Source organism: Taudactylus pleione, unplaced genomic scaffold, assembly GCF_031769625.1.
Source record: "Taudactylus pleione unplaced genomic scaffold, aTauple2 ptg000611l, whole genome shotgun sequence".
In the NCBI taxonomy this organism is placed as follows: domain Eukaryota; kingdom Metazoa; phylum Chordata; class Amphibia; order Anura; family Myobatrachidae; genus Taudactylus; species Taudactylus pleione.
This window is the reverse complement of record NW_028285013.1, coordinates 2,317,638-2,436,692: the sequence shown is the minus strand read 5'-3', so window position 1 is coordinate 2,436,692 and position 119,055 is coordinate 2,317,638. Positions and strand designations below refer to the sequence as shown.

The 119,055-nt window shown below is 45.3% G+C and overlaps 3 protein-coding genes across 3 annotated transcripts; all 3 read right to left on the bottom strand.

Moving 5' to 3' along the window:
* Positions 1–16,585: 16,585 nt before the first annotated feature.
* LOC148480519 (fatty acid-binding protein, liver-like) lies at positions 16,586–24,368 on the bottom strand. Its single transcript, XM_088454251.1, has 4 exons — positions 24,288–24,368; positions 20,998–21,170; positions 17,219–17,308; positions 16,586–16,642 (listed from the first exon to the last, which is right to left on the bottom strand). The coding sequence occupies exons 1-4, from the start codon at positions 24,352–24,354 to the stop codon at positions 16,592–16,594; spliced, it is 381 nt and encodes a 126-aa protein (XP_088310377.1). The 5' UTR covers positions 24,355–24,368; the 3' UTR covers positions 16,586–16,591.
* A 25,038-nt stretch (positions 24,369–49,406) lies between these two features.
* On the bottom strand, positions 49,407–62,757 carry LOC148480518 (fatty acid-binding protein, liver-like). Its single transcript, XM_088454254.1, has 4 exons — positions 62,691–62,757; positions 57,830–58,002; positions 52,829–52,918; positions 49,407–49,457 (listed from the first exon to the last, which is right to left on the bottom strand). Exons 1-4 carry the CDS (start codon positions 62,755–62,757, stop codon positions 49,407–49,409), a joined length of 381 nt encoding a protein of 126 aa, XP_088310380.1.
* A 19,715-nt stretch (positions 62,758–82,472) lies between these two features.
* On the bottom strand, positions 82,473–106,571 carry LOC148480517 (fatty acid-binding protein 1, liver-like). Its single transcript, XM_088454250.1, has 5 exons — positions 106,458–106,571; positions 86,405–86,490; positions 84,731–84,903; positions 83,987–84,076; positions 82,473–82,580 (listed from the first exon to the last, which is right to left on the bottom strand). The coding sequence occupies exons 1-5, from the start codon at positions 106,556–106,558 to the stop codon at positions 82,530–82,532; spliced, it is 501 nt and encodes a 166-aa protein (XP_088310376.1). The 5' UTR covers positions 106,559–106,571; the 3' UTR covers positions 82,473–82,529.
* Positions 106,572–119,055: the final 12,484 nt, after the last annotated feature.

Genomic DNA, 119,055 nt, shown 5'->3' with positions numbered 1-119,055 from the left:
TTGTTACAGTATCGCTAATGACAGCTCCGGCCTTGAGCTATCCTTAGTGCTGTGGCGCCAGCCAATCAGTTGATAATTCATTTTATGAACATCATCTTCTCCACATTTTGTGGAAGCAACCTCCTACGCCTTTTGCTGACAAGGTTCCCGGCTGCACTAAACACTCTTTCGGAGTACACACTGGAGGGGGGGCAACTCAGGTAAAATAGAGCCAGTTTGTACAGGGACCTCCAAATTGCTTCTTTTTCCTGCCAGTACAGGTACGGACTGTCTGACATGCCTACTTGGATGCTGTCACCGATGTAATCCTTTAACAGACAGATGCACGCTTGTCGCTGCTGCTTTAAGGATGCAGGTGCGGCTACAGCCCACACATTTCACAAAGACAGAAAAAAAAAGAAGAATATTTTTATTGTTTGTGGAGCACACTTTGAGGGTTACACCACCCTTTAACAGACAGACGCACGCTTGTCGCTGCTGCTTTGAGGATGCAGGTGGAATCTAGACGGGATTTGGAACCGGGGACACACTACCTCCATCAATTGTCTAAATCCCACTGCACTAATGGCGGATACCGGACCCACGTCTAACACCAACATAGCAGTCAAGGCCTCAGTTATACGTTTTGCTTCAGGATGACTGCTGTCGTACTCGTACTTCATCCTCATCGCTAGGGACTGTTGGAGGGTCAATTGTTTAGTAAAAGTGGTGGTGTTCCTACTTCCTCTCTGGGATGATGAACAACTCCCAGCAGCAGCAACAGCACTAGGAGGAAGTGGTTCTTGATCTTTCCCTATTTTATTTTTATCGGAGAAAGTTTGGTCCTCCATTTACGTTATATTGATATATACGTGCGGCTAAAGCGCACACAAACACAGAAAATATTTTTTTATTTTTGCTGGAGAGAAGTGCACTTTGTGGGTTACACCACCCTTTAAGAAATGAGCCAGCCGGCTCTTTACTTATGGGACACAGGCGCACGCTTGGCACTGCTCCTTTGTTGATGCACGTGCAGCCACAGTGCACACAATTCACAAACACAGAAAATATATATTTTTTTGGTTTGGACTGGAGTGTACTTTGGGGGTTACAGCACCCTTCAACGGTTAAGCCAGCCGGCCCTTTACTTATGACACAGGTGCACGCTTGGCACTACTTTGTTGATGCACGTGCGGCTACTGCGCACACAATTCACAAACACAGAAAAAATATTTTTTATTTGGTTTGGAGTGTACTTTGGGGGTTACAGCACCCTTTAATGGTCAAGCCAGCCGGCCCTTTACTTATGACACAGGCGCACGCTTGACACTACTTTGTTGATGCACGTGCGGCTACTGCGCACACAATTCACAAACACAGAAAAAATATTTTGTTTTTTGGTTTGGACTGGAGTGTACTTTGGGGGTTACAGCACCCTTTAACGGTCAAGCCAGCCGGCCCTTTACTTATGACACAGGCGCACGCTTGACACTACTTTGTTGATGCACGTGCGGCTACTGCGCACACAATTCACAAACACAGAAAAAATATTTTGTTATTTGGTTTGGAGTGTACTTTGGGGGTTACAGCACCCTTTAACGGTCAAGCCAGCCGGCCCTTTACTTATGACACAGGCGCACGCTTGGCACTACTTTGTTGATGCACGTGCGGCTACTGCGCACACAATTCACAAACACAGAAAAAATATTTTTTTTTTTGGTTTGGACTGGAGTGTACTTTGGGGGTTACAGCACCCTTTAACGGTCAAGCCAGCCGGCCCTTTACTTATGACACAGGCGCACGCTTGGCACTACTTTGTTGATGCACGTGCGGCTACTGCGCACACAATTCACAAACACAGAATTTTTTTTTTTTTTTTAGCACTTGGGGGGAGCACCCCTGATGGACAGAGCACCCCCTGGACAACACTACAGCACCCCTTTAGGACTGGGACACTGCACAGGACTTTGGAGTGGACACAGCCCCTATGGAGAACTGACTGCACAACAAAGTCCAGCCAGCCCCTATTGACTTTGAAGTAGTGGACAACAGCAGCACAGCGCAGCACAGCACAGCACAGCACAACACTACTCTGCACTACACTACACTACACAGCCCAGCCAGCCCCACCCTCCCTCTTCACTGTCCACAGCCGAGTGAGAAAATGGCGCCGACGCGGGTACCTTATATAGGATCCAAAACCCGCGAGACCCGGAAGGCATCCCCGCGAGACCCGGAAGGCATTTGCCTCGATTTCAGATCCGAGTCAGGCGGGAAAAGTCGAGCCTGACTCGGATCTGACTCGGATCGGGGGGGCTCGGGGGGGTTCGGATTTCAGAAATCCGAACCCGCTCACCCCTACTCTAAACTCGCAATTTGGAAGAAAAAACTCACTTTGCTTCACCATCGAAAAACTCACTTTCAGCTAAACTCACTTCTTAGTAAATTTGCGAGTTTGATAAAGAAAAACTCACCCGAGTTTTGGTGAAGCAAAGTGAGTTTAAAAACTAAAAAACTCGACCAAACTCACTTCTTAGTAAATGTACCCCTTATAATGGAGCATACACACTAGACGATAAAAGTGAACAATATGAATGATTACGATATCTTTCAACGATATATCGTTCATATCGTCCAGTGTGTTTGCAGTGCACCAAACAATCAACGATGCGTGCTCTCGCTGGTCATTAACGATGTTTTGCTGTCGTGCAAACACGCAGGCCAATCTGACGATAATGTCTGGAAGTGCCTGTTCAGGGATGTGGCAGGATGACATCACTGAACGATATCGTTAACAATATATCATTCAGTGTGTACACCCAATATCTTACACCAATATCTTTCATCAATATCGCTCATACAGCACATCGTCTAGTGTGTATGAAGCTTTACATTGGTATATGAATTAAACGGTCATATCAACTTCAACCTATGTATTACAACAGCACCCTAGGTACCCCTCACATCAAGTGCCCACCCTTTTTTTTCGGCCACGGGTAAGAAGCTGCGGGCTGCTGCTCCTCCATGTTAGCGGCCAGCGCTCAGTGGCGCAGGGGGTAAATAAACCTGAACGAGCATCATCTGTGCCAGTTTTTTTACATTTTAAATATCACTCTTCAAGAATTAGGGGCCTAGTTACTAAGCAGTGTTAGGAGACAGAGTGAAAAGTGATAAGAAAGTGATAAGTACCAGCCAATCAGCTCCCAACTGTCATCTCACAGGCTGTGTTTGAAAAATGACAGTTGGGAGCTGATTGGCTGGCACCTTATCACTTTCTTATCACTTTTCACTCTGTCTCCTAACACTGCTTAGTAAATAGACCCCTTACAGTACTAACTAGGAAATCCCATAGAATTAGAATAGATAGTAAGAATTGCATTCATTATTACAGAATAACAGAGTTTGTATTGCACAGTTTCAGTATTAATGACTAGGGACATTTCCAGGGACAAATTTCAAACACCTCGAAAATAAGGACAGATGGTTACGAGACTTTCCTGTAAGGTGTGGGAGACTCACGATTTTTTGGGTAGTCCCGCTCACACCCGAAAGAGTGGGTAGACCAACTTCTTAGTGAAGTGGGCACGATGGGGAGATAATACCAGGAATGGAGGGAGGGGCAGGGCATAAATTAAGCTATTTGCGGAATTGTCGCAATGGGGTGGGGTCGAAAGACATAAATAGCCCGACTCTGCCCCCAAAGTGGCCAACTGCATGGAGAGGAGAATGTGTGTAAATGGCTAATGCTATACCCAGAGCTGCCATAAGGGGTGTGTTATAATAGATCAACAGTGTCTCTAGATAGACACTCAATAGGTCGACACCAGATGATTGACAGGCAATAGGTCGACAGGGTCAAAGTGTTGACAGGTACAAAAAGGTCGACTGACACAATGTCTACAGTGCAAAAGCTTGACAGGGACAAAAGGTCGACAGGGATAAATGGTCGACACATTGTCGACACAAAAATGGGCAACGTGTTTTATTGTAATTTAAGCCTAATCCTCACCGTAACCCCTCCCCTAGTGCCTAAACCTAACCCTGCCCCTAGTGCCTAAACCTAACCCTAGCCTAGCTCTAATCATCCCCTCTGGCAGCCTAACCCTTATCCTAACCGTAACCTTAAAATTGTTAAAAAAACACGTTGACCATAGTGGCGTAACTAGGGCGGGGTGAGCAGAGCACCCTGGGCGCGTCCATCAGCAATGTAGCTTCCTCCTTTCTGCATCTGATCACATCTCCTCCCCTTCAGTCATATTCACATTTCAAAACATAGACAAAGTTGGGACTCAAACCTGTCACTTCATGCTTTGCAGTCAGACAGCTTACTAATGAAGCCATCAGTTACTACAAGGGAAGCCTGTGAATTCTAACTATATGAAGCTACGTCACATTCTTATTAATTTAAAATACAGTCATACCTAGGATTTGAACTTAGCACCTTATGTTTCACTGTCAGACACTTTACCAATGGAGCCATCTCCTACTACAGCAAAAGCATGTGCATTCTAACTTAATGGAGCTACCTCACATTCCCCTTAATTTAAAGCACAGTTATACCTTGGATTCAAACCTACCACACCACACTTTGTAGTCAGACACTTTACCAATGGAGCCATTTACTCCTGCGTTAAAAATATGTCAATGCTGACTATATGAGGGTGCAAATTTACAGTTTTCAGGGGGGGGGGCGAGAGATGATGCAGGGGGGGAGATGATAATGTGGCTGAGAGACGCAGGAGCCATGGAGTGGCACAGGCGGCACAAGTCTGGTTGATTCCACTGTTATATGATGATGACCTTTGGTAATATTCCTACACAAACCGGCATCTTCCAGACCATGATATCCACATGAATAGTGAGTACTGACTGAAGAGCCATCTGCCCAGGGAGGATACATTTCTTCAGAGGTTCCACATATAGGTAAGGTGCATATGGAATGGAAATTAATGTTCCCAAAGTGACGAGAAATGGTGGTGTGTTATGTTTAAAAAATGGGGCCCCATTTTCAGTGGCCACGCCCAAATTTTTGGTATGCACACAGACAGTAGTGTTGGTGAAGGGGAGACATTTTTCATCTTGCTCTGGGTGCCAAGGACTCTAGTTACACCTCTGGTTGACCATTTGTCCCTGTCAAGCTTTTACACGGTTGACCATTTGTCAGTCAACCTTTTGACCCTGGCGACCTATTGTCTGTCTACCATCTTGTGTTGACCTATTGAGTGTCTATATAGACACTGTCGATCTTTAATCCAGATACCTGCCATAACGGCGGGTACAGCTGGTACTAGTGTACAGAGCCTGGGCTCAGAGGGGTGCCCGCAGAGCACCAGTAATTCCACCTGCAAACTGTTTCTGCTTCACAAGCACATGTCTGCCTGTAACTAAGAAGCAGGTTGGTGATAGGATCATCTGGCAAAACCAGATTCAGATGGTTTATGTGTGTGTCTGATGCAATGTGGGGCTAATTCAGAGGTGGACACTGTTTTGATATTTTCGCAGTTTTCCGACTGTTGGAGGATTGCGCATTTGTCAGAGATGTACTGCGCACGTGCCTCCATGCAGCTTTATTTATTTTTTATTTTGCATGCAGGGTAAATACTGGCTGCTGTTGCATGTAGCCCACAAATGCCGGGCAGCTTTATTCTTACACTGCAAATTAGATTTAGGTTAGGACACATCCCTCCCAAATCGAAATGTCTCTGCGCATTTTACAACTGCCGCGTCTGCAGTGCAGCATTGTCTGGGTGCAAATATAATTGCTCTGTTTTGCTTGCTCCCAACGCAGAATCAACCCCTACCCCTGTAATGCAACTCTCAGGGGTACATGTATCAGAGGGCAGTTTCCTCAGCAGGTTTAAGAGACCTTTGGCTGCCAGCCTTCAAAGTAGTGGGCTCATTTATATCTGGAGCTTGTACCGAACAGTCCAGTTGTTTTTTTTTAATGCACTAATAAATAAAATTAATAAGACAAAAGTTTTTTTCAAATCAGGGTTCAATAATAGAGTCACAGATTAAAAAGCTACTCCCAGTTAACCCATCGAATCTCATGAAAATGGGTCTGGTCATTGAGCTACAAGATGCGGCCAGTCTTTGAAGGGTTAAGAGTGTCTGTCATACTACAGTGCACCTATGGAATGTATAGGTTTCACTGAGGTGTGTAAATGGTGAAAGTCCCTTTTGTCTGCACAGTGGCTCATTGTTACTGTATGTGCCTATTTTACATCATGCAGATTTGTGGTGATTCACATAATATTTAAGAGGGGTCATTGACCGGATGGAAAGTTTATGTTTTGTGTGAATTCTTGTCCAAGGGAGGGACAGCGGTGAACTTGTGAAACGCGTCTCTGTAAGTGACTCTGTGCACGTTCCTCTGAGCAGGAGCCGCCAGGTGTATCAGCTTTTTACCACTTTTCTACAGCATGTATATCTAATACTGCTGCATTATCCCTGACAAATGCTGTAGCCACAGAAGTTATATGACCTATATTGTGATAAATAGAAACGAGGTGTGTAAAACCAGGTGGTGCTAAACCTTAAATAATTAAAATAAAAACAATTTACTTCTCTCGTAGTTCTTGATTTCAATAGTGTTTCCTAGATATGGGTCAGGATGTACTAACATTGCATCCGCGATGGTACATCCCACCTCTCTTCGGGTACATATGTGGTAGCCCCAAAGTGGGGCATCACTTTACAGTACTGGTACAAGGAGAGAGCTAGGGCTCAGAAGAGGCACATGCCTCTATATAACAGCTATGGGATGAAAATATACTGTGGAACTATATTGGATGACTCCTGTGATTTTCAATGTTAGACAAGAGGGGCAGAGTGATACAGCTCTGTGTGATTTGCCCTGTCAGAAAAAGAAGGGTTGTGGTTTTTCTTTTCCTGCACTGGGGCTTGAAACCATGATGTATCTAAGGGACACTGATGGAGTCTAGGACTGCCTCAGCTGATGACAGGATTCCCTGGAGAGTGACTTTATGAGGGGCTGCATCAAAGAGCCATTCAGAGTGTCCCAGCCTGAAACAGAGTTCAGTTCCCAGTGGCAGACAATGGATCAGGTCTGTACCAGCACAACACCACTGACACCAAGAGATTCTATACACTATGTCTGCATGATGCCAGCTTCAGGACCAGATAAGTGCTGACTAGTTTTTGTGGAGCTGCAGCATAGGAGACACAGAGACAGTCTGTATTACAGAGTCAGCAGCATTACCACCAGTCACTAGTACAAGGACAGTCTTATCATTAGGACAGAGTCATAAAGGGAGAGCCACTGGTGAAGTGCGCTACAGATGTTTCTCTACAAAACGCCATACGTCCCAGCTGCTACTTTTCCAAAGTTAAAATTAGACAAGTATCAAGCCGGCTTGTGACAATAACTATAAGTAAATACTGCGTGCCCCCACGTTTTAACTGGCCAGTGGACATTCTTCTTGTACAGTGTTATGATTATTTTTGTGAGTATATTGCCTATAGTTGAGACATTAACTATTAGTACACAGAATAATTTATAATTGTTAACTAATGTAGTAATTGGATGTATCTGTACACTAGTAGTGTTAAAGTTATATATTTGAGGTGTTTCATAATTGTGTTATAGTGTGCAATGTATTACTGTTAGCTAAGTTCCTAAGAAGCTCCAATATTGATGTGCTCCAGTGTAATAAATCTGAGTTAATATTTTTAAACCTGAGTAATTCTTGAGTCTAGGGATTAGGATGCCTTCACCTCTCTGCCAGGGATGGTAAGAGATGACTACAGAAAGAAGCTATCCTATCAGAACCACCGGACACCTTTGGTGAGTGACATATGTAGCGGGGAGTTCACACATACGCGGTTGATTTCCTGACAAGCAGTGCCGGTTATCACGTGTGAGGTGTGAGGGTTCCTTTGTGCTGTGATGATAGCCTGCAGTCCTTAACATGTTTCGAGCGTTTGTGCTCTTCCTCAGAAGGCCCTGGATCGTCCTGGAAAATCCTGAAAATCGGGTGGCGCTGCCGTTCACCCCGGAAGAGAGGGCAAGTCTCTGAGAGCCACCCGTCAGTGCCTCTCCAGGCAACAACCGAGAACCTGTCGCCAGCACCATAGAGTGGGTAGAGCATCCACGTTACTCACAAGTTTATCGCCAGCAGGCGGGCACTCTAGACTCTCCACTCGATGATCGGGACGAGTGCATCTGCGTGATGAGCTGAATACCAAGGTGTGTCTGTCCGAGGCAACATGGCAGCCTCCATAATGTACAGCAGGGCTGAGTAGCCAGACGCCCTGCGCTGAGCTGGATTATGCTGCACAGGTAACTGTGGTGTTAGGGCGAGCAGGAGTTGTACAGGGAGTGATGGGGTGTGCCAGGCTCCTTGCCAATGTTCGGGGAGATGGGAAGCAGCTGGGGCAGATGTCTGTAATGAACCGTGTAAGAGGGGTAAGTGGTGACCATATAACCACCCCATGTAATAGGTTGCTCTTGGTTAGCTTGTTAGTGTCTGAGTGGCAGCCCTGTGTCTCTGCATAGCTTGGCACAGAAAGGGTTAGTCGCCCAGCTGTCGGCACAGGCACTGGGGGCTGTACGCCTGTCGCACTCACTCTTCTGCATTGCACACCCTGTATTCTCCTCTATGTACCTGCACAAGGGCTAATCATTGTGTGTAGTCTGTTTCCAAGTAGTGTGGGTTCATACAGAGTATGAAGTGGTTGCACAGTTTGGGTCTGCATGTTGTGTGTGCTTATACATAGGTTAATGTCCTTTGCGGGTGTCTATCTGTCACATGCAGTCATATACAAATAGGACACATCAATGCATTCTATATGCTGTGCAGAGCAGACTGCAGCAGCAGGGTGACAAGTTTGGGAGGAGACCCCCCTGTGTTTTATACTGTACTAGAAGAGGATGGAAGGAAGTGTGACCACAACATTGCACGACTTCTCTTATTCACTCAAACTGAGTTGTCGATCAACTCAATCACTGAACTCTCCTATAGATTAAGTAATGATAAGAATGGATTAGAAATCTATAGCACGCTGCTCCCCAATAAGTAGCTCTGTTACTACTTAAGCAATTAAAATTGGAGAGCTCGGGAGAGGGAGGACCCATTTTTTGGGGAGTCCCCACCTCCCCTGAGATCCCCGGGTTGGACTGACCAGCTTGGGGTGCAAATGCTTTGGCAATGGAGACTCGGTAATAGGCACTCCTGGCTATGGCATTACACCCCGGTCGGTTTGGGTCCGGTGCTGGTTTTAAATATAGGGGGACCCCTTCGCATTTTTTCCTCCCTATATTTAAAACCAGGGCTGGCCCTGCAGCCAGGTGCTGGTTCTGAAATTGCGGTGGAACCTTTGCATTTTGTTCCCCGTAATGTTTGGAACCAGGACTGGCTGACCAGTCCGGGACTGGTTATGCTTTTGGGGGGGGAGGACCCCACGACAATTTTTTCCTAAAAATTAACCCTTAAAACACACTTTTCATTATTAAACATACACAAATCACACTGATTGTGTATGTTAGATGGAATCTCGCAGATCAGGAGGTGGTGCATTTGAAACTTCTATTGGCTCCCCGATTTGGCAGTAAAAACGGCCGAATACAGCAAAATGAATAATGGTATATTCCGGATTTAGGCTGAAGTGAATGAAAAGTATTCCCTATTTGAGCCGATGGTGAATTCCTTTCTAGTGAAAAAAATGAGCAAATTTGCGGCATTAACTCATCCGATTTCACCCCCAAAAGATGAAAAAAAATCACCTGAGTTTAATGATAGTAAATTCCCGATAAGCAAAAAAGTGATATTTTCACCCGAGATGGCAATCTCGGACCAACACAAATCTTAGTAAATTTACCCCTTAGCCTGTTAAAAACACACAACACAAAACCATGACATTAATGAATACATATAGTGGATAATGCAGAGAATCTACGCCCTCACCATCCTGAAATAACCCCACTTCACTTAACAGAAGAAGGGGCACAAAGAATCACAAGGAAATGTGTATCAAGATACTTGCGTGAAAGAAGCTAATTAGCTATTTATCTCTGTCCCATTCAGAATGACAGCGGATTATCCTTGAAGGAATTGTTCATTTATCACGCCCATCTGAAGTAACATGACATTCTCTTACTAATAAATAAATAAAAGTCAGTGTTCTGCATGAAATAGAGAATGACCTTACACTCTCCTTGTGACTGCTCACATTTAATAGTCAGCTCTGATGTGGATACAAAACAGCCGCTCAGCTGTAAGGAAGCTCCCAATGTCTGTGTTCCACTCTCCGCTCCAACACCAGCCGTCACTACTGCAATCAGGCACCCGCCGTTGGTTACCAGGAGAATGGCCAGTATGTTAAAGCAGTCATTAGTCAAGGGCACGTCCTCTAGTAATGTTGTATATTTATGGACGTACTCACAATCTTAATGCAGGGTTCTCCTGGCTGGCTCCGGTGCAGGTATGTAGTGTTAATTAATCTCACAGCGCTCCAAAGATAATGGGAAATTAGGGTCCATTAGAACATAAAGAAACTTACAGAGGTCTCTTATTCACAGATGCCCTCCACTTTTCTGGCACAGTAAGTGCTGAGACTGGCATACGCTACCATACTCGACAGGCCAGCCACGTGTTGCTATGCATCGACTGTTGAAACATGGAGAGGGCTACTGCACTGCTTCATGAAGGCTCCATAACTGAAGCATTCTCCTTTACCACGATGGCCACTGTCTGGTCTCCATTGTGTTAGAGCACCACAGTGGAACATGGACGTGTTCCACTTAGCTCCAGAAACCAGTGAATATACAGTACCTGTGTATGTTGCATAGATCCTGCATATACCTGTACTGCTACCATCATACATGACCAGCCGGTTTTCTGTATGTTTCACTAAAGCTTCACTCTACTCAATTCAGATCCATAAAGTGTGTAACTGTGAGCGCGGCTGTACAAACACCTCTACTACTGTACATTTCAATATACAAAGCGCATGGTTAAGTATAAGGCTGCCTGCTGTGTCTGGATTCCGCCGATGTCTACTATTATAATCTGCATTCCACCACAAATAGTACACCGACGCCAAAAAGAGACGACACAAGCCAGCAAAAGTAAATCAGCATAGTGATCTCAGAGAAGAAAACAGGCTGCATCGGTGTGTTTTTTTTCAGTACACAGCATGTACGCAGTAGCAGCATTCATGATGGGTTTTATTAAGCTGAAAGGCTCAGAGAATTACACCACATCAAAGTTTGCAATGGAAATACAACTGTGAGATTGTGGAGAGTTACAGTTAACCCAGGTAACAGTCCAAACCCAGATGATGTAGAAAAGCCATGGCAACAATATGCTGAAGTGTTGAACAGCACATTTATTCTATTATACATGGGGAAATGTCAGCTAAAGATATGTGGTCAGCACTGCAGGCAGCATATGAGGATGGGGGTCTGATGAGAATAATTAATCTGAGGCAGATATTGTGAATGTACAAGTATGAGTAACTATTGTATATTGATAAAATGATGTCCATATACCAGCAGTTAACAATCATGTAGGTGTGGTACAAGAGCCAAAACGAGAATGAGGCTGGCTGTAACTAGTGACACATCAGCTGGCGAATAAGCCATGTGGTGTAGAAATTCCATTCTGGTGTTGCAGAAATGGATGCAGACTTGGTTCCACCTGTTGTTGATTCCTCAGCATTGATGGGTATATCTACTTCTCAGACTGGCATTGCTGATACTGCCTTAGGCTGGCAGTGCAACATTCACAGGGGACAATACCCATGTGGAAGATTGAACTACCAGGTAGTGGGATGGTATGTGAGATTGTCACTTGTCCCATTTGCAATGATCAGATCAGAGAGCCACCTGGGGACTAGTGGCCCCTGCCACATTTACAGAGGATGCTCCCGAATGTGCTATTGAGTCACTACACAGGATCAGGCCCCGGCACCCTTTCTACGTTACAGCATGCTCCAGGTCTGTGTAGCAGAGGCAGCCATTGTCTTACAACACCTCAGAGGAGTGTGACTTTCTGATACACCTCAAAGATGCTGACCACCACCATACCTGCAGGACATTACACTGTCCTCCCCTGCAGTTATCAACACCATCAGCAAGAGGAACATGGGTCCAGAGAGGGATAAGAAGTGACAGTAGTGTGGAAATGTCACTTGCATTTGTTGGTTGTTATATCTGTGTTGTCCAAATATGAGCAGGATTTAGACATGCAGCACCAGAATTTAGGTTTGACACCATGGGGGACATTTCCTTTTAGAGACAAAAGGTAGTCACCAAAAAGCTTTCTGCAAGCATCTGAGTTGCTTCTGTTTGTGTCTCCTGTTCCTGAATCTTTAGATTCTACACCCATCTGAGATTCACCTTTTAATGACATAAGACACAACCACCACTTAAATCCTTTGTCCTACTCTTCTCCTTTTCCCTCCTGAGTCTGCAAGGACTGTCAGGAGTACATACCGGGGCTGATGATACTAATATGCTGCTAGAACTAAGGGGGAGATGTATCATCGGCGAAAATGCTGTAAAACCCCCGAAAATGCAGTTTTCGGGGGTTTTACTGCATTCCCTGTATGTATTAAGCAGCAGAATGCGCTGCATTCTGCTGCTTCGCGTTGCTAGGTAACGCCACCTTCAGGTGGCGTTACCCAATAGAAGCCTATGGGCTTCTTAGCGCGACGCTCAGCACTGGGAGGGATCCGAATGGATCCCTCCCAAGAGCCCCTGCGGCCCGCGTCCTTCTGCGCATGCGCAGAAGGACTTCTGGGTGTTAAACCCGGAAGTCCCTCTGCCCGGAGAGAGAGCTGTTCTTTGCGGTATTCTTGGTACATAGTCAAGGGGGATGTACCGCATCGGCAATGTCGCCGATGATACATCTCCCCCTAAGACTGCAAATGAAGTAAAGAAAAAAACCCTCACAGAGGTGCAGGATTTTCGTCAGAGCTCCAAAGCAGCCTCAGAATGGTAAATACAGAGTGTTACTAAAATCTGTATTGCTACAATAAGCCATGATACAGCTTTTCAGCAAGTGCGTTGTCTATATAAATAGATCCCACAATCTATGACTACCCCATAACATTTTTCTAAATTGGCTTCCAGAATCCGGCTTCCTTCACTTCTGTTACGCTATGTGGGGCGGGATGCATGACATTCAGTGCATCCTGCCACTCATCACATGCATGCTGGCATTAATTATGCTGGTATGCATGTAGAAAAACGCAAAGGACAGCTCTCCCGATAAGAGCTGTCCTTTGCTAGAGAGGGACTTTCGGGTTTATGACCCAGAAGTCCCTTTGGGGTCCTTTTGCACAAATTGGATCCCTCTCAGGGGGGCGTCCTGTAAAGAAGCCCATAGACTTCTATTGGGCAACGCCATCTAAAGATGGCATTGCCCATCAGATCCAGGCGGGGCTTGGTGCATATGAGAAATGCGGTCAAACCTCCCGAAAATGCTGTTTTGGGGGATTTGAGAGCATTTCTGACATTGGTGCATCCCGTCCCTGGTGTGTAGACAAATCTTTTCTCAATCAAAACAAGAGCATATAAAATGATCACATTTACAGGACAGAAAGCATCATCCTTATTATCATATTCTCTGTTTGATCCTCGACATGTAAGTCTAATTTTATTGTATGTACAGTAGGTAGCTGAGATAACACCTAAACTGCCAGTCTGTAGAGCTGCTGCACCTTCAGTAGAGCTTCCACTGTTACTGCCAAAGTGTTGTTCTCTACTGCTTCCAATCACCCATTCCATATATGTTATCAGCTTTGATGATGGGGCAAATGTAACAGCCTGCCAGTTGCAGGCGCTAGTGAGTTTTCTGCTATTAGGCTCTAGCCTAGATAAAAGGGGCAATCGTTTGAAAGACAAAACCAGATTGGTTTTGCATTTAAAATTATTAGCGCTTTAATTCTTGCAACTAAATCACTGCAGGCTATTACCCCTATGTCTCACCTTCTGCGCTTACTGAAGCCCCCCCTGCTGACCAGTCCATGCTACTATTAATGATAGGAAACAGTCAATATATAGCATGGCGCCTCTTTAGATGCCACCATCGGTCGCACAATTGAAACTTGCAGCAGCCCCATGCTAGGTGCAGATTTTTCCTCTGAGTATGGCATCCAATGTGAGCAAGTAAGTGCGTACTCTGTGTAACGCATGCGCCATAGGAGTTTTTAGGCATGTGTGTGTGTGTCCAAGCGCAGGGGGAGGGGGGGATTTGCATCTTTTGGCCAACCCCCCCATATGCAATGCTGCAAATACATGGGGCGCGACTTTTGATGACACAATTTGCATCATCAAAGTGTCCACCCACCAGTGGCAAACACAGGATTTCTAGAGGGGGTTTCTAAATGGTCGATTTTAGAGTGAGTGTGGCCAGTCCAGAAAGAGGGCATAATTAGTACTTATCCAGCTTTAATATGTGTCATACAAAGTGTATTATGTGTCATAATCCCAGTTTGTAAAGGACCAGCGATCAGAGTAACCAATTAGATGTGGCAGTAGGTCCATCCTGTCTGAGCTGAATGTTTTTATTTGAGATGTGGGCACCATTCCAAGAACATGCACCACTAATAAAATTCTATCATATTACTATTTTTATTGTGGTAATGGTGTGGGCTGGGGAGGAGGGTTTCCAGGCAGACGGAAACCCCCTCTGCGTTTGCCTATGACCCACTGTACTGTGGGATAATCTTGGCAAGATGCTTACAGTCAGGGCCGGATTAAGGCTTGTGGGGGCCCCTTACAATAAATCAGCTCCTTACCTTGTCCCCCTCCAATATGGCCGCAGTGCCTCCCTTGGTGGCCCCCTCAAAGACCCCTTCTGTCTCTCCAACCCAGTGTTTCTCCCACCCCAGTGTCTCCCCAGCGACCCAACACCCAGCCCCCACACTTGCCTTATGTGTTTTCCGGCCGCAGCACAGCTCCTCGGCTGCCTGATCTCTTTCAACGGCTGCAACGCTGCATGATGTCACACACGCTGTACCGATTAAACAAAATAAACTTTATTGCACCGGCCACTCTCCGTTCAAGTAGAATTACTGAGCGGTTCCCTGGACTGTGTGTGGGGGCCCGGGGCGACCCCCTTTAATCCAGCCCTGTTTATAGTAATAGGCCTTAAATAGCTACGTTTGGCAGGAGATTATGCCAGGGTTGCTTCGTTGTATTAGAGAAGGCTTTTACTGATTGGGCAATTGCTGTGCTTGCTCTGGGATCCTAATACTAATATGGGGCCTGATTCATTACCGATCGCAACTGCTATTACGCACGCAGACGGATGATTGTTGCGTTCTGTGCATGCATCGCAGTGCGCGTGCACGAAGGTCTCACTGTGATCAAAGTGTCTATGCAGGCCCATCGCAGAGTGATTGACAGGTAGTGACCATTTGGGGGTGGTGACGGGGGGAGGGGGGGTTCGGCGAAACGCATGCGTGCCAGGGCGTTTCAACCACTTTACAGGGGCGTGCATAAATTAGCCACTGTGATGCCATATGCAGCTTGGACTTTCACTGCGTGCGATAAGGTTAACAATTTCTGAGTAAGGTCAGACCTTGTGCAAGTGTGCGTGACGTCGGTGGTACTCGATGTTACCGATGGTTTTGCAGACTTGCTAAGTATTACGGATGTGAGTAAGGGGAATTGGGCGTCCTTATGTTGGGCTGCGACGGCATTGCGATTGTATATTTTTGCTGTGCGACTGCGAGCATAATCGCAGCTGCGATCGCAGTAGCGATCTGTAATGAATCAGGCCCATCATTTGGTCTTTAACTTATAGCTATCTCCTTTCCCTAATGTTCTGTGCTTGTATTTTGGTAACAGTGGTGGAATGGGGAATTGTTACATTAGTCTGTGGGAGTACATAGCTAGCCCTCTAGTTAGCCAACAGAGGGCCTGATTCAGACCCACTCGCGAGCGGCTGTCCGCTCGCAAGTGGGTCGATGTTATGCACTGAGCATGCGCACGACGGAGGGAGCTCCGTCGTGCGCATGCGCCAGACGCGACGAGCGAAGGAAAGTCTTTCGCTCGTTGTGTCCGATCAAAGGGGGCGTGCTGTCAATGTTGATTGACAGCACGCCCCCTTTGGTGGGCGTGCCGGGGGCGTGCCTCCCGTCAGAAGCCGGCCCACTGACATCACTAGTGATGTCAGTGGGAGTGATTTTGGCTCTGATAGAGCCAAAATCACTCCGGAGCTTGCGGTTGAAAACCTCAACCGCAGGCTCCGGCTCGCAAATTCGATGGTCGCGATGGTCTCGACCATCGCGACCATCACAATGCACGCTCGTATAGCCTGTGGGTGGTGACCCACAGCTATACGAGCGTCCAGGAGGACGCTCCATGAAAATGGAGGCCGGCCCTCATTCAGAGCGTGCGCTCTGCTCAGAGCGTACGGCTCTGAATGAGGGCCAGACACCACCAATAAACCCTGCTGTATAATGCATAAGAACAACATTGCAAAATTAATCTGGAAGATGCTTTTCGGAAGATGTTTTCCTTAGGTCTGTGATGTAATTTAAAAAAAAAAAAAAAAAAAAAAAGAAAAAAAAAAGAGATTTGTTTTTCTTTACAAGTTTTTATTTAAAACGATAATAGTTATAAAATATTTTTCTTCTCTTAAACTCTCTTGCTGATTTTCTTGTAGCTGATGTCTTTTACAGTCAAAACCTGAAAGATAAGAGACCCGGTGACCACTCTCACAATCTGAGCATCCGATTTCATGCAATTAGAAACAAAATACGCTACAGTGACGTTCCAAAAGCTCACAACCATTCCTATTCAGTGAGCTATTAAATCATGGTATTTACTGACTAGAGGTAATGTGTAGCATTAATTTCAGAGCGATGGTACAGTAAGTTACTATTCCTGCTTTATTACTGTATTGCCGTGACAGCCTAGTATTGCTTATCTGCTCTGCAAGATCTTTTTGATAAATTGTGGCGATAAAGCATTTCCTTATCGCTATGATAAGCACCAATAAATGACATTACTTATTGCCACTAACATGGCTTCAAAAAAGTATTTTGTGGCCTGCTACAACGTTGTTGGTGGCCGATGGAGCCCTGCAATTCACCATTGGTAGGTGCGCTTGGTACCCACTCATTGACAACCTGCAACAGCCACGTGGGGGACATAACTCACGGTAGTCACACTCTAGTGAAGTCAGATTTCAGCTTTAAATCATACAGTCATTTCTCTCTTGTTAACGTTGCTTAGTGATTGAAATTTTTGCATAAATCTTACGTCGATGAGAAGATCTCCAGAAACTTCTGAGACGGAGTTGACTCCTTGAATGTCCACGACCAGTTTACCGTCCACCAGATTTACTGTTGTCTGGAAGAAGTGACAGAGATGTAATCCAGTGTATACAGTTTCATATAGTGCCAGACCAACCAACGTCACCCATTAGCCATAGAACATTTTTTTTTCTACTGAATACCAATTAAAGGTTTAGCAGCATCACAATCCTGCATAATGGACCAATCATAAGGTTGCTGATATAGATAGGCTGGTCAGTTGTGTAACCAGGGTTCAAGTGACCCCCGGATATGGTATTGTGGGGTCTATTTACTAAGCAGTGTTAGGAGACAGAGTGAAAAGTGACAAGAAAGTGATAAGGTGCCAGCCAATCAGCTCCTAACTGTCATCTCACAGGCTGCGTTTGAAAAATGACAGTTGGGAGCTGATTGGCTGGCACCTTATCACTTTTCATTCTGTCTCCTAACACTGCTTAGTAAATAGACCTCCAGTGTCAATCTCCCCACACAATCACCAGCACAGGTTGGCTGTATGGAGAAAGATAACACGCCATGTTTCAGGCACCAAATACCAGCTGGAATAGACCTTGCAAGAGGTCTACTATGGCAATACTAATAGAGGCCTTTGCTGTCCTCAGACTAATGGGGGCCTATCCCCAAGGTCTCTCCCTCAAGCAGCCTCATACACGTTGTAGACTGATGTTACCTTTACAGCCAATGGAATAAATGCACAATTCTGTGTAAAGGCTGGTATAAACGGCTGGACTTCTTGTGGGAATTTATAAAGCTCCTGATTTGATAGTATTGAAAATGATAAGCAGCAAGTAAAAGACATCTATATTGTCCAATCTGGAACACTTTGTAATGAGATGGCTGCAAATCTACCCAGAAGATGAATAAAGCAATCAAGCTTATTGGACTTCCATGGAACAGTCATGGACTCCCTACAGCCCAAAGGGAAAAGTGGGTGGTTCCAAACCGAGGTGGACCCTGCCTACCATTTGTTTTCACATCTGCATTTATTTTGTCTACCTTGTATGTCAATGTTTTATATATATCTTGTTTTCCTTAGTGTCTAACTATTGGTTCTCAAAGCTGTCATGTAGGCTCACAAGATATCCTTGTTTAGTGGATCTCCCAAAAGGAGGACAAGTGAAGATATCAGATTGATTGGACAATAAGGGGTATATTTACTAAAGTGCGGGTTTATAGAAGTGGAGATGTTGCCCATAGCATCCAATCAGATTCAACAATTTATCTAACACCTTTTAGCTAGAATCTGATGTTGCTATGGGCTCTTGTTTGAAGACAGGTTTGAGAAATTTTTGAGAAATTATCTTTTGACCTCTTGAGTGCTAAAGACAAGTGGGACTCATCCTCAACATATACATAAAAAGTGCTATTGCGGGCCACAAACGGTGCAATTGCACCGTGCGAGGCAACAGGGGATCCGACGTCCGACATACCGGGCGATCCCCACACACGGTGCGATCGGGTGGCCGACCGCCCGATATGCCGGCTCCACCCTCCTCCCGCATAGCTCTGCTTGGGATCGCACATCGCATCTCCTGATCAACTGAACTTGCAGTAAGATCAGGGGGTGCGATGTATGACCCCACGGGAGCGCGCTCGGTCCGACAACAGGCCCATACACGGTGTGATATAGCAGCCAAACCTCACCAATCAGTTGGATTGGCTGCTTTATCTCTCCGTGTATGGCCCACACATAAGGATAGTTCCCACACATCATGAAGCAATTTGTGTTTCTGCAAACCACTGTACATGACGATTGTGCAACATTTTGAAACAGCTGCAAAAAAAACATTATTATAAAATGTATCCCATTGAGGAAAATTATATAAATCACCACAGGGCACAAAAAATTTTCTTCAAGTCTGTACATCCGAACAAGTTTTTTCCTTTCATCCCAACAGATTAAAATCAGAACTGTATTGAAAACTCCACTTCACTATTTTGTAAGGTCATTCACCGCCATGGAAATTAATAGCAATCCAGAAGTCTAGATGACTTGTAGGAGTTGATTAAGTTAACTTGCCCCCCACATGTAAGGGGGGGGGGGGAGAGTTGCCGTTGCAACGGTGTAGAAACGCCAGCCACCACCCGATTTCGCAGGTGTAATGTCAATGGTGCGCCTAAAGACAGAATTGCACTGCTGCAAGCGAAGCAGGAGCCAGCTACCGCAACTGTTGCTAAAAATAGACCTGCCGAGGAGAGTGAACATTAAGTCACTCCCTCAGTGGTAACAGCTGAGACCCCTTTCCCGGCGTGACTCCCGGCCGGCAGCGGTAGCAGTGACCTTTTTTTTTTGTAAAATGTTTATCAACAAATGGACACAATGACAACAACACAATCTCCCCCTTAGTGCTGTTATTGGTGGCTATGGCAGCACCAAGTGACCCAGGTACACCATCATTTTGTAGCCTGCACTTAGCACTGGCAGGGAAATTACTGAGAAGCGGTATGTACGGGTATTTTGTCTGGTTTTACCATTTTTACTGCTTTTCTCCCTTTAGTACATAGGCCCCTTAGTCTACTAGAAGCATTAACAGAGAGCAGCAAAACTGCATCCAAAGTACTTCACATATATAGAGAGGAGACCATATATTTACCCAGGAGTATTGTACATGAATCTCATACCCTCCAACATGACCCCTTCCACCAGGTACAAAATTCTCCACTCCTGGACTTCACTCTTAATTGATTGTTGCTGTCACCTGTGATGAAACAGCCTTCACATCAATGAATCAGTTCAACACAGGTGACTGCAATCATATATGCAGCGGAAAGTCCAGGAGCAGAGCATTTTGTACCTAGTGGAAGGGGTCATGTTGGAGGGTCTGCAATCTCTGTAAGGTGTCAGCAGAGGCTGGGCAGGTGAGCTGCTGTGTGGATTTAATAAAATAAATAAGTTTTAGCATCAGTGGACCATAACTCATACCTCCCAACTTTTAAGTCTGATCATGCGGGACAATACGTGCGCCCACAAAGAGGGGAGCTTTATGTAAAAAGGAGCGGGGCCTCGTGGCTATATACGTCACTATAGGGGTGTGTCCATCACTCTCCAAGGTGCAGAGCTGCTCCCAGGCTTCTCCCTACACTACTGAATGTCCTACCTCTGCTTGCCTGCTGCTCCCTCCCAACTCCCCCCCCCACCCACCGCAGGATACTGCCACCGCAGGATACTGCGGCCCGCGGGTGGGACAGAAAAACAGGACTGCCCCGCTGAATGCGGCACAGTTGGAAGGTATGATAACGTAATGGGCCTGACTGAGTCGGACGCGCCTCCACATATGGACAGTTCATCGGGAATATCTGCAAACTGCTCATGCGCCACAAAAAAAAAAAAAAAAGCAATCGCAGACTTCGTACGTGCTGTACCATGCCACAGACGGAGATTTAAGGTGGGGAGGGATTGATCTATCCATTGATGGCTCTTTCTGTGTGAAATGGACATTTCTGGTGGCAACTGGGTACCACATGGAGGCATGGCACAGCTCCTTCTCATGGGAGTATCGTAGGCATCTAACCAGACTTCCGTGTTGGATTGCCGCAGGCGGCCGCGGCCTGAGCTGGGGTGCCTGTTTCTGATAGATCTTAATGATGACAGCTGCGGAATGAAAAAAAGTGGGTGACGCAGCCTTCCGCATGATCATGGCATTAGCATACAGTACTAAACAGGCTGCCGCAGACGACTCGGGGTCAGGCCTTAGGTGTCTGGCTGAATAGTGAAGGTGATGGCCTTACCCTTATTGGCTCATTCGACAGCGATGCCATTTCCGACTCCTCTCCAACAGTGAACTCATTACGTTGGACCTGAGGCCCCGTAGTCGTCGTGACCACAAAGTGGTTACCGTCCTGCACAATCACTTTCACAGTCTTCACATCTTTTCCCTTCTGGATTAAATCATCAGGGACACCTGGAAACAGAAAAGTGTGACAGCACTGTCAGGTGCCAGTATGATCATTTATACATCATAGATAGATATGCTATACAAATAGCTAGGTTGTTAGGGGGTCTCCGTGGGCATTCATGAAATGATGTCCTGCTGGGGAGGTGTAACCACACGCCCAGGATGACCATGGCTATAGCAAAGCGCAGCTTCTACAGAAGAATCCCGGGGTTCACAACGAGGTATGGCAATGCCCACACACATGCCCTCTAGCACTCCCTTTATATAGAGATGCAATTCTGTCTTTTTCCCTATAATAAATGTTCAAATTGGTATTTTATCTCTATCACTTCATGAGTATATGTAATAAATAACAGTAAATAGATATTCATTAACCATGGCCTTAGGGCCAGTTACCCACTAGTACTAGGAAAACGCCAGTCAGGTCAGACGCCACCAATGCTTATACATGTAGTGTGGGGATTGGTGGAGCATGCATTGTGTCCAAAAGGCGCCACTCTTCTGCCGCAGCTCCCACACCGGACACGCCAGCAGGCATGGGTATAGGGTCATTGGAAACAATAGGTACCATCTGCTTACCCTTTTGCATGACTTTAGTGGCATTAAACATCATAGCCGATAGCTTACTTTTTGACGACACTGTGTAGCTGGTCTTATGAGATTAAGCGGCATATTTTAACATTTTGGATGATTTCGTCCTGTTATATGACTCAACGCCACTGTTATACTCCCATGCATGCAAGGGTCTCCTCCTGTTCCTATATACTGTGGCTTAGACCAAAGAGAGATTGTGAGAGCGTCTGGCCTATAGGGAAGCATGATAATGTCTTGCTGTGCTCAGCCTATGTCTGCGTGACCCTTCCCTCTCACATTCCGCCTCTCTAGTGGTCAGCAGTGTTTATATGTAAGGATCTTCAAATGTGTTGTGCACACACAGGGCCTGCTTCAGAGATGTACGTTCATCCGAGGATGAACGTGGATATTTATTTCCTCCGGGTCTGTACATATATACGTCCAACCCACACTACACATATGTCATACTTGCCTACCCTCCCGATTTGGTCAGGAGCCTCCCGAAAATCGGGTGCCGCTCCTGACTTCCCAGGAAGGCAGGCAAGCCTCCCGGCTGCCGGCGACCCCTCCTATCCCCTCGCAATTACATGTAAAACCCCTGCAGCGGGGGGGGCGGTGACGCAATTCATGCGGAATCACGTCATTTTGGCCCCGCCCCCTGCTTCACACTGCCTGTAATATCTGCAGTGTGTAGTGGGGGCGGGTGCCAAAATGACGCGATCGCCCGCAAACACTTGTCGTCTGGCCGCCCCCGCCCCCGTTTGCTGGCCACTCCCCCCCAGTCATGCCGATCTGGTTGCTCCCTCCCGGAAGGGGCAGCCAGTTAGTCGGTAAGTATGACATATGTCCTGATGGTTACCGCTCTATAACAAAATTAATAACGCAGACAGGTACAATTTGGATGGGTATTTCTGGGCGGTAACAGGGGGTGGCTAGACAGGCCTTGGTGTGTCGTAATTGGCAACTGTATCCAGGGTCGGCAACAGAAATTTTGGGGACCAGTACATTCACATTTTTTGGGCCCCCGATCCCCTTTCAGTAGGTACATGCCGGTCAGCCATTGACTCATCCCCAACTGTCTCTCCAACCTCATGATCACCTCTTTCACTGAACCTTATGCTGGGCTGCCCCCAGGCACCCCCTATATAGGGAATAGATGTTGTACGCATGTGCACGGAATCTATTCTCCTACTGTTTACGCACTGCTCTGAGATCAGGGGTGTGTGTTCCCCCTCCACAGCCAGCCATCGGATGGGCATCGGATAGCTGCAACCCGATGGCTGGCAACCATTGAATTTCCAGTATTTGATGGAAAAAGTACTTCCACTCCACTCAGCCTCATACCCTCCCTCCTTGTGTCCTCTAGCCTCATCCCCACCCTATGTCTCTCTATCATTGTTCCCCACCATGTCTCTCGGCCTCATTATCCCTGATTCTCAGGGATTCCCCACCCTGTCTCTCTCAGCCTCACTCCAGCTCCTGTGTCTCAGAGTCTATTCCTAGCCCCATGGTTTTCAGCCTCACCCAAACCCCTGTGTTTCTCAACCTCAAATCCAGCTGCTGTGTCTCTCAGCCTCACCCCAACCCCTGTGTCTCTCAGCCTCACCCCAACCCCTGTGTCTCTCAGCCTCACCCCAACCCCTGTGTCTCTCAGCTTCAACTCAGACCCTGTGTATCTCAGCCTCATCCCAGCTGCTGTGTCTCTCGGCCTCACTCCAGCTCTTGTGTCTCTCAGCCTCACCCCAACCCCTGTGTCTCTCAGCTTCAACTCAGTCCCTGTGTATCTCAGCCTCATCCCAGCTGCTGTGTCTCTCGGCCTCACTCCAGCCCCTGTGTCTTAGCCTCACCCTATTCCTTGTGTCTCAGCCTCACCCTAGCCCCTGTGTCTCAGCCTCAAACCCAGCCCTTGTGTCTCTCAGCCTCATACCCAGCTCCTATGTCTCTCAGCCTCACCCCAGCTCCTGTACCTCTCAGCCTCACCCTAGTTTCTGTACCTCTCAGCCTCACCCCAACCCCTGTGTCTCTCAGCCTCACCCCAGCCCCTGTGTCTCTCAGCCTCCCCCTGCCACTTCATCTCCAGCACCCCCAACCACCGCCCGAACTGCGTCAGTCCAGCCCCTTTGGAATCTCGAGGCGCACTACAAGTGGCCCCTTTGTATCCCCCTGTCGCTGGGCCTGACTGCATCTATAGAGGCAATTGCACTGTCACAGACGGCCATGTTCAGATGGAGTGCCTCCATGGGGTTGAGGCAATCTTCAATGGTGCATTTTAATATGCACGGCATTAGCAAAATGAAGCAGTCACGGCTGCAACATGTGCCCACCTATGAATCAGGCCCCAAATGCACAACTGCAACCAAATCTGCATAGGGACATAACCATACGCTTTTTTCCCAGCATGCACAGCACTGATCTGCATATTCTACACCAGACAAACATCTCAGCATCAGCCTGCGTGCGTCCAAATGTCAGATCATTAACCTTTTATTCCTAATCTCGGTCATTGCAGGTAATAGATAATCTGTGTATAACAATATGGCCCCAACTCACCAATGGCTTTCATAAAAGCCTCATAGTTCTCCTGGGACTCCTGCTTATAGGTTCCAGTAAAAGACATGATGCAGAGGTATCCCCAGCTAGACAGAGACTGAGAATCCCAGGTGTGAGCTGTTTTATATAGTGCATCTGCCTGATCATATGTGACACAATGTCATCGCCTTTACAGCTTGGTTAAATATTGACACTAATGCACAAATGAAGTTTATAGGCTGCATTCTTCTCATGCACCCTGGGACAGCCCACAATATGTCCACCTCTTACTGTCTATCAGAGACTGATCCAAATTAAGGAGAACAATGATCAAGTAACTAATGTTCTGAAAGCCGGTGAAAGTGGCAGCTCCAAAAAGTGATCTGGTACAAAGAGCGATGGCTGCAGCAATAAAAACAAATCAGAGACCTTCTACAAATTTAGTCTGACATTTATTGTAAGAAGCTCATAGACTCGCAGACACTCCCCTAGGATTCCAGTCAGTTACCTTTACTCTGTATCAATGCAATAAAGTCCTCAATAAAGACCAAAGGCATTTCTGTGTGTTAAAGTCGCCCAGCTGCAAACCAGGCAATTCCATTCAGTCCAAATCTACCAAGGTTATTAACTTAGAATCCACCATAAGACATGTATTTATTCCTTGTTGTCAAAGCAAAGATGAATATATACATATACATATATATATATATATATACTGTATATATATATATATATATATAATTATATATATATATATATATATATATATATTCCATAGACAAAAAACCTTACGGTTTCACATGTCCCATTGAGGCCTCTTAGACATGATCTGAAGGTATGCAATCGGGAAGCCGGCGGACCTAATCCCGACAGCCGGCTTCCCGACTGCTTTATCCTGGCGAGGGTTAAATGACAGGCGTCTAATTCTAGATGCCTGTCATTTTACCAATGCCGGGAGGCCGGCGCCCGGCATCCCGATTGAAGTGATGCTGGGCGCCGCTGCGGACAGCCGCAGGGGGCGGAGGGTTAGGTTTAGGGCTCCCAGGGGGGACTTAGGGTTAGGCACCCCCTGGGAGGTTAGGGTTAGGCTAGGGGGAGGGAGGGCTAGGGTTAGGCACCCCCCCGGGGGACTTAGGCCTAGGCGGTGGGGAAGGGGGGTTAGATTAAGGCACTTAGAGGGAGGATTAGGGTTAGGCACTGGGGGAAGGTTAAGGTTAGGCACCCCGAAGGAGGGTTATGGTTAGGGGGGTTAGGTTAGTTCATACTTACCTGCGGACAATCAGGATTTTCAGCCGTGTCGGCCTGCCACTGTCGGGATTTGAACCTTGTGTCCGGTGGTAATTCGTATGTATTCCGATCTGAAATTTCACAAAACCTACAGAATTTCTGCCACTCAGAAATTAATGGACGCCTTAATGGACGTGTTCCTTGCGCAATACAGATACAGATATTTGCGTTTATTTATTTAAACACAGATGCAGGTATCACGGATCTTTAAGATCCAAGCCTGCAGCTGTGTGCTGCTACCTCCCCCGGGTCCTGCCACCCGCACTGACGCTGATGTCCGCACCGCCACCTCCGCCGCTAATGCCCGCTACAGTCCACGAGTCCCAGCCCGCCCCACCACCCCCCGGGTCCCAGGTCGCGGTTAACAACCGCTTTCTTCCTCCCGGCCCTGGCCCCCGCTACCACCCACAAAAGGCAGCCATCTTGGTGCACCTAAGTGAAGCCACGGTGAGTACACCTGCTGGAGGCTCCTACTCAGGCTGCGCAAGGAATGGAATCTTCCTATCTCTATAATGGCGGATTCGTGAGGTAATAGTTTAAAAACTGTGTTTTCTCAATTACCTGAACCCCAAAAGGCCCTATTCTGGAACAATAGCTACCTAATAAAACAAACCCCAAGTCTAAATTCGCCCCCTACCCTGCGTTATGCCTTCCAAAAAATCCCCCATAGAGAACAGCAGAAAAGTGGTCCTAACTGAGGACCTGATTCAGAGCCGCTCGTAAGCGGCCGCTCGTTTGTTCCGAGCGATGTTTGCCCAACTGCGCATGCGTACGGATTTTAATACGCATGCGCGAACCAGTCAGTGCGGCCAAAAATCGTTTGTTCGCTAAATAGCAAATGCCTGCTATTTTGAGTGACAGAAGGAGGCGTATTTGGGTGGTAACAGAGGAAGGTGCTTGAAAACGGGGAGTGGAGATCCGAACGCAGGCGTGCTTAAAGGTCAAAACGGGCGTTTTATGGGTGTGCATAATTAAAACAGCAGCGTCATTGACCACGTCACTGGGTTATTTTATAGTCAGAACTGCTCGCAAAATTGTGGTAGGAAAAACCAACCCCAAGAATAGCGAGCAGTTCATACCCTGGTCGATGTACTCGATTAATCTAATAAATAGCGGACATGAAGTAGGATACGAGCGGCCAGGGGGCGTATTTTTAAAAAAAACGACCGTAAGTTTGGTTCACTCGTTCAGACCTAGAGGCGTGAACAGACCGCAAAGAGCGAACGGTTGATTTGAATAGCCACCCCTATTTTCTGGACGAGCGAGCACTAATTGCGTCCGGCTCTGAATCAGGCCATGAGAGTGTCAGAAAAAAGTGACAGTTGGAGCTTTAGATTACTCCCAACTCCTAATTGATTATGTTTTTGCCCTGAAATTTGGCATGCAGCACCGAGCGACAGTTCAACCCGCCTCTGCCAAATTTCAGTCCGGTACCTCTAATAACTTTTGAGGCGTAGCCCCTTAAACACCCTGCCCCCCATTTGGAATTCTCTATGGAGATTTCTGTTTTTTTCGATTTAGCCTTAATATAAGGGCATGACTGTGCCCTTATAATATATACATAATAATAATATAATATATACATACATAATCAGTACTGTGCAAAAGTTTTAGGCAGATGCGGAAAAAATGCTGCAAAGTAAGAATGCTTTCAAAAATGGAAGTGTTAATAGTTTATTTTTCTCAATTAACAAAATGCAAAGTAAATGAACAAAAGAGAAATCTACAGTAAATCAAATCAATATTTGGTGTGACCATCCTTTGCCTTTAAACCAGCATCAATTCTTATAGGTACACTTGAACACAGTTTTTGAAGGAACTCGGCAGGGAGGTTGTTCCAAACATCTTGGAGAACTAACCACAGATCTTCTGTGGATGTAGGCTTCCTGAAATCCTTCTTTCTCTTCATGTACTCCCAGACATACTCGATGATGTCGAGATCAGGGCTCTGTGGGGGCCATATCATCACTTCCAGGAGTCCTTGTTATTCTTTACGCTGAAGATAGTTCTTCATGACATTGACTGTATGATTTATCTATCTATCTATCTATCTATCTATCTATCTATCTATCTATCTATCTATCTATCTATCTATCTATCAGGGCACAGGCACAGTCATGCCCTTATATTAAGGCTGAATCGAAAAAAATGGAAATCTCCATAGAGAATTTCGGAGGGGGGGCAGGGTGTTTAAGGGGCTACATCTCAAAAGCTATAGGAAGTACCGAGCTGAAATTTGGCATGGACAGGTAGAACTGTTTCTCGATTTCAGGGCAAAAAAAAAAAGAGAATTTGGGAACAATCTAAAGTTCAAACTGCCAGTTTTTTCTGACACTCTGTTAGGACCACTTTTCTGCTGTTCTCTGTGGGGGATTTTTGGGAAGGCATAACTCAGGGTAGGAGGCAAATTTAGACTTGGGGTTTGTTTAATTAGGAAGCTATTGTTCCAGGGTAGGGCCTTTTGGGGTTCAGGTAATTGAGAAAGTTACAGTTTTTAAACTATTACCTCACAATTGCACCATTATAGAGATAGGAAGATTCAATTCCTTGCGGAGCCTCAGAAGGAGCCTCCAGCAGGTGTACTCACTGTGGCTTCACTTAGGTGCACCAAGATGGCTGTCCTCTGTGGGCGGTAGCGGGGGCCAGGACCAGAGGAAAGGAAGCCGTTTGCTGTGGCCAGGACCCGGGGGGAGGTAGCGGGTGGTGGTGCGGCTGCCAGCGGCCTAGGCAGGGTGAGGACCTGGGGAAGGTAGCCGGTGTCAGCAGCAGATGCAGGCTTGTGAAGCCTGCATCTGTGTGTACATTTTTTTTTACATGTGTAAAAAAAATGGCATAGAGGTCCCCCGTATTCAGCGCAACCAGCACTGTGCTCTGAGCTGGCCCTGGTTCTGGAAATACAGGGGAAAACAATGAGTAGGGTTCACCTGTATTTTCCAGAACCAGCACCATACTTTTTCTAGGGGGGGCTAATGCCACAGCCAGGGGAGCCCTTTCACCAGGCCTTCCAGCCGAAGCATCAGCTGCTAGTCAGCCCAGGCCGGAAATCGCTGGGGAGCTGGGGACCCCCCAATAAAGGGGTCCCCCTCTCCAGGGCACCACAGGCCTAGGCTGATAGCCCGGGGCTATCCCCAGCATCCCTGGGGGGGTGGGTGCCAGGTTGATAGTGTAAATGTGTTGTGCATGTGTGTATTCCAATTAACACAATTCTGTGAATTAGCAGCTCCACCATTTTGGTGGTCCTAATTGAGAGTGTCAGAAAAAACTGACAGTTTGAACTTTAGATTACTCCCAAATCCTCATTTTTTAATTTTTTTCAAAACTTCAGCTCGGTACCTCCAATAGCTTTTGAGGTGTAGGCAGCCCTTTAAATACCATGCCCCCACCCCTTGGGAGTTCTCTATGGGAGAATGCAGTTTTTTATCGATTCAGCCTTAATATAAGTGCACGACTGTGCCCTTATAATATATAAAAGAGATATATACACATTCAAATGGGATCTTTAGTACCATTTCTCTGCATTGATTATAAGGCACAATGATCCCTATGACCACATGCATTTTTGGAAAACTATCAGTGTGTTTTCATCAACAAATAGATCTTACTGACTGCTCTAGGGCTTGTTTACATTTGGATGTAAGTCAATTTTATGGCACGCCCCTCAGATGTAGCAGTGCACGCCCACTTTACTGCCACGCACATAGGCGGTACTTTCACACTCTCCGTGAAATGCTTTTTCAAAAGTAGGCAAGTGTATGTATATATACTAGGGGTGTGCACCGGCCACTTTTCGTGTTTTGTGTTTTGGTTTTGGATCTGGATCTTTCTTCGTGTTTTGGATCTGGATTGGTTTTGCCAAAACCACCCTTCCGTGTTTTGGGTTCTGGGTTTTGTGTTTTGGATCTGTATTTTTTTTTAAAAAAGCATAAAAACAGCTAAAATCACAGAATTTGTAGGTTTTTCTGCTCCTATGCTATTATTAACCTCAATAACCTTAATTTCCACTCATTTCCAGTCTATTCTGAACACCTCACACCTCACAATAGTGTTTTTATGTCCAAAACGTTGCACCGAGGTAGCTGGATGACTATGCTAAGCGACACGAGTGGGCGGCACAAACACGTGACCCATCTAGGCGTGAAACTGCAGTGGCAGACAGGATGGCATTGAAAAACTAGGCCCCAAACTGTACATAATGCAAAGAAAAAAAAGAGGTGCAAGATGGAATTGTCCTTGGGCCCTCCCACCCACCCTTATGTTGTATAAACAGGACATGCACACTTTAACAAACCAATCATTTCAGCGCCAGGGTCTGCCACACAACTGTGGCTGAAATGATTGGTTCGTTTGGGCCCCCACAAAACAAGCTGGCAATTAATGTGTCCCTGCACAAACTGGCTCTATGGAGGCAAGATGTCATCCTCATCCTCCTCATCCACCGATTCCTCACCCTCTTCAGTGTGTACATCCTCATCCTCACAAAGTATTAACTCGTCCCCACTTGAATCCACCACCACAGGTCCCTCTGTACCTTCTGGAGGCTGGTCTCCCTGGAAGAGCTGATAATTCATTTTGATGAACATCATCTTCTCCACATTCTGTGGAAGCAACCTCCTACGCCTTTCGCTGACAAGGTTCCCGTCTGCACTAAACACTCTTTCGGAGTACACACTGGAGGGGGGGCAACTCAGGTAAAATAGAGCCAGTTTGTACAGGGGCCTCCAAATTGCCTCTTTTTCCTGCCAGTACAGGTATGGACTGTCTGCCATGCCTACTTGGATGCTGTCACCGATGTAATCCTCCACCATTCTGTCAATGGTGACAGTATCATATGCAGTGACAGTAGACATGTCAGAAATTGTTGCCAGGTCCTTCAGTCCGGACCAGATGTCCAAACTTGGTCCTGCCTGCCCTGCATCACCGCCAGCGGGTTGCTTAGGATACCTAAGTTTTTTCCTGGCAGCCCCAGTTGCAGGAGAAAATGAAGAAGGAGCCGTTGACGTGTCACGTTCCGCTTCAGCTGACAGTGTGTTCACCAGCAGGTCTTTGCACCTCTGCAGGCTTGTGTCGGCCGGAAAGAGAGACACCACATAGGCTTTAAACCTAGGATTGAGCACGGTGGCCAAAACGTAGTGGTCTGATTTCAACAGATTGACCACCCTGGAATCCTGGCAAAGCGAATGAAGGGCTTCATCCACAAGTCCCACATGCCGAGCGGAATCGCTCCGTCTTAGCTCCTCCTTCACTTTCTCCAGCTGCTTCTGCAAAAGCCTGATGAGGGGAATGACCTGACTCAAGCTGGCAGTGTCTGAACTGACTTCACGTGTGGCAAGTTCGAAGGGCTGGAGAACCTTGCACAACACGGAAATCATTCTCCACTGCGCTTGAGTCAGGTGCATACCCCCTCCTTTGCCTATGTCATAGGTGGATGTATAGGCTTGTATGGCCTTTTGCTGCTCCTCCATCCTCTGAAGCATATAGAGGGTTGAGTTCCACCGCGTCACAACCTCTTGCTTCAGGTGATGGCGGGGCAGGTTCAAGAGTGTTTGCTGGCGCTCCAGTCTTCGGCACGCAGTCGCTGAATGGCGAAAGTGGCCAGAAATTTTTCGGGCCACCCAAAGCGTCTCCTGCACGCCCCTGTCGCTTTTCAGAAAATTCTGCACCACCAAGTTTATTGTGTGAGCAAAACATGGGACGTGCTGGAATTTGCCCAGATGTAATGCCCGCACAATATTGGTGGCGTTGTCAGATATCACAAATCCCCAGGAGAGTCTAAGTGGGGTAAGCCACTGGGCGATGATTTCTCTCAGTTTCTCTAAGAGGTTGTCGGCGGTGTGCCTCTTACTGAAACCGGTGATACACAGCGTAGCCTGCCTTGTAACGAGCTGGCATTTCTGAGATGCTGCTACTGGTGACGCTGCTGCTGTTGCTGCGTAAGGTGATACATCTACCCAGTGGGCTGTCACAGTCATATAGTCCTTAGTCTGCCCTGTTCCACTTGTCCACATGTCCGTGGTTAAGTGGACATTGTGTACAACGGCATTTTTCAGGACACTGAGGACACTTTTTCTGACGTTTCTGTACAGTCTCGGTATCGCCTGCCTAGTGAAGTGGAATCTAGACGGGATTTGGAACCGGGGACACACTACCTCCATCAATTGTCTAAATCCCACTGCACTAATGGCGGATACCGGACGCACGTCTAACACCAACATAGCAGTCAAGGCCTCAGTTATACGTTTTGCTTCAGGATGACTGCTGTCGTACTTCATCCTCCTCGCTAAGGACTGTTGGAGGGTCAATTGTTTAGTAAAAGTAGTGGTGTTCCTACTTCCTCTCTGGGATGATGAACGACTCCCAGCAGCAGCAACAGCAGCAGCGGCAGCAGTAGGCGTAGCAATGCAGGATCCTCCAGAGGAATCCCGGATAGGAGAGTCAGTCATGCCAGTGACATGGCCTGCAGGACTACTTCCGATCCTGACTAAGGAGGAAATTGACGAGGAGGGAGTTGACGGTGTGGTTTGCAGGCGCTTGGATACAACAGGACAACGGGATTTAGGTGTCCCTGGACTGCTTACGGTCTTAGCCAAAGTTTCTGAACTTGACAGTAACTTTTTATGAACGCGCTGCAGGTGCCGTATAAGGGAGGATGTTCCTAGGTGGTTGACGTCCCTACCCCTACTTATTTCACCTTTACATATGGTACATATGGCAAGACAGTTGTTGTCCGGATTTGGATAGAAATATTGCCAGACCAAAGAGGTGGAATGTTTGGTCTTCTGCCCAGGCATGACCGTGATGGGCTTTTTCATCCCACGGACAACAACTGTCTCCCCCGGAGCCTGATTTAAACAAACCACATCACCATCAGAATCCTCCTCGCCAACTTCCTCCTCAGCGCCAGCTACACCAGTATCCTCATCCTGTTGTACTTCAACAGTGACATCTTCAATTTGCATATCAGCAAGTGGACTGTGGGTGCTCCTTTCAGCACTTGCAGGGGGCGTGCAAATGGTGGAAAGAGCCACCTCTTCCCGTCCAGTGCTGGGAAGGTCAGGCATCGCAACCACCACCACACTTGGACTCTCCTTGGGGATTTGTGATATCTTCTTAGAAAGCACAGTTCTTCGCTGTGCTTTTGCCAGCTTAACTCTTTTGATTTTTTTAGTGGGAGGAGGGCTTCCATCGTCATGTGAAGCTGAACCACTAGTCATGAACATACTAGGGATCGACCTTAGCCGTTCCTTGCCACTCCGTGTCGTAAATGGCATATTGGCAAGTTTACGTTTCTCTTCAGCTGATTTAAATGTCTTTTTCAAGGTCATTTTCCTGAACTTTGCCATTTGGGATTGTATGTGCCCTCTACTATGACATTGGGCATCGGCCTTGGCAGACGACGTTGATGGCATGTTATCGTCTATGTCATGACTAGTGGCAGCAGCTTCAGCACTAGGAGGAAGTGGTTCTTGATCTTTCTCTATTTTATTTTTATCGGAGAAAGTTTGGTCCTCCATTTATGTTATATCGATTTGATATATACGTGCGGCTAAACACAGAAAATAATTTTTTTTTTGGTTTGGACTGGAGTGTACTTTGTGGGTTACAGCACCCTTTAACGGTCAAGCCAGCCAGCCCTTTACTTATGACACAGGCGCACGCTTGGCACTACTTTGTTGATGCACGTGCGGCTACTGCGCACACAATTCACAAACACAGAAAATAATTTTTTTTTGGTTTGGACTGGAATGTACTTTCGGGGGTTACAGCACCCTTTAACGGTCAAGCCAGCCGGCCCTTTACTTATGACACAGGCGCACGCTTGGCACTACTTTGTTGATGCACGTGCGGCTACTGAGCACACAATTCACAAACACAGAAAATAATTTTTTTTTTGGTTTGGACTGGAGTGTTCTTTCAGGGGTTACAGCACCCTTTAACGGTCAAGCCAGCCGGCCCTTTACTTATGACACAGGCGCACGCTTGGCACTACTTTGTTGATGCACGTGCGGCTACTGCGCACACAATTCACAAACACAGAAAATAATTTTTTTTTGGTTTGGACTGGAATGTACTTTCGGGGGTTACAGCACCCTTTAACGGTCAAGCCAGCCGGCCCTTTACTTATGACACAGGCGCACGCTTGGCACTACTTTGTTGATGCACGTGCGGCTACTGCGCACACAATTCACAAACACAGAAAATAATTTTTTTTTTGGTTTGGACTGGAGTGTACTTTGGGGGTTACAGCACCCTTTAACGGTCAAGCCAGCCGGCCCTTTACTTATGACACAGGCGCACGCTTGGCACTACTTTGTTGATGCACGTGCGGCTACTGCGCACACAATTCACAAACACAGAAAATAATTTTTTTTTTGGTTTGGACTGGAGTGTACTTTCGGGGGTTACAGCACCCTTAACGGTCAAGCCAGCCGGCCCTTTACTTATGACACAGGTGCACGCTTGGCACTACTTTGTTGATGCATGTGCGGCTACTGCGCACACAATTCACAAACACAGAAAATAATTTTTTTTTGGTTTGGACTGGAGTGTACTTTCGGGGGTTACAGCACCCTTTAACGGTCAAGCCAGCCGGCCCTTTACTTATGACACAGGCGCACGCTTGGCACTACTTTGTTGATGCACGTGCGGCTACTGCGCACACAATTCACAAACACAGAAAATAATTTTTTTTTTGGTTTGGACTGGAGTGTACTTTGGGGGTTACAGCACCCTTTAACGGTCAAGCCAGCCGGCCCTTTACTTATGACACAGGCGCACGCTTGGCACTACTTTGTTGATGCACGTGCGGCTACTGCGCACACAATTCACAAACACAGAAAATAATTTTTTTTTTGGTTTGGACTGGAGTGTACTTTCGGGGGTTACAGCACCCTTAACGGTCAAGCCAGCCGGCCCTTTACTTATGACACAGGTGCACGCTTGGCACTACTTTGTTGATGCACGTGCGGCTACTGCGCACACAATTCACAAACACAGAAAATAATTTTTTTTTTGGTTTGGACTGGAGTGTACTTTCGGGGGTTACAGCACCCTTAACGGTCAAGCCAGCCGGCCCTTTACTTATGACACAGGCGCACGCTTGGCACTACTTTGTTGATGCACGTGCGGCTACTGCGCACACAATTCACAAACACAGAAAATAATTTTTTTTTTGGTTTGGACTGTAGTGTACTTTCGGGGGTTACAGCACCCTTAACGGTCAAGCCAGCCGGCCCTTTACTTATGACACAGGCGCACGCTTGGCACTACTTTGTTGATGCACGTGCGGCTACTGCGCACACAATTCACAAACACAGAAAATAATTTTTTTTTGGTTTGGACTGGAGTGTACTTTCGGGGGTTACAGCACCCTTTAACGGTCAAGCCAGCCGGCCCTTTACTTATGACACAGGCGCACGCTTGGCACTACTTTGTTGATGCACGTGCGGCTACTGCGCACACAATTCACAAACACAGAAAATATATTATTTTTTTAGCACTTGGGGGGAGCACCCCTGATGGACAGAGCACCCCCTGGACAACACTACAGCACTCCTTTAGGACTGGGACACTGCACAGGACTTTGGAGTGGACACAGCCCCTATGGAGAACTGACTGCACAACACAGTCCAGCCAGCCCCTATGGACTTTGAAGTAGTGGACACAGCCCCTATTAACAACAGCAGCACAGCACAACACAGCCAGCCCCTATGGACTTTGAAGTAGTGGACAACAGCAGCACTACACTACACTACACTACACTACACTACACTACACAGCCCTAACTCCCACCCTCCCTCTTCACTGTCCACAGCCGAGTGAGAAAATGGCGCCGACGCGGGTACCTTATATAGGATCCAAAACCCGCGAGACTCGGAAGGCGGGATGATGACGTTTTGCCTCGATTTCAGATCCGAGTCAGGCGGGAAAAGTCGAGCCTGACTCGGATCGGACTCGGATCGGGGGGGCTCGGGGGGGTTCGGATTTCAGAAATCCGAACCCGCTCACCCCTAATATATACTAGCTTATGTCACCGGTTTCACCCACGTAGACCTTAGATATTTTAATTTCCTTCCTACCATGTTAACCAAATGTATATACTTAGTTTATTTTATGCCTCTGGTGTAAAGGAGCATGCTAGTATCAAGATTGAGGGGCTCATATATCAACGAGTTTTAGTATATGCAATGAGTTTTGAAAACGTGTTGTGTATGATAAATGGTGCTCCAGCCAATCAGCTCCTAACTGTCATCTGTTTGAAAAATGACAGTTGGGAGCTGATTGGCTGGAGCACCATTCATCATGCGCAACGAGTTTTAAGACTCGTTGAGTATAATAAAACTCATTGATAAATGAGGCCCCTTAGTGCGGTAAACCACGAAGAAGAACCCGAACAGTTGCCCAGCCGCCAGAAGTTCGTATAAACCACCATAGGGTTGGGGCATGTCAAGGAGGTACTCAGTGAAGCTGGTGTAGCTGTCCCCCTCACTGTTGTGGGACATGATGGAGAACTCCTCCCAGTTGTCCACTATGTGCCTCACAATTAGTTCATGCACCTCCCTAGCCATTAGAAAAAAAAAATTAAAAATCCAAATAGAAAGCTAGTGATGTATCTAAATGGAATAAAACTAGTCAAAGTGTTAAGTTCTTAGCAGTGGAGACTCCAGAGGTGGGGCTGCAGCAGAATCCAATATTCAAATAGGGGAGCCACACCAACTGCCACCCCAACTGCTGCCAAACATCAGTGGCAGTTGGTGTGGCTCCCCTTTTTGAATAAGCGATTGTGCTGCAGCTCCTCCTCTACAAATGAACCTACAATGATATGAGAGCAAGATCTGGATTACATTATATATATATATATATATATATATATATATAAATATTTCATTGACCTCAAGGCCTCATTTATCAACAAGTTTTATCATTCACAACGAGTGATAAAACTTGCTGCGTATGATAAATGATGCTCCAGCCAATCAGCTTCCAACTGTCATTTTTGCAAACAGGTGACAGTTAGAAGCCGATTGGCTGGAGCACCGTTATCACTCGTTGTGAATGGTAAAACTCGTTGATAAATGAGGCCCAATATGAGGTAATCCTATTTGCATGTGAAGCTAAATGAAGATATGAATGGTTTGGGTTAGTACATATGCGGCAGACAGTAGGCGCAGAGTGGACATGTTTAATCATCTCCTCACATGTCCTGGGATCACAGTACTCACAATGCCGCACAGCCAATAAGTGTTGCAGTTTTTGGAAATCTTCTCTCAGCGACATGCCTGAGAGCAGCTAGGTTTAGTAGTGCAGAGCTCTTGCACGCCACTGACCACATATGTCGATACATAATCAGTATGTGTTGCCTGTGAGTCAGTGTGGATGCAAAGTTAAGATTGTTTGCTCTAAGGGGCTCATTTATCAATAAATATTTGCGGGTTAAAAAACGGGTGTTTTCGGTGGGTAACTGCAAATATTTAGTCAGCGCCATGATGGGAAACAATCGCCATTGATTACAGCAATGTCCGGAGCATCCTTATGATGCTTCGAGGGGCTGTAGGAGCAGCGGTGTGCACCCCCTAGTGCAACAAAGATGAAATAAAATAAATGAAGATATATACCCCCATTTATCACGGATATTAAACCCCAGTGACATTTTTCGTTTAGTATCACTGTGATACAAATGAAAAATGTACTGGTATCTAACAATACTTACCCCTCCAGCGAGGTCCCACGAAGTCCAGCAAAGTCCTCGGCGAGGTCCTCCGCTGGGCTGCTGGCAGCCTGACGCTGCCAGCGATGGGCCTCCAATGTTATACACATGCGCAACGGTCCGTCTACAGTATAATGGCTGGGGGTAAGGGGGATCACTAAATATACAGTATTAAGGCTGGGGGTAAGGGGGATCACTAAATATACAGTATAAGGGCTGGGGGTAAGGGGGATCACTAAATAATAAATATACAGTATAAAGGCTGGGGGAAAGGGGGATCACTAAATATACAGTATAAAGGCTGGGGGAAAGGGGGATCACTAACAGTATAAAGGCTGGGGGTAAGGGGATCACTATTTATACAGTATAAGGGCTGGGGGTAAGGGGGATCACTAAATATACAGTATAAGGGCTGGGGGTAAGGGGGATCACTAAATATACAGTATAAAGGCTGGGGGTAAGGGGGATCACTAAATATACAGTATAAAGGCTGGGGGAAAGGGGGATCACTAACAGTATAAAGGCTGGGGGTAAGGGGATCACTATTTATACAGTATAAGGGCTGGGGGTAAGGGGGATCACTATTTATACAGTATAAAGGCTGGGGGTAAGGGGGATCACTATTTATACAGTATAAAGGCTGGGGGTAAGGGGGATCACTATTTATACAGTATAAGGGCTGGGGGTAAGGGGGATCACTTTATACAGTATAAGGGCTGGGGGTAAGGGGGATCACTATACAGTATAAGGGCTGGGGGTAAGGGGGATCACTATTTATACAGTATAAGGGCTGGGGGTAAGGGGGATCACTATTTATACAGTATAAGGGCTGGGGGTAAGGGGATCATTAAATATACAGTATAAAGCAGAGGTGTATTTATCATGGGTGCAGGGTGTGCGGGGCATGGGGGGGCCCGCACAGCACACCCTGCTTCCATATTATACTTACCTCTCCGGAGTCCTACTTCGGTGCAGAAGTCTGCGCTGTAAAAAACGGCTGGAAAATGGCCGTCGCGGCCAGATGCCAGAGGGGAAAACTTGTAACCTGAGTGAAGAAGAAAAACTAAAAAACCTTCCCCGTGAACCAAGGTGGGCCAGATAATGGTTACGGGAGGTAAAATAAAAAAAGCCCTTCACACCGCCACTTATCGAATGGTAGCCATTCGATAACTGGCAGGTAAAGATCGTTTTCGGGTTGGCGCAGAAAGCACTACTAAAGCTTATCGTGGCGAACATAAGATTTGTAAGCAGAGAAACTCCACCTACCAAGTTACATGAAAATCACCATCCAAACCCAACTAAGGTAAACTTCACTGAGGAACATCATTAAGCTAATTTGAAGAGAGGAATTAAAATGGCACATACTTAACACTGGGCCCGACTGAAGGGGGCGACACCCCATGTACAAGGAACGGGTAGCACAGAGCAAATAAACGGATCCCCAGCCTCTGTAAGGTAAGCCATCTGCCCCTTCCTAATCAGTCAGCCTGGAAAACATAAGCCTGCGCAACAAGCCGAAGCCCTGACCAAAGTGTAGTGAAACAATGAACCCGAGGAAAACAAAGTCTTGCTGGACACTACAACCGCACTGACCTGAACATAACCAAATTGCAACTGAAAGGCCAAACTGAAAAGGGCAACTACTAAATCGACAGAAGCCACCTTGACACAACCCAAGCAAACTCCCCTAAAGCTGCAAGTAAAGAGTCTGTGGGAGCTAGCACCGATGGGAAAAACCCGTACGAAAAAGACTTTAAGGGCCTCGAATAGCGAACAAAGATTATGAAGGGCCGTAAAGACCCTTCAACTAACAAAAGAAGGAGATTCCCATAAGCCCTGCGACCACAGAAGCCATAAAGTGACCACACTGGTAATACCCTCATACAAAATGACAAAAATATGTTCCTTGAAGACCCAATCCCCTGAGAAACCTGCGCGCAGAAGGTCTGCCAGTCCCATCAGGCCACTGAATAAGTCTGCAGAGATGCCCTCCGTGCCGACCTGAGAATCTGCCATACCAAGGGCAAGGTAACCCCACTGCATAAATCGCTGGAGCCAGCATACAAAAACATGCAAAATAAAGCAAGACAAAGCCTACGCAGAATGCAGCATGTACACCGGGCACATGACAGGCTAAGAATCAAATATCATCCCCCCAGACAACGCAAACGAAATGCCTCAACATCCGTACAGCTGGAGGAGAGGGAACAATCTGCTTGCTAGTGGCACGCCAAGCCCAGGGCCGGATAAAGGTCTGTGGGGGCACCTGGGCAACAAACATGTGGGGGCCTCAATCAATAAAAATTTCAAAGTTGATTTTATATATACAGTACCAGTCAAAAGTTTGGACTTTCCTTCTCATTCAATGGTTTTTATTTATTTAAATTATTTTCAACATAGTAGATTAATACTGAAGACATCAAAACTATGAAAGAACACATATGGAATTATGTTGTAAACAAAAAAGTGTTAAACAAACCAAAATATGTTTTATATTTTAGATTCCTCAAAGTAGCCTTTTGCTTTGATGACAGCTTTGCACAATCTTGACAACCCCCCCCCCCCCCCGAGCTCCCCCAATCCGAGCCATCACCTTTTTTTCTATGATACTATATATACATATATATATATAATATATATTATACACTCCACTGCTTGGAAATTACCTGGACCTATATTAGATTAGTACACAAGACTACAAGAACCTGCATACCCTTGGGGAAAAGGCTGCATTGGCAGACATAACAGGGTGTATAAACAGCCGGGAAGGAGCACAGTAATACTCACTGCGGGAGCGCTGAGTGGCATCTGGTCTGTCTAGTGGGTCCGCTTCCTCCACTGGGGCCAGGACGGGACCAGACCTTCAATGGATAGCGATGGCAACGGGGGAAGCAGGGGGATGGCCTTCGGAGCCTAGCATTGTGGCACATGTGCACCCGAATCCTGACTTCTGTCTTCTGCCCGGGCCTGAGAGACAGACAGTCCGAGGATGTGGGAGGAGCTGCTGCTGAGGAGGGGGCAGGGACGGCGCGGAGGTGAACTGGAGTGCAGGCAGTGAAATGCTGTTCTGTCCTCCATTAATGACTGTACTGCTTGTGGTCACAGTGTGGGGGCCCCCATGTGTGGGGGCCGCGGGACGACCGCCCCTGTCACCACCCCCCCCTAATCTGGCCCTGGCCAAGCCTAGAGAGTCACACCAGAAACCCCCCCCCCCTGCCGATTACTTAAACGACCGCTCCATAGGTCAAACACCACAAACAAACAATACCAACAACCAAAAAAGTGCCAATAAGACCTTCCGCATGTCATTCCAGCAGCCAGGGTGCTACATATCAGACAGAAACCATCAAAAAAGTTGCCGAATCCGATAAGCCAGCTGCCTTGTAAAAAGCTGTAATGTAGCAATAGTGACCGTATATGAATGACAAGTGCGGTAGCTACTAAATTGAACTAGGGACCTGGACCCAGTGCGGAGGCCATCCTCAATCTCAGAAGACAAACCGCACGTGGTGATACGGCTTGCTCACACCAAATGCAGCCAGTGGCGTAAATTCATCCCAGATGCCCGGAGGCAAGTTATCATTTAGTGCCCTCCCATCCCCTATATTTAAAGCCCTAAGTGGGGTGAATATATTGTGGGTGATGGTGGAGGTGCCCCTTCAGTGCTGGCGCCTCCATTGTCTCCCATACTTCTGCCCTTGAACGCAGCCCCTGCCAACTGCATACCCACAACTTGCCCAGAGGGATGAAATGACAAGCACAATAAATTAACCTAGTAACGACTGCACCGTGCGCAGCTTAAACCTACAGTATATGCCTACAAACCACCGGCAAAGGATTCAAAATAATCAACAATATTTCCTGCGGCAAACGACAGCAACTAGCAACCACGTCTAACTAATAGCCCAAATAAAACAAGCATGAATAGAAAAACTCTTATTATGCACCACCGGAACACCCGAAATCCGAAAAGAGGAGGTCAGCACAGACATTGCTCCCCCTGGCCCTATAAAGAGAATTGTGGTATAAATAATGTGCAACAAGGGCCCGGCAATGCCAGCGGAAATGCACAAGTGTAAAAGGAAGTGAATTTCTCAAAGTAGGTGCAGGAGGCCGCAGAGCCCATGTATAAACAGTTATCAACAAATACACCACTTCCCAACGAACCCATAAAGTGCATGCCTACGGATGGAAAGGAAACAACTGGAATACCGATACAATAAGTAGCCTAGTAAAACAAAATACCTGAACCAAAACTACGAATCAGCCACAAGGCCTCAACAAACAGCTGATAAAAACCACTCTGCAGGCCGGCTCTGATATGGATTCATTGACAGAAAAACCGGCGGGCGAAGACAAATATTGAATAAGGAGATACCACCCCGGGGCCTAAAAAGGGAACCACCTACAAAGAAGAAATCACAGATCCTGTAGGGAGGGGCAAGGAAAACGGGTCCTGCAACCAGCCCAACAAAACTCAGTGTCCACAGCAACCCACAACACCCCCAGGGACCCGCTGACAGAACGTAAATTGCAGGGCGTTCTAACAATAAGCGACCCAGAAAGCTAAACCACAAACAACCTGAAAAACTTGCAAGAAAAAGGGGAGAATACACACTTTTGGGGTACCAATACAAAAATTTGGACAGCACATCTAAAGCCAATGTGTGACTAGCCTAACCAGCACCATGGGACTATGGGGGAGTATGACAAGGGGGGAAAAGTGAATGAAGCACAGCAGGGGAAAGCAGGGAATGATGTTCCACAGGGACAGGGGGGAGGACAGTGGGGGGGGCAACACCAGGGCTGAAGGAAACCTGGCCCCAGGGAGGGTATGTGAAAAGAACCTGGCTGAGTGTGAAAAGTGATATGGGTGATGGGAAATGACCCTCAAGGGAATGGGGCAGGGGGGGGGCTAGGCCCCTGGGGCACTAAAAAGAGGGGCACCAGCATAAGGGGGGGCTCTAAATAATGCTAAAACCACCGGATCCCACTATAGGAGTTCTGAAATGGACACCGGACCTGCCGCGAGGCAGGGTCCAGAGCGCTGGGTGGGGGAACCAAACGCTCATTGCAAGCAGGGAGACAAGGGGCCGAATAGACCACCGGGGGGGGGACAGGCTACCCGCCAGGGACACGCAACGGTGCCGGCAGAGTGTCCAACCGCTGGTGCAGGGAAGGACATCGGGCTAGCAGGGCCACTGGGAGTACCGGCAGGGGAGAGGGGAGTGAGCTCACGCACCGCTGCTGGTCTGAGCGGATGGGCAAAGTAAGCCAGCCTGTGATGGGGGCTTGCACACCCCTAGTTGCGGCCCTGTATTTAGTATCCTCCGAATGTATGACAGAGGGTCCGCTGTTGATATCTCTGATACCTGCTGCCACTGGCAACCCCAGCCCCCTTAGGTTTCTGTGGGGGATGCGATGCTGCCATATTTACCAACTTCCGGAATGCAATGCATTCCGGAGATTGGCCCCCGCAGCTAACACCAGCAGTGGTCACTTCACTCCCGGCACATCGCAGGGAAGGGGCCCTTTCGGGGCCGCAGTCTCTGCAGGTGCTTTTTGTTACATCCAGGTGGTATGATCGCATCCTGCAATACAATCATGGGAGCTAATATCGTGCCCAGATCGCATTGCAAATGTGATTATTGGTAAGTGGGCCCCTACATCTATTACACATTTAATAAAGAATTTTTAATGCGATGAAATTCACAGTAAAGGATTACATTCTACCCGAAATCAAAGACCAAAAAGCATACATTTGTCGTTACATCTGTAACAAATGCAAAGGCCAAAGTAAGTAGAGGTAGGTACGTTAACCATCTAGGCACCTCCACCCTGTTACATCATTTGCAGCGAGTTCATCCAACTCCTTCATTATCAACCTTCTCGTTAATAATTGGAGTTATTCCTCTTGCATCCAATTTGCAAAGGCTAACTGACTCCACCGCTATCCAGGATTCTCAAGACAAAATCCTTGCGTGCTAGGGCTGCTGCTGCAGGAACCAAGAAGACTGGTCATTTCCAAACAACAATTGGCTGTGAAACAAGCATTTACAAGAGGAACCAAGTATGACAGCTGCCATCCTGTTCCACAGCGGATCATTGAAGTAAATGATGGTTATACTAGCATTATTAGATCTGTGTCCAGTATCAATATCAATGCATCTAGTTTTAGACAATTAGTTGAGGTCATGACCCTTCTGAAGTAACTTTCTACGATAGAGAAACGCGTTAAGAACTGCACTTTGGACCTTATTCTCCATACTCCACCGGCATAGCCAAGGGAGGTATGTCCGATTATCAACGCCAGACCCCTGTACACCCTCACCCACTACTCTCAGCCAGCGGCACATGTCATGCTCTTTGGCCGCATAGATCCACGACTGAAGCAGTGAGGAAGGAGCGGATTGTATACAGAGTGGCCACAAGCTCATAAGCTATATCCTTATCACAGACTGCCGGAGGGGTGATAATTACATATGAGTTCAGGCTGTCGGTGCAGGACTTTGACTAGGGGAGCGGAGACACGGTGGAACAGAAGCCGGGTAAAGTAATCAGTCACCGGCACATTATTTAACACTCAGACCACACGCTGCCTCCCCCAAAGCCTTGCTCTTTAATACTCCTATACCACTATATTGGAGACAAATACAGAATATAAACTTTATTTATTTCACATTTGGTCTATAAATTAGACATTATGCTCTAAAGATTTAGAGGGTACAGAGATGCTGTTTACATCATATTCTGGAACTTTACTGGTTCGCCTACAATGCCAAAGGGTCTTACAAATAGATCCATTGTTGAGTGACTGTGGGTCTCATTCAGACTCACTTGCAAGCACTTGAGTGCTCGCAAGCGGGTCAATGTTTGGCTGTGCGCACGCGCAGCGACCGCACTGCGCGTGCGCAAGCCCCGGAGCAAGAGAGAAATTCTCTCGCTCCGGGGCTCACTACAAAAGGGGCGACTGCTGATGTTGATCGACAGCTTACCCCGTTTTGTAGGCATGGCAGGAGGGTGGCTTCACAAACGCAGGCGTTCCCAAGCGAACGCCTGCCGTTTGTGGGTGGCCCCACTGACATCACCAGTGATGTCAGTGGGAGATCTTCCGGCTCTATTAGAGCCGAAAACTCTCTGGGGCTTGCAGCAGATGAGACCCTACCACAAGGGTCTTGTCGCAAGCCCCGATGGTCGCGATGGTCTTGACCATTGCGACCATCATCCTGGCCGCTCGTTAAAGCCTAGTGAGCGGCCAGGAGGCCGGAACATATTTTAGATGTGGCCGCCCTCATTCAGAGCGAGCACTGAATTTTGAATGAGGTCCTGTGTTTATTTACCTGGAGGAAAGTGTCTGTGGAATATTCCATTTCGTACAGCTGATACTATGTATTATATGAGACGATTTTGATACAGTGATACATGTGTATATTGTTGTGGAAAGATTTTATATTTGCTGCTTTTTACTGTCTACATTTTTATGAATATTAAATGTATTAACTGTGAGTTGGTCTATTGGTTTTTAATATTGGAATCACAGGCGCTCTTAGTAATTTAATTGAGGTCATGTGTCCACGTTATAAAATTCCATATCGATTCAATCTTACCAGAATAGCCATACCTCACCTGTACTAGGATGTTAAAACAAGGTTATTCTTGGCCTAGAAAATGCCATTGTACCAACTATCCACTTAAATACAGATCTGTGAACAAGAGGTATTGATCAAACTAAAGATTACATGACTGTGACCAGTGGGTGTATTGCCTTCATCAGCAATATCTAGTATACAATGCCAGCTCATTCACAGGCAGGCTACTCTCTGTACCACCGCCTTCACTAAGAGGCATACCAGTGTCAACCTTTTGGAAAAACTCAGTTATGTGATAGTAAAATGGCTTACACTGCTCAGTCTCTCCTCAGGATTTGTCATTTCCAATAACACAACATTGTGCAAGCCTTACAACTGGGTGATTTTGAACACGTATCATGTTTTGCACAAATAAAAAACTTGGTGATACAGAATTTCTTGAAAACTGTCAGGTGCATGCAGGACTTGCTGACTGTGGCCCGAAAAATGTCTGGACATGTTCGGCATTCAGCAACCACATGTAGAAGAATTCAGTGGCTGCAACAACAGTATAATTTCCCATTCCACCACCTGAAGCAAGAGGTAGTAACCAGGTAGAATTCTACCTTTTATGTTTTAACAACCGGAGGAACAGTAATAAGCCAACCAAGCATACATAGCAACCCATGAAAAGGGAAGAGTGGGGACACGTTACCTTAGTTCAGCACAGTGGAGAATACTCTCTGTTTAATGCAAGCTATTAAAACCATTTGAAGCTGTAACCAATGAAGTGAGTTCCAACAGTGTCAGCCTGAGTCAGGTCATATCTTTAATTAAATTACTGGAAAAAAAGCTAGAGAAGCTGAAGGAGGAGAATAAACTAAGAAATGTTGGACTTGTAGATCAAGTTCTTTTTTGCTTCACCAGGACCAAAGGGTTTACAATATCATGCAATTGGATCAGAACATTTGGCAAATATGCTTGATCATAGGTTTAAGTCGTACATAATATCTTTCTTTCCAAATAACACAATCTTCAAAGACCAAATAACACAGATCTTCGGAGATGCAAAGAGCTCCTTGCATGCAAGTTGTCAGCTCAGATTGCACATAAGATGAAGATATTTCCTACTTCAGTTTCTCCTGCAAATGCTGCTGCCAGAAAAAAAACTGACCTTTACCAAGAAACCCACTGGTGATGATGATGAGTGAACTCAGGGCCCGATTCAGACCCACTCGCTAGGCTGCATTCGCATATAGCCTGCCGATGTTTGCAATCAACGCATGCGTATAAGACGTAGTGCGCGTGCCTAAACCACTCCATGTGATGGGGAAGCGTATGCACCCTGGACATAGACCCCCTTGCTAGAATGAGTGACAGGATGAGCCATTTGTGGGTGGTGACAGGGGATGGTCGATGGTAACGGGGGTGTGGTGGTGCGAACGCAGGTGTGTCTGTGCATCTGAACGCCGTTTCAGAGGCGTGCATAATTAAGATGCAGCATCATAATAGATGTCACATGACTGAATTAAACACTGAAGTACTCGCACTGCTTGCGGTAGAGTATGGTCAGCCACAAGTGTTGCGTATGGGTCCGATGTTACTCGATGTTACCAATTGTTGAATACACTTCCTGGAGATGATGTGTATCACTAAAGGAAAGTGGGCATCTTAAGACAGGCTGGTGGATATCTAAATACACACCGCGATCGCACGCAAAGACATAGTCTGCTTTGCCGTGCGATCGTCAGGCCCTCAGTGCACTAGAGTGAAACATTATGACATCTGGTCAAGCTTAAAAGAATTGGCCACAATAATTGACACCTCAACCGTTATTAAGTCTGATACAGTAAACATCAATAGAATAGTGGTGGGTTATTTTAATGAAAATGTACAAATTAGCATGTCACACAGACCTTTTGAATACTGGAAGGAAAAAAAGGCAGTGTGGAGCATCTTGTACAAACTAGCTTTGGTTTACTTAAGCTGCCCACCCTTCAGTGTGTACTCAGAAAGAGTGTTTAGCAAAGAGATCAACGTAGGAGGCTACTTCCAAAAATGTGGAAAAACTGATGTTCATAAACATGAACTGCAAATTCTCTGAGGAAGACCTTTGTCACCAATTACAACAAAGTACAGAGATTTCTATAATGGTGGATTCCAGTGGAGATGAGCTAATATTGGGCCTGATTCATTACCGTATGCAACTGTGAATATGCGCACAATTGGCTTATTGTTGCGTTCTGCACAATAGTATACATCGCTGTGCATGTGTGTGAACTAGCTATTGCGGTTGGGACTGCAATCGCAGAGGATACGCAGACACGCAGAGTGATTGACAGGAAGGGGCGTTTGTGGGTGGTGACGGGGGGTGGTCGGGGAAATGCAGGAATGCCAGTGCATTTGCACGCCATTGCAGGGGCGTGCATATTAGCCACTGCGATGGCCTACGCAGTCTGAGGTCTCATAGCGTGCGTGGTTGTTAACAATTTCTGAGTAAGGTCGGGGCATATGCAACTGTGATTGTACTCGATTGTACCGATCGATGGTTTTGCAGTCTTGTTAAATAGTACGGATGTGTGCTGAGTAAAGTGGGCGTCCTTGTGCTGGGCTGCGAGGGAATTGTGATCGCAATGGATTAGCATACTATCGTAGGTTGAACTGCGTGAGTAATCGCTATTGCATATGCAGTTGAGTACAGTAGTGAATGATGACATTGACAGTGATGAGGATGATAATGACATCGTCCAACTGTGATGATGATTATCAACACTGCTAGCCACCTTAAGCCCATTCCCATTGTTAGCTTAGTTTGTGGGGGCACAAACAAACTAAGCTATTCAGCCACAAAGTGGCAGTTCCTGGCACTGAAGTGCTTGGTTTGTTAAACTGTACATGTCTTTTTTAATATCAACATAATTTCAAGGACAATTCCATCATGCACCACTTTTCATTATGGGCTTTGGCTAGATTGTGTGTATTTAACAAGCTTTGTACTGTATATTACTGTAGTTTACTGGGTGTTCAAGTTCTTTTGTATCTTGCTTGGCCATCCATCACCAACGTCTCATTCAGGCATATAGGCCCCATTTTCTGCAGCTTCTCCAAAGACACAGAGTAGTATTATCAAATAATAGTATCATCAATTAATAATCATCAACGTCGACTAGGCTGATACTCTTCCTTGAATCTCTTGTGTTGTCCCTGTGATTTGCTGTTTTGCTCTGTCATTTAATTTAGCCAGCCAGCCTCTGGCCAATATGGGTGACAACAATACTGTGAGCTGTATATATTAGGATTGCTGATGTAACATATAACAATAGGAGCTGGATGCTATTGGACTCTCTAAAACTTTCATGAAAGTCTCAAAGTTCTCTTGATATTGCTGCACATAGGTTCCAGCCAAATACATTTTTGTGAACCTGCTGGTTCCTCATCTACTTTTTAGAGATAGAGGGACAATGAGAGTGTAACACAATTAGCCAGATTCAGTTATTACATGGCTTCATCTATCTCCCTGGTCAGAAATTAGGCAATGTCACCCTCTTTACAGCCTGACTCAAACAATGATGTTTGCCTCCCAGTCACACTTAAGGGCCCATTTATCATTGAATATTTGAGGTATAATCTCCGAAAACACCCGTTTCCGGGGGTTAACCTAAAATATTAAGTAGCCCCTGGATGTATGAAGGAGGGACCGCAGCAGGTATCTATGGGGGATGTAATGCTGCCTGATTTACCAATATCCGGAATGCGATACATCGCCAATATTGGCTAACGCCATCTGAAGATGGCGTTAGCTGTTGTATCCTATGGGCTAGCAATGCACAATCAGCTGGCGAAGGGTTCCCCGGAACCCTCACCCGGCAATGAGCGCCGCACATGCGCAGCAGCTCCGGCACTGGCCGGCAGCTCTCCGGAGACATCGCAGGGACGGGTCCCTTTCGGAGCCTGTGTCCCTGCATGTCTCGGATAATACATCTGGGTGCTATGATCACATATTGCAATGCGATCATGGGTGTTACTGACATGCCCTGATCGCATTGCATATGCGATCATTAATAAATGGGGGCCTTAGATTCGCAAATGTGTCCTCACAGTGTGATATATGACATGCTAATAGTCTTTCTTGGGGGTTCACAGTGGTGAATATGGTAGGGCAAATAGAGGTCCGACCCCATCTGAGGCAGATTGTGGGATGCATAGTCTTGGGGATGGGAGCCAAGAGGAAACACACTGGAGCTCTACAGTCACCATAAATACTAGTGTCATCAGCTTCTGGGATATTCCTAGTTTTGATGAATTTGCATATCATAGCATACTAGGCAGGCCCAGTGTACATAATATTATAGGCCCAGTATTCTACTAAATTCTGAAAAACATATTTAACACCGATATGTTTAAATGAGACAAAATGACAGTTTCAATAAACGGAATTATCACAGATAACTGCATAACGTCATCATCGCTGAATGTGTGTCTTGTATTTCGCATAGCGTTGCTAAAACAGACATGAGAGTCTTCTTTTGTCACTTTTCAAACTTTTATTTAATACAAGACAGTTATTACAATTCTATTCTCTCAGACTCTCTTACTGATATTCTTGTAGACTAAGTTCTTCAGCGTCATAACCTGAAAGATAAAATACACAGTGATTGCACTTATTCTGTGAACACACAACATCATGTAATAAAGAGCTGAGATAAAGTTGGGAGTAAAGCTAAGAAAAGTCTCCCATACATCAGCGACGGATTACTGCAATTCCCTGATCCCCAGACACGTGGGTTGGGGCATCAGGGAAATCCAACATGTATTTCTCCGATTTGCCGATCCACAGCAAAAAATGATTTGGATTGGCAACATGCAGAATTTCGATGCCCTTGGTTTTGATCGCCAATCAGTGTTGGAGGGGTCGGGTAATTGCTGTGCTGATGTATGGGCAGTGGTGTAACTAGGCAGGGCCGCCGGGGCTGGGCACCGTGAGACAGGCAGCGCGAGGGGGGGCGACGCTGGTCACGGTACCGGCCCATCCTAGTTAGCCAGTGTGGTGAAGACCGCAGTGAGTGTGGTCCGCACTACACAGTAACACACACATCGCCATCACTGAAAAATCAACATGTGGTCTAAATATACAAATATACTATTAGTTGTAAGAGTTCTATTGCTCTGGCTGAGGTTGATGGGGGAAATGCAGCAGGGCACCTGACATTGGGACTACATGGCCAGTTTTGACAAATGGTGGGTCAAAACTATGTGGGATTAGTTCCATAGGTATGGACACACTCTGGGCCTGATTCAGACCCGCTCGCAAGTGCTATGCGCTCGCGTGCGGGTCGATGGCCGGGCAGTGCGCACGTGTGAGCCCCGGAGCGAGCGAGAAATCACTCGCTCCGGCGTTCGCATCCAAAATGGGCGGCTGTCGATGTTGATCGACAGCAAGCCCCGTTTGGTAGGCGGGTCGGGGGTGGGGGGGTGGGGTGGCTGGCCAAATGGAGGCATTCTCAAAGGAACGCCAGCCATTTGGGGGCGGCCCCACTGACATCACGAGTGATGTCAGTGGTGAGCTCCCGTCTCTATTAGAGCTGGAAGCTCACTGGGGCTTGCGGCAGATGAGACCCTACCACAAGGGTCTCATTGCAAGCCCCGATGGTCGCGACCATCGCGACCATCACCTGGCCGCTTGCTAAAGCTGTGGGTTGTCACCCACAGCTTAGCGAGTGGCCAGGAGGCCGGACTGAAAAAAAAAAAAATGCCCTTCAGACCTGCGAGCTACCTCCGGCAGCAAGCGGGTCTGAATCAGGGCCTCTGCCCCCTTAGTGTTGTCCTTTAACTGATGGTAGAAATGTCAGGAAGAAATGATCTGTAGGGAATCAGGGGGAGATGTATCAAACCTTGGAGAGAGACAAAGTGGAGAGAGATAAAGCACCAACCAATCAGCTCCTGTCACTTTACAGACTGTGTTTGAAAAAATGTCAGCTAGGAGTTGATTGGTTGGTACTTTATCTCTCTGCACTTTATCTCTCTCGAAGGTTTGATACATCTCCCCTTAGCAACAAAGCAGTGATTATCAACAGAGAGCGGGCGAGATGCACCAGTGTCAGAAATGCGGTCAAAACCCTAGAAAATGCAGTTTTCTGGGGTTTAAACGCATTTCTCATATGAACCAAGCCCCGGATTGCTTGGATGTGGCAGGCAATGACGTTGCCCAATAGAAGCCCATGGGCTTCTATTCAGGGCCCATCCTGCAGCGCGTGTCCTTCTGTGCATGTGCAGAAAGACACCAGAGGGACTTCTGGGTCATAGATCCGGGAGTCCCTCTGTCGCAAAGGACAGTTCTTACTGAGAGCGCTGTCCTTGCGTTTTTCTTCATGCATACCGCTGTAATTAATGCCGGCATGCATGCGAAGAGTCATACATCCCGCCCAGCAGCACTGCGCACATCTGACCGCTGTAATTAATGCCAATGCCGGAATGCATGCGATGAGCCATACATCCCGCCCAGCAGCACTGCGCACATCTGACCGCTGTAATTAATGTCGGCATCCATGCGATGAGTCATACATCCCGCCCAGCAGCACTGTGCACATCTGACCGCTGTAATTAATGCCGGCATGCATGCGATGAGTCATACATCCCGCCCAGCAGCACTGCGCACATCTAAAACACAGGCTGCCAGCAACAGCAATCACATAATTACCAGGTGCACTTCTGCTGCCAATAGCCAAGAAGGCTAAGGAGGATCGCCAGATTGCAGCCCATATGTATATACCCTTCACTGCCAGCCTAACCCTACCGGAGGTGTTCAGATCACGACGTAAAGAAACTAGTTTTGCATTGACTTGTGTTAGATCTCTGCTTCCTCCAACAATTGTACAGTTCCCAACTCTATGACCATGGCTTACATCCCCCTCTCGTCTACAGTCTCCGACTCTTTAACCATAGAATTGTACAGCTTCCGTCTGTTGCTGTACAGCAGGGGTGGGAAACCTTTTTTCCGCCGAGGGCCATTGTGATATATATATATAACATTATTCGCAGACCTGATGCAAGGGCACTACTGAGGGCACTGTATAATGGGCACTGGATAGGGGGGAACACTACTGGTGGCACTGTATAAGGGGCACTGCATAGGGGGGAACACTACTGGGAGCACTGTATAAGGGGCACTATGGGGGCACTGTATAAGGGGCCTGCATAAGAGGGACCACTACTGGGGGCACAACATAGGGGAGCCACTACTGGGGGCACTGTATAAGGGGCACTACTGGGGGCACTGTATAAGGGGCACATCATAGGGGGAACCACTACTGGGAGCACTGCATAGGGGGAAACTGTATTAGGAGCACTACTGGGGGCACTGTATCAGGGGCACCACTGGGGGCACTGCATAAGGGGGATCACTACTGGGGGCACTGCATAGAGGAGGACTGTATAAGCGGCTTAACAGGGGGCACTGTATAAGGGGCACCACTGGGGCACTGCATAAGAGGGACCACTACTGGGGACACTGTATAAGGGGCACTACTGGAGGCACTGTATAAAAAGGGCAGTATTGGGGGCACTGTATAAGGGTTCACTACTGGGGACACCGTATAAGGGACAATACTGGGGCACAACTACAGGGGGCACTGCTACTGGGGACATTGCATAAGGGGCACTACTACAGTGGGCATTGCAAGAGGGGCACAACTACTGGGGGCATAAATGTGCATATGGAATGGAAAGTAATGTTCCCAGAGTGATGTGAAATGGGGGGGTGTCATGTTGACACACCTCCATTTTCAGTTACCATGTCCACTTTTCGATGGGGCTCTGTTTTTCATCTTGCCCTGGGCTCCAAATACCCTAGTTACGCCACTGGTTCATCTCTGAATCAGGCACAGTATCAGGTGATATTATCCTGTGACCAATTGCACTAAGAATTGGCTGTGTAACTTAACCAACTGATAGAAAAGCAATTTTCTTAATTAGCCTTCCCTAAGGATCTGTTGCATAGATCTTACAGTGATTAGAAGATCTCCTTTAAGTTCTACGACAGAGGTGACTCCTTTAAGTTCCACAACCAGCTTTCCGTCCACGATTTGAGCTGTAGACTGCAAGAAACATAACAGTTAGTTGAACTAGCTTGTTGGAGAATTGCAGTGGACCATTCATGGTAAAACGTGGCAATGTGAGCCCTTTCATTGTGGAAAATGTGCGCCGACCCACATGTCTTGGTTTTGGATCCGGATTCATCTTTGTGTTTTGGTTTTGGTTCTGCAAAATCACCCTCATGTATTTTGGTTTTTGGATCTGTATTTTTTTATTTTAAAAACAGCTAAAATTACGTAACTTTGACCTATTAGAATGTAATCCAAAACCCGAGATCAGTTTTAAAATCCGAGTTCCAAACCACGGGAAGATCTGAAGTGGGACTCGGTATGACTCGGAACCCCTAAATTCAGCTGTTGTCGGTTCTCCGAGAACCGGACCCACCTGCACATAGTGTATCCGAGTAGGATCCGTGCCCGACTCAGATTTTCCCACCTAACTCGGAATCGAAAACGGGGCAAAACTTTATTGTCTCGCTGTCGGATTCTCACAGGTTTTTGGTTCTATAAAGGTCCCGGTGATCGGTATCATTTTCACTCTGGCTGTGGAGAGTGTACAGAACAAACGTACTCTGTGCTGCTCTGTATGTGCACGTGTGTTCTCAACTTCTAAAGGGTGCAGTGTTGCCTGGTTGGGGCTGCTGTCACTGTTGTCCTAGCAATCAAGAGGCTGGGGCTGCAGTACCATGAAGAGGCTGGGGCTGCAGTACATAAAGGGCTGCTGCTGTGTTGTCCATAAAGGGGCTGGGGTTGCAGTACATAAAGTGGGGGTGCAGTACATAACTGGGTGCTGCTGTGTTGTCCTGTCCATCAAGGGGCTACAGTACTATCAAAGGTCTGGGGCTGCAGTACATAAAGGGGTGCTGCTGTGTTGTCCATAAAGGGGCTGGAGCACATTAAGGGGGCTGCAGTACATAATGGGGTGCTGCTGTGTTGTCCATAAATGGGCTGGGGCTGTAGTACATAAAGGCGGGCTGCAGTACATAAAGGGGTGCTGCTGTTTTGTCCTGTCCATCAAGGGACTGGGGCTGCAGTATCATCAAGGGGCTGCAGTACATAAAGGGATGCTGCTGTGTTGTCCATAAAGGGCCTGCAGTACATAGAGGGGTGATGCTGTGTTGTCCAGTCCATCAAGGAGCTAGGGCTGCAGTACATAAAGGGTTGCTGTCTCATCCGGTGGTGCTCTGTCAATCCAGGGGTGCTCTTCCCCAATGTAAAAATAATAAAAGTTAAATAAAATTATCATTCCACAAAAAAAAAAATATATTTTTTTTTTTCAGGTTTTTTATTTGTGTGTGCTAGCTACGCTATTATTGTTTGGTGACGCTGCCGGCCAGACAGCAGTTTTTCATCCACGTATTGTAACACTATAAGTCGTAGTGCAGTGTGTTATTCTTATTCATAAAACATATTGTCACACTGTAAGTGGAAATGCAGTGTAATATTCAACACGTATTGTGACACTGTAAGTCATTGATGCTGCAGTGTAATATTTAAAATTGGTACAAATTGACCTGTGTGCTGTACCCCAATTCGTTCGTGTTTATTGATATGGAGAATGATCAGTTGAGAGAAGAGCAGGAAGCACATACTAGGGCTGGAGCTGCTGCCAGTGCCACCAGTCATGACGATACTAGTCCATCTACATCATCTGTTAAAGCCGATGCTCAAGAGCATATAGGGCTTAAGTCAGGGCATCTAAAATCAAAGAAGCAATCTTTTACATTAGTAAAGAAAAAACATCAAAGATAAATTTAGCTATAAAATCACTTTGTTTAAACTCCTCCTTCAGTTTCTCAAGTTGCTTTTCCAACAGTCTAATCAGGGGAATTACCTGACTCAAACTAGCAGTATCTGGACTCATTTCATAGGTGACTAGTTCAAAGGGTTTTAGCACTTTGCACAACACGGAAAGTATTTTCCACTGAGCTTGAGTAAGTTGCATTCCCTCTCCTCTTCCTATGTCATAGTTCGCTGTGTAGCTTTGGATGGCTTTTTGCTGTTCCTCCATCCACTGAAGCATGGAGTTCCACCTTGTAACTACCTCTTGCTTCAGTTGGTGGCAGGGCAAATTCAACATTTCTTGCAGGTGCTGCAATCTTCTTTATGCTCCTGCTGAAGGGCGAAAATGTCTAGAAATTTTTTGGGCCACAGAAAGCATTTCCTGCACGGTCCTGTCATTTGTAAAAATAATTTGCACCACCAAGTTGACTGCATGAGAAAAACATATGTTGGAATTCACCCAGCTGTAATGCTCTCACAATATTGGTGGCGTTGTCAGAAGTACAAAATCCTGAGGAGAGTGCAAGAGGAGAAAGCCATTTTGCAATGACTTCCCTGATTTTTTTTTCTAAAAGTTTGTCAGCAGTATGCCTCTTAGTGGAGCCAGTGATACACAGAGCAGCCTGCCTCTCAATGAGTTGCCGTTTCTTAGATGCTACAGCTGTTGTTGCCACTAAAGTCTATACATCCACCCAGTGGGCTGTTACAGTCATGTAATCTTGCATTTGCACTGTTCTGCTTGTCCACATACAGTATCTGTGGTTAAGTGGACAGTGGGTACAATGGCATTGTGGAGGACACTAATGACTTTTCTTTAACATCCCTGTACAAGCTGGGATTTGCTTTTTTAGTGAAGTGGAATCTAGATGGCATTTGGTAGCAGGAACACAGGACCTCAAATAACTGTCTAAAACTCACTGCATTATTGGTGGATATTGGACGCACATCTAATACCAGTATAGATGTCATCAATGATCCGCTGTGCAACTGGGTGACTGCTGTCATACTTGCTCCCCCTTGCAATGGATTGTTTAACAATCAATTGTTTTTTTTAACTACTACTTGTTGTCTTCCTGGTCCCCTTCTGGGATGAAGATCCACTCCCAGAAGCAGCAGCAGCAGGCATAGCGCTCAAGGACTCTTCTGGGGCAAGGACTGATGTAAATGATTTCAATATTTTTTGTATTTATTGTAAATGCCTCCCCTCCCCTCCCTCATAAATTTGTTTCAGAATCAAAAAATTATATTAAATTGACTACTAATCAAACCTTCCTTTCCCTGCCTTCAACTACATACAAACTCCAACTCCCTGAGGCCTCTTGAATAATAAAAACATTAGTTTCCTGATGTGCCATGTTGGAAGTTGAACTGCCACAGCCACTGAAATCTTCTACATACGGTTGCTGAATGCCAAAAATGTCCAGAAATTTTTATGTCCACAGACAGCATCCCCTATATGCTCCTTTCATTTTTTTAAAAAAAATCTGAACCACCAAGTCTATTTGGTGGGCAAAACATGGTAGATTTTAATATTTAAAAATTTTTCATTGCTCCCAACTAAAACTGGTTGCCCCAGGACCCTGGTGAATTGATAGGATGTAAATATATAAATAACCGTTCAACTAAAAAAAAATGCCTGCCTCCTTTGTATGTAGGTGACTCTAAGCGGAAAAACTGGATAATGTAGATTGTAGATGGTGGGTGTCATGAGAGAGACCACAAATATGAGCAGCAGCACAGAGCATCTTCCTGCCAGGATGTGTGCAATAAAGTGCAAATACGTTGAATACAAAAATTAGTTGTGTATATTGGACACATTACATACATATTTACATGTTGCATACAGTGCAAAAAACAGGCTGAGGTAACCTGAGGCACACCACCCGTTGCTGACAAACAACTTCCAGTAGGCCCATCAAACAGCACGGATGTTGGGAGTTGTAGTTCAGCTGGAGAGCTACAGGCTGCTTTCCTCTGATGTAAACAGCAAGTCGGTCCCATTATCCCTAACAACCTCCCTGAGCACAAAGTAAATGTTTGTTTACAGTGTGTACTATTTAGCAGCACCTCCACAAGCAAGGCCACTGTAATTTCTATTAGATGTATAAAACAACCGCCTCCTGATCAAAGTTGTCTTTTAGGAACTGAAGAACTTGATGCTACATCGGTCTTTCTTAAGAATCAAAACATTAAATTAATAAATAAATTTAATACTAATGAATCTTTCCGTCCTTTACCTCTCTTCAGTCTGTAAACATATTCCAACTCCCTACGGCCTCTGACCTAGTTCTTGATTAATGAAAACATTCTTGGTTTTTAAACTTCCTATGGGGTCGTATAGTTTTTTAAACTGCCATCCTGGCTAACACTGCAGTGTCATGTGGGAAGCTGAACTTCCACATGTTAGTGCCGCTCACTGCTGTCACTTAGCTTAGCCAGCCTGCAAGCTCGATGCAACCTTTTGGCCTAAACTGGATGAAATTAATTTTGTGAGCTGTGAGGTGGTCAAAATTGACTGGAAAGGACTGGAAATAAATGTTATTAAGGTTAATAATACTGTAGAAGCAAAACAGGCCCAAATTATGTGATTTCAGCTGTTTTTATGATGTTTTAGAAAAAATACAGAACCAAAACCAAAACACGCAAGGGTGGTTTTGCAAAACCAAATCCAGATCCAAAACCTTGAAGGAGGTACAGATCCAAAATCAAAACACGGCGGGCGGCGCACATCCCTAATCTGCAAATTTATTGATCTGCTCATTCACGAATGTATCGTTTACCTGGCCACATATATATTTAACCAATAAATGACAGGATGGTCAGACACTATGGACCAGAGATCATTCATCAGCATTCAGATATTAAATAATGTTTGCCATCATTGGTGGTCAATGATGGACAATACATGCAGCAATTTCTTGCTGACTTGATGGGGTTGACATATCAAACGGTGAAAAAAAATGGAGAGGAGGACCAGTGGAGAAGTTGCCCATAGCAACCAAACATCTTCTACCTATCAGTTCATAGAGTGTGTACTTGATAAATGCTACCTGAAAGCTGATTGGTTTTCAGCTGCCCATTACCCCTTGCACCCAGATCGATAATAAATTATACTAGAGGCGTTATCGTTACCATAGCTTTCTCCATTGCCAGCGTCTCCATTTCCGTTTCCACGCCGATGGTGAACTCATTACGTAGGACCCTGGGGCCTGTGGTAATCGTGATCACAAAGTGGTTGCCATCCTGAACAATCTCTGTCACGCTCTTCAAATCTTTTCCCCTCTCGACTAAATCACCTGGAATACCTAGAATTAAAAAAATCAGAAAAAAATCAACCAAATAATACTGTGTGATGTGTGAGGAAAAAGCTCCGCACGCTCAGTGCGCTCAGTATGTATAACTTGGTATCTTTCACTAGACAGAAACAGGAGGAACAGTGATTTTATTTAGGCATAAGACCAGGGAACTCAGTGATATATGAGAGCTGTAGGACTGTATCATTATTAATATAGAGTCCCACGACCCTAAAATCCTATAATTCAGTCTCTCAAGAATATATAGGAAGGTTTAGATGTAAGCAGATCCTCTATTATACTGGGTCACTTTTGTATTAATAATTTGTAGATGAGTCATTTATTGATCTCTCTAGAGATCTGCAGAATGTTGCACTGCTCAGACGCCCTCTCCTGCAGCCTCCGTCCGGCTCCCGAATCTGACACTGTGCACATGCGCAGTGTCAGATTCCCTTTAGGAGTCTATCACAAATGTGAAAGACTCCTCCGATGCGGCCAGGGTCTATCACGCAGGGACGGAGGTTATCGCTGTCCCTGCCCAGTGGCAAACGCAGGATTTCTAGAGGGGGGTTTCCAAATGCTTAATTTTAGAGTGAGTGTGGCCAGTCCATGAAGAGGGCATAATTAGCACTTATCCAGCTTTAATATGTTACATACAAAGTGTATTGTGTTGCATAATCCCAGCATATACAGGACCAGTGATCACAGTAAGCCATTAGATGCGGCAGTAGGGCCATCTTGTCTGAGCAGAATGTTTTTTTGCAGATGTGGACATCATTCCTGAGGTTTGGAGCAAGTCCGGGAGTCTAAGGGAGCAGCAGAATAACCTAACACTGCCCTGGACATATATGTACATATCAGTCTCCTTATGTACTGGATAGTGTATTATTATACAGTATTAATTATTAACCCTATTGATGGTCTGTACTATAGCAGTGCACCCATAACAGTGCATGTTTTCCACATCTCCTAGTTGGTGCACATGTATATTTATTACTGGCTGACACATTTTAAAAGATCCACAGGTGGTGCTAATCATTTCATTTGTGATACTGAGAAGAACGTGCAGCACTAGTAACATTCTATTATATTACTATTTCTATTGTGGTCATAGTGTGTGCTGGGTAGGGGGGTTTCCGGGCAGATGGAAACCCCCCTGCGTTTGCCTATGCTGCCAGTTATCTTTAGTACATAGAAGGGTAAATGTTTTTAAAAATGAAAAAGTTTGGTGCGATACAAACTTTTAATAATAACGGCATTGCCCCGGATAGTAATACATATGCCCCTTAGTGCTCGAGTGCATCTATTTACTAACTAAACCAACAAAAGGGTAATTAGATTTTGTAGTATATTTGATAAAATAATGAGACTGTGGGGTAGGACACAACCACAGAGGCTCACTGCGTTTGCAGTGGGACTCTGAGCCTCTTCCTACCTGCAAAAGTCTCTGCCACATCCCACTGATCGCATCCCTATATTTCTTATGGCACGCACTTTGCGCCGTCCAGTTACACTTTTGTGGGAATTTGCATTTTTAGCCGTAATATGAAGAATGTAATAAAAAGCTTAAAAAAGGCTTAAAAGTGACTCACTTAATATAAAGTTATCAGTGTCCTTCAGGCTAATGATTAATTTAAGAGTCATAAATAAGTTTAATCTATACTGAAAAAAAAGGGAAGAGTGTAAACCAATGCAAGGATGGAGTGATCCTGAAGGGGGAGCAGTAGGATTTGGATATAATGTCTTTGACGTTTCCACCCTGCCTGTTTTCCGTAGCCTCTCCAAACCCCCAGAACTGGATGATAATTGGTTATCCAGAGAGTTTCAAAAATATGTAAAGTAGACATAGCCCTTGAAATACATTTGGTGGACACTTGCTTCCATGACATAGCCCTTGAGACACATTTAGTGGACACTTGCTTCCATGACATAGCCCTTGAGACACATTTAGTGGACACTTGCTTCCATGACATAGCCCTTGAGACACATTTGCTGGACACTTGCTTCCAAAAAGAAGCATTGTGGGTCCACAGATTCTATGGTTAGCATGACCTAGGTTATTCAATGACTGAGCAGGTTTTTGCGTTTGTATAAGCTCACTTTTACATATATCTTGGACAGAGCTTTATGTTCGTGCAACTGGGCAGATCACAGGGCAGCGGGGCATCGATAATACCTGTTTCGAACAGGCCCACCTTAATTGCAAAGGCGAGAGTAGCTCCGGTGCCTTCAGGGGTGGGTTGGGGACCCTGCATCATTGGGGTAATGCTATGACCTATTTACTGTAAGTAGTATTCTTTTCTTAGCTTAGGGCACATCACCCAAAACTAAAATGTGTGTTTTGAGTGAAATTATTGCTTAAGAGTGAAACTCATTGGGAAATATATTTTTTGTTATTTTTTTTTCAAATTATACCATTGACCTATGTGTAGTCAATGGCTAGACACACTGGATAGGACATAAATAGAATGTCATGAAATTGGCCAAAATCCTTGTCATGAATCCCGATCGTTGAGTCAACACCGACACCGAAATCACAACATGACTCTGGATGCCGACGTCGGGATCCCGGCAGACGGCATCCCGATCATAAGGACACCGGGGAAAGGTAAGTATCATCCACGGGGGGGAAAGTGTTAGGCCACTTAAGTTTAGGCGTCCCACGGGGAGTTAGCGTGTTGGCTGGATTATGTAACTGTGATGGTACCTATCACCCATATACGTCTCACGATTTCCAATGATTGAATTGCTTTTATTTGGAAAAAAAAGATCCAATGGGTCTGTGACATTTAAATATGAAAAATATGAATACCTATGTAAATACTGTAATAGTGCATGGGAAGTAGTGTTCAAAAACACAACTTGAGCGAGATGAAAAATAAACCACACTGAGTGGCTCCACTGTGGCTCTGAGCTTAGAAGGTATTTGAGATGGAGTAAAGACTCTTTATACAATGCAGTATAGGTACATAACATATAACAGGTGGTTGTGAAAGCTGATTCTATTGGGTGCTCAAATAAAAGTCTCTGGGGCCTATTCATCATTAATTAATCATCTTACTGTGGGGGATACTAAAGTATCCAACTCGCTTTGAGGGAAACTTGACATTGGAGCGATTTATCATTGCTCTGGTGCGGGGACAACTACTCCGAAAAGCAGCTGTCCCCTCTGTTAGTATCGCCGCTACAGTAGTAGCTGCGTCACTTACCTCCTCTCCGTCATCCTGGCTAAACATGCGTGACCCGAGGTCATGCATGCACACAGCCGCCGTGGAGGTAGTGAGGAGGCGGCGGAGGGATCCCCTCAGATACCTCTCCACATCCCCAAAACTCCTTCCCATAGGAAGAAGCGGGGATCCGAGAACGAGTTCCATCTGAGGATGGCGCTTGTTCTCGCAGGCAAACTCTGAGAACTTTCAGTTTTTGGAGTCTGCTGAATATGAGGGGTCCTTTTCGAACCCCTGATGATGAATGGCCCGGTAACTAAAATAACGTTTCCGCATGGATACCGGGCCATTTAGTGTTGGTGAATAGGCCTCCTGTTACAGGAAAATGGAATGTGCTGGGACTATACTATACAAACAAGGAATAACAAGTAGATATAAAACATATACAGTGGTGCCTGGTTCTCTATCTGTCTCATTAATAAATCACATATCACTAACATATTATCTAGCCAACGTCACTCTGGCAATATTTTTGGATCATGTCATCCCTACTGTAGATAGTATATTGAAAGTCATGGAGGTGTTTAGAGAACTCATACAGGTATAATTTAGTGTTCTGCCTCATAATTCAAGTGTCCTAATTAGCCCATATAATCAGGATTCAACTACTGTATGTTTATAGGAGGTTTTTACCATGGAAGTCACGTGACCAAGTCAGCCATTGAAACAAGCAGGACAAAGGGTAGTTCGGGTGGTACTCTATGCTTTGTCTGCTGCCAAGAGACTTAGGGATAAATTTACTATGATGTTGCCCATAGCAACCAATCAGATTCTACTTCTCATTTATCTAGGACCTTCTAGAAGATAATACCTGGAATCTGATTGGTTGCTATGGGTGGCATCACTTCTTAATAGAACTCCCATCTTAGAAAATTTGCCCCTATAATAAATAAGACCTTATTCAAAGTTGTACCCTATGCCGATGTTTTTCGCAGTTGAGCGATAATCAGCCCTTTGCGCATGCGTCTGAGTCACACGGCACGTGCATCATGGTACATTACTGTAGTCTCTCACCACGACTATTTCCTCGCAGTGTGATTGACAAAGAGGGGGAGGTAATGGGGAGTAGCAGCAGGCGTGTTGCAACCAGATTGGGGGCATCACGCCCTGCGTCTGCGATCCTGTACGCAAGATAAATGTCTCCGGCATTTCAGTTCCATTCTGCGCGACCATACGGTTATTTAGAAGACCGATAATTGAAGGATCTGCAACCGAAGTTGAGTGCTTGTACGCATATGATTGGATTAGCAAAGCCTCAGGTGGGTGCCTCCGTACATTCCTCGGCGTCTGGAGCATTTGCATATTTTCCCAAAGCAGCTGCGCTCACAGACGCGGCAACGACATTAACGTCCAACTCTAAATCAGACTTATTGTCTCCAAATAGTGCAATGTATATCTATTCAGACATGTTTACATATAATAACATCTCTTATGTAACATATAATGATATAAGCTGGATGTCATTGCACTCACCAATGGCTGTCATGAAATCCACAAAGTTCTCTTGGGATTGTTGCTCGTAGGTTCCAGCGAAAGACATTTTGGAGAGTGATCCTCAGCCAAACAGAGACAGAGAGAGACGGAGAGAGTATATAACACAATCAGGCTGTTTCTGCATTTAAATGGCCTCATTTATCTCCCTGATTAGATATTAGGTGATGACACCTTCTTTACAGCCTGACTGAAACAGTAACGTTTGCCTTCCAGTTACCATAGATATCAGCATCTGACCTAATAGGGTGATATATGTGACAAGCTAATAGTCCTAAAAGAGCGTTCCATGGTAATTGTATGTATGTAGCTCTCCTGCACCTTTCCCTAAGCACAACGACTTATGCTTCCAGCTCTCTTCTGGGATTTGCAGTGATGTGTATATATACATGTATCACCTAGTAAAGTTATTTATTGTTATCGTCCTGGGATGTCACAAAGTCTCTGGATATAATGTATATAATACACAGAAAGCGGAGCTGGGCTGTATCCCGGGCTAGAGAATTCTGCTTTAAAGAACGGACACAGTACCAGTTATTTTCAACAGGTGGCAGCACTGCTCACACCCAGGGGTGCTGGAGAGAGGATGCATAATAAGTGCCGGGGCCTCATTTTATGAGTCAAACAGCGGTGACTATGGTGGTGGGGTAGAGCAAGGTTATGGGTATGAAAAAGCTTCCTACTGGTCCACATGGCTGCAAGGCTGCAGGTGAATCCTTACCACATGGGCCTGGGGCTGAAAGTGATCAAGCTAACCAGTAATGTATGAGTGTGGGTAGTGCCATGTGGGCGTGTGTACACCCCCTACACTATCATGCCCAAAGTCTCCCTAAATCTGTGATTGTAGAAAAAATGCATCATTTGGCCAGCTGGGCGGTTGATCATCAACATGCGGTCATGATGAAGGGCCTATATTGATGTGGAGACCTGGAGCTGTAGCTCCATCTGCCCCATTGTTAACCACCTGGCCCTGTTCCTTGGCTATGAGATCCAACAAGCAGCACAGTGGAGCTTTGCACACACCCTAAACACTATCGTCCCCAGCTTCTGGGATATCGGCCAACTGCCTTTTTTTGACCTTTGTTCTTTATCCAACTACTGTATCCTACAATCTCTAATCTTAAGATTACGTGCCCCACACTCTACTCTCTCCAACCCCCTGACCTCTGATTTCATAGAATGCTATCAGTGCCAGCAAGCGTTACTTACACTGGGTACACACTGACAGATATATTGGCAGATCAATTGATCGGCCAATATATCTGGTGCCCATCGGCCAGTGTGTACCTGTGATATGTCTGTGAATGACGTCGTTCACAGACATATCGTGTCGGCTCTGCTGCACAGCTGATGGCAGATAGATCTGCAGACATATCTGTCCATCGGCCAGTGTGTACTGGTGATCAGCTGACCACCCGTATACATGCAGCAGAGGCCGCAACATGCCCCCCGGGCCATTGGGACCCGCGGCCAGAACCCGCGGCCAGAAGCAAATGATGATCGTTCAGTGTGTATGAACTACCATCATATGCTGATAGATCTGTGCAGTGTGTACCCAGCTTTGGGGGGAACAGTTCCTTCTTCTGTAAGTGTTTGTCACAAAACGGACTGTTATCGCCGGGTTATGTGTAAGGACCAGGTTTGAATAGATCAGAGAGATAAGTTGGGTGAAATGTGTTCCCCTATTTTACAAACACAATGACAGGCACACGTGCAAGGTACAACACAATTTTATTACGTTGTAATGAATGTTCAGTAAAGTAACCTGTAAGGGTGCAACAAATTCTATACCTAGCAATATATAACAGCAATACATAGCAAGTGCAAGCTCTTGTGGCAACCTGCATTAAACAACTCTTGTATCTCTGGCAGCACACAATATGTAACTATAGATTACAGTAGGGCAGAAACTACCAACATCACTGTGAACTTTAAGAGAGTGAGATGAAGAAAAATTCCAGAGTCCCAGGTACTTGAACGGATTACCACTAACACCTACTAGCCTTAACACGGAGGCAGCGCAATTTTACGGTGAAGAGGAGGAAGCCACTACAAAGGCAGTTCAAGGAGGGGACGAGGGGCTACCCACACTTCTGCCACCTGTGAAATCTGGCCACAGCCCGGGATGCCAAGCACCGCACCAGGCTGCGCTCCATGAAACCATAATCCGAATGCTTCACCGCTGATCTCTCCCCAGGCCAGTCACTGACAGGCACAACCAGATCATCCAGTCCTCCGGGCACTCTCTGCTTTGGTGCCTAGCTTGTCCTTAAGGCTCCTAGCAGGCTCTCCTCAGGGGCTGCCCCCTCTTCTGTCCGCGGCTCCCAGGCGGTCCCTCTGATCTCCTTAGCAGGGTCCTCCTCACAACGGGGGCTTCCCAGGTCAGCAGTAGTGATGGGCAGAGCAAATCACAGTACTGAGTTGAGCCACATGGCTCAACTCAGTGGAGTGTATGGGGACATGGCTCTTTAGATTCTGCAGACTGCACTACAAAGCTGTAGTAAGCAGTGTCTCCAGTCCGCAGTCGCAGTATTCTTCTTGTGGCGGCGGCTCCCTCCTGTCGGTCCCAGCAGCAAGCTCCTCAACCGGCAGCAGATGGGGTCTAAATCCCAGGTCCTTTGGCTCTCCCATTTAATCCAAGCAATGGTCTCTTCTGTGTCAGCGGGTGTTCACTCCTGGCAGCGGGCACCTTCCAGCGGGGTCATCTCCACACCGGGCAGTGTAGAACTGTACACCACAGGGTCCTCTCTTTCTGCACCAATCTCCTCAGCAGTGTCTGGCAGATGAGTGGGGTGTCCTGCACCAGCTTATGGCGGCTGGGAATCACTTCGCTGAAGCAGCTCCATGCAGAGGCGCCATTAGGGTTGGTGTCACCCAGTGCTATATCTCATGGTGATACCCCCCCCTCCCTCTCCACTAAAAAAAAAAAAATCAGGACTAAAGTGCGCAGCTCCACACTCTCTCCCCCCTTACCAGTCACGCAGTCCAGTAGTCACACTGCAGTGCTCCACCCAGAATGCCGGCGGGCATGAGCAGAGAGAGAGAGGGACTCACGAGATGATGACACATCTCACGGGACCTGTAGCTCCACATCGGCGAGATACAGTGGGCACTAACTATGATAGACACATAACACAACAGTACCAGTCCAGATTGAACATTAGGCTGGCCCGGAGAGCAGGGCCATTTCAACGGGCTGGAGCTCCCAGTGCGAACCTATAAAATATGCCCCCCCCCACCCCCCCCCCCACAAAAAAGCTTAATATAGTAAAAGTGGTCTCACAATAAGAGGCGTGTTAAAAGACTACCTTATGAATAAATGACATTAACATAACCATAGGATTAGGGACAGCAATACCTGTTAAAATTTCCATGGTACACCATCAGCCATTCCCCCCCCCCCCACAGGGAAAAAAACACTTTGCTCCCCAATAGAAAAAATAACAATGCTCCCATAGAGATAAATAACATTGGTCCCCCACAGAAAATAGCACATGTCCCGGCCAACCAGCCACCCCTTTTATGTCCCCAGCCGGCCTTCTCCCCTTTCTTTGTCCCCAGCCAGCCTCCTTCTGTGTCCCCAGACCGCCAGCCCCCCTTCTGTGCACCCAGATAGCTAGCCCCCCCTTCTGTGTCCACAGCCAGCTAGCCCCTTCTGTGACCTCAGGCAGCCTGCCCCCTTTTGTGTTTCCAGACAGACTGTCCCCCCTTCTGTGTTTTCAGACAGCCTTCCTCCTTTTGTGATCCTAGACAGCCTGTCCCTCCATCTCTGTCCCCAGCAAGCTACCCCCTCTTCTGTGCCCAGCCAGCCACCCCCACTTCTGTCCCCAGCCAGCCACCCCCACTGCCCACTGTTGTCCCCAGCCAGCTACCCACTCTTCTGTCCCCAGCCAGCCACTTCCTCTTCTGTCCCCAGCCAGCCACCCTCTCTTCTGTCCCCAGCCAGCGACCCCCACTGCCCACTGTTGTCCCCAGCCAGCCACTTCCTCTTCTGTCCCCAGCCAGCCACCCCCTCTTCTGTCCCCAGCCAGCGACCCCCACTGCGCACTGTTGTCCCCAGCCAGCCAGCCACCCCCACTTCTGTCCCCAGCAGCACTCTGGCTTCCCTTACCTTGACGGCTCCTCTCTTGCAGCAGCAGCGGCGGCGGGCGAGCAGCGGGCTCCACTCCTCTAGCAGCGGCAGGCGGGCGGGCTCTTCTCCTCCAGCAGCAGCAGGCAGGCGGGCTCCTCTCATCCAGCAGTGGAGGCGCAGGTTGACACCATGACATCATCACGGCGGCCGGGATGTGCAGCGGCCGTGGAAGAAGGTGGAAATGGGTGGGCAGCGGGCGGATCCCCTTTCCGGGACCATGCAGTGGCTAGCTACTGGTGTGCTCCATCCCCTCTCTGAGGTTCTGCGGTAAGTGTAACGGGAGTGTGCAGTCTTTGGTGTCACCCCCTTGGAGGGTGACACCCAGTGCGGCCCGCACCCTCCGCACCCCCCTTGTGACGCCATTGGCTCCGTGTGCCCTTCGCCACTCCCTCCTCCAGATGTGACAAATTGATAACTTATAGGAGTGTATCACTATCACTTTACCCTGATCAGGCGTTAATATTTCAGTCCTGCTCACTTCAGATAGTCTGAATGAATTGAAGAGGAAGGGAATCAGAACAACTCAGAATGTAATACAGTTTCAGTAATTAGGATTCAATTTAATACAACGTACAGTTTTATGTTAATATTCACAGGATTAACTCATCAAAATACATTCATCCTATTCCTAACTAACAATGGTAACTTAGTATAGTGATTGATATTCAATTCAAAAAGGCCATTTTATTGTACAGGAACTGGTCTGGGGATCTTCAATATCACTGTACAACAAATTAATACTTTTAATTTGTTTCCTTTCTAAAAATAGTCATACATTACTAATAGTCATACATTACTAATTTGAGGTCAAGAAAACTAAAATGATTTCAGAATGTTTTTACTATCTCTATTTTTTGAGCTACGCTACTTGCACTATACTGTATGTACATTAGTAATATAGTCATAGTGAAAAGCTATTTTAAAATAATCTGATATTTTCTTGATTGAATTAAAACAACTGTTATTTATTTTCTATCAATCACAAATAAGAACACAAAACGAAACAAACATACAGCATAGGAAACAAACATACAGCATAGGAAAGTACTATGTAATATAGTGGCCTAGTCATGGGGGTGCTTTCTCTTTGCTTGTCGCTTGTACTCCTCTTCTGGGGCATCTTTTGTCACTGTCCAACAGTAGTGATCACCTACCCTGATATCTTTGTTCCATTGCTGAAATGTCTTGGTGGAATCGCTCACTATGCTTGTCACTCAGTGCACAACAGTTATCTTGTGTGGGTAATCCCATGAATCGCATATATTTGAATAAGAGAGGGGACAAATAACTGATTCATTTAATTGGGTCATTAGGCCCCGCCCACTCTGCGTGGAACGTAGATTGCTGGTAAGATTCGCTCCATTCTGCCCACATCACTAGGAATACCCCTACATCGTCATAAATGGGCTATATCTCGGAGCTCAGAGCTAGCTGAGAGTTTTAAATGTCATATTCATTCTTTGCATGCTGACATCAATTAGAAGTAACTATTTTCACATGGAAACATTTTCATTGTTGTGCAGTGTAATTAGATCAACGTCGAATACCTGCAAAACAGAGACCAGTCCTACCTGCCCTGCAAATTTCGGCAATTCTTTAACTAAACGACTATCAGCACTATTCCTAACCATAAGTCTATTTGCCTCACTTACGTACTATATGCTACGTATACAGTATATAGACACAATATATTTACACACAACTACTAACTTAATTATGAACTTTCTTTCCACAAAAATGCTTTTTAGTTTAGAGTCCCTCTTTTAACTTTCCCTTCCCCTAGCATGCTATAAGTCACTGTCACTATTTTCAGTCAGATATTTAGGCCCGAATTCAATTTGAGGCAAAAAGTCCAAATCCGCGAAAAAGTATCACCGATGACGTAATTTCGCCAGACGGAAAAGTATCACCATATTCAGTTTCAAAGACTTTTCACTTAGTCAATGCAATGTAATAGGTGAAAAAGTTTGAATTGCAGGCGGAAAAAAGTGCAGAATTGGGGTTTGGGGTGCAATGTTGCGGGAACCCCCGTGCAGGCTTAAGACAGTCCCCTAAAGGTAAACTGTGTCAAAATGTAAAAAAAAACCACTTTAGAACACCCCAAAAAAGTACTTTCATTTTGGGGGTTAAAAAGTTCTAAGTTGGGGGACAAACTTAAAAACTAGCAAAATAGACTCAGGGGGGTCGCCCAAGTATGCCCCAGGTGTTTTTTTACTTTGCTGGTGCTTGCGGAAGGTGGGTTTTTGATGATTTTTTAAACTTTACTTTAGCAACTTTAAAATATGCTACACCCCATTTTCAGGTATCCAAAATTTGCTGGGACTAGTTATTTTCACCCCCCAAAAATTCTAAATGCTATTCTTCACCCCTTATGCAAATATGCAAAACAGCACCTATTGAGACTAATTAAATACCCCAAATACCTTCAGCAGCCCAATTCGGGGTTATCCATAGTGATCCCTCATGTCAGTGCATCTTTTGGGGGGTGTCAGGCTGATTACCCCATTTTGGAGAGGACTTTTCACCTGTTCAAGTTTCGCCGGGTGCCATTTTCGCGTACTTTCAAATTGAATACGGGGAATCGCAGGGATGCGCGAAAAGTTTCCTCCCCCAAAGCAGGCGATATAGGCGAAAAGTCCGGTAGGCGAAAAAGTATCGCGCGTGCGAATCTAATTGAATACGGGTCTCAGAGGTGGTGCACTTATGGAAAGTTAACCCAGGTCTTTCAAACCGCCGAGGTTTAGAACTCGCTGCTTAGTAAGTTTTGCCCTTCGTCAGTCAGGCACCGCGTCACTTGAAGAGGGAAGTCAGCCTCAGCCACTCTGCCGATCACCTGCTACACCACCGTCAGTCAGAGTTGGGCATCAGACTGCAAACACCAGAAGGACCGCTCTGCCCACTGGCTCTGCTAAGAGCTCCGACACCACACACCTCAGGTATCCGTAATTATTATTATTATTATCCTTTATTTATATGGCACCACAAAGGTTCTGCAGCGCCTTACACAGTACATAAATGAGCACACAAGAAAACCAGTTAATAGTAATACAAAACAATGTAGGACAAGGAAATGGTTTATAAACATAACTGCATAACACAAGCAGCAGGACATGAGCAACCAGGTGTTAGGTGTCATTGTGGGGAGTTAGGAGCAAATTATACTATAAGTAGGGGGAGGAGACGCATGTGAGGGATGAGGGCCCTGCTCGTGTGAGCTTACATTCTAAAGGGGAGGGGAAGACAGACAGAGACGACACAGATGGGGTAGATAGTGAGGAAGGAGCATGGAGCAGTGGGTTAGGATATTTGCTGCGGAATGTGTGTGTATAAGATGACCTGATGTTATGTCAAGATTAAGTCCTTCATTCATCTGTCTCTATGACAGAAAATCGATTTTTATTATGTGTTATTTACATGAGAGATGTACAAAATAAAGTTGTAGCACTTTAATTATTGTGTGTTACATTTTAGCATCTAAATACATCCTGATAAAAATGGATATATTATGGGACTGTCCCGCCATCCTGATACAGTAGTGACTACTTAAATCCCAGCTGCTGGGTGCTATGCCATGCTCCTGTGAGTGGGTACATCTCACATGCTAGACCCACCCACAAATGGGTGAAGTCATGCCCAACATGCTGTGGTCCCACAGGATGTTGCTGTATCTGGGGCCAGAATTTCTCTTGGCAGCCCTGGAGGTGACAGACAGAACCAGGTGGGCATAGTGGTGGGGTAACAAGGCCATGGAGGGAGGGAGGTGGATGAGAGTGGAGGAACAGTAATGGCGGGGGAAAAAAGCAGAGGGTTGGAAAGCAGATTGATGAGAGAAAAAAGGGGGAGCAGCAAGCATAGGCGACAAGAGGAGGAGGATAGGGATGGATAAAGTAGAGGATTATGTGGGCACTGTGAGGTTCTGGTTTTGTTGTGAGCCCGGGTGGTAATAGGAGCAGACACTGAAGCAGATTTAAAAATAAACGTGGAGCTTTTAATGAGTGGCTTAACAGACATGAATGTGGCAAAACAGAAAGTCCGGATTTAACACTAAAGTGCACTTGGGAACTGTAGTGATGCAAAGGGAAAAAGTCCAGGTAGTGACAACAGAAGGCAGTCCAGTATTCCAGGTTTGTGAGGCTGAAATGAATTTCAGGCTGAAGTGAATTGCAGGCTGAGGTGAGTTTGCAGGCTAAGCCGTGACTGGTCAGAGAGTGAGCATGTGACACGCCACGATCGGCCGACTAGGTCACATGGTCAAAAGCAAGATGGCGGCGCCCATGCCGGAGCAGAACGGAGGCACCACCAGGCTTACCCAGCACAGAGTGACAATATGCCCAAACAGGTCCACACACAGCCAATGCTCCACACCAGGCACCAGCACCACCGCCAGACGGCCCCCGCCACAACATCCTCACAGGTATCACCCGCCGACCACCATGCCGAGAAACCCTGGTCGTGACAGGCACTGATTAAGGGGGGTGTTTGAAGTAAGAGTGTTCATGCTGTGGACGAGGTAATAAGTGAGATGAAAACTGGAGTGGAGGCTGTGTAATGTAGAGACAGTGTGGATTAAAGTTGTTAAATGTTCAAAAATAGAGATAAAAGAACAGTGCTGCTAATGTATGAGCGCAACTCCGAAAGTGATATATAAAGAGAGGTATGTGAGTTGGGGGTGCAGGAATTAGTTATTAAACATATGATTAAAGTGGATAGATGTGACGCAATGGGAAAAGGCAATGCAAACAAGAATTTATGTTATATGAGGGCAAAGATCAATCAACAAGAGCAGCTCGCAGATAGGGAAGTATTTGCAATGTCCAAGCAGTGAGTGTAGTATGGAGTTTCCTGGATATTCATAAAGCAGAAGATGGTGATTTGGGTAATTCACATAAATATGTTGCTTGATGTCGTTCAGAAAGTGTTCTGGTTTTGAGTTTGTTTTCCCTCAGTTTTCCTCCAGTTTAACTCCGGTGTAACTCTGACTTAGTTATCATATTGTAATTACACTTATAATGTCACACTTTTCATCTAACACAGCCTACGTCTATATAGCCTTAGTGAGCACTAATGCTGCATAGTAATGGCGCTCCTCCTCTCTCCAGCAACGGCTCACTCCTAAGAGATCTTTTCAACTGTCTTTCTGCCCCTGTGGCTTTTCAACTGTGTCCTGTAGACAGTACCCCCCCTTTTAAGTCTTATGGGGGAATCCTTACCCAGTCCCCCTATATGATCAGGTTGCTGGACAGTTCATTAAAGTCTGGAAAAGGTGAAAAAATATTAAGTCTAACATTACGGGCCGAATTCAATTAGACGGGAAAAGTGGGAAAACTTTGCTCCTATTGTACTTTCCGCTGCATTCATCTGTTTGAGATGCAAGTACGCGGCATGCGCGTCCCCGCGATTTGCCGTATTCAATTGCAGAGCAGGTGAAAATGCAAATAGGCGAATGCATAACAAGTGGGAAGTACTTATAGATTGAGAGAATCAGTCTGTAAAAAAATTAGACGCTCTGACACTGGAAATCATTACAGATGTGTACTATTAGCCCTACTCAACGTACTTTTGTGTTCTTAAGTTTTGTTGAAAGCTATCTAGACGCATCTTTGTAAAAGTGGTGAAGAATGATATAAAACAGCATTTTTTTGTGGAAAATAAATAGTCCAGTGAAATGTGGGGTAGTAGAAAATGGGTGCTAGCATATCTTTGAGTCTCTAAAGTGCACTTTTAAAAAAGTGATAAATCCACTTGCTGCATGCACCTGCAATCCTAAATACACCTGTCCCATCCGTACAGCCCCTCAAGAAACCTATTTTGCTACTTTTTATCCTTGTCCCCCCACTTTTTTAAATTTTGCCCCAAAAATGACGTCTTTTTTGGGGTGTTCTAAGGCTGTTTTTTTTGGCTGATTTGTCCTTTGGGGGGGGGGGGGGTGGGAGTATCCAAAGGGTTCTGAATCAATTCCCCACATTTGCACCCCAAAATATAGATTTTACACTTTTTTCTCCTGCCATTCAGTGGAGATACTTTTCCACCTGTTTAGGTGCATTGAGTTTCCGCTTAGGCGCATTGGCCCTGGAAACTTTTTCGCTGACTCCGCCTTTTCACGTCTAATTGAATACGGCCCTACCTGTTTTTAACTATTTACTGAATATATATATATATATATATATATATATATACACACTGTATACACGTATATATATATATACTGTATATATGACCACTTATGCCTGTGACTTTAATTATCAGTCTCAGCTCCTCCAGCCTCTCTCTTTTAACTGGCTACAGAGCTCCAGCCACAGCCAGCCCAATGGGAATTCTCTTCTGAGACCCATCCACAAATCCGCAGGGGGTCCCGATTTTGTGGGGTTACTGTTGCTGGCTGGTCCAGGAGGAAAACTGCCCTGTCAGTTCCGGGCGAGCAACAGCCAGGCTGAAAGGGTTAGTAACAGTTCACGGAATCCCTGCTATAAGGCTTAATGAGGAAAATATATATATATATATATATATATATATATATATATGTATATAATCTATAGGGGTTACAATTCATCTAAGTGCACGACTAACTAACTAAGGGGTAACCCCATAACTATGGGTGTATCACAGTTAGCTAAAGTGATCATCGATAATAATGTACTGTATGTGTGGCCTGCTCTCAGTCTCATGGTGTCTCCTCTAAGACTGCACAGTTTTTCAATGAGTAACCATATGTATCTGGGCATAAGACCTTCTTGTTGTAGTCAAAGTCCCTGATGTAAATGGCACATGTACCCCCCCACTTGCTTCTCACCTAAAAATCCAGTCTTCTTGACCAGTTCTCAATCTGGGGTCTGTGAACACACAATTATCTATTGTCCTAAATAGCTTGGTCAGCAATGTTAGCAGGTGCAATTCTCAGCGACTCCCATCTTCCTCTCATGGACATCTCATTAAAAAAAAAAAAAATCTTACCAAGGTTTTCGAACAGCATATTAGGAGAAACCGCATACTGTGGAGATGTTCTATCTTGTGCTGTAATTATATGGGTAACTTCCATAGGCGTTACAGTGACAATAGTTACACAATGGATGAACTACAACAGGAGAGTGTTTATCACAGATACATGGGTTCAAGTACTGTCTAGTTTAACGTGTGTCATTGAACATTAAGGGAAGAGGCATATACTGTAATTGTGAGCTATTGAATTCAGTTTAGGGCACGATTCGTTGGTGTGTGTATACAGATAACCATGCGCCTTAGTGCTGAGTAAGGATTTCCCTGACTCCTGATTTGAGTCCTCACATGTGAATCTTGGCTATCCCTGACGTCCATCCCAGTTCTCTTACCCTTGATCTTTCCATGGCCTTTATCGATTCTATGTCCCAAGCATCGACCATGGCTTCACATGGCTCTACTATCTCCACCGCGATAGTAACACTTCTCACTGCTCCTTACACTGCCCATTGGCGCTGTAGGTAACAGGCTGCGTCTCCCTGCTATAATTGTGCTCAGCTGGAAAACCCCAGAGTCAATCTCACCTTTCTGTGATAAACACTCTCCTGTTGTATTTCATCCATTGTGTAACTATTGTCACTGTAAGGCCTGTGGAAGCTATCTGAACCCATGTACGTTTACTGTAGAGCAAAATGAACAAAGTGATGTCTTATACACTTTTAGTGCACTAAGGACTAAGTGGCCTATGTATCAAGCTTTTTATCCATAAAATTATGTAGAAACTGCAACATTTTATTTGATGATAAACTTTCTCTCATGTACTTCTGGACATGATTGATTGGAGTGACAGGTAACTAGTCCCAGGCTCAGTCAGCAGCCCATCTGACGATCCCAGTCATGAAGTTGCAGTTAATGGATGGAGTTAATAATTCTATGATATTCCTCGAGAAACCACTAAAGGGAACATTTTCCCCTAAATAGAAATGGAAAAAGTCTTTCTGTGCACAGAAGCCATAGAGACAATATAGTGTTAAATAACAATTACTGCAGACAATTATTAGCAGAAGTAAAGGGGTTTCTAGTGCAAAGCACATTCATATTTAGTCACTGTCTAATCTTAATAGCACTTCAATATTTTTTTAATATGGTGCGACAACGCCATTGATTAAGATATATTTTTACGATTCGTACAGTTTACATTTTAGTCCCTACTAGTGCAATGCAAGTGCACTTTTTGCTCTAAAGCCCAATAATCTCCCAGTTTATGTGAATGAAATTTCAAATTTCGAAGCCCCCAGAATGCAGACAGGAGCTGAGATAACATCCGCCACTGAGCTGTACCAGATAGCACAGCCTTCCTAAGGTCATCAACGCCAGACATCAATGGGTACTGTAGATGTACTAAGCCTTGGGGGCCCATTTATCAAAGTGTATATTAAGTATCCCCCATATGTATACAGGAGGGACATTATCTCCGATACCTGCTGTGATCCCTCCATTGCCGCTGGCAGCCGCTTCCCCCATAGGTTTCTATGGGGGATGCAATGCTGCCAAATTAACCAATATCCGGAATGTGATGCATTCCGGATATTGTCCCCCGCAGCTAACACCATCTGAAGATGGTGTTAGCCGGTGTAGCCTATAGGCTACACCGCACATAATTAGCCATCGGAGAGATCTGCCGGAACCCTCCCCGGCTATGGCGGCTGTGTATGCGCAGCACCCCCTGCACTGGCCGGCAGCTCTCCGGAGACATCGCAGGGACATCCGCCAACTATGATCGCATTTTACAATGCGATCATGGGCGTTACTGGCGTTGCAAAAGCGATCATTGATAAATGGGGGCCTTGGAGAGAGATAAAGTGGAGAGAGATAAAGTACCAACCAATCAGCTCCTAACTGTTACTTTACATATACTAAATGAGAACTGCGCTGAATTGACCATACAATGAAGTGCACATACCATAGAGAAAATGTAATACAATTTATTAAAATGTTCACTTGTTAAATTACATTAAATACATGGGTCCCAGCATACAAAAACTATAAAATAACAGAGACAATAAATATGTATGAAGACAATAAATATGCAAGTATCATCACAGAAAGGACCCTTACTCGAATCCAATCACTGGTATAGAGTATTGGAGTGTAGCTGTCCTTTTAGATGTTCAAAATTAGCAAATAATCCGGCATCACCAGAGTTCCAAACAATGGAGATAATTATATAGTCATTAAAGATGTTAGTGTACGCAGGAGAGAAACAATTCTCTGATGAATGGTAACTCCACTAAATTGCAACAGTGTAGCAACATATATTCCAATGCGAGTGTGTGAAATATGGTATAGGTCAGTGGTTCACAAACTTTTTTGAATCACGGCGCCCTAGAGTATCAGCACTGTTTTCACAGCACCCCTAAGCCAAAAGTTTGTTAATGAGAAATTCAGAAATTTTTTTAATAAAGCAGTATAGTGAAGTAAATTGTGTTGCCTGTCATCCTTTGGTTCAGTTATGCGGTGGTGGGTAGGTTTGCACTTCTGTTTGTCCACATATATTTACATTATAAACAAAGGTGATAACAAGTGCGCAATAAAATCAGGGATGCAGCAAAGGGTGAGAATACAAATGAGTAGACACCCACTACTCCAGACAACATGCACAAGAAGAAAGTAGATGTAATTCACCTCCTAGTGCTCCCCCAATCATAAGTGCACAAAAGTGACAGGAAAAGAGAAATAATCATAATATATCGGATCCACCTGATAGAGGATCACATAATCATCTGAAATTCAGTCTTTAATGGTGAGAAATGGATCTTATCCTCCAAATAGTATGCACTGATCACAGCAATCCTTTCTCTTGTTTGTAGGGCAGACATAAAGATAGCTCAGAATTGTTTTTAATCCGACTTTATCATTCAGCTTCTCGTAGGTCGTCCCATAATCTGTGGACCTCCAAAGTGAGCTCTCCGTGATGCTTCCCAGGTTGTAATCGAACAGCTTTGTCAGAATTAGTATCACCTGCTGTCAGTGTGGACCCAGCAGGATGAAACCTCCCTCTCCTTTAACAGGCAGCAGTTAATCTCTGACTCTGAGAAAGGCACAGGGGCCCTGACAAACTCCCTCACAAGTTCCACCCCCTTTTTTGACTCTCCAGACCCTTGGTATTACTTTGAACATAAATAATTTGATTTGGTGCTGGACCACCAACCTGAGGCATCCCTGCAAGTGTCCCGAGGCACCCCAGGGTGCCGCGGCACACAGTTTGGGAACCACTGGTATAAATGGATGTTCCAGGTTGCTTACCCAGAAAATAGATGTCCTGTACACCCGTCTCTATTCCGTATCTTTTTTTTGTTTAAGCTGCCTCCGGGGTCCGTATACAGCGTTGGCGTCTCTGTACACTCACTAGGATGAGACCGCCATCTCTACCCTGTGGGAGACGGTGACAGCCCGATGATCACGTGTCCCACCAGAGTTCCCAAATGTCACGGGAACTTGTGTCGTTTGCAGCAGAGTCAGTTGACGGTTATGATTTCCAATAGCCGCTTGTTCTTATCACGGTGACTACAATTAGTGCAGGCTTCCTGATTGGGTCCCCGCAGTCTGTAGCAGTCACAATGTTGGAGAGCTGGTGTGCACAGTCTTCCTAAGGGAGACATAACCGTCAACTGACTCTGCTGCAAACTACCCAAGTCATTTAACAAGTGAACATTATAATAAATTGTATTACATATTCTCTATGGTATGTGCACTTCATTATATGGTCAATTCAGCGCAGCTCTCATTTAGTATATACTGTATATTGCAGGAATTGTGTTTGTGTTACTTTACATGTTTGAAAACTGACAGGAGCTGATTGGTTGGTTGGTACTTTTTTCTCTCTCCAAGGTTTAGTACATCTAATCCATTGTTCCTTGAAGTTCATTTAGAGTTTCCATTTTACAGATCTTAGTTACAACCCACAGCTTAGCAACCAACCAGGTTGATGGTCGCAATTGTGAACACCATCACGACCATCGGGGCTTGCGACAAGACCCCAAGGTTGGGTCTCGGCAACCGCAAGCCTCAGGGAGCTTCCTGCTCTGATCGATCAGGAAGCTCCCCACTGACATCACTGATGTCAGTGTGGCCACCCACAAAACGGTAGGTGTTCCTTAAGGAACGCCTCAGTTTGTGAAACCACCCCCCCACCACGCCTACAAAACGGGGCAAGCTGTCGATAAACATCGACAGCCACCCCTTTTGTAGAGAGCTCTGGAGCGAGAGAGTTTCTCTCGCTCCGGGGCACGCACAGTGCGGCTGATGCATGTGTGCAGGGCTAACCATCGAACCGGTTGCGAGCGCATCGGCGCTTGCGACCGGGTCTGAATGAGACCCACAGTCTTGTTGTGAAGAGTCTTCTGTAAACATCTGCGTATCACCTGAGTATCACTTTACTGTATATCCATTCTCTGCCTACCACCCGCAGTCTAATGGGAAGCCAGAGCCATAGAACAGTGGGTCTCATTCAGAGCCGCTCGTAAGCGGCAGTTCGCTCGTTCCGAGCGATGTTCGCACATCTGCGCATGTGTACGGTTTGTAATACGCATGCGCGAATCAGTCAGTGCGGCCAAAAAACGTTTGTTCGTTGTATAGCAAATGCCTGCTATTTTGAGTGACAGGAGGAGGCGTATGTGGGTGGTAACAGGAGAAGGTGCTTGAAAACGGGGAGTGGAATTCAGAACGCAGGAGTGCTTAAAGGTTAAAACGGGTGTTTTAAGGGTGTGCATAATTAATACAGCAGCGTCATCGATCACATCACTTGTTGTTTTATAGTCAGAACTGCTGAATATAGCGGTAGGAAAAACCAGCCACAAGAATAGCGAGCAGTTCATACGCTGTTCGATGTACTCGATTAATCTAATAAATAGCGGACATGACGTATGGTGCGAGCGGCCAGGGGGCGTATTTTTCAAAATTACGGCCGCAAGTTTTGTTCGCTCGTTCAGACTTATAGGCGTGAACAGACTGCAATGAGCGAATGGTTCATTTGAATAGCCACCCCTTTTTTGTGAACGAACGACCGCAAATAGCATCCGGCTCTGAATCAGGGCCTGTATCTGCAGGGCTTAGGTTAACTAGCAACAAGACAACTGAATAAAGTTATTACCAACAATATTGTATCTTATTCCAAACAACAAAGTATCTGTCGGCTGACTTTGTAATTCTTTACACGGAACAATTAATTACTGTTTTCATTCATAAGTGGATCTGACTCTCAAGAACACACTTCTAAATTTTCCACCACTGTCTTGGTTAACATTATAGATTGCAGTATATATATTTTCATACAAACTCGGCACTCACTTGCTTTTCAAACTGCTCCTTTGCATACAGGGAATGTTGGTTCCAAAATATTGCAATAATTTGTTAAGCTGACCACCACTTCATGGTCATTCCCATCTGGCCAGTCCCTACACTGATTCTCAGACAAATTATCTTGGTCTGCCACCTTTGGCTCAAGCTTACATACATTTTAAACATGAATATGGGTCCTGGTTTAAAGAGACAGGACCACACCCAGGGATATCAGTTAATAATAGGGGTGTGCACCGGCCACTTTTCGTGTTTTGTGTTTTGGTTTTGGATCTGGATCTTTCTTCGTGTTTTGGATCTGGATTGGTTTTGCCAAAACCACCCTTCCGTGTTTTGGGTTCTGGGTTTTGTGTTTTGGATCTGTATTTTTTTGAAAAAAAGCATAACAGCTAAAATCACAGAATTTGTAGGTTTTTCTGCTCCTATGCTATTATTAACCTCAATAACCTTAATTTCCACTCATTTCCAGTCTATTCTGAACACCTCACAATAGTGTTTTTATGTCCAAAAGGTTGCACCGAGGTAGCTGGATGACTATGCTAAGCGACACGAGTGGGTGGCACAAACACGTGACCCATCTAGGCGTGAAACTGCAGTGGCAGACAGGATGGCAGTTTGAAAAACTAGGCCCCAAACTGTACATAATGCAAAGAAAAAAAAAAGAGGTGCAAGATGGAATTGTCCTTGGGCCCTCCCACCCACCCTTATGTTGTATAAACAGGACATGCACACTTTAACAAACCAATCATTTCAGCGCCAGGGTCTGCCACACAACTGTGGCTGAAATGATTGGTTCGTTTGGGCCCCCACAAAACAAGCTGGCAATTAATCTGTCCCTGCACAAACTGGCTCTACGGAGGCAAGATGTCATCCTCATCCACCGATTCCTCACCCTCTTCAGTGTGTACATCCTCATCCTCACAGAGTATTAATTCGTCCCTGCTGGAACCACAGGTCCCTCTGTATGTTCAGGAGGCTGGTCTCCCTGGAAGAGTTGATAATTCATTTTATGAACATCATCTTCTCCACATTTTGTGGAAGCAACCTCCTACGCCTTTCGCTGACAAGGTTCCCGGCTGCACTAAACACTCTTTCGGAGTACACACTGGAGGGGGGGCAACTCAGGTAAAATAGAGCCAGTTTGTACAGGGACCTCCAAATTGCTTCTTTTTCCTGCCAGTACAGGTACGGACTGTCTGACATGCCTACTTGGATGCTGTCACCGATGTAATCCTTTAACAGACAGACGCACGCTTGTCGCTGCTGCTTTGAGAATGCAAGTGCGGCTACAGCCCACACAATTCACAAAGACCGAAAAAAAAGAACAATATTTTAATTGTTTGTGGAGCACACTTTGAGGGTGTCACCACCCTTTAACAGACAGACGCACGCTTGTCGCTGCTGCTTTGAGGATGCAGGTGGAATCTAGACGGGATTTGGAACCGAGGACACACTACCTCCATCAATTGTCTAAATCCCACTGCACTAATGGCGGATACCGGACGCACGTCTAACACCAACATAGCAGTCAAGGCCTCAGTTATACGTTTTGCTTCAGGATGACTGCTGTCGTACTTCATCCTCATCACTAGGGACTGTTGGAGGGTCAATTGTTTAGTAAAAGTAGTGATGTTCCTACTTCCTCTCTGGGATGATGAACAACTCCCAGCAGCAGCAACAGCACTAGGAGGAAGTGGTTCTTGATCTTTCCCTATTTTATTTTTATCGGAGAAAGTTTGGTCCTCCATTTATGTTATATTGATATATACGTGCGGCTAAAGCGCACACAAACACAGAAAATATTTTTTTATTTTTGCTGGAGAGTAGTGCACTTTGTGGGTTACACCACCCTTTAAGAAATGAGCCAGCCGGCCCTTTACTTATGACACAGGCGCACGCTTGGCACTACTTTGTTGATGCACGTGCGGCTACTGCGCACACAATTCACAAACACAGAAAATATATTATTTTTTTAGCACTTGGGGGGAGCACCCCTGATGGACAGAGCACCCCCTGGACAACACTACAGCACTCCTTTAGGACTGGGACACTGCACAGGACTTTGGAGTGGACACAGCCCCTATGGAGAACTGACTGCACAACACAGTCCAGCCAGCCCCTATGGACTTTGAAGTAGTGGACACAGCCCCTATTAACAACAGCAGCACAGCACAACACAGCCAGCCCCTATGGACTTTGAAGTAGTGGACACAGCCCCTATTAACAACAGCAGCACAGCACAACACAGCCAGCCCCTATGGACTTTGAAGTAGTGGACAACAGCAGCACTACACTACACAGCCTTAACTCCCACCCTCCCTCTTCACTGTCCACAGCCGAGTGAGAAAATGGCGCCGACGTGGGTACCTTATATAGGATCCAAAACCCGCGAGACTCGGAAGGCGGGAAGATGACGTTTTGCCTCGATTCCAGAATCCGAGTCAGGCGGGAAAAGTCGAGCCTGACTCGGATCGGACTCGGATCGGGGGGGCTCGGATTTCAGAAATCCGAACCCGCTCACCCCTAGTTAATAAGCACCTGGATATAGACAAACAAAAAAAGTTTTTCAAATTGTAGTCAAACTTTGTCTATATCCAGGTGCTTATTAACTGATATCCCTGGGTGTGGTCCTGTCTCTTTAAGCCAGGACCCATATTCATGTTTAAAATGTATGCAAGCTTGAGCCCAAGGTGGCAGACCAAGATGAGAATCAGTGTAGGGACTGGCCAGATGGTGGGACCATGAAGTGGTGGTCAGCTTAACAAATTATTGCCATATTTTGGAACCAACATTGTGAGTGCCGAGCTTGTATGATACTTTTCATGTAGATGGTGTGGTCACATACCAAGGGCACCCCAGAAGGTTGAGTGCCGTGGATTAAGCCTGATTATATATATAACATTGACATTTTAATTACATTTCATTCTTTCATTGTATTATTGTATTATTTTTTTTATTTATTCTAATGTTGTATTGTATCAGAATCCAATAATTCAGATAAATATGATTTTGTATTTATGGGCATTTCTGCAGGAATGGTGGTGCAGGAACGGAGGTGCAGATTGATTTCAGGGGTCTGTTCTCATAACGAAGCAATAAGTGTGCATGTGTAAATAGTCTCTGCTCACACGTCTGCCACTTCTGTGAGATTTGATGCCAAGATACAGTATTATGGCCTCAGTGTACAATTCAATTCTGAAAACCATGTTTAACCTTATGAGGGCAATTTAAACAATTTCAATGATCTCTGATGTGTCATTTATCATAGGTTACTGCATAACAACATCAGCAACCCCTAACACTGTGTATGGTATCATTTAGACCAGAGATGACAGATTACATTTTTTTTCACAAACTTTTATTTTAAACAAAAAAGCAATAATAATAATACTGTTCTCTCAAACTCTCTTACTGACTCGCTTGTAGACAATGTCTTTCACAGTCATAACCTGAAAGATAAAGTACACAGTTATTGCTCTTACCCTGAAAGCAGCTGACATCCTAAACACCCAGCAAACAGCTGACATCCTATAGCACTGAAAGGCACAATAGCAGCCTGGAGATATTAGGGGAGATTTATCAAATCTTGGAGAGAGAGAAGGTGGAAGAGGTGCCCGTACCAACCAATCAGCGTCATTTTACTGGCTGTGAAAGAAAAAAAAAAAAAAAAAAAGACAGAAGCAGCAGCTGCTCCTACCCTCTTGGGGAGGAGGTGGCGATGGCCTCTGTTTCCTGAAACGGAGGCATGTCGCCGCCGTTTCAGGAATCTCCGTCGGCTGACGGAGATTTCCTGGCCTCTTACTCTAATCTGCAGCGGCCGGCTGTAGGACCCCATGGGTCATGCAGCCGGCCGATGAAGCGCTGGACAACGCAGGTCGGATACGTAATGCAGCAAGAGATGTGATGCCTCCTGCTGCATTACCATAACTGCAAGGGTGTCAATTGCAAAGCTGCCTGCGTGCATACATCCTATATCTATAGCCTGCATGCATACATCCTATATCTATAGCCTGCGTGCAGCTTTGCAATTATGGCCCACAGTCCCAGCCAGCCCGGTCCCTGCGCAATGGATCTGGCAGGCGCCCCGGGACCGGTGTATGCACAAAAGTGTCATTGGAGCCGCACCAGTGTATAAACAGTGCCTTCTAAGGACAGCATCGGCTGCAGCCCCCTAGAAGCCAGGTACGGCTACCCGAAAGGCAGAGAAGTGAATTCCACTGGAAGCCGCTCTGCTAATCGCAGTCCCAGGGGGAAAAAAAAAACACCTCCTCCTGGGACTGCCTGTCCCTTGTATGATTGACAGGTAGCGCTTCCAATGGGAAGCCACTGCCAGTCACAGATTGCAGCCAGTGACTGACTGAGGTGACGGATTTTATTAGGGGGACTGCAGTCCTGCAGCATCCAGGTAAAATCCACCACTGGTTAGAAGCTGGTTGGTTGCTATGAGCAACTTCTGCACTCTCTCTCCAAGATTTGATAAATCACCCTCTATGTTCTAAAAATACAAATAGGAACTGACAAATCTGAAGCTGGAGATTAAAGTGACTCAATGCTGCCTTATAGCTGTGCTCATTCATTTATAAAGAAAAATTGTTAGAATTTGCTCTTTGCATTCACTACATAATACAGTAGCTTATTGCTCTGTCCCTGGATCTATTCAATACTTTTTTTTTTAGACAAAAAAAAAAACTTTAAGATTACATTTGCAAATCACTATGCTAGGTGCACTTGAAGCTAGGACAAGATGGTCAATTTTGACTTGTCAGTGGGTCAATATCGTGTGAGATTAGTTCCTTGGCCGAGCCAGCCTATACACTTTACTCTGTCCTGATTTAACCTTTAGCAGAACACTTACATTGGTGAGAAGGTCTCCAGAGAGTTCGGTGACAGAGGTGATTGCTTTCAGCTTCACAACCAGTTTCCCGTCCACCAGATTAACTGCAGACTGAGAACAGAATGGTTCAAACTTTGAAAACTGATTTTTCTGGAAGATTTTCACATTTGAGTCGAGGAATTATTAATGACATAGCAAATCAAAAACATCTATCCAATAAAGAATTTATGTTGTATCAATTTTTTGGAAAGCCAATAAAATGAAGCCAAACTGATCTGAACTTGCCCTAATTTGGCGAAAAGAACTGAGCCATAGGCGGACCACTCATTGTTATATATCAGACAAAAAATTCTAAGGATATTTCCATTATTCCACGATCCACAGTGTGCTGAGAAATACCGGGGCTGACAGGCATATGAAAATAAAAAAATTCTTATCCAATATTTTCCACTTCCTTTCATCTGAACAAACCTGTGCAAAATATCTGCAGTGACATATTGCTATTCATCAGCTATGTCCCAAATATTATACACCCCTTTTATTACGATCCTGCTCACCAGCTTTGTATTATGTAACAATCTACCTTCTTCATTGGCCTGAGCCCATTATATAACTCTTCCTGCTGTAGCAGCTGGAAATGACCTTGATGCATGGTTACGTAGCTCACCTGGCCTCACATTCTAAGTTCTGAATCATAAAGACTCTTTGGCGTTAGCAGGCTACAATCCCATGTGCCCAAATAGAGAGTGAAGATAATGTTCTTACCCGAATTTTTTCATCTGTCAATGTTTCCAGTTCCGTCTCCTCACCGAGATTGAACTCATTATGTAGGACCTTGGCGCCTGTTGTAACCGTGATCACAAAGTGATTGCCGTTCTGAACAATCTCTGTCACACTCTTGATGTCTTTTCCCTTTTGGATTAGCTCATCTGGAAGACCTGGGGATCAAACGAGCGATAATCAGCAAAGTATGTCCCTTGTTGCAGGAACCTATTACTATTTTCCTTTTCCTGAATTTGATAAAATATACTAAACACTGTATAGCATTACAGGGAACAAACCAATGACAATTAGAGAGAACAACTCCCCAGTTATAATAATCCCATTGCAGACAACACGTAATGAATCAGAATTTTTACCAGTAAGGGAAAATTTTGCAAATGTTGACATATACTGTAGAAAGCAGTAAGCAACATTGGACTAGGTAAATATCAATGAATTATTATACTATGTATCCTGTACAGGGTGATATAACCTGTAACACACCTAGAGGTTTATGTACTATAAGCCTTGGAGAGAGAAAGTGGATGGATATAGAGTACCAACCAATCAGCACCCGTTACAGGCTGTTGGGTCTAGTTACTAAGCCTTGGATTGAGATATAGTGGATATAGATAAAGTACCAACCAACCAGCTCCTGTCATTTGGCAAACACAATCTGTGAGATGGCAGTTAAGAGCTGGGCTGGTATTTTATCCAAGGCTTAGTAAATAGACCCCTGTGTTTAAAAAAGGACATTTAGGAGCTGATTGGTATTTTATTCCCATCCTACCACTTTATCTCTATCCAAGGCTTAGTACATAGACCCCCTAAAGAGGCTCGGTGATGACCCTTTTATATTGAAGTAGCAATTGATTCAATTAGCTGCGGACCAGCTCGCCCCAACAGTAAGTGCATTTATATGCTGCATCTGAGGTGGTTTTTTTCGCAACAGTGTAGGGTTACATACAGAAATCCATAAAATAAGGGTGAAATCAGGGCATGAAGGGGGAAATTAGCTACGGCACTTGGAAGGCATTGACTGCATCGAATTGACCCCTAAGAGAAGAGAGTTGATAAATCCCTGGGGTGGGAGGGTGACTGATTTGGAGAAAGAATGTACCATCCTTTTTTTCTGCAAAAGTCCGGGCATCCTTACACCAATTCCTGTATTAATAATTAAAGACATCAAACCAAGCAGCATATTGGCAGAAAAATGAACCAGTAAAATTAATCTGAGCTGATTTCTAACATCTTTTTCAGTCTCTGATTTTCCATATAGTTCAAGTTTTGCTAATAAACACTTAAAATGACGATGCTACAACTGAACTATTTATGGGATAGTGAACATCAAGTGTTACAACATGAAAGGAGAAACAAAAAGTACAGTTCAAGTTATCCCCTGACCTTTATCTGGTACGACAAGACCTAGGGGTATAGTTACTAAAGAGCAGGTTTTTAGACGTGAAGATGTTGCCCATTTATCTAGCACCTTCTAGAAGATAATACCTAGAATTTGAGTAGTTGCTAAGAGCAACATCTTCACTTTAACAAACCCACACTTTAGTAAACATACCACCTAGTGTCCCAAGCTTGCAATCTAAATTTATTCAGGAGGCTCTACATATGTCAGCATCCCCTGTGAAACATATTGTATAAGATGGATGTTGTTGGACTCACCAATGGCTTTCATGAAAGTCTCAAAGTTCTCTTGGGTTTGTAGCTCATATTTACCAGCGAAAGACATTTTGGAGAGTGATACTTGTCTAGGCAGAGAGGGAGGAAGAGAGAGGGAGAGAGTGTTAGCACATCAGCCTTTGCCAGCTTTTAAATGGTTTAAGTTATCGTTCTGTTCAGAGGTCAGGTGATGTCACCCGCTTTACAGCCTGGCTCAAACATTTATGGCTGCCGTGTAGTAATGCTGACCACAGGCACTCACTGCCATAAAGAGCACTTGCTTGTATCACAGCCAATACTACAGCTCATTAAAAAAAAAAAAATTTTTAACCTACTCTTAAGGGAAATATGTGACAGGATCATAGCCTTAAGGCTGTCTCATTTACTATTATTGGTTTAATGCTCGGCAGGAGATCCCCGCGCTGTGTGTCCTGATGTGGCATTACCACCCCGGCTGATGATTTTGGCCTGGTGCTGGATAAAGGATAATAGGAGGAACCTCACGCCGGTTTCCCCCACAATTTTCCATGACCAGAACAGGATAAAAGGTCAAGGGCTGGTTATGGGTTTATGAGGGACCCCACATAATTTTTCACTTTTAGCCTAATGTAACCCTAAGAGGCCTGGCAGGGCCGGGCTAGATTAAGGGGGGGGGGGGCGCATCAGGAGCGGCCATCCCGAGACCTCCACACACAGAGGGGCCCCCACCACAAGCGCACGCTGATGGAGCAGCTTCCCCTGCAGCTATCGTGGCCGAAGTGGGGGCGAAGCCAATATGGTAAGCCCTGCCCCCATATGACCAGCGAATCGCGGGTTATGGCGCAAGGGGGAGCCTAATGAAGGGAACAGCAGCTGCATAATATGCAAGTGTATGTGTACGGTTTTATTGTTTATATATGTGTATATATATATACACACACATGTGTATATATGTGTATATACAGTATATGTATGTGGACCCTGTTCCCGGATGGGGGCTAAGCTGCCGCTGATCTGTGTTCTGAATGCAACAGCACAGTCAGTGCTGCTGCATAGAACACAGAGCGGCTCCCGAGTCCCCTCATCAGCATCATGTGACACATCCTATCCGCGACGCTGATCACTAATGTTGGGCTTCAGGAGTCGCTCTGCACTCTGCAGCAGCGCTGACTGTGCTGCTGTATTCACAACACAGAGCCAGAAGGTAAGTAATCAGGAGGGTTAGGCTTTGTGTGGAGGGGGAGGGGGGGGGGTAGGCTCCATGTGGCTAGCTGGGGCCCCCACAATTAGTTGCCCCAGGGCCCCCACAAGCCTTAATCTGGCCCTGGGCAGGTGTATTGTTGAATGCTTTTAAAGTTGGATTGGAAGACGATTTTTTGTGGATTTAAAATCCAACTGTTAGTAAATGAAGGGATCCTGTAGTGTTCTATGGGAAAGTGTCGATGTTTGGTTGATGGTCGATTTTGATAGAGATTCGGTGATATAAGTAGATTTTGCCTTTAGTAAATCCCTGATTTGCAAAATCAACTTAAAATCACCTATAAATACATCAAAAAGATGAAATCGACCTTTAGTAAGTGTAACCCTTAGCCTTGGTATAACTTGAACCTCTTTATTCACCAATTCTCTATTCTGCTTTGGGAGTCTATAGGATCTTTTACTAACCACAGCCCCTGATGGTTTAATCCTATTGCGTCGTACCAGGTTAGTTACTAATCTTTCTAATCAGGTTAGAGGAACTGTACACTCAGCCTGTGGCACTGGCACTGGGTACAGGGCAACCTGAGAGTCTAACTCATCGGAACAGATTCTGAGTTGCATGAATCTCATGATGCAAGCATACTGTGCATGCGCCTAAGTGAGAACTCGGCTTGTGCCTGTGCGCTGATCGTGTGCATATGCACACGGTCGAAAATCACTAGTGCGTACAGATAGATCCGTTTTTCAATGGACCACATTTCCATGAAATAGGCAAATCTGGCCGGGAATTGGGCGGTGACCACGGAACGGTTTCATCTCATGGGAGTGTCGTGGGCGTGTAAGCAGTCTTCTGTGCTCAGTCATAACATGAAGATGCAAATTGGTTGACTGTTTCAAGTGGAACTTTTGCACCAGACACTACTGATGAGGTCTTTTCTTTTGACTGTCTTGTTTGCTGCCAGCCCTGACCTTGGAATGTTTAATGTTCTTCTGTCTGTCTCCAGCCCTTGGCATGTGTTTACAGATTTTATTGATTATCTTGGATTTAGAAGTTTATGCTCATGCATTATCTACACTCCAGTATTATTGGTGTACATTTATATTATATTAAGCTATATACCACCAACACTGGGATTGCTAATATAGAAACCAGTACTCTGCTTTCAATCTGAGTATTTATTATGCAACTGGACATTGATTGCTGCATAACATGCCATTTATTCTCACTAGATGATAAGGCCAAGTATTACACACCTATTTTCCGCCTGTGATGATATTTACCTTAAACATCTCAGATCATCATGTCAGGCCCGGTTAGTGTCCTGTTTATTTACAAACCTCGATAATGCCTTAGTGATAAGCCTCTACTACTGTATCTATAGCTGACGTATTGGGAGCATTTCAGTACCAGGAAGTATGTACAGCTTTAAAGGGCAGATGAATGCTATAGATAGAGCTCTATTAGAGGTTCTACAGGTTCACTTTTCTTCGGACATTATTAATAACCAATAGCTCCCACAGTTCCCAATATTCCACTACCCAATCGGGAATGGCTGTACTTCACTCCAGATTTGGATAGGTTCCTTGGAGTCCTTCTGGTCTCCAACATTTCCCTGACATTTGGAAGCTAAAGATTGCTTGTCTGTGGAAGGCACGGCTGGCTACAGATGGGTCCTGGTGTTTATGAGATGTTATATAGGTTTAATTTGCATAGAAACCATTGGTGTAATAAAAGTTCAAAGCGCCGATTTAGGGGGTGTCATGTGCTTTGGATTTGAATTTTGAACCCTAGTATGTTAGGGACCTACCCTAAAGAGGTTACCTGGATATGGTGGGTAGGCCCATAACCTTGGCCAGGATTATGCTAAAAACCTCTACTGATTATATATAAATACATTATGCAATAAAATTTTGCATAATGTATTTATATATAATTATCAGTCATTTGGAGTTGCACACCTGTGATTTTTCTGTTCCTGCAAGAAGTCTCAACAGGTAGCACCTCCCATTATATATATATATATATATATATATATATTCAGGGTGTGCAGTCCAGGAATCTTTCCTACATAATCTAAAAGCTGTTTCTGTGACATCAAAAATGTTGAAGATGCGAGTGTACAGGCGCGGTGGTATGGAGTTACTGTATGTCCATACCAATGCATGCAAATCACTGGTCATTCACTGCATACACACTGAACGATATATCATTGAACGATATGGTTATCATCCATAACGTTCATAAAAATAGTCTAGTGTGTGCGCTCTGGGCAAAGACTGTCAGCAATTGTGAACTACATTTAGAGATAATCATTTGTTCTCAAGAATGTATTTATTTTAGTCAGATCACATACAGCAGCAATTGTGCCAGATGTACATGAGACTTAGGGGTCTATTTACTAAGCAGTGTTAGGAGACAGAGTGAAAAGTGAGAAGTCTGTGATAAGGTGCCAGCCAATCAGCTCCCAGCCGTCATCGCACAGGCTGTGTTTGAAAAATGACAGTTGGGAGCTGATTGGCTGGCACCTTATCACTTTTCACTCTGTCGCCTAACACTGCTTAGTAAATAGACTCCATAATCTAGAAATTGTATACAACTTAATAATGTAATGATGAATCATGTATACAAAATACAATATTGCCGAGAGGGTGGCTGCGAATGCAAATGTTGCATTTTCAATATAAAATGCAATTATATACAGAAAAATTAAAATTATATTAAATTAATTGCAGACATCTGTAGATTTTCCCTTTAAAATTCAAATGGGAACTCTGGGCCTGATTCAGAGCCGGACGCCATTTGCGCTCGCTCGTTCTGAAAAAGGGGCCAGATATTTAAATAAAGCACTCGCTCTTTGCGGTCTGTTGATGCCTCTATGTCTGAACCAGCTGAACGAAATATGCGCTCGCTATTTTTTAAAAAACGCCCCCTGGCCGCTCGCATCCTACATCATCTCCGCTATTTATTAGATTAATCGAGTACATCGAAAGGCGTATGAACTGCTCGCAGTGCTTGTGGTTGAATTTTCCTACCGCAATCATGCGAACAGTTCAGGCTAAGAGACAACCAAGTGACGTGGCCGATGACGCCGCTTTGTTAATTATGCACACCCTTAAAGCGCCCGTTTTTACCTTTTGGCACGCCTGCGTTCGGATCTCCACTCCCTGTTTTCAAGCACCTTCCCCTGTTACCACCCACAAACGCCTCATTCTGCCACTCAAATTAGCAGGCACTCGCTATTTTGCAAGCACACAATTTCCGACCGCAATGACTGGTTCGCGCATGCGCATTACAACCCATGTGCAGTTGTGCGAACATCGCTCGGAGCGAACGAGCGGCTCTGAATCAGGCCCCCTGTTTCCTGCAGGTGTACATACAAAAATGGCAATAATAATGAGACTTGATATGGACCTGTATTGGTTACTAAGGATATACCAAGCTGGAAGGCAGAGAGCAGAAAGAAGAGGTCATTGGATTATGGGCCCGATTCACACGCAGCTGCCTCCAGTCAAAGTATGCAAATCCCGCGATCATAAGCAAAACCTTAGCAAGCCCACTATGTTTAGCCATGCGATCGTGGTATGAAATTAGATGCCAACCAGGCTGACACAAGACGCCCACTTTCCCTTAGTAACATACATAATCTCCATTAAGTGTATTAAACAATCGGAAACATTGGCCAACATCGGACCCATACCTACCACTTGTGGTTGATCATACCCTACTGCAAGCACTGAGTGCTGCTATGCGTATTTTAGCCATGTGACGTGTATTGCTGACGATGCGTCTTAATTATGCACGCCCCTGAAATGGAGTTTTAAATGCAGCCTGCGTTCACACCACCACATCCCTGTTACCATTGACCTCCCCCTGACACCACCCACAAACGGCACGTCCTGTCACTCATGCTTGCAGAGTGTCTACGTACTGGCTGCAATCGCTTCCCAAACGCAACGACTGGTTCACGCACGTGCACTGCATCTTATACGATTGCGAACATCGCCCGGCTGCGTGCGAACGCAGCCTTGCGACTGGGTATGAATCAGGCCCCATGTGCCTAAAACTTTGCACGTTTTTTTTTAACAAAGTTTTTGATCAGAGGGCGAATAAACAGCATAAAAATATTTGAATGCTTGAAAAGATAAGCACACTTTTAGATTTGTTACAGTACTAGTCAGAGCTGGTTTTTGTTGACAGTTTATAATTGGCAACTGACCTCTACCAATTATAATCTGTTAGCCTATGAGCTGCCCCGTCGAGGCGGGGTTTAGCACAATTAAGGTTGGAGGAGGAGTCAACTGCCTCTTTCAATTTTGAGATCCGGACGGCTAAGGTACCCAGTAGCTGTATTGTGCTGTTTACCGCTCTTCAATCATAAACCTTCATCACGCTTACTCTCCTTCTACTCTGCCCTTTCACACAGCTTTTCTCTGTCCTCCTATTCTCTTTTCACCCTCTTCCTGCCTCTTTCCCTCACTTTCCTGTCGCCTCTTCTCCTCCCCCCCTTACGCCGCACCCCCCCTATTGATTAAACCATGCCCCGTCCCTGCCGTAATGCCCCACCCCCTTGTTGAAGTGGCTAGACCATTAGCGGTTGCTGCGGCCTCTCCTTTGGCCCGGGGTGCACGCCTGTCTTCAGCACGCGCGGGCTCCATCTCCCGCCCGCCACTACGGCTGGCAGCCCCAACACTCTGCACCCGCTGGCCCCTCCGCCATCCGGCCTCCGGGCTTGGTTGGCGAGGGGTGCGGAGAGCGTGCCCAGGGCCGTTGAGAGCCTGGCCGGGCAATGGAGGTGGCGTGGCCTAAACGTGGGAGGCATGGCCACACCCCCTTGAAAAAAAATAAAAAGAAATAATAATCACTTTCAGCGCTGTAAGCCCCCAGCTCAGTGCTAAGCAGGAGGGGGGCATGATCAGTGTGATCGCTCTCCCCCCCACAGCCATAGGAGACTGCTCCGGCTGCTGCAGCAGCCGCCAGCAGTCTCACACAGCAGCCCAGCCCAAGCTGTGTGCTGAGCTGCTGTGAAGGAGGGGGGGGGGGGGGTGACACCAGACCCGGACCCCGCCGGGCCCCTCTAGCAAGCCCGGGCAAACTGTGCCCGCTCCCCCTCTAGGCGCCCGTAAGCGTACCCAACACCCCTTGCCAGTTTACTCCCCCCAAGTACTAGCGGGCTTCTCCAGCAGCTCACCACGCCCACTCATCTACGGCGGCCATTTTGGACTGCACGGGGCCCGGCTACCACCCACCACTGCATCAGCAGGCAGCCCCTTAGTTAACAACCCGTCAGGCATGGTGGGTGCGCCGGGTACCCCCTGCCCGGTTAGTGCACAAGAGGTTTGAGGGGCTGTGGTCTGGGCTTCCCCAGCCGCTAGCGATGCCCAGTTGCCTCCGGTGGCCATTTTAGATGCTCCCCCTTCAGACTCACCCCTCTCTGTCCTAGGGACTGGAGGTCTAGGGATTACCACAGCACCTAGTGCGCAGGCCTATCATAGGAGCCAGGCTAGCAGGCCATCAAGTCTAATGCACCAACCCCCTATAATTCACTTCCCAAGGCCATTTGCACAGCAGGATAGAGCAACCCCTTATGGGGGCTCTTGGCCCAGGTTGCTGGCACCAATATCGACCCCCCCCAACTGCTGCAGCCTACACACATGCAAAACAGCAGTTTTTGAATTATGGGCCTGGCCCAGTCCCCACTCTTGTTTGGTTTCTCACCTTATTTTAGTCAACGGTTGTACCAGCAGCCATTCCCAAGCCCATTCACGGGCCTGAGCCAGCAATTTTATGCCACTTCGTACGCGCAGGCATCAGGGTTTTTTCCCCCAGCAGTTCACGACCACCCCAGGCATTTTTGAACCTGTGCCCTAACAGGTTGTTTATTCCTGGGCAGCACGCCCGCCAACAGCTGGTGTGTCAACCCACCCTTCCACAAGTCCCACCCCCAACCCCAACCGTGTGTCAACCACCCCTTACACCTGCGAAGCCCCACATTAACTTCCCCGCCACAGAGCACCCCCCCCTGCGCCTGTTACTACATGTGCACCCTCAGCTCCTGTCCCTAATGCAAATGTCTCGAGCCCAAAGGTTTCCTTAGTTCAGCTGTTGGCATCCGCATCGACTTCAAGGAATGTCATCACAGATGAACGTTTGCCGTCATGTCAAAGCGCGGTGGGTGCCCGTCGGCGTCTGGATCAGGTGAGATGAGTATTGCAGTACCTTCAATTTCTCAGCTGTAACACTGTTGAGTCTTCGGACTCCTCTAGTGGTTCGCACTTGGCTCGCTTCCTCTGTAGCCAGCTACGAACTTCAGTTGTTCAGACGTATCAGGGGCATTAGGTTTTGGAGCATTTTTTGACGGCGATTGGTGCACAGAGGCTAGGCCCGATTCGTGGAACTTGAGGGTTTGACACGTAATTTACTAGTGTTGGAGCCATTTCCAATTGTGGTAGCAGTGGAACTCTGGGCTTCAAAGTTTAGCAATCGGAAAATTGTATTTTGGTGCAGTAACTTGGGGGTGGTCCAAGCCATTAACAATCAGAGGTCAGTCTGCCCCCAAGTGTTGAGGCTGCTTAGGCACTTAGATTTTGTCAGTCTGTTGAGAAATATTGATTTTACGGCCAAACATGTTCCGGGTGTGGAGAATGAGATAGCTGATGCCTTGTCTCGTTTCCAGTGGGATAGGTTTAGGTTATTGGCCCAGTCAGCCAGGATTCATGGTTTGCTCTGTACTGATTCTGTCTGGCAGATCATAAATCCGGCATTGAAGGACTCGCTCTGAGAGCACTTGCTCCAGGTACGTTGAGGTCCTACTCCGCAGCTTGGAATGAATGGCAGGTTTTTCTGGCACATTCAGAGGCGGGTAAGGGGCTGCATGTCAATATGTCTGATTTTGTGTGGCAGGGGCATGAGAGTGGGTGTTCAAAAGCTTCCATGTCTTGTGCTTAGCTGGCATTTCATATTTCTCACGTCTGAAAGTTTTAATGATCCTACAAAGTCATTCATAATTACAAAAGCGCGGAAAGGCTGGGCGAGAGAACAGGAGACTTTAGGTGATTCACGTAGGCCAATAGATGTGGGTATGTTGAAGAATTTCGTTTTGTCAGTCTCAGGAGTAGCTAAAGGTCAGTGATTTTGAAGCGGTTTTGTTTAGTTTGTCTTTTGCGCTGGCATTTTTTGGGGAGTTGGGGAGTTCGTAGCAGCGAGTAAAATAATCAGTCAACTCAGGGTGACTACTGTGTAATGTTGTAGTTAAGGAAAATTTAATATTGTTAAAAATACAGAAATCAAAAATGGATCAGATGGGTCGGGGGCGTTGGATTGCCATTCCCTCGCACCTGGAGCCGAGCATCTGCCCGGTAACTCTAGCCAACAAATATAATCAGCAGTGTCCAAAAGGGGGTGGGCTCAATGGCTTATTCATGAAGATCTTTCCCCCCTAACTTTCAGTTTACGAGCATGTTAGTCTTCGATATGAGGCACATTTATATAGGCCGGATGGAGTGCACCTCACTGAAGAAGGTTTAGAGTTTTTTTATCTCAGATATCCTGGCCTTGTTGGGATAGTTAGAAAGGGCTTGGTTTTTTCTTTGGTGGCGTTACGTGGCCATCTTTTTGTCCACGTTGTTGGTGGAAAGCAGTGCTCCTCGGCTGCTCAATTTAGCGCAGCGGAGCTTGGCTAGCATTCCCTCTTTGAGAAATGCGAGTCGGTTGCTACGTTAGGGGAGAACCAGGTCTTCATCCTAGGGAGGGGCCAGCACTATGCTAGTTAAGGGGAGGTGGTACTACCCAGGATAGCTTGCACACGGGGTGGAAAAACTCCACCCCCATTTTGGTAAAGCGAGCAATTAATTATGAGGTAGCACTGCTTTTTTGCCACCAGAACTAATTAACAATTCTAATTTGATATAAATTTGGCTGTGACCTCTTTTTACCAATTCTATACAGTTGTCTGTCTTATTTATTAGTTAAGTTTAGCTTAAGAGTGGTGTTTAAAATAATAAAACTATGGGTGGCTTAAGGCTTAAGACTCTGATATCTGTTACAACATAATTCTTTAAAAAAAAAAAAAACAAATAGATAAGATAAATGAATCAGAACACTTTCCCTGAGTTAGTTATGAAATAATAATGTGATTTCTCAGCAATATTATCTTGCGCTCTTTGACAAGCAATAATACGATAATTTGGAGCTGGTCTGATTGTCTAATCTGGTGATTTGTAATAAAAGAAAGTGCTTGAAAGCAGGAAACAAAGAACTCTGATTAAGGTCCGGGTTGGAGTGAGAGGTGAAGAAAAGAAAACATAAGCTGAGAAGCCATAGAAACACAGGGGTTTGCCAATTATGGCCCCCAAACCATTACCCCCCCCCTCATATTCCTCACGCTTGATTGTTTATTTTACCTTGAAGAGCCAGATATTCATATTTTTATGATGCAGGGAGAAATGTATCAAGCTGAGGAGAACGACAAAGTTGAGCAGAATCTGTACCACAAGCCCGAAAAGAGCAAGAAAGCTGCATACTTCCCTGCTCTCTGCTCGGCACCGGTTTCACCTCGTTACCCAGCGTCCATTGCTGACCTGATCTGCTGCTCTCAGACACTGGCGCTTGCGCAGTGAGAAAACAGGCATATCGGGCACCCGATATGTCTGTCTTCTCGCTGCGTCCAGGGATCGCGGAGGGACTAGACACCTCACTGAAGAGGCCGGACAGGTAAGTCTACATGAATGGCTACTAAACATCACACACATATATAAGCATTGTTGTGATGCAATATATAGTAATATTTTTCAGTAGCCACTTCATGTTCTACATAGACCCCAATATGGAATATTATGTGTCTGTCTCCATGGCTTCTGCAGCGACTTCTCGTTGTGCGTGTAGAAGGCCCTCACTGGTGAGGGATGTTATTGGAGAAAAGATAGATCAGTATTTCAGATCACTTCTGAAGATGGAGGTATTTCGCCCTGATTTCAGACGCTTGATTGTAGGTACCCGGCCTTGAGTATGGTTTGTGACCACCACCTGAACAGGGGGCTTTCTGAGCCTGGGATAAACAATGGTCGTCCTGGTTATGTGAGACCATGTTTGGCTCGTGCCTTATATCACTCAAAGCGGAGAAGATTTGGGTTCCTGGGAAATGTTAAAATTATCTTTGTTCCTTTATTCTTCACTCCATTAGGTTTTGGGGAGTCACCAGTAATAGAAGATAATCCATGAGCATGACTTCATTCAATCTCCCTTCTTTTAAATGCCTCTATATAGACACATTTAAGAAACTGAGGGGCCTATTCATCATATCTTAAAACGCTCTGGAGGTAACTAGGTTTAGAACTGGAATAGAGTTCTACCTAATTACTGGGGGAATTAATCATTCCTCCTCCCAATAACTATCTATTCCGAAAAGCTGTCATTTTTGTGATAACAGTTTTGGGAAATAGATGTTTTCCCTCTCTACTCTAACTTAGCGCAGCTGGAATCTGTGCTGTGCATGTGCCGTTACATCCGAAAATCTAGCGCATGCATAGCACTGCCTACAGGTGCGGTAATTGTGTGTGTCCCCCAACCCACCCTCCCTCCTCCAGAAACCTACCTGCCTGTTCCGAACTTACCTGCCCGCTGCAGCGCCTCTGGCTCCGGTGGCTGGTCTGAAACGTGTTCTCCCAGCAGACCACAGTAAAGTTTAGTTTAAAAAATTTTTTTTTTTTTTTTAAACTTTGTGTTCTGCTGGGAGCACACAGTGTTCAAGTAGCCACCGGAGCCAGAGGACTGACCAGAGCACCGGAGGGAGATGGCGGGGGACCTCACCAGCTGGAAGCAGGTAAGTGTCACTTGCTATTTGCCACCTCACAGTGGCGGATAGTAACTCCATCGAATTCCGAAAATACATAATTTTTGGAATTTGATGAATACCATAATTTCCATATCCCCTTACCAATATATGGGTAGTGTGGAAATTAACGCAGGGGAACTTAACCAGGATATATCAGTGACATCTCCTGTGTTAAGATACTTCATGAATACTAAAATAACGTTATTTAAGGAAAATGTCCTTAAAAACGTTATTTTAGTGTTGATGAATAGGCCCCTGAGTCCCCTCCAGATTTTGAAAGGAAAGCCTTAGCGATATATCTGATTTAGGGTAGGGATGTGCAGGCTCGGATAGGTTCGAGTTTGCACGTGGAGTTCGGATTTTTCCCTCCAAAAAAACGGAACTCAGAACGAGGCAAAACGTCATCTTACATGGACGAACATCATCATTCCTGGACAAAAGACCAGGAATGATGATGTTCGTCCATGTAAGATGACGTTTTGCCTCGTTCTGAGTTCCGTTTTTTTGGAGGGAAAAATCCGAACTCCACGTGCAAACTCGAACCTATCCGAGCCTGCACATCCCTAATTTAGGGTGACCAAAAGGTTTTTCAACAGGTTTTAGGACACTTCTGCATTCTAGAGTGGACCTGAATGTCTGAGGATAAAGTGACCCTGAAATGAGAAGAAAGATCCGGAGATGGGCTGCTTTCATTAAAGTTTCCTTTCAGCTAAAGTGTAATCTGATAATCACATTTTGCTGTAGCCCTCCTGATTATGGCAACGTTCTATCTCGTAACTCTCTGTATAAAAACCAGGGAGTCTTTATTTTCTGCTCCATTGTGTTTCCAGGCTGGAGACAGAGCAACATGCAGCCAATCAGATCATCAGTGTTTTCACAGTAGTACAGATGATTTCAGGAAATGTGTGCTTTGGGAGGCACTGCCCTGTCCAATGATGTTAATATGTAAGTCGGGACAAGGGTGTATGGGGCTGTGCCATGATGTGAGGAAGGGCATGGCGACTACACCACAGACTGAGGGTTTGATTTAGAGATGTACGCTAACTGCAATCTCTCTCGTAGACCCCCCCCCCCCCAAGCGTTTGGGGGGAGGAGCAAGGGTTTGGCTAACCACCATTCCCTAAACCGGAAGGTGTGACGCTCCTGTTTTCCAGGAGGGACAAGGCCAGGATCTGATTGGAGGACGCAGATTTCCTGGCCTCGCAGGTGCCAGAACCCGGCCAGGGTGCAGTAAGCTACTGCAGCATGGCCAAAGGAGCAATGGTGAGCCCAGGGCTGCGATCTCGGTCGCAGCGCTGGGTTCGCAGATGCAGAAAGGAGGTGCCCGTTTCCTACAGACACCTCCTGCTGCATTTCTATTTGAGATGGACGGAATTGCACAGCTGCTTGTGTTTGGCTCTGCGATTCTGCCCATCTCTGAACCAGGCCATGAGTTAGATAGTGGGAGGTACAGGGTCCTCTAACAGTACAGAGAATTTCTGTATCTCCTATAAAGCTGTTGAAGGGGGAAGATTGTGGGACCATGCACATCTTTATACACAGTAGAACAGTTTGTTTAGCCAACTTTTCCAACTGTGCAGTTTTGTTCAGTAAAGCCAGTACCACTATTTTTGTAGCCAGTGCGGCAAATGGCATAATCTCATCACTCATAGAAGGCATTTGCTGGCTTAAACAGTGTCAAGGACAAGGATTTGGTATGTAATGTTGCCGGATGTATTGCCGGCGGACTAAGGGCCTGATTCAGAGCCGCTCGTAAGCGGCCGCTCATTCCGAGCGATGTTTGCACAACTGCTCATGCGTACGGATCGTAATACGCATGCGCAAACCAGTCAGTGCAGCCGAAAATAGTTTGTTCGCCAAATAGCGAATGCCTGCTATTTTGAGTGACAGGAGAAGGCGTATGTGGGTGGTAACAGGGGAAGGTGCTTGAAAACAGGGAGTGGAGATCCGAACGCAGGCATGCTTAAAGGTCAAAACGGGCGTTTTATGGGTGTGCATAATTAATACAGCAGCGTCATTGACCACGTCACTGGGTTATTTTATAGTCAGAACTGCTCGCAAGATTGCGGTAGGAAAAACCAACCACAAGAATAGCGAGCAGTTCATACGCTGGTCGATGTACTCGATTAATCTAATAAATAGCGGACATGACGTAGGATGCGAGCGGCCAGGGGACGTAGTTTTCCAAAAAATGACCGCATGTTTGGTTCGCTCGTTCAGACCGCAAAGAGCGAACGGTTCATTTGAATAGCCACCCTTTTTTTCTGAATGAGTAAGCACAAATAGCGTCCGGCTCTGAATGAGGTCCTAAATACCGATGCCGGAAGCCCGAACCGTCAGGATCTGACTGGAGCTGGTAAGTACCCTAACCCTTCCTTAGTGGTACCTAACCCCATTGGTGCCTAATCCTAACCTCCTCCCGGTGATGCCTAACCCCCTCCCCCCCCCCTTCACGCATCCTAAACCTAACCCTCCTGGGGGCACCTAACCATAACTCCCCCTTCTCCTAGCCTAACCCTAACCCTCCCCCTCACGGTTAACAGCTAACAGTCCCCGCCAACCTTTGTTCGAGATGCCGGGCGTCGGGATTTCGGCGTCTGGCTAGAGATAGGCATTGGTATTTCCAAGCCTATCTTTAGTACAGAGTCAGGCTTCCAGCGTCGGCATTCCGCCGGTAAATAAACTGCATCCCGATTAAACTAGGAACTTTTCTTAAGAATTCCTCAGAGGGAAACTGTGGCTTCTGAAGTCTCACTGAGCGGGGGAAAAAAAAAAAAAAAAGGCAAAATATCAGCAGAATTACTGAAGGTCACATATGAGATAGTAGACAGCTTTACAAGGTTCTGCTCTGACATTTGTTATATGAGATTCATAGAATCCAGGACACTCCCCAGTGTAAGTAGTTTACACTCAGTTACCTTTGTTCTGTATTCACACAGGTGATCAATGACAAATGAAAAACTTCTGTACATGTGTATTAAAGTCACTTATGTATTAGGAACTCAATGACAAGACAATAAAGCCTTGGGCCATGCAATTTATTTTAATCCACAGAAAGCTACTTGATCTACAAGAATGGAGGAGTCTCCATAATGGTGTCTCTGTTTTGACGTCTTTACTATCAAACTGATTGGCCGTTTACCAGTGGTGGATTCTACCAATTGACTTAATGAGGGGCTGCCACTGTCTATCCAGTCCCCTGTCCATCACTATCGCTCAGGCAAAAAAACAAATCGCCCGTACACAGCACGATGGACAGTTATGCCTGCTATCAGCTGTTCAGCACAGCAGACGCGAGATGTCTGTGAACGATGCTGTTCAGACATATCGCTGGTACACACTGGCTGATGGGCACCCGATATATTGGCCAATCAATTGATCAGCCAATATATCTGCTAGGGTGTATCCGGCATAAGCCTTGGATGGAGATAAAGTGAATGAAGATAAAGTACCAGCCAATCAGCTCCTAACTGCCATGTCCTAACTACTTTATCTCCATCCAATGCTTAGTAAATAGACCCCAAAGTCTTACAGCATCCAGTGCCAATGCAGCTACCAAAGAGCCTCACCCATTTACCAACACTACCAGACCACTGCCTAAACCCTTCCCCTTCTCAGACTCTCCCTTAGGCTGCAATGTTGCAAATGGTCCCTAAAAACTCACTTATTGATGAAAGTGTCTATTGCCTAACTACCTCATTACAATACAACTTCTACTCCACCCTCCCCTGAGAAAGGCGCAGGGTCGTCCTTCCTCTTTTTTTCTTCGCCCCTATTCCCACCTTTGCCTTCTTGTTTTACCAGGTTTTTCTCCTAAATTCCAGTTTCTCTCTATATAGCATCATTTATGTCCTACCTGCATTCTGCTGCCAATGTTGACCTTGTAATTAGCTTCCCGTAGTACCACTCACATTATATTTACCCTTGCTTTATATAACAATTTAAATTGTGTTACCCTTATATCAAATGTATCGCTAGTTTTTGTATCACTTCCTTTATTATGTTATCTCTGTTACTTAGTTGTCTCGCATACTATGTAAATGATACCAGCATTGTGGTACCATTTTGGTACTTTCGCTCTGTAAATAATTGTTAAAAGTGAGATCATGTAGTAAGATTTTCACTGAAGCCATGGAAAGTGGTAAATCATGATATCTTCGATTTACTGTGCGCACTTTGCTCCTGTGCCTTTATCAGTCTGATGTATTAGTCTGTGCAGCAATGAGGTTATAATCGACTGACTTTGATCTCTGTGCCGTGTGGACATGTAAAGTCTACATGACATCTTATCTTTGCAGCCTCATTAAAAATGCATATCTCTGATAATGTGATGGAGCAGTGTATATTTATGGTCAAGGCATTCACTTACCCCTTAGAAATCATTCATACCAAGGTGCAAGGTTTACAGAATTAGATCAAAGGGCTTATTTTATTAAAGTTTTTAATATATATATATATATATATATATATATATATATATATATTAGGGGTGTGCACCGGCCACTTTTCATGTTTTGTGTTTTGGTTTTGGATCTGGATCTTTCTTCGTGTTTTGGATCTGGATTGGTTTTGCCAAAACCACCCTTCCGTGTTTTGGGTTCTGGGTTTTGTGTTTTGGATCTGTATTTTTTTTTAAAAAAAGCATAAAAACAGCTAAAATCACAGAATTTGTTGGTTTCTCTGCTCCTATGCTATTATTAACCTCAATAACCTTAATTTCCACTCATTTCCAGTCTATTCTGAACACTGAACACCTCACAATAGTGTTTTCATGTCCAAAAGGTTGCACCGAGGTAGCTGGATGACTATGCTAAGCGACACGAGTGGGCGGCACAAACACGTGACCCATCTAGAAGTGACACTGCAGTGGCAGACAGGATGGCAGTTAGAAAAACTAGGCCCCAAACTGTACATAATGCAAAGAAAAAAAAGAAGTGCAAGATGGAATTGTCCTTGGGCCCTCCCACCCACCCTTATGTTGTATAAACAGGACATGCACACTTTAACAAATCAATCATTTCAGCACCAGGGTCTGCCACACAACTGTGGCTGAAATGATTGGTTCGTTTGGGCCCCCACAAAACAAGCTGGCAATTAATGTGTCCCTGCACAAACTGGCTCTACGGAGGCAAGATGTCATCCTCATCCTCCTCATCCACCGATTCCTCACCCTCTTCAGTGTGTACATCCTCATCCTCACAGAGTATTAATTCGTCCCTGCTGGAACCACAGGTCCCTCTGTACGTTCTGGAGGCTGGTCTCCCTGGAAGAGTTGATAATTCATTTTATGAACATCATCTTCTCCACATTTTGTGGAAGCAACCTCCTACGCCTTTCGCTGACAAGGTTCCCGGCTGCACTAAACACTCTTTCGGAGTACACACTGGAGGGGGGGCAACTCAGGTAAAATAGAGCCAGTTTGTACAGGGACCTCCAAATTGCTTCTTTTTCCTGCCAGTACAGGTACGGACTGTCTGACATGCCTACTTGGATGCTGTCACCGATGTAATCCTTTAACAGACAGACGCACGCTTGTCGCTGCTGCTTTGAGGATTCAAGTGCGGCTACAGCCCACACAATTCACAAAGACAGAAAAAAAAAAAAAGAATATTTTTATTGTTTGTGGAGCACACTTTGAGGGTGTCACCACCCTTTAACAGACAGACGCACGCTTGTCGCTGCTGCTTTGAGGATGCAGGTGGAATCTAGACGGGATTTGGAACCGAGGACACACTACCTCCATCAATTGTCTAAATCCCACTGCACTAATGTCGGATACCGGACGCACGTCTAACACCAACATAGCAGTCAAGGCCTCAGTTATACGTTTTGCTTCAGGATGACTGCTGTCGTACTTCATCCTCATCGCTAGGGACTGTTGGAGGGTCAATTGTTTAGTAAAAGTAGTGATGTTCCTACTTCCTCTCTGGGATGATGAACAACTCCCAGCAGCAGCAACAGCACTAGGAGGAAGAGGTTCTTGATCTTTCCCTATTTTATTTTTATCGGAGAAAGTTTGGTCCTCCATTTATGTTATATTGATATATATACGTGCGGCTAAAGCGCACTCAAACACAGAAAATATTATTTTATTTTTGCTGGAGAGTAGTGCACTTTGTGGGTTACACCACCCTTTAAGAAATGAGCCAGCCGGCTCTTTACTTATGGGACACAGGCGCACGCTTGGCACTACTTTGTTGATGCACGTGCGGCTACTGCGCACACAATTCACAAACACAGAAAATATATTATTTTTTTAGCACTTGGGGGGAGCACCCCTGATGGACAGAGCACCCCCTGGACAACACTACAGCACTCCTTTAGGACTGGGACACTGCACAGGACTTTGGAGTGGACACAGCCCCTATGGAGAACTGACTGCACAACACAGTCCAGCCAGCCCCTATGGACTTTGAAGTAGTGGACACAGCCCCTATTAACAACAGCAGCACAGCACAACACAGCCAGCCCCTATGGACTTTGAAGTAGTGGACACAGCCCCTATTAACAACAGCAGCACAGCACAACACAGCCAGCCCCTATGGACTTTGAAGTAGTGGACAACAGCAGCACTACACTACACTACACAGCCCTAACTCCCACCCTCCCTCTTCACTGTCCACAGCCGAGTGAGAAAATGGCGCCGACGTGGGTACCTTATATAGGATCCAAAACCCGCGAGACTCAGAAGGCGGGAAGATGACGTTTTGCCTCGATTTCAGAATCCGAGTCAGGCGGGAAAAGTCGAGCCTGACTCGGATCGGACTCGGATCGGGGGGGCTCGGATTTCAGAAATCCGAACCCGCTCACCCCTAATATATATATACACACACACACACACACACACACACATATATACACACACAGTAGCTTATAGTCCTCACTATATATAGCATACTGTAGTTACAGCATTAGATGTAGCTTTAGTTGTATATAAACATATGCATAAATATATATAGAAAATCAGTGAAGTTCTTCGTTTTAACCTATCTTTATTCATTTTCGAGACACACACACCTCTTTTGGCTGGGGCACAAACTTAATGTAATCTATTTAAACAAAGTTTATTACATAATCTTCAACTTACATACATAAAAGACATAACACCATATATAGACAGACAAATTTACAAAAAGGTTGTATGATTTGGTATCCCACTGTTTATTAATCTATTGTGGGACAAATATATTGTGTTCTGGTCACTTAGTAGTCATAAAAAATACTTGTTGTAATCCAGAATATGTCCTCCAAGTATGAACCGCCGTGTTCATATGTCAAGGCAAAAAATATTTCTAAAAACCATATAGGATGAAGTATCTGTTGGGAATATCACCAGACTGCCCCCTTGTGGTATGGGGTAATATCTGTCAATAATTTGGACTGCCGTAGAGAAAGAAAGAAGAAAAGAATAGTGGGTATAAAAGAACTGCACACTTTGAGGAGTGAAATACTGCTGTTAATTCATCTGCATGCATCGAATGATATTAATGAGTGTTAACCTTCTCAGTGTCAGTTATAACAGTCAGAGGATTAAGATGAGTAATAGTCATACTGAAAAGAAAGAATCAAAAATGCCATGCATCTGCTTTCAAATCTCTATGCTTCAGCGGTATCGTGCAGAGGAGATAATGATGAGAGTACATATAATGACAATAATTGATCCCTTTTGATAGGGCCGAAAGCAGATGCACCTACTGTGCCCGGCTTCTGCGGACCAGTACCGATGAGAGTGCGAAGAAAGATAGTAAAATACGACTAAAGTCTGTAGTATTCCATATACATATTAAATAAAGTAATGTACAAATATATGTGTACGTTTAGATACTTCGACAAATATCGTTCCGTTCCGATATGCCAGGCACCTACTAAGTAATTAAAGACAATTGCTAATGATATAATGCTCCATCCTCTATCAGAGTATTCTCCCTAGTTTTATGTCTTAACTCTTAGCTAATGATATGCGCTTAGAGTGTTGATGCTACTATCTATCCAGTGACTAGTATCTTTCGCTTCACATAAAGTAGTAGGTGAGAGCTCATGCCTTGTAGTGTACAGCTGAGTGTAAATATATAGTCACAGCACACCTGAGGATCTAGACAGCATTAGGTATGGTAGAAAAACTCTAACACCATCGTTTGCTGATAGATTGTGGTCTGATTGATTTAATCGATGTTTCTCCTTTGATAGTACCTGGAAAAAATCATCATGATAGACATTCCCCTATAAATTGGGTCTTTCAACAATCGATGGTAGTAACGTTGTACCAGGTATCACTCAATATTGTTCACCTGTTATCACTGGCTTGAATATACATTTCCCAATGAATTGGAAAGTATCATCACGTTAGACATTTCCTTTGTAAAAGGGTATGGTTACAATCGATGGTAATAACGCTGTCTCAGATATCCCTCAATATTAAATCAACGGTCGTCACTAGCTTAAATATAGGTTTCCTTTGTTAGACAAAGAATATGGCAATGAAATTATCACACAAAACGTACATGGATTTAAACTGATGTAATAGATTCAACCTACATTTCCTCTTTGATACTCATTAAACAGTCATCATGATTTACATATCCCTTGTGAATAGATGCTGCGACAATCGATGGTAATGATATGGTCTCAGATATCGCTCAGTATTTGATCTAAAAGCTGTCACAAGCATAAGGGTGAGAGACTGCATGGCAACAGTTGTCACTGGCTCGAATATGGGTTTCCCTTGTCAAACAGCATATAACTATGGCAGGGAAATTCTCACAACAAACGTAAGTAAATAAACAAAATTGTTAATAGCAATAAGGTTGAGCATTTCAATTATGTATGTGTAGTGAGAAGTGCCCTGTCAGTAACCAGTGATGTATTAATATTCACTTGATAATCCGACTGTGGGACAATCTAGATCCTGCATGGCACAGGTAATAATTATCCCTTGTCTGCAAGAACCACAAACCACAAAATATGTGTTTTATCAATCGAAAATGTTAGGCACAAGGTGCAAATGATTTGTTATCTTATGCGGCTGTAATAGTAGGATGAAGCGTCACCTGGTCTGTAACAGCACCCGCTGTGCGCACAGCGGGAACGGAGGTGCTGCGTCTGTCTTCGACGATATCGTTTCACCTCTGCTGGCTTGTTCACGGTACATTCAGGGTCTCTGACTGAGATCCTCCTAATAACAGACCACGGACCAATGAGCGGCTGCCTGAACGGTGTCCCGCCTCTTCTGCTGATTACCAACATGTGTACTAGTGTGGGCTTTCACTTGTGATGTCTGATCACAGCTATGTGTTTCACTTAGCACTCTGCATGTGTTTGATCATAATTAATGTGCAGCTGCGTGCAGGTTGTACCTAGTAGGGTATACATCAAGGCTATGTGCCTTAATTAGTAAATGGCACCTGTCCGTTATTGTTGAGCCCTAGACTGCTAAACCACATGGTCTCTCTGTCTGTTACATTGTATCATCACTGCATTGCATAGTGAATTAATCCTATAGTAACAGTGCAGTTTAAAATGAAAAAATATTTGTAGTGTAGGTTATGCAGCGTTTTGCAAAGTACATAGAGCAAAAATGTAGGGGGGGGGGGAAATGTGGGGGAAAAAAAAAGGGGGGGGGATTGTGCACTTTAAAAGAATTGATTAGTTCTCATACATTATCTGAATATAGGGGAATCAGATATTTAGCCACATGTATCCTCACATTATAGATGGGGGAGGTAATTCAGTAGTTGGTACACTGAGGGCCTGATTCAGAGCTGCTCGTAAGCGGCCACTCGTTCGCTCCGAGCGATGATTGCCCAACTGCGCATGCGTATGGATCGTAATACGTATGCGCGAACCAGTCAGTGCGGCCGAAAATCGTTTGTTCGCTAAATAGCGAATGCCTGCTATTTTGAGTGACAGGAGGAGGCGTATGTGGGTGGTAACAGGGGAAGGTGCTTGAAAATGGGGAGTGGAGATCCGAACGCAGGCGTGCTTAAAGGTCAAAACGGGCGTTTTATGGGTGTGCATAATTAATACAGCAGCGTCACTGACCACGTCACTGGGTTATTTTATAGTCAGAACTGCTCGCATGATTGTGGTAGCAAAACCAACCACAAGAATAGCGAGCAGTTCATACACTGGTCGATGTACTCGATTAATCTAATAAATAGCGGACATGACGTAGGATGCGAGCGGCCAGGGGGCGTAGTTTTCCAAAAAATGACCGCATGTTCAGACATAGAGTTGTGAACAGACCGCAAAGAGCGAACGGTTCATTTGAATAGCCACCCCTATTTTCTGGACGAATGACCGCAAATAGCGTCCAGCTCTGAATCAGGCCCATAGTTTGTGGTTCTTGCAGACAAGGGATAATTATTACCTGTGCCATGCAGGATCTAGATTGTCCCACAGTCGGATTATCAAGTGAATATTACTACATCACTGGTTACTGACAGGGCACTTCTCACTACACATACATAATTGTAATGCTCAACCTTACTGCTATTAACAATTTTGTTTATTTACTGACGTTTGTTGTGAGAATTTCCCTGCCATAGTTATATGCTGTTTGACAAGGGAAACCCATATTCGAGCCAGTGACAACTGTTGCCATACAGTCTCTCACCCTTATGCTATTAGTTGGAAGAATTGAGAACAATGAGGTGACAGAGATAAAGGAAATGTATATTCAAGCTTGTGACAGCTTTTAGATCAAATACTGAGCGATATCTGAGACAGTATCATTACCATCGATTGTCGCAGCATCTATTCACAAGGGATATGTAAATCATGATGATTGTTTAATGAGTATCAAAGAAGAAATGTAGATTGAATCTATTACATCAGTTTCTATCCATGTACGTTTTGTGTGATAATTTCATTGTCATATTCTTTGTCTAACAAAGGAAACCTATATTTAAGCCAGTGACAACCGTTGATTAATATTGAGGGATATCTGAGACAGCGTTATTACCATCGATTGTAACCATACCCTTTTACAAAGGAAATGTCTAACGTGATGATACTTTCCAATTCATTGGGAAATGTATATTCAAGCCAGTGATAACAGGTGAACAATATTGAGTGATACCTGGTACAACGTTACTACCATCGATTGTTGAAAGACCCAATTTATAGGGGAATGTCTATCATGATGATTTTTTCCAGGTACTATCAAAGGAGAAACATCGATTAAATCAATCAGACCACAATCTATCAGCAAACGATGGTGTTAGAGTTTTTCTACCATACCTAATGCTGTCTAGATCCTCAGGTGTGCTGTGACTATATTTACTCTCAGCTGTACACTACAAGGCATGAGCTCTCACCTACTACTTTATGTGAAGCGAAAGATACTAGTCACTGGATAGATAGTAGCATCAACACTCTAAGCACATATCATTAGCTAAGAGTTAAGACATAAAACTAGGGAGAATACTCTGATAGAGGATGGAGCATTATATCATTAGCAATTGTCTTTAATTACTTAGTAGGTACCTGGCATATCGGAACGGAACGATATTTGTCGAAGTATCTAAACGTACACATATGTGTTTGTACATTACTTTATTTAATATGTATATGGAATACTACAGACTTTAGCCGTATTTTACTATCTTTCTTTGCACTCTCATCGGTACTGACCCGCAGGAGCCGGGCACAGTAGGGCCGAAAGCAGATGCACATATCAAAAGGGATCAATTATTGTCATTATATGTACTCTCATCATTATCTCCTCTGCACGATACTGCTGAAGCATAGAGATTTAAAAGCAGATGCATGGCATTTTTGATTCTTTCTTTTCAGTATGACTATTACTCATCTTAATCCTCTGACTGTTATAACTAACACTGAGAAGGTTAACACTCATTAATATCATTCGATGCATGCAGATGAATTAACAGCAGTATTTCACTCCTGTGCAGTTCTTTTATACCCACTATTCTTTTCTTCTTTCTTTCTCTACGGCAGTCCAAATTATTGACAGATATTACCCCATACCACAAGGGGGCAGTCTGGTGATATTCCCAACAGATACTTCATCCTATATGGTTTTTAGAAATATTTTTTGCCTTGACATATGAACACGGCGGTTCATACTTGGAGGACATATTCTGGATTACAACAAGTATTTTTTATGACTACTAAGTGACCAGAACACGATATATTTGTCCCACAATAGATTAATAAACAGTGGGATACCAAAACATACAACCTTTTTGTAAATTTGTCTGTCTATACATGATGTTATGTCTTTTATGGATGTAAGTTGAAGATTATGTAATAAACTTTGTTTTAATAGATTACATTAAGTTTGTGCCCCCAGCCAAAAGAGTTTTCTTTTCCTTTCTTTTCTTGATTCCCTAATCTTCCACACCAGGTATGTTTAGTGATAAGTCAAATTTCTTTGAGTGGTGAGGTAAACAAACATAACCACAGGTACTGGTTAGATAAACTCTTACTGGATGGGTGTCTGTAGGGCTGTAGCCTCGGCAAAACAGTTGGTATGGTGTGGATTGTGGGGTACTTGTATTGTGGGACCATTCTTCATTGATGGAACATTAACAGCACCACGTTACAAGAGGTTGTTAGATGAAGACAGTGTCCCACATCATTATGGACTCAGTGCCAGGGAATATCTAGATGTGCAGTTTCCTTAAAGGTGGATTGGCCGTAGATCTCCCGTCCAGTGGCCACAAAGATCGCCAGATTTAACTCCATTGGATTTCTTTCTGTGGAGTTACCTGAAGGAACGTGTTTATGCTGTGAAGATACAAGATCATTATCATCTCATCTGCAGCTATGAATTGTTGATGCTTATGCTCAGATACAGCTGGACATGTTGGTCAAGGTTCATCAGGTATGGGAAAAGAGAATAGCCTTAACACTGCAGCATGGTGGACAGCACTTCGAACATATCCTATAAACTGTATGTTAAAACTCAAGAATGAATAAAGATACAGGAAAAAGTCATTGTTTGTTTTATGAAATTCTGTATCTATTTGATCATGTCACATGACTTCCTTCCCCATTAAAAAAGTTGTATCCAAGATGGCTGCAACACTGGTATATACCCTAAAAAGTTTTCCACACTTCCATATTATATGTGTAGAAACTGGATTAATATTTCCTTACTCATTTCCCTTTTTATAAGGGTGCTTCCACACTTATGGACCATCCTGTGTGTATGTGTGTGTGTATATATAATATATATATATATATATATATATAATTACCATATCATCCCTTTAAGCCGAGACACTCATGGATTACACAACTACTGTATCTTGTTTAAACCAGTTAATGCAGACTTGAAGTCAATCAGCCAGCTAGTAATTCACGAATGTCCCGGTTTTAAGGAATATAATATATATAATATTAATATACTCATCCCAGAAGTGTTGCATCACATAACGTGAAATCAATTTCCATAAACCACCCATTGCTCAGATATATTTGTTGCAGTAGTGGACCCTTTCATCTCAGGATGCTTTACTGTTGGCATAACACAGGACTGATGGTAGCGCTCACCTTTCCTTCTCCAGACAAGTGTTTTTCCAGATGCCCCAAACACATTTGTGACTCAATATGGTCTGTCCGCACTCGGCAGGGTTATTATTATTATCCTTTATTTATATGGTGCCACAAGTGTTCCGCAGCGCCTTACATAGTACATAGAACTAATAGGTGAACAAGAAACAAGTAACTTACAGTACATTACAGTGCAGGACAAGGACACAACTTATATACATTGCTGAAATAGTGATTAAAGCACTCACAATAAGCTCCCGGGAGTTGGCAGTCCCGTGTTAGGTGCCCTAATGGGGAGTAGAGAGTGGAAGAAAATGTAAAGAGAAGCACATGAGGGAAGAGGTCCCTGCTCGTGAGAGCTTACATTCTAAGGGGAGGGGCAGACAGACAGGCATGACACAGAAGGGGAAGATAGGAAGGAAAGAGCATGAGGTGGGTTAGAATGAGTGCTGAAAGGCCTTGATGAAGTAGTGGGTCTTGAGAGCCCGTTTGAAGATTTGTAGAGAGGTGGACAGTCTGATAGGGAGAGGGAGAGCATTTCAAAGGTAGGGAGCAGCACGGGCAAAATCTCGGATGCAGGAGTGGGAGGAAGTAATCAGTTGGCAAGAGAGGCGGCATGCATTAGTTGAGCGAAGTGGACGGGCAGGAGTGTGGAGGGAGAGAAGGTCAGAAATGTATGCGGGAGAGGATTTGGTGAGGGCTTTGTAGGCGAATGTAAGAACCTTGAGTTGGCATCTGAAGGGGAAGGGGAGCCAGTGTAGGGCTTGAAGGAGAGGGGAAGCAGATGTAGAATGTCTGGAGAGGAAGATGAGCCGAGCAGCAGCATTGAGAACTGATTGTAGTGCAGAGAGGTGAGAGACTGGGAGGCCAGCTAGGAGAAGGTTACAGTAGTCCAATCTGGATATGACCAGTGAGTGGATGAGGGTTTTAATGGCATCCTGGGTGAGGAAGGGTCTAATCCTGGAGAAATTTTTTAGGTGAAAATGGCAGGACTGCGAGAGGTGCTGAATGTGCGGTTTAAAGGAGAGGGAGGAGTCTAAGATAACTCCAAGACAGTGCACTTTGGGGCTAGAGGTGATAGTTGTGCCATCAATAGATAATGAAATTGTGGGAAATGATGTAGTGGAAGAGGGTGGGAAGATGATCAGCTCAGTCTTAGACATGTTAAGTTTAAGAAAGCGCTGGGACATCCACGAAGAGACAGCAGAGAGACAGTTGGAGATACGGGTAAGGAGCGAAGGGGAGAGCTCAGGGGTGGAAAGGTAAATTTGAGTATCATCTGCATAGAGATGATATTGGAGGTCAAAGGAGTTAATGAGTTCACCTAAAGAGGATGTATATAGGGAGAAAAGGAGAGGTCCAAGAACAGAACCTTGGGGAACTCCTACTGTTAGTGGAAGTGGAGGGGAAGAGGAGTCATGAGGACACATCGAAGGAACGATCAGATAGGTAAGAGGAAAGCCAGGAGAGGGCAGTGCCACATAAACCGAGAGAGTAAAGGATTTGCAGAAGGAGAGGGTGGTCTACAGTGTCAAATGCAGCAGAGAGGTCAAGGAGAATGAGCAGAGAGTAGTGGCCCTTGGATTTGGTGGCAAGGAGGTCGTTGCTGACTTTTGTGAGGGCAGTTTCAGTGGAGTGGAGAGATCGGAAGCCAGATTGAAATGAGTCAAGGAGGGAGTGGGAGGAAAGAAAGGTGGTAAGGCAGTTGTAGACAATATGCTCAAGGAGTTTGGAAGCAAAAGGGAGAAGAGAGATGGGTCGATAGTTGGAAAGTATGTTAGGATCAAGGGTAGGTTTTTTAAGAATGGGGGAGACAAGAGCATGTTTGAATGCAGAAGGGACAGTGCCAGATGATAGGGAGAGATTAAGGAGGTGAGCCAGATGGGAACAGGCAGAAGGAGACAGGTGGGAGAGGAGACGGGAAGGGATAGGGTCAAGAGGGGAGGTGGAAGGAGGGGAGGACCGGGTTGCTTTGTTGTCCATCAAAAAGGGATACTGTCTGTGTTGTTCATCAAGGGACTGCTGCCTCATTCAGGGGTGCTCTTCCCCAGTGTAAAAAAAATAAGTGATAGTAAATTAATAATATCAAAATCAATCCACCGAAAAATAGAAAAATATTTTTTTTTTAGTGTGTGTGCATTAGCAACTTAGCTGCGCTGTTATTGTTTGGTGACACTGCCTGCCAGACCGCAGTTTATTTTCCACGTATTGTGACACTCTAAGTCGTAGCGCAGTGTATTATTCTTATTCAAAAATAATTAATCTTGTGACACTGTAAGTGGTAGCACAGTGTATTATTCTTATTCATAAATAATTATCCTTGTGACACTGTAAGTGGTAGCGCAGTGTGTTATGCTTATTCATTAATAATTAATCTTGTGACACTGTAAGTGGTAGTGCAGTGTTATTCTTTTCTTATTCATAAAAAAATCTTGTGACACTAAGTGGAACCACAGTGTAATATTCAACACGTATTAATTTGTGACACTTTAAGTGGAAACTTCACAATTTTACAATTTAATAACACAAAGTTAGCAATAGAAAAATGCAACTTTTCACTTCTTTATTCAATCATGAATAAATGAGTAGTCTACACGCCGACTACAAGAGCACAACAAAGTGCTAAATAACGTGCATAATATATTAAATATAATGACATCACAAACGCCTCAGCTAAGATTCACATAAACATATTTTCAAAAGGTGAAATTAGAGGATATGGATTAAAAAAAATGGAATAAAGCAGCTAAAACTGCGTTCTCTGATTATAGTGTCCCTACTCCCTACCCATGGCCCCTCTACCTGAATTTCAGCGAGTCAGACGGGAACTCCATGTAACCGTATTACAGAGTGCAGCTGCTCCTCCTGTAGCCCAGGTCAGAAGATGTGTAGGGGGTGTGGCGATGATATGGACTAAAATGGAGCTCACATCCACTAAAGTGTACAATGAATCCCCAATCTAACAGGGAGCACAGCTGTAATTTATACACAACACAGGATGGGATGACGATATAGGCTTGGGTACTGGTATACCAGTACCCAAGAAATCATTGATATCTATGGTGATGGTATAGGCTGGGGTAACGATATAAACTGGGGTTATAGGCTGGGGTGACGCCTGGGCGTAAGACTAGAAAAAACACGTCTTGGGTGTGGAACTATTTTAACTCAAATCCTGACAATAGTTGTGAAGGCATCTGTACCATTTGTAAAGCCAAAATTAGTAGAGATAGGGACCTTAACCGTCTAGGAACCTCCACCCTGTTGCGTCATCTGCAGCGCATCCATCAAAAACGTTTTTGCAAAATTCAGAAACTTTGACTAAAAAAGTAACAATAACCAGTCCAGCGACGGCTAGCTCCCTACTCTCTGCTAGATCCTGCCATCTGCACCACCAACACCTTCCTCAACAATATCCTCAATCATGAAGCGATTGGTTTGTTTGGGCTACCCACAAAACAAGCTACCAAAGGCCAGCTGACATTGCTGGCAATGATCTCTACGTGCACAAACTGGCTTTACAGAGGCAAAACGTTTTCTCCATCATCATCATCATCCCTCATCAGTGTATACATCATCTTCACACAATATTAATTTGTCCCCGCTGGAATCCACCATTACAGATGCCTCTGTAATTATTGGACATAATTGGCGGTAATGGTCTTTATCGTAGAATTAGTAGTTTATTTTGATGGACATCATCTTTTCCACTTTGGGGAAGTAGCCTCAGGCCGATCACTGACAAGGTTCCCGGCTGTGCTGAAAACTCTTTCTGAGTACACACTGGAGGGTGGGCAGCTCAAGTAAAGCAAAGCCAGTTTGTGCAAGGGCCTCCAAATTACCTTTTTTCATGCCAGTAGTGAAATGGACTGTCTGACATGCCTATTTGGATGCTATCATTACAATTTTTTAAATAGTCCTCAACCATTCTTTGAATGGTGACCATATCAGATGGAGTCACGGTACATGTCTCATTAATTGTAGGCAATTCTTTTGGACCCAACCAGATGTCAAAACTTGGTTGTGTTGACTCATTTGCATCACTAGTGGGTGTTTTGGGAAAGTTTTGTTTTTTTTCGGCAGATGCACTTGCTGGAGAAACTGAAGGAGAAGCCATCGATGCATCACGTGCCACTTGAGCTGACAATTAGCTTACCAACAGCTCTTTGCATCTCTTCAAATCTGTGTCCATTGGGAAGAAAGAAACAATGTCTTCATCCCTTCTGGGATGAAAATCCACAGCAGCAGGCAACGGCTCAAGTATTCTCAAAAAAGACACAGCGTAAGACGTAAACCTTAAGTCTTGCATTTGTTCTGTATGGTTTGTACACATATCTGTGGTTAAGTGGACAGTGGGGTCAATGGCAATTTGGAGGTCACTAATTAAGTTTTTTTTAATGTCCCTGTAAAGGTTGGGAAATGCTTTTCTAGTGAAGTGGAATCTTTGCAAAGGATTCATTAACAGTCAATTGTTTTTGAAAGCACTATTAGTAGTCTTACTGGTCCCCTTCTGGGATGCAAATTCACTGCCAGCAGCAGCAGGCATAGCACTCAAGGATTCTTCTGGACTGATGTGGATGAGTAAAATATTTTTTGTAAATGCCTCCCCTCTTCTCCTTCCTCATAAATTTACTTTGGTAGTAAATTATATTTAATGTTTGGATTCCAATCAACCCTTCCTGTCCCTGCCTTCAACTAAATACATACTTCAACTCCCTCAGGACTCTTGAATAATAAAAACATTTGTTTCCTGATGTGCCATGTTGGAAGTTGAACTGCCACGTGTCTGTGCCGCCCACTACTGCCTCTTAGCTTAGTTAGCCAGCTAGCTTGGTGCAAATTTTGGGCCTAAACTGGGTGAAAACAACAATGTGAGCTGTGAGGTGGAAATTAATGTTATTGAGGTTAATAATAGAAAAAAAAATATTTTTTCTTTAACCATTCAGCGCCTTCTACCTGTTTCCATGGTTCTTACGCACTTCTTCTTAAGAGGAGACAAGTAGCGGATTGGATTCAATACCATAAGTCTGAGAATAGGTAGAAGTGACAGTAACATTTCCAGAATAAAGACAGCAGTACAACATGACGCAATATATCTGCCAGATAGTGATTTCCTGTGTGTACTTTCTGTGCCTTTACCAATCAGATCAGATGTATTAGTTTGCGCAAAAATGAGATTATTATGGTGTAGCATTGATCTCCGCGCGGTGTGGGAAGGTAAAGTCTACATGACTGCTTATCATTATTTATAGCCTGATTGGGAAGGGGGATAGCTCTGCTATCAGATGGAGCTCGCTCTGCAGGTTTATGGCCCAGATCATGTCATGTTGCAAGGATGACATGACCAAATTCAAAGGCTTATTTGTCATGGTACTTACCATACATAGTTACTGTGATGAGACACCCCTGTTCCCCCGGTCTTTCTCCACTCATCACAGAAATATGGCATAGCAAATTCCAGGAAGCTTCTGATTTATATATATATAATCTCTATCAACATAATCTTTACTTTTCTCTATGGGGGAGATATACTGTATCAAACCTTCAAAAGTGGAGAAGACACACATAGCAACGAGTCAGTCTCTAGCTAGCATTCATCAAGTACATTCTAAAACCATGATAGCTAGAAGCTGATTGATTGGTTTAAGAACCTTCTCTACCTGTCCTCTTTAGAAGGCTTAGGACCTGATTCAGAGCCGCTTGCTAGATGTGATCGCTCACCCCCAGCGTATGCAAATTTTTCAAAGTGACGCTACGGGAAGCGATCGCTCGCCATGGCATAAGCACGCCCACCATGTCTTAGCGAGCGGCCAGTGTACGCCCAATCGCACAGGCAGAGCTGCCCACCAGCACACGACATCTCCAGGAAGTGTATTAAAACATTGGTACATCGAGGACAATCGGAAGCGATCGCAGCGCTTGTGGTTGCCTTACCCTACCGCAAGCACTGCGAGGACTTCAGTGTAAAAAACAGGCATGTGACGTGTATTAAGACGCTGGCTGTTAATTATGCATGCCTATAAAATGACGTTGAAACTCTCAGGCACGCCTGCGTTTGCACCACCACTCCCCCATTATTAGTGTCCTGCCCCTGTTACCACCCACAAACGGCCTCTCCTGTAACTCATTTCACTGAGCTGTCGTTGCAGGGCGTGCGAGCCGCCTGCGATCGCACAGAGTAGTTCGCGCACGCACAGAATGAAGCGTGCGCATACGCAAACCATTGGGTCGCTTGCGAGCGCACAGAGCTAGCGAGCGGCTCTGAATCAAGTCCTTAGTCTGTTCTGTTCAACAGAAGTGGAACAGAATGTATGTTGAGTGGATGATCACAGTGGGCTTAGTGACCCAGGCCACGAACACAAATGCAACACAACTCTGCCATGAAAGCCATATACAGGCTTAGTTTTTAGAGAGGAAGGGAGTCAGGGCCTGATTCAGACCCGGTCGCAAGCGCTGTGCGCTCGTAACCGGGTCGATGGTGGGCCAGTGCGCATGCGCATGATGAAGCCGGCTCCGTCGTGCGCGTGCTGTCAATGTTGAGTGACAGCATGCCCCCTTTGGTGGGCGGGCTGGGGGAATGGCTGCCCAAATGGAGGCGTTCCCATGTGAACGCCTCCGTTTGGGGGCGGCCCCACTGACATCACGAGGGATGTCAGTGGGAGAGATTTCGGGTCTGTTAGAGTCTAAATCTCTTTGGGGCTTGCGGCAATGAGACCCTACCACAAGGGTCTCGTTACAAGCCCGATGGTCGTGATGGTCTTGACCATCGTGACCATCTTCCTGGCCACTCGCTATAGCTGTGGGTGGTCACCCACAGCTATGCGAGCGGCCAGGAGGCCATTCTAAAAAAAAAAAAGACCGGCCCTGATTCAGAGCGAGCACTCTGTCAGAGCGACCGGCTCTGAATCAGGCCCTCAGTGTGCAGTCGCCATGCAGCCCCCTCCCTCTCACCAGTGCCATTTTCCCAGAGTTTTCGACGGCTTCGGCAGAGAGATACGTATAGTCTTTGAATGCAGGGTGTGCAGTGTAGCCACCTAAAACCAAGAAGCCCTGGGGGGTGTGTTAACTCCCCGCTACATATGTCACTCACCAAAGGTGTCCGGTGGTTCTGATAGGATAGCTTCTTTCTGTAGTCATCTCTTACCATCCCTGGCAGAGAGGTGAAGGCATCCTAATCCCTAGACTCAAGAATTACTCAGGTTTAAAAATATTAACTCAGATTTATTACACTGGAGCACATCAATATTGGAGCTTCTTAGGCACTTAGCTAACAGTAATACATTGCACACTATAACACAATTATGAAACACTTCAAATATATCACTTTAACACTACTAGTGTACAGATACATCCAATTACTACATTAGTTAACAATTATAAATTATTCTGTGCACTAATAGTTAACGTTTCAACTATAGGCAATATACTCACAAAAATAATCATAACACTGTACAAGAAGAATGTCCACTGGCCAGTTAAAACGTGGGGGCACGCAGTATTTACTTATAGTTATTGTCGCTAGCCGGCTTGATACTTGTCTAATTTTAACTTTGGAAAAGTAGCAGCTGGGACGTATGGCGTTTTGTAGAGAAACATCTGTAGCGCACTTCACCAGTGGCTCTCCCTTTATGACTCTGTCCTAATGATAAGACTGTCCTTGTACTAGTGACTGGTGGTAATGCTGCTGACTCTGTAATACAGACTGTCTCTGTGTCTCCTATGCTGCAGCTCCACAAAAACTAGTCAGCACTTATCTGGTCCTGAAGCTGGCATCATGCAGACATAGTGTATAGAATATCTTGGTGTCAGTGGTGTTGTGCTGGTACAGACCTGATCCATTGTCTGCCACTGGGAACTGACCTCTGTTTCAGGCTGGGACACTCTGAATGGCTCTTTGATGCAGCCCCTCATAAAGTCACTCTCCAGGGAATCCTGTCATCAGCTGAGGCAGTCCTAGACTCCATCAGTGTCCCTTAGATACATCATGGTTTCAAGCCCCAGTGCAGGAAAAGAAAAACCACAACCCTTCTTTTTCTGACAGGGCAAATCACACAGAGCTGTATCACTCTGCCCCTCTTGTCTAACATTGAAAATCACAGGAGTCATCCAATATAGTTCCACAGTGAC

Coding starts and splice junctions, on each gene's coding strand:
- LOC148480518 (XM_088454254.1), bottom strand. CDS start 62,757: ATGTCTTTCGCTGGAACCTACGAGCAACAATCCCAAGAGAACTTTGTG. Junction 58,003..62,690: donor GGATTTCATGACAGCCATTG/GTGAGTGCAATG, acceptor TTTTAATTCTAG/GTATTCCAGGTGATTTAGTC. Junction 52,919..57,829: donor TGGCAATGGAGAAAGCTATG/GTAACGATAACG, acceptor TGTTTCTTGCAG/TCTACAGCTCAAATCGTGGA.
- LOC148480517 (XM_088454250.1), bottom strand. CDS start 106,558: ATGTACCGTGAACAAGCCAGCAGAGGTGAAACGATATCGTCGAAGACA. Junction 84,077..84,730: donor TGACAGATGAAAAAATTCGG/GTAAGAACATTA, acceptor TTCTGTTCTCAG/TCTGCAGTTAATCTGGTGGA. Junction 82,581..83,986: donor CTGGAGACCTTCTCACCAAT/GTAAGTGTTCTG, acceptor TTTATCTTTCAG/GTTATGACTGTGAAAGACAT.
- LOC148480519 (XM_088454251.1), bottom strand. CDS start 24,354: ATGTCTTTTACTGGAACCTATAAGCAGGAGTCCCAGGAGAACTATGAG. Junction 21,171..24,287: donor GGCTTTTATGAAAGCCATTG/GTGAGTTGGGGC, acceptor TTCTGTTTCCAG/GTGTCCCTGATGATTTAATC. Junction 17,309..20,997: donor TGTCGAATGAGCCAATAAGG/GTAAGGCCATCA, acceptor CACTTCTTCCAG/ACAACAGTAAATCTGGTGGA.